Source organism: Staurois parvus, unplaced genomic scaffold, assembly GCF_062004578.1.
Source record: "Staurois parvus isolate SC_StPar_1 unplaced genomic scaffold, SC_StPar_1.0 ptg001051l, whole genome shotgun sequence".
In the NCBI taxonomy this organism is placed as follows: Eukaryota; Metazoa; Chordata; class Amphibia; order Anura; family Ranidae; genus Staurois; species Staurois parvus.
Window position 1 is genome coordinate 3,510,761 of NW_028318847.1, and position 132,398 is coordinate 3,643,158.

The following is a 132,398-nucleotide window of genomic DNA, read 5'->3' on the forward strand; positions in this document are numbered from 1 at the left end:
TACTGCTACGCTAAGCAAACCCACACTGCAAACATTTTAATAAGCACTGGAGTACTTATTACTAATACTGTACCCAGGATCCTGCATCCACTATATTTGGTCTCCCACAGTACACAGAACATGAAAATGCAATTATTTTAGTAAATATAAACTAATTACCTTTTCTCATCACCAGTTAGAGCAGTCTTGTGACTTCAGCAGAGCACTGGTGAAAGCTTGTAGGAGTTTTCTTTCTGCTCTAGGAGGATGTGAAACACCTGACCCTCTGTCTGGGCAGCACTGATTGACCCTGTGCTGATCACATGCACTCTTCCGAGAAAAAGAAAACCTCTCTAGCAATACACACCAAACTGTGCATGTGCATGTGGCTACAAGTTCAATCTGTATCAGGGTATCAGGTGGTCATTTCAACAAGAGGAAGGGCAGAGAAGAAGGGATCAAACACAATGCAGAGGATTAACCCCTTAGGTTCCAGAGTGATTATAACAAGCATGCTCTACTGCATATACAGACAGATTTTACTGTTGTGGGTTTAGTAGCACTTTAAAAAAAAACTGTTGCACATTTGTGAAATGCCCCATTGTTTTTAATGCATTTTATTTGCCATTTTGAAACAAGTATTTATTTTATACAAAATGATTTTTGTATGGATGTTTTACAGAATATGTATTTCCTGCTTCTCTACCCCCCCCCCCCCCCCCCCCAAACTTCTGCAATGTATGAAATATCACATTCCTTTCTTATAGTGACTGATCAAACAAACCCAGTACTGACGTAAGCAGGCGAGTCACGCCTAGTTACACGTCCAGACACATCAAATGTGGCCTGCAGTATCATCGTTTTTTCCAACATGTGTGATTGGGCAGCATTAGGCCACAATGTACTTCATACTTAGACACTGCATACATTTGGGTTTGTTTGTAGGATGTGTCATTTGCTGCTGTGCCAACCACTAGATGTGCAGCAGTGATCTGTAATGGCACACATTTGCTGAACACTACTTCTATCGTCCCTTAAAAGTAACAATCATATGGTTATCCCATTACTATTTGCAGTACAAACAAAAATGGTTTAAAAGATCTTTATCTGTGATTCATCTCTGTAGCAGATAATTCCTCTTCAGCACATCTTGTAAGGTACATGGAAAAATAAACATCTGACTGCCCTTTGCTCCAAGACGGATACATGCTGAGCTAACAAGTAGGAATCTGAGTATAATTCATCCTGAGACTGTCACTTATTAAGTCTATCCAGCAGGGGCAGCATATACAAGCAATATCCCTAAATACAGAGATTTAAGTAGTAAGTCCTGCATTGATACATGTAAGAGTGCTTTAGGAACTCACTGAAAGCTATGTATGATGTAAACGCATGGATATGCTTAATACGTCTCATCTTGTTGTTCATCAGCAACCTCTCTTAGGTAATATTATTCTTCACATTGAATAAACAGCCTATAAAGTGGGCAGCACAGTGGCTAAATGATTAGCACTATCACCTGGCAGTACCAGGGTTGTTGGTTTGAATCCCAACCACGGCACCACCTACCTGGAGTTTGCATGTTCACCCTGTGACTGCATGGGTTTCCTCCCACACTCCAAAGACATGCTGGTAGGTTAATTGGATCCTGTCTAAATTGGCCCTAATATGTGTATGTATGAATGTAAGTTAGGGACCTTAGATTGTACACCCCTAAGGGTTAGGGACTGATGTGAATATACATGTAAAGTACAATGTAAATTGACAGCGCTATACACAGTATCTCACAGAAGTGAGTACACCCCTCACATTTTTGTAAATATTTTATTCTATCTTTTCATGTGACAACACTGAAGAAATGACACTTTGCTACAATGTAAAGTAGTGAGTGTACAGCTTGTATAACAGTGTAAATTTGCTGTCCCCTCAAAATAACTCAACACACAGCCATTAACCACTGCAACAAAAGTGAGTACACCCCTAAGTGAAAATGTCCAAATTGGGCCCAATTAGCCATTTTCCCTCCCCGGTGTCATGTGACTCATTAGTGTTACAAGGTCTCAGGTGTGAATTGGGAGCAGGTGTGTTAAATGTGGTGTTATCGCTCTCACTCTCTCATACTGGTCACTGGAAGTTTAACATGGCACCTCATGGCAAAGAACTCTCTGCGAATTGTTGCTCTACATTGTTGCTCTACATAAAGATGGCCTAGGCTATAAGAAGATTGCCAAGACCCTGAAACTGGGCTGCAGCACAGTGGCCAAGACCATACTGCGGTTTAACAGGACAGTTTCCACTCAGAACAGGCGTCGCCATGGTCAACCAAAGAAGTTAAGTGCATATGCTGAGCATCATATCCAGAGGTTGTCTTTGGGAAATAGACATATGAGTGCTGCCAGCATTGTTGCAGAGATTTAAGGGGTCAGCCTGTCAGTCTCAGACCATACACCACACACTGCATCAAATCTGGTCATCCAAGAAGGAAGCCTCTTCTAAAGATGCTGCACAAGAAAGCCTGCAAACAGTTTGCTGAAGACAAGCAGACTAAGGACATGGATTACTGGAACCATGTTCTGTGGACTGATTAAACCAAGATACACTTATTTGGTTCAGATGGTGTCAAGCGTGTGTGGCGGCAACCAGGTGAGGAGTACAAAGACAAGTGTGTCTTGCCTACAGTCAAGCATGGTGATGGGAGTTTCATGGTTTGGGGCTGCATGAGTGCTTCTGGCACTGGGGAGCTACAGTTCATTGAGGGAACCATGAATGCCAACATGTACTGTGACATACTGAAGCAGAGCATGATCCCCTCCCTTCAGAGACTGGGCCACAGGGCAGTATTCCAACATGATAATGACCCCAAACACACCTCCAAGACGACCACTGCCTTGCTAAAGAAGCTGGGTAAAGGTGATGGACTGGCCAAGCGTGTCTCCAGACTTAAACCCTATTGAGCATCTGTGGGGCATCCTCAAATGGAAGGTGTAGGAGCGCAAGGTCTCTAACATCCACCAGCTCCGTGATGTTGTCATGGAGGAGTGGAAGAGGACTCCAATGGCAACCTGTGAAGCTCTGGTGAACTCCATGCCCAAGAGGGTTAAGGCAGTGCTGGAAAATAATGGTGGCCACACAAAATATTGACACTTTGGGCCCAATTTGGACATTTTCACTTAAGGGTGTACTCACTTTTGTTGCCAGCGGTTTAGACATTAATGGCTGTGTGCTGAGTTATTTTGAGGGGACAGCAAAGTTATACTGTTATACAAGCTGAACACTCACTAGTGTAGTTCTGGGATGATTCCTCGCTGTTCTCATGAGCATTGACACTCCACGAGGTGAAATCTTGCATGGTGCACCAGACCTAGGGAGACTGACAGTTGTTTTGTGTTTCTTCCATTTGCGAATGATTGCACCAACTGTTGTCACCTTCTCACCAAGCTGCTTGGCGATAGTTTGGTAGCCCAGTCCAGCCTTGTGTAGGTCTACAATCTTGTCCCTTGGACAGCTCTTTGGTCTTTGCCATGGTGGAGAGTTTGGAATCTGATTGTTTGATTGTTCCTGTGGACAGGTGTCTTTTATACAGGTAACAAAATGAGATTAGCAGCACTCCCTTTAAGAGACTGCTACTAATCTTAGCTTGTTACCTGTATTAAAGACACCTGGTAGCCAGAAATGCTGCTGAATGATAGGGGATCAAATACTTATTTCTCTCATGAATATGCAAATCAGTGCATAATTTGTTAGACATGCATTTCTTTTGAATTTTTTGTTGCTATTCTGTCTCTCAGTGTTTTTAGACTGATCATTTCTTTGTGAGTGGACAAACATTCAAAATCAGCAGGGGATCAAATACTTATTTCCTTCACTGTAAATTAAATTTATGTAATTTTTTTCACACAAATAGAGTTTTCCTTTTGGTGGTATTTTATCATCTCTGGTATTTTTATTTTTTGCGCTAAAAACAAAAAAGACCGACAATTTTGAGAAAAAAAAACAATATCTTTGACTTTTTGCTATTAAACATGTCCAGTAAAAAAATTTCAAAAATCTAATTTAAAAAGTCATCAATTTAAGCCAAAATGTATTCTGCTACATGTCTTTGCTAAAAAAAATCCTAATACATGTAAATTAATTAAAAAGATCAAACATTTTGAAAAAACCCCCAATATTTTCACATTTCCATTATAAAAAATATCCAATAAGTTTATATTCATCATTTTTATAGTAATATATGTAGGCCAAAATGTATTTTGCTACGTATCTTTGGTTAAACAAAAATCCCAATAATATTTATTGGTTTGTGTGAAGGTTATAGCGTCTACAAAGTACGATGTAGATACTGGAATTTACACAGCTTTTACTTTCTCACTGCCTATCACATTTTGTGAGGTGCTAAAATACCAGGACAGTACAAACACCCCCAAATGATCCCTTTTCAGAAAGCAGACACCCTAAGCTATCTTCTGAGAGACATGTTTAGTCCATGGAAGATTTTTATTTTCCCCACAGATTTTTGGAAATGACATTTTTTTTTTAGACAAAGTTGTCATTTAAATGGTATATTGCTCATACATGCCATGAGTATATTTGGAATTATACCCCAAAATATATTCTGAAACTTATCCTGAGTATGAGAATACCACATGTGTGAGACTTTTTCGGAGCCTAGCCACATATAGGAGCCCGAGATCCAATGACCCCTTTGAAAGTCTAATGTGTGTAAATTCCTCATTTCACTTCCTCACTATCTACAGTATCACAGTTTCAGAGGCTTTGAAATTCCAGGATAGCACCCCCCCCCCCCCAAATGACCCCTTTTTTGGAAAGTAGACAAAACTATTTGCTGAGAGGCATGTTGTGTCAAAAAACATTTTTTTTTACCACAAGTTTTTGGAAAATGACAAAAAAATATATTTTTTTTTTACACAAAGTTGTCACTTAAATTTTATATTGCTAACACATGCCATGGATATATGTGGAAATTACACCCCAAAATACATTCTGCTACATATACCGAGTATGGGGATACTACATGTGTGAAACTTTTTGGGAGCCTAGCCACATACAGGAGCCCAAAATACAATGACCCCATTGAAAGCCTGAAGGTGTGTATGCGTAAATAAATTCATACTAATAGTGCCATTTTTAACTGCATAATAGTGCTCTGTGATAGATGACCCATAAACATAAGTGTATCCTTATGGTGAAATTATTACACAAACTTAAAGTGAATATGAAAACAGTGATAACAACTATGCCATGTGTATAAGCAATAATATTCAATCTAAATGCCCGACACCTAAAGGCTCCAGACCAGAGCAAGAACAAGACTACTGAGTGGAGGTGGAGCGGAATAGATACGCTGGGGGAGGAGTCTCCATTTACCCTGTGGTCCCTGGATGAGCAGCATATTCATGAGGATCTGGTATAGAGGAGATTAATTGCCTTTTGGCCCTGTGTGGGTCAGTGTGTGGAGGTGAGCAGGCACTGCTGCCATTTGAGGATTTACGCACTAGAAATGAAGATCACCTTTTTACACAGTTTTCACCTGCATGGACTTGTTTATACAATGATTATTCACGGATGGTGTTTATATTTGTGATTCACAGCTGTATGGTAATTCATTGAATAATCATTTAGATTGAATATTATTGCTTATACACATGGCATAGTTGTTATCACTGTTTTCATATTCACTTTAAGTTTTTGTATTAATTTCACCATAAGGATACACTTATGTTTATGGGTCATCTATCACAGAGCACTATTATGCAGTTATAAATGGCATTATTAGTATGAATTTATTTAGTTATTTTTAGCGCTTCACTAATTTATGTATTCATATTTATTACTTATTGGTTTAAGTCGAGTGACAGCAGCTTCAATTATAGGGATCACATCCATATAAAGCGCAGGAGGATACTCCCATTTATCTGAAGGTGTATAACTTCCTCATTTCCCTTCCTTACTACTGATCACAGTTTCGGAGGCCTCAAAATGCCAGGATAGCACCAAACCCGCATAAAAGTGGCCACCCGCCCAAGTCTATAACTGGCTTATGAAGCAAGAACACATAAACAGGCATCACATAGTGAAAAAAAGGGGGAGAGAACAATGTTCTTGGACAACTTGCCAGCCAGCTTGCTAACAACCGAATTAACCTGTCTAACAGTATGCGTTTATAACAGGGGTTTAGTTAGCACACATTTGCAAATACATACGTAAGCCACAGAGCCACGACACGGCACCCTGATCATCTGTGGTCCTAACTCTAAAATTTGTGAGTCCCCATAGTAGAGGCACATGCCTTTAATGGATAGATCAAGGGCAGGTGGACCTGAGGGAGCCACCCCTCTTAAAGGCAAAGGAGTGCACTGGACCCCAGCATGTAGCACAATGGCAACCAGGGCCCTAGTGCACCCACGTACCAAAAAACTCAAACATGCATAAAAGTGGCCACCCGCCCAAGTCTATAACTGGCTTATGAAGCAAGGACACATAAACAGGCATCACATAGTGAAAAAAAGGGGGAGAGAACAATGTTCTTGGACAACTTGCCAGCCAGCTTGCTAACAACCGAATTAACCTGTCTAACAGTATGCGTTTATAACAGGGGTTTAGTTAGCACACATTTGCAAATACATACGTAAGCCACAGAGCCACGACACGGCACCCTGATCATCTGTGGTCCTAACTCTAAAATTTGTGAGTCCCCATAGTAGAGGCACATGCATTTAATGGATAGATCAAGGGCAGGTGGACCTGAGGGAGCCACCCCTCTTAAAGGCAAAGGAGTGCACTGGACCCCAGCATGTAGCACAATGGCAACCAGGGCCCTAGTGCACCCACGTACCTTTTTTTCACTATGTGATGCCTGTTTATGTGTCCTTGCTTCATAAGCCAGTTATAGACTTGGGCGGGTGGCCACTTTTATGCATGTTTGAGTTTTTTGGTACGTGGGTGCACTAGGGCCCTGGTTGCCATTGTGCTACATGCTGGGGTCCAGTGCACTCCTTTGCCTTTAAGAGGGGTGGCTCCCTCAGGTCCACCTGCCCTTGATCTATCCATTAAATGCATGTGCCTCTACTATGGGGACTCACAAATTTTAGAGTTAGGACCACAGATGATCAGGGTGCCGTGTCGTGGCTCTGTGGCTTACGTATGTATTTGCAAATGTGTGCTAACTAAACCCCTGTTATAAACGCATACTGTTAGACAGGTTAATTCGGTTGTTAGCAAGCTGGCTGGCAAGTTGTCCAAGAACATTGTTCTCTCCCCCTTTTTTTCACTATGTGATGCCTGTTTATGTGTCCTTGCTTCATAAGCCAGTTATAGACTTGGGCGGGTGGCCACTTTTATGCATGTTTGAGTTTTTTGGTACGTGGGTGCACTAGGGCCCTGGTTGCCATTGTGCTACATGCTGGGGTCCAGTGCACTCCTTTGCCTTTAAGAGGGGTGGCTCCCTCAGGTCCACCTGCCCTTGATCTATCCATTAAATGCATGTGCCTCTACTATGGGGACTCACAAATTTTAGAGTTAGGACCACAGATGATCAGGGTGCCGTGTCGTGGCTCTGTGGCTTACGTATGTATTTGCAAATGTGTGCTAACTAAACCCCTGTTATAAACGCATACTGTTAGACAGGTTAATTCGGTTGTTAGCAAGCTGGCTGGCAAGTTGTCCAAGAACATTGTTCTCTCCCCCTTTTTTTCACTATGTGATGCCTGTTTATGTGTCCTTGCTTCATAAGCCAGTTATAGACTTGGGCGGGTGGCCACTTTTATGCATGTTTGAGTTTTTTGGTACGTGGGTGCACTAGGGCCCTGGTTGCCATTGTGCTACATGCTGGGGTCCAGTGCACTCCTTTGCCTTTAAGAGGGGTGGCTCCCTCAGGTCCACCTGCCCTTGATCTATCCATTAAATGCATGTGCCTCTACTATGGGGACTCACAAATTTTAGAGTTAGGACCACAGATGATCAGGGTGCCGTGTCGTGGCTCTGTGGCTTACGTATGTATTTGCAAATGTGTGCTAACTAAACCCCTGTTATAAACGCATACTGTTAGACAGGTTAATTCGGTTGTTAGCAAGCTGGCTGGCAAGTTGTCCAAGAACATTGTTCTCTCCCCCTTTTTTTCAATAGCACCAAACCCCCCTAAATCATCCCTTTTTGGAAAGTAGACACCACAAGGAATTTATTTAAGACGCAATGTATTTTGAAGATCTAATTTTTTCTCACAAGGTTTTAAAAAAGAAAACAAAAAATATGCTTTAGTTTCCTTTCTTCATTTTCCAAAAACTTGTGGCAACAAACAAGATCTGCAAAATGCTCACCATGCCTCCTATTAAATTCTATCTATTTTCCAAAAAGGGGTCATTTGGGGGGGGAGGGAGATGTTTGTATTATTCTCGTATTTCAGGGCCTCTGAAATTGTGATAGGTAGTCAGGAAGTGTAATGAGGAAATAAAGCCCTGTAATAGCCTGAAGGTGCTTATTGGGTTTTGGGGTTCTGTGCTTGGCTAGAAAACACTGGAGAACCACCTGCACTACCCTGAATAAACTAATGTTCTATGAATGGGTTGATGCTGACACCTGGCTATACACCTGGATAGAATGGGATCATTCTATCACGTGTGGTTTAGTGCATTTCTGTGATTTCAACCTGTTTAGGGACACCAGTGGGTCTATGTATTGTGTTTTTATGTGTTTTGCACTTTTATTTTCTATATGATTTATCAAACATCACTGTATAAGATTGTATAATAATATAAAGAATTGAATTTGTGATAATTATACACACGAGGATTCACTAGGAATGTAATTGAAACCTCATTTTGATTTAATTATTTATATAAGTACAAGTGTGGGAGCGCAGCACCAATTTAGCTATAATTCTGTACTTGGCTAGACTGCCAAAAAGTCTCTCACAAGTGGTATCCCCCACACTTGGGAAAAGTAGCAGAATTTATTTGGGGGAGTAATTCCACATATGCCCATGGCATGTGTAAGCAATATATCATTTAAGTGACAACTTTGTGTAATTTTCCAAAAGCGTGTAAAAAATAAATTCTTCTGTTGACTCAACATGCCTCTCAGCAAATAGTTTGGGGTGTCTCCCTTCCAAAAAAGGGTCATTTGGGGGGGGGGGTTGTTATCTTGAAATTTTATGCTTGGCATTAGAAGCTTATGCCACACATCATTCACTCTTCTAAACACTTGAAGACCAAGCCTTTTCTGACACTTTTTATTCACATGGAAAAATTTGTATTTCTTGCTAAATAAATGACTTTGATCCAAACATTATATTTTGTTTAAAGCAGATGCCCTAGAGAATAAAATGGTGGGTGTTGCAATTTTTTATGTCACAAATTAGTTTTACTTTTTTCCATTTTTTGAAACAAATACACTGTTTTGAATTTTAATGCACAAAAACACAATATATTGGCCAATTGTTTGGTAAAATATAAAAGATGATGGTATGCCAAGTAAATAGATACCAAACATGACATGCTTTAAAACTGTGCACGCCCCGTGCAACGGCGTCAATCTATATACATTTTTAATATCCATAGGCAATGCTTTAAAAGCCTTTACAGGATGGAATTACTGCCCTCGATCTGACGTTCGCAGCGATACCTCACTTGCATGGTGCAACTGCTGTTTACATAATGACACGGGGCCAACGCTAGCGTACGCTGTTGAGTGAGCACATGGGTGGGACAAGGGTGCTTTAATTCATTTATTTGGACTTTTTTTATTTTTACACTGTTCATTTAATTTTTTTTTTGATCACTTTTATTATTATCACAGGGAATGTAAAAACACCCTGTGATAATAATAGGCAGTGATAGGTATTTTGTTCTGAGAAATCTGGGGTCTATTAGACTCTAGATATCTCCTCTGCCTTTAAATCATCTAATCCACAAGATTGGTGTGATTACTATTATTATTATACAGGAATTATATAGCACCAATAGTTTGCACAGCGCTTTACAAAATGAAGGTAGACATTACAGTTACAATACAATTTGGTACAAGAGGAAACAGAGGGCCCTGCTCGTTAGAGCTTACAATATACGAGGAAGGATTGAGTGATACAAAAGGTAATAGCTGTGGGGGGATAAACTGATGGAGGAAATAAAATGTATTTTACTAGTTAATAGCAGGATAGGCTTCTTTAAAGAGAATGGTTTTCAGGGATCATCTAAAGGTGGATAGATTAGGAGAGAGTCAGACAGATTGGGGTAGGGAATTCCAAATCAACACAGACTGTGGAAACTTCACACTGATGGTTTTCTGCACAATTGTCAGGTCAGCAGTCTTTCCCATGATTGTGATTCCTATTGAACCAGACTGAGAGACCATTTAAAGACTCAGGAACTACTGAAATAAATGAACTTTTGCACGATATTCTAATTATTTGAGTTTCACCTGTATAAGCTGCGGGGTGGAGAAGGGGGGTGAAAGAGAGAGTTTGAAGAGAGAGGATACAACTGTAAAAAGGAGGAGTAGGGAGCGCATGTTACAGAGTGGTGAGATGAAGAAGCAGACTGAGTAAGAGCTGAAAGAGCTGGATGGGGAAACAGGTCACCTATAGTCTGATTAGTATTTGAAGATGTCTGCTGTGGTTTCTCGCTTTGTGCATTTGCTGAAGTGCATAGCCGAAGTGCAATGCTCAATACTTAAGCCACGATGATAGTTGCCAATGCTACCCCTGGCTGTGCCTTCCCTAAGTAGGCCTAACTTTATACTGAATTGGGTAGGGGTATTGCCAATTAATCAATTAAGAATGCATAGCAGAGACACATGGCTAGCAGGGCAAACTTCTCACACCAAAGGAGGACTACAAGAGACAACGAGAGCAGGAGGGCAGAGTTGTAAAGATTAGAATCAGCTCATAAATTTAGGTTAGACAATAAGAGCAAAATAAACTGCATCTATTTTCTGTTTGTATTGTTTTTGCTATTTTGAATATATGCATCTTGTGTTCACCAGCCTTGTAAATACAGCACAACTTTCTTCACCAAGATCCTACTGTCGTGCTGAACCTCTTTCACTGTGCTCTGACTCATCCAGGGGGTCAAGCACAACCCGCTACTGGGCTAATCCCTCATAATAGTTATGAATCAGCTTCAGTTAGAGGTGGATATTAAAAGCAGTATAGATTACCATATAGCAATGCAGGGTGAATTAGCATTCATACATGGCATGGGCGATATTACAGATGGATATTGCTCGCAGACATTTACCATATAGCAGTGCAGGGTGAATTAGCATTCATACATGGCATGGGTGATAGTACAGATGGATATTGCTTGCAGACATTTATCATATAGCAGTACAGGATGAATTAGCATTCATACATCAGATGTTTCCCAATTTAAAAATGATGCAGGTTATAGCGTGCAAAACCGAAGTGATGAAATGCTTGTAGATTGTAGTTTATTAAACTATAGAGATGGTTGGCACTATTCCGGTCTCCAATCAGCTCTATGGTCAGCGGGTGGAAATGCTGGCTGCATTCTCAGGTTCCCCGATGGTGCGGGACTGCCTGAGAAAGCCGTGGAAGGCAGCGGGGGGGGGGGGGGGCATCTCCTTCCGCTGCTTGTAAAAGCAATCCTGTGGCTAATTAGCCACTAGGATTGCTTTTACATGAAACCCAATCGCCATCTGAAAAAAATGATATCAGGGTGCTGCCTGCATGCAAGGCATCATCCTGGTATAACCACCCAATGTCCAGTGATGTACTAGTACGTCACTGGGTCTTGTTGGGCATATATGTTATGTTCTTTTTTTATGCAGCTTGTGGGCTGAATGAAAAAGAGAAGAAATCTTTGTCAGAAAAGTGTGTGGTATGCCCACCCTGCATCCATTCACTTCTAATGTTGGGCATACATGAAATGTTCTTTTTTTTTGCTCGTGGGCTGAACGAAAAAAAAAGAATCTAACAGATTCCTCTATTTACATCAATCAATGTAGATGAAGAAATCTCTGCCCAAAAAGTTTTAAAAAATATATGCCGAAGCACGACCCACTGACCACCCCAGGCCCCCATGCTTGGGCATATATGTTCTTTTTTTTTTTTTAACTGTGATTGAGAACTCTTATCCAGCAGCGCTGCACACACCGATGTATATTCTAAGAGCACACCCTGTTGCTGTCAGAATAAACAGATTGGTGTTGCAGTTGAATGGAGTTCCTGCAAAGAAAACAACAATGGTTAACAATAAAACAGTAACAATAGAACAGTAACTCAATAAAATAACTTTTTTATTGAAATCTGTGCCAAAAAATATTATAAAATATATATGCCAAAGCATAGGAGCGATCCACCCATTGGCCACTAGACCCCCATGCTTGGGCATATATATTCTTATTTAACTGTGGATGAAAAAATTCATCCAGCAGCGCTGCATACACTGACGTATATTCTGGGAGCACACTTTGTTGCAGTTTTTTTTTTAAACTGTAAACTCCAGATGTTAGGGTGTCTCAAAATGCAATAACCAGTATCCAGACTACCTTACATCTTTTCGAGACCCTGCGTACATACGTACCCTAGACTGTGCCATCCTGTACCCAATATTAATACTCCACTAGTGTGTGGTAGTGACGGAAGCAGTCCTTGAGGCAGAGACCAGGTTGGCCAGGACAGGAAGGACAAAAAAGCAGGCGTCACAGCTAATTCCGTGTCTGCTACAGACACATCTTTTTTTGGGTGACTTTTGGGTTGGGGTACCAGGAATGGCATCAGAAAAATGCCTCTTATGCAACCAGCTCACTGCATTAAGGGTTTGGGCCACAGCACCTTCTGGATACAAAAGGGCTGTGATGATGATCTCTTCCTGGAATTGTAGGAAGGATCCACTTTGTCCATTTGCTTTGTAAAGCGCTAAAGAGTTGTACAGAGCCAATTGAAATAAATATACAGACACTCTTTTGTACCAGCATCTGGCTTTAAGGGAAACTAAGTACGACTTCATCATCTGATCTTTGAAGCCCACCCCTCCCATGTTAAGGCTATAGTTGTGGACACAGAGGAGCTTCTCAACAACACCAGCTGCCATGGAAATTTGGATGGTTGTGTCTGTGTGAATGGAAGACAGGATGAAAACATCCCATTTGCCCATCCACTTCACTGTGAGAAATGCATCATTTTTCAAGCAGGCTTTCTCCCTTTCTAAGACGGGTATTTACAAGCTGTTGGGGGAAGCCCCGGCGATTAGGTTACATGGTGCCACACTCCAAGATTGTACAAATGTCTAAATAGTGGCACGCTAGTATAAAAATTGTCCACGTATAAGTGGTACCCCATATGGAAAAAGGTTGACACCAAGTCCTAAACTATCTTGCCACTGCTCCCCATGTAGTCTGGGCATCCGGGGGCTCCACATGACTATCTTTTTCCCTCGTAAATTCAAAAATTACAAGTATAGCTTGTTGCCCTCTCATGGGTCTTATACATTTTTACCCCATATCCGGCACGCTTGCTGGGGAGAAATTATTTTAATGCAAGGCGGTCAGAAAAATTAATGAGGGACTTATCAACGCAGATGTTTTGCTGGGGAGTATACACATCTGCAAATTTCTGGTTTGCAGAGGGGTCACGTTTTGTGGAGCCTATCAAATTCAGGGTCAGCCCAAGGATGACAGAGTGTATTGTCATTTAAATGCATAAATTGCATTATATTCTCATATGTATGGCTGGCCATGGCAGCAGAAAACACGGGCATATGATGAATCGGGTCTGTGGACCAATACAACAACTCATTCTTTTTAGTAATGCCCATGTTGAGGGTTAGGCCCCAAAAAACTTTAAATTCAGAAACCGTAATAGGTTTCCATGCAAATGGTCTAGCAAGGTTTAAATTTGGGTTGGATGTGATAAATTGTTGTGCATATATATGCTTTGATCCACAATCAATCCATACAGATTTTTCATGAAAAACAGCTCCAAAAAATCAAGGGGAGTAGTTAAATTTGCTATTTTCACCTGAATTTCCGAGCTGGAAAGTGAATGGGGGAAGCACGGGTGCTGCATAATTTGTGGGCTGCCAATCAGGATCTGCAAGCACATCCAGAAGGACACTAGGGGCTCTACGGGCCTTTGTTCAAATTCTTGGTGGCTGAGGGACACTACTTGTGCTAGCCACCGCACCATCTTGTACTGCACTTATGGGACTCGCCACGTCACCAAGTGATGCTTCAGTGCTGATATGTGAAAGACCAGGATGTACTAGGCCACTGGTGCTTGCCAGCTCACCAAAAGATAGAACAGAACTAGTACTGGCACTCTACTGCATATGAGAATCATCATGCCATTGTAACACCTCAGCAACCTGGGAAAGGGTCAGGTATGCCTGACCTTAGCATGGACCTCTACTTCATTTTCTGAGCTATCTGTCAGGGTGCCGTTGCTCTCTACAGGTTCGTATACTGAGCCTGATTCTTTCATTGAGGCTTCCCCTTCGCTCTCATCTGACATACTCAGAATCCAGTAGGCCTCTTCACTAGTGTACCTTTTGTTCGATATTTTGCCCACTAAATTTATAGGTACCTAGTGCGACTCACGGGAAAAAAAGCACCTGGCTGTCAGGGCCTGCTTGAACCACTACAAAAAAATTTACGTGCAAGTGCTAGCAGAGATCAGGCCTGATTCTGCGAACACTGTGGTTTTGTGTGCAATATATCAAGTGACAGTGATCTACTGACACTGCACTTGCTGGGGGAAAAGGGGAGTGGGTTAAGCGTAGGGGCTAAATGCAGGTGCTGACAGGTGTCGGGGCTGATCCTGGTAATGCTGTGTTTTTGCAGATACTAGACTATTGTGAACGCTGGTATAGTGCTGGTCTGATCAAACATATTGATCCATTCAGACACTATACTAGCAATGGAGGTTTACTGTGTATGTGATCGTGTTCCTGGCAATCAAAGGTTTAAATGTGATGACTGATGTAGTGGCGAGCAATCTGACGCTATCTGGGAGGGATGCTATCTGAACTTACCTGTGACATTAATACAGTGATCAGTAAAAGGATCTGTACACAGTACTAATGATACCGGTAACAGGGCAGTGAAGAGATAACTGGGGAGCAATCAGGGGGGGTTAAATGTGGCCTAGCTGTGCTTTTTCTGTAAAAGTGTGCTGCTTGAACTCACGTGGATCTGCTTTCTTCTCTCTCTGAAACGGAATGAGCTCCAGGGAGAGAAGATTGCATAATTTCCTGTGCTGGTGTAATGTAAACACAGGCACAGGCTGAGCTCTGATTTGGTACAGCCAATCAGCAGATCAAGGCCAAACATCATTGCCCTAAATATAATGAATGATCGGTGCTGTACCCAATCACAGTACTGCAGGGCCAGTATCACGAGATATAGGTAATTTTTTGCAGGAAGTCCGCCCTGTAGCAGTTAAAATGCTATAGGGCAGAGGGTAAGCAGTTAAAGCACCACAAAACATAGATGTGAGGTCCATTTAAAATGAATGAACTGCCTTACTGCAATGCATGGTAATGCATAAGACCTCCATTACACAGGCATTCAAGGGGTGATAAAAACAGGTTGTTGAGAACTTGACCCACATTTTACTGTCCCTCGAGTTGCAAGTTAACATGGCTGCTGGCCATGTTAGCACACTTCGCCATAGTTGCGGCATGGCAAAAACTACACAACCTATCATACTTGGCAGCAGCCTTTTTCCATATGGGGTACCAGTTATATGTGGACAATTTTTAATCAAGCGTCCTACGATTTAGATATTTATACAATCTTGGAATTGGCGCATGTGGCACCGTGCAACCTAATCACTGGGGCTTCCCCCAACGGCTTGTAAATACCCGTCTTAGTAAGTTTTGGATTTATGAGGGAAAAGATAGTCACATGGAGCCCCCTGGATGCCCAGGTTACATGGGGAGCAGTGGGAAGATAGTTTGGGACTTGGTGTCACCCTTTTTCCATACTGGGTACCCCTTATACATGGACAATTTTTATTCAAGCGCCCCACTATTTAGACATTTGTACAATCTTGGAATTGGCGCATGTGGCACTGTGCGACCTAATCGCTGGGGATTCTTCCAACAGCTTGTAAATACCTGTCTTAGAAAGGGGAAAAAAGCCCGCTTGAGAAATGATGAATTGCTCATAGTGAAGTGGAAGGACAAACAGGATGTTTTTGTCCTGTCTTCCATTCACGCAGACACGACCATCCAAATTACCACAGTAGCTGGTGTTGTTGAGATGCTGGTACAAAAAAGTGTCTGTTTATTTATTTCAATTGGCTCTGTATAACGCTTTTGTTCTTTACAAAGCAACTGGACATAGTGGATCCTTCCTAAATTTCCAGGTAGAGATCATCACGGCCCTTTTGTATCCAGAAGGTGCAATGGCCCAAACTCCCAACCCAGATGCAGTTAGCTGGCTGCATGAGAGGCATTTTCCTGATGCCATTCCTGGTACCCCAACCCAAAAGTCACCCTAAAAAAGATGTTGTGTCTGTAGCAGACATGGAATTAGGTGTGACACCAGCTTTTTTTGTCCTTGCCAACCTGGTTTCTGTCTAAAGGACTGCTTCCGTTGTTACCATACACTAGTTGACTATTAGTATAGGGTACAGCATGCCACAGTACAGGGCACATTTAGAAGCACAGGGTCTCGAAAGATGTTCGGTAGTCAGGAAACTGACTACTGCATTTTGAGAGACCCTAATATCTGTTACAGTTAAAAAAAAGTAAAAAAAAAACCATGAAAAGTAAAAACAAAATGAAACATTAAAAAAAAAACAAAAATAGTTTTTTGTTGTTGTCGATTTACCGTTACGGTTTTACTGTTATTGTTTTATTGTTAACCATTGGTGTTTTCTTTGCAGCAATGCTATTCAGCTGCAGCACCGATCTGTTTATTCTGACAGCAACAGGGTCTCGCTCTCAGAACATACAAGTAAGTGTGTGCAGCGCTGTTGGATGATATTTTTTCATACGCAGTTAAAAAAGAGCATATATGCCCAAGCATGGGGGCCTGGGGTGGCCAGTGGGTGGATGGCCCCTATGCTTCTGCATATATATTTTATATTAATTTTTGCCACATATTTCAATAAAAAAAGTTGTTTTATTGAGTTACTGTTTTGTTGGTAACCATTGCTGTTTCCTTTGCAGGAAAGCCATTCAGCTTCAGCACCGATCTGTTTATTGTGACAGCAACAGGGTCTTGCTCTCAGAATATATGCAAGTGTGTGCACCGCCGTTGGATGAGATTTTTCATCTGCAGTTAAAAAAGAGCATATATGCCCACGCATTGGGGGCCTGGAGTGGCCAGTGGGTGGATGGCCCCTATGCTTCTGCATATATTTTTAAAATGTGTTTTTGGCAGAGATTTCTTCAACCACATCAATAGAGGAATCTGTGAAGTTCTTATTTTTTTGTTCAGCCCACAGGCTGAACGTCAAAAAAGAATATTTCATGTATGCCTACCATTATAAGTGGGTGGATGCAGGGTGGTATATTTTAATGGTGGGCATACCACACACTTTTTCTGGCAGAGCCCACAGACTGCATAAAAAAAAAAAAGAACATAGCATATATACCCAACAAGGACCAATGATGTACTGGTACATCACTGTACTCCGAGTGGTTATACCAGGATGATGCCTCGGCTTTCATGTAAAAACAATCCTAGTGGCTAAATAGCTGCAGCATTGCGTTTACAAGCAGCGGGAGAAGATGCCCTCCCCCCATTGCCTTCCACGGCCTTCTCAGACAGTTCCATGCCATTGGGAATACAGCTGGTGGTTCTGCCAGCTGACCATAGAGCTGATTGGAGACCGGAATAGTGCCATCATTTCTATAGCCTAAGAAATTGGACGCTATGAGCATTTCATCACTTCAGTTTCGCAGGATATAAACAGCGCCATTTGTAAATTAGGAAAACATATGAGCACACCGATCTTTGTGAGATTAGATAATGTAAGGGCAGAGGAGATATCTAGAGTTTAATAGGCCCCAGATTTCTCAAAAAAGAATACCTGTCAATACCTATTGCAGTCACAGGGGGTATTTACATTCTTTGTTATAGCAATAAGTGATTTAAAAAAAGAAGAAATGAAAGTGACAGTGTAAAAATAACAGAAAAAAATAAAACTAACTAAAAATAAAAAAAAGCACCCCCCCTGTACACTGTAATGGATCGTCTATGGATATTAAAAATGTATGCAGTTTGTTGCCATTGCATGAGGTGTGCGTAGTTTTAAAACATGTCATATTTGGTATCTATTTACTCGGCATACCATCATCTTTTATATTTTACCAAATAATTGGGCAATATATTGTGTTTTGTGCACTAAAAGTAAAAAGTGTATGTTTTTTAAAAAAATTTGTGACTGTGACATAAAAAATTGCAGCACCCACCATTGTATTCACTAGGGTGTCTACTTTTAAAAAAATATATAATGTTTGGGGGTTCAAAATTTCTTTTTTTATTACACAAAATTGTCACTTAAAGGATTTATTGCTTACACATGCCATGGGTATATATGTGGAATTACTCCCCAAAATACACTCTGCTACTTCTCCCAAGTATGGGGATAGCACATGTGAGAGACTTTTTGGCAGTCTAGCTAAGTACAGGACCCCAAAATCCAATAAGTACCTTCAGGCTTTTAAAGGGCTTTATTTCCTCATTACACTTCCTGACTACCTATCACAGTTTCGGAGGCCCTAAAATGCCAGAATAGTATGACACCCCCCCCCCCCCCCCCCCAATGATCCCTTTTTGGAAAATAGACACCCAAGGAATTCTATAAGAAGCATGGTGAGAATTTGAAGATCTCATTTATTGCAAGTTTTTAGAAAACAAAGAAAGAAAACGAAAACATATTTTTTTATTTTCTTTTTCAAAACCTTGTGAGAAAAAATTAGATCTGCAAAATACTCACCATGCCTTTTATTAAATTAATTGGGGTGTCTACTTTCCAAAAAGGGGTCATTTGGGGGGGGGGTGGTGCTATCCTGCCATTTCAGGGCCTCCACAACTGTGATAGGTAGTGAGGAAGTGACATAAGGTAATTACTCACCTTCAGGCTTTCAAAGGGGTCACTGGATTTCAGAAATGTGATAGGCAGTCAGAGAGTAAAAGCTGTGTACAGTCCAGTATCTATACCATAGTTTGTAGACGCTGCAACTTTCACACAAACAAATTAATGTGCAGTTATTGGGATTGTTTTCACCAAAGACATGTAGCAAAATACATTTTGGCCTAAATCTATGACGAAATTTGAGTTTTCTGGATATTTTTTATGACAGCAATGAGAACATATCTTTTTTTCCCAAAATTTTCAGGGTGTTTTGTTTATAGCTCAAAAAAAAAACCCAGAGGTGATCAAATACCACCAAAAGAAAGCTCTATTTGTGTGAAAAAAAGGACAGAAACTTAAAATTGATGTACAGTATTGCATGACTGCGCAAATGTCAGTTAAACTGACGCAGCGCTGCATAGCGAAAAGTGGCATAAATCCTAATCTCTATACCGCCATTTGTAGACGCTATAACTTTCACACAAACAAGTTAATATGTAGTTATTGGGATTTTTTTTACCAAAGACATGTAACTTAATACATTAAGCCTAAATTTATGACAAAATTTGAGTATATAGGATTTTTTTTATAACAGAAATGAGAAAATATCAAAATTTTCTGACTTTTTTGTTTATAGCGCAAAAAAACCCCAAAAAAACCCAGAGGTGATCAAATACCACCAAAAGAAAGCTCTATTTGTGTGAAAAAAAGACATAAATTTAATTTATGTACAGTATTGCATGACCGCACAATTGACAGGTAAACTAGTTCAGCGCTATATAGCAAAAAATGGCATAAATTACAGTATCTATACCATAGTTTGTAGACGCTATAACTAGAGATGAGCGAATTATTCAAAAATTCGATTCGGCTGATTCGCCGAATTTGTGGAATAAATTTGATTCGATGCGAATTTATTCGCTGCGAATTTAACTTATAAAAAGGGTTTCTAGGCTTCAGAGAGCCTTTATATTAGTGCAGGACACTGTACCTTTAATTTAAATGCCCTTGGAGTCTGCTGGGGAAGAGAAATAATACTGTCAGTCAGTATGACATGCAGATGAGTGCCGTCGATCTTAGAATCACCGCACACTTCACTCATTTGGGCAGTCACGGGGCCAAAACCAGAGTGTGGAGCCACAGTGTGGCGGTGGAGGCAGCAGCAATGGGAGGCCATACAGCACCCTATGACAAAATGGAACCCACCAGCAGTGTGAGGAGACCTGAAAGTGGCACATGGCAGAGTGTGGCGATGGAGACAGCAGCAATGGGAGGCCGTACAGGGACCCATGACACACTCTGGACCTGGCAGCAGCATGAGGAGGCGGTACAGGGGCCCATGGCAAGAAGAAGAAGAAGAAGAAGAAGATGAGGATGAGGATGAAGAAGAAGTAGGATGAGGATGAGGATGAAGAAGAAGAGGAAGAAGAAGAAGTAGGATGAGGATGAAGAAGAAGAAGTAGGATGAGGATGAAGAAGAAGAAGTAGGATGAGGATGAAGAAGAAGAAGTAGGATGAGGATGAAGAAGAAGTAGGATGAGGATGAAGAAGAAGAAGTAGGATGAGGATGAAGAAGAAGAAGTAGGATGAGGATGAAGAAGAAGAAGAAGAAGTAGGAGGAGGAAGAAGAAGAAGAAGAAGAAGAAGAAGTAGGATGAGGATGAAGAAGAAGAAGAAGAAGAAGAAGTAGGATGAGGATGAAGAAGAAGAAGAAGTAGGATGAGGATGAAGAAGAAGAAGTAGGATGAGGATGAAGAAGTAGGATGAGGATGAAGAAGAAGAAGAAGTAGGATGAGGATGAAGAAGAAGAAGAAGAAGTAGGATGAGGATGAAGAAGAAGGATGAAGAAGGATGAAGAAGAAGAAGAAGGATGAAGAAGAAGAAGAAGAAGTAGGATGAGGATGAAGAAGAAGAAGTAGGATGAGGATGAAGAAGAAGAAGTAGGATGAGGATGAAGAAGAAGAAGAAGAAGTAGGATGAGGATGAAGAAGAAGAGGAAGAAGAAGAAGTAGGATGAGGATGAAGAAGAAGAAGAAGAAGAAGAAGTAGGATGAGGATGAAGAAGAAGAAGAAGAAGTAGGATGAGGATGAAGAAGAAGAAGAAGAAGTAGGATGAGGATGAAGAAGAAGAAGAAGTAGGATGAGGATGAAGAAGAAGAAGAAGAAGTAGGATGAGGATGAAGAAGAAGAAGTAGGATGAGGATGAAGAAGAAGAAGTAGGATGAGGAAGAAGAAGAAGGATGAGGATGAAGAAGAAGAAGAAGAAGGATGAGGATGATGATGAAGAAGAAGAAGAAGAAGTAGGATGAGGATGAAGAAGAAGAAGTAGGATGAGGATGAAGAAGAAGAAGTAGGATGAGGATGAAGAAGAAGAAGAAGAAGTAGGATGAGGATGAAGAAGAAGTAGGATGAGGAAGAAGAAGAAGGATGAGGATGAAGAAGAAGAAGAAGAAGGATGAGGATGAAGAAGAAGAAGAAGAAGAAGTAGGATGAGGATGAAGAAGAAGGATGAGGATGAAGAAGAAGAAGTAGGATGAGGATGAAGAAGAAGAAGAAGAAGAAGTAGGATGAGGATGAAGAAGAAGAAGAAGAAGAAGAAGAAGAAGAAGAAGTAGGATGAGGATGAAGAAGAAGAAGAAGTAGGATGAGGATGAAGAAGAAGAAGTAGGATGAGGATGAAGAAGAAGAAGAAGAAGAAGAAGAAGTAGGATGAGGATGAAGAAGAAGTAGGATGAGGAAGAAGAAGAAGAAGTAGGATGAGGAAGAAGAAGAAGAAGAAGGATGAGGATGAAGAAGAAGAAGAAGAAGGATGAGGATGATGATGAAGAAGAAGAAGAAGTAGGATGAGGATGAAGAAGAAGAAGTAGGATGAGGATGAAGAAGAAGAAGAAGTAGGATGAGGAAGAAGAAGAAGAAGGATGAGGATGAAGAAGAAGAAGAAGAAGAAGGATGAGGATGAAGAAGAAGTAGGATGAGGATGAAGAAGAAGGATGAGGATGAAGAAGAAGAAGAAGAAGGATGAGGATGAAGAAGAAGAAGTAGGATGAGGATGATGAAGAAGAAGAAGAAGAAGTAGGATGAGGATGAAGAAGAATTCCAGTGCAGCAAAAAGTGTATCTGCAGAGAGCTCCGCTATTTCTGACAGTTCTCTGACAGTTCCTTCACATTTACAGCGGTTGAAACATTGTATCTATTTGTTTCCGAATAAAAACATCTGTATCCTAAATGGAAACAAATAGATACAATGTTTCAACTGCTGTAAATGTGAAGGAACTGTCAGAGAACTGTCAGAAATAGCGGAGCTCTCTGCAGGGACACTTTTTGCCGGCTGTAGAAGGGATGAAAATCGGCCGATCGGGGAAAATTCGATTCGCGCATCCGAAGTTTGCTAATATTCGGATTCGGCGCGAATCGAATTTTTCCTAATATTCTAAACGAATTCCACTTCGCCAGGTTCGATTCGCTCATCTCTAGCTATAACTTTCACACAAAGCAATCAATATACACTTATTGGGATTTTTTTTCACCAAAAACATGTAGCAGAATACATATTCGCCTAAATTTATGACTAACTTTGAGTTTACTATATATTTTTTATAGCTGAAAGTAAATGTTTTTTATTCAAAATGTTTGGTCTTTCTTTGTTTATAGCGCAAAAAAGTGCACAGGTGATCAAATACCACTGAAAGAAAGCTCTACTTGTGTGAAAAAAAAGGAGATACATTTTGTTTGGTTATATCACTGCATGACTGCGCAATTACCAGTTGAAATGATTAGATGATCAGCTGCAGGAAGATCAAAGGCAATACTGGTGACCAGTTTTTTATATGGCACAGAAAAAATGGAACACCCAGTCTCATTTATTGACAGTGGTGCAGTTGGTCGGTTATTCTGGCGGGTCCGGCTTTCCATGTGTGACAGCGGCTTCTGCTTAGCAACTACTGCACACTGTAATCCCCTCCAGGTCCAAGCAGCACTTCCCTTGCTTGAATGTCCTGTAAGGGCTCATGTACACTGCAGCTGATAAACTCAAGTTTAGGAACTGTCCCTATTGTTTTCCTATGTGTCCATGTACACATCGTCGTTTACAGTCATTTACAGGCAGTTGAGTTTTCAGTCGTTTTTTTGAACGCAGAAAACTTGCGTTCAGGAGTAGATTTTATCACCGTTTCAGATGCCAAATGCTTGTTTATAAGTGTTTGCGTTTGAAATTGTTTTTTAACTCTTCCATTTCCAGATGCTGTCCAAGGCCTTTTTGCATCATGAAAAATGCATGCAAAGCGCTTTCCCGGTACTCAAATTGACCTGGTACACCATACTTTGAGGTTTCGCATGAAAGAAAATATGTTAGACACTGCTGCAATAATTTCTGCACAGAAATGAGCTGGAACACATCCAAACACCACAAAAAAAAGATATATAATCTCAACAAATACTGCTCTGCTTCTGCTCTCTCTATTTCTCTCAAAATGTATGAAATAGTTAATTTTTTACTATTTTTCAGTGCATTCTGGAAGGTCTTGAGGTTATCTTTAAAAAAACGCTTCTAAACGCAAACGCTCATAAATGCGCATAAATGCGGTATGCAAACGTGGCTAAACAGAAGTTTTTTAACCTACGTTTTCCAGCAGTCAGTTTCCATCGTACAGAAGTGTCCCGTGTACATGGAGCTTTAGTGTGATATATATTATCATTTAATGTTACCAAGTTTTTACTAATCCCTGCATCCTTGGCTACTTTGTTTCTCCTTCATGTTGTCATGGACCTCTCCCTGGTCATGCTGAAGAGATGTGAATATTCATCATCTTTGCTATGGTCCTGATCTGCCTAATGATTCATTCATCCATTCACTCATTCATCCATCTGTCCTTGTGGACTGCTACAGGAATCTACCCTATGAATGTTTTTTGAGCTAGTCATTTCCTTTTGCTTTTTATGCTAGCGAATCATCTAAATCCTGTTAGCAACTATTTCCTATTGTTTTTTCTCTCAATACACCAGACTGTGACTGCTGAGGATTTTTTGTTTTGTTTTATTCATTTATCAAAATGTCTAAAGGATACATTGTCTGTCTGTTGCCCTTCAAAATTACAATCCCTTATAGTATATTGGGATAATACAGAAAAGAATTGATTGCTTGCCTGTCCAAGACTGTATTCCCAGTACTTTCCTCTGACACTGATTTTAGAACCACCGCTAGTGAGAATACACAAACAAAATTGTTTAGCTTAAACACAATGGTTTATTGATTTCTAACTTAATTGGTTATAAAAATACATATTAATTTTTAGCAAAAATGTAAATATACGAAAATAACTATTTTTGGAAACAGCTCAGCACCTTACACTAAACACCAGTCCTACCCTCTGGAAAAGTGATTCTTACGACAGCTCGCCACTCACACAAAATACTTTTTATTTACAATATCCACATACAGCATCCTATATGCTGCAATAATGTCACACACACAGTACCCTAAAGCATTTTGTCTTATCCTAAAAACCCAAATCACTATTTTGCAGAAAATATTCTCTTAGATTTCATAGAAGAAAGGATGACTTTTCTTATTTTCCTGCTCTTCTCACCGAGTATTTGCCTTTCTGTAACTGAGATACATATATCTTTGTCTTGCTGCTGTCGCCTCGTCTCAGCCAAACTTCTCCTGTGCTTACTGCAGTGATCACAGCCCTACAAAAGTGAATAAATAAATAAATAAATAAGAGGTTAATCCCTGCAAAGCCCAGATAAAAAAAGAAAAATCAACATTTTGTCTATAGTAGTGGAGGACTGGTTGCACTGGCTTGGGGACAGCCTGGCCTGAGTTGTCTATAGTAAATGATTATGGAAAGAGACTAAGGATGTTGTACATTTGCCTGCATTTGAATTGCTTTCCTTCCTTGTATCAGTCAATGTGAATGCAAAATCAGCTTAAAACTTAACTCCTGTGGTCTGATCATTCTTTCTATACCCTATTCTATTAAAACAACAAGTCTACTACCTAGATATTAGCATCTGTGCTACACTAGAAAAGAGCAGGCTGTGAAAATATTTCACAAACATGTCTGTTCCCTCAAGCTAGACAAAACTTGGTCACATAAAAAAATGCTGACTGCCAGGGAAGATTGTTACTCCAAGGCTCATCTTATGAATACCCAGATTAACTGTGAAAGCATTGGTTACATTGGAACAAAGAAAAAGTGTCCACAAAAGAAATAACATTATTCTTACTGTGATGGCGGTTCATCCTTTATGTCAAGAATAATGGCTTCCCCTTTGGTGAAGCTCTCTCCTTCATAATATAGGCAGCCATCTTCACAACGAGCACTAAAATGCTGCTTCTCAACCTTCACGCCTAAAGGCAAGAGACAAACAGCAAATAGAAAATGATGAATATCACTTAAAATCAGTAAAGTATGGATAAGTATGACTTTAATAAAAGTGGCTCAGCAGCTGCAGCAAGGTCATTGAAAAAAGGGCCTGTGTTGACAGACTTTGGGATTGGGTCAATGACATCAGATTGACATCAGTTTGAGAAGCTCCTGAGGTATTCAGAATTCTTGACAGATGAGTAGAACATGAAGCAGATCTCCTTCTGAAGTTCATTGAATCTGCTTCATGGATATGTATGGGAGTTAGTTTTCCTAAGAACTCACTCTCTGATTTCCTCTTCTGGGGAGAAACTGCTGCTTTAGCCTGTAACAATCCAAAATGATAAAAAATCAAGATATTTCAGAATACCCATCATAAGGTTTAATACAAAGCAAGTACATAAGCAGCAAGCTCAAGAGATCCTCTTAGACTCCCCTTTGCCTGCACACAGGTAGCTATTAACCATTTGTCTACCGGGCACTTATACCCCTTTCCTGCCCAGGCCAATTTTCAGCTTTCAGCACTGTCGCACTTTGAATGACAATTGCGCCGTCATGCAACATTGTACCCATATTCAATTTTTATAATTTTTTTCACACAAATAGAGCTTTCTTTTGGTGGTATTTACTCACTGCTGGGTGTTTTATTTTTTGCTCTATAAACAAAAAAAGAGCAAAAAAAAAGTTTTTCTTTGTTTCTAATATAACATTTTGCAAACAGGTAATTTTTCTCCTTCACTGATGTGCGTTGATGAGGCTGCACTGATAGGCAGCACTGATGAGGTGGCACGGATAGGCAGCACTGATGGGCACTGATAGTTGGCACTGATATGCAACAATGATGGTCACTGATATTGTCGAGTACTAGTGGCCTAGTACATCCTGGTCTTTCACATACCTCTCAGATTGTAAGCTCCAGGTGGCAGGGCCCTCCTATCCCTCTTGTATTGAACTGTATTGTTGCTGTATTGTCTCCCGTTACATTGTAAAGTGCTGAGCAAACTGTTGGCGCTATATAAATCCTGTATTATAATAATAATAATTACCAGCACTACAGTATGACTTGGCAACGTGGCGAGTCCCATAAGTGCAGTACAAGTTGGTGCGATGGCGAGCACAAGTATTGTCCCGCAACCAACAAGAACTCGCACACAGGCCCATAGAGCTCTTAATATCTTTCCGATTGGCAACCCTGAAATTCTGTACTTCCCCCATTCACTGCCCAACCCGGAATTGAGGTGGAAATAGCAAATGTAACTACTCCCCTTGATTTTTTGGAGCTGTTTTTCATGGAAGATCTGTAATGAGGGTCAAACCTCAAGGTGAATGCACACTCTGGGGGATCCAACATTTTGTCATCATTTTTACAGTAGTGGATTTATCACTTACAGACACTTTCAGGAGTTTTGTTCATTATATATTGGAGCATAATCACAAGACTCACTAAATATTAGTCATGATTTTTTTTGCATATAATTATGTCTTTGCAATCTTGATTTGTTTATTCAGGTTTTTTTTTGTGTAGAGCAATATTTTATATCTTGACAAATGTCATGGTTGCAAAATATTTCAGAAATTCCCTGTTCTTAAAAGCCCTTGTTAACCAGCAGCATTTATAAACAGCGACTGGTAGACAGGGATTTCAAATACACTTCCATGTTTAAATTTGTGGAGTGGGTGATGGGCTTTCATGTGGAAGTGATTCATGCAGCTGTAAAGCTGCCCAATCACTTCCACAGCCTGCCAAAACATCTCGCTTGTCTGACTGCCCTTCCATGTAACCTGGGCTCCACTGTCCCACCTATGGATCTGGAACCGGCATGGCATATGTCATCAAGTGAAACAAAGGGAGACCAGAGAACATCCATTCACTGCTCTCCCCTCCCGCAAATGAACATGGAAGTGATGTGTATTGTGTTGCTTAAATGTACAGCTGTCACATTCGCTGGCTGTTTGGGCTAGGGAAGAAGCTAATGGTGAATGACCTGTGCCCCATTAGCTTTAGTAGAAGGCAGGGGAGACATCAGGGGTCTAAGTAAAAAAAATAACCCTTCCCCCAAAATGCCCCCACTTACACGCACATAAGAACATGCAGTGAGCGTGCCTACATATGAAAATGAAAATTGCACTACACGTTACATATTGGCATCATAATTCTAGTGACATTATTCCTGGTTAACTTTAAATTGATAATCCCTAAAGGCTTTTAAAGCAATGCCTATGGACATTTTTCGGAACCAAAGTTAGTTGCCATTTCATAGGCATGCACAACTTTAAAGCTTGACATGCTGGGTATTTATTTACTCGTCAAATAACCATCTAAGTCATCTTTTATATTTTACCAAAAATTGGGAAATATATTGTATTTGTATGCACTAAAACTAACTTTAGTGTATTTATTTTACAAAAAAATAGCATTTGATAAACATCTGCACTGATAGCCTGTGACATAAACTGGAACTATCACTACTTTATTCTCCAGGGTGCAGTTGCTTTCAGAAAATATATGCTGTTTGGGGGTTTAACTCATCTTTAGGCCTAAAATGTGCAAAAACTGAAAAAATGGCCCTGATAGACAGACGGTTAATGTGTTGGGAAGAGCATAAATAGATCAATATAGACCAGCAAAAGTGAGTGCTTAGCAGTAACTAGAATTCATTATTATTAATTTTTATTTTTTGGTTACAATATTGGTAAACTTTGCTGCTGAGAAAGAAAAGTGTTGCAGAAAAGACAACTTTTCAAATACCTTTTTGATAGCAGTCCAATCTTCTAGGATATCCAAATCCCGTAGCATGTAAACAATATATGGACCTATCAGTTCTGTCAAGGAGAACTGACAACTAACAATAGTTTATTAAAGGGTTAGTTCACCTTTAACACCTTCATGTAGAAAGGTAAAATAAATCCCAACACCTAAAACCAGTTTTTGCAATTGCAGATTTCATCGCAACTACTTAGTGTATCCAGGTGAATTTTACCTTATGCGCACAGGTCTAGAACTTGGGCTAGGTTGCATGACCCTTACCAGCTTAGGCCACCAATTGCCAATTGCAGCCAATAGTACTTTATGTAACAATTTCCAGACTTACATGCTGCTACACTACTGTTGACCAAATGCCTTGGTTTACGGACCCCTGCATGGGTTCCTTCTTAGATTTTAAGCGAATGTATCGGTGTGATAATAGTGTCTATACAAAAGCTACACAAAACCCCAGATGCTAAAATTATATACTTTCTCCCCAAATGTCCAAAATGTGTAATCCAGCGTCTTAATGTCCTAAACACCCATGGGTGTGATTATCTTTTTCATCGATATTCTTCCTCTAAATGTGAAATTTCTTCTTATTCCAATTTAACCCTCAAAAGAAAAATTATAATGGCACATAGTGCATTATCCACAATATGTGATATCATTCACAAAAACGTACTTTCAAAATAGTGCCAAATCGTGCAAAAACCCCACCATGTCTCCACTTCTAAACATCTGTCATCCTTACTCTTACCCTATGTGAACTTGAGAATAGCTTTAACAAATTTCACCTCCAGCTTCCTCCGTGGTTCAACCTCCCAAATCCGTCCTCCTCTGTATAGGAGATACACCTCCGAAGAAATCAGATATATTGTAATATCCTCAAGACAATATACACTCTCTTGTGCTCCACTCATGTCTCAACAAATCACCAGTGTATGTGAACACACTATCCACCACCATGCACATTACCAGACGATAAAAATCCATCAGCATAAATAGACATAGATTCCTCTCATTCCAGAATATATACGATCTCCAATGGCATCATAACATATGTAGGAATTGGGCCATTTATTAATAAAACTGCGCTTACAAACAAATTCTTGTGTCTCAGCATACATTCATTCACAAATACAGCATGGTATGTAAAAACCTTTTCCAAAATGGCCACTCCGCAACTTCCGGTTTACGTCCGACGCTACATCTGACACATTTCGTTACTTCCGACTTTATAAAAAAAAGCTTTTTAAAAAAAATTAAGTTGGAAGTGACAAAACGCGGCAGACGTAACGTTACACGTAAACCGGAAGTCGAAGGAATCAGACTGCCCATTGATGGATTGAATCTCTGCCAGTCTCTGCTGAACTGGCTGGGATTTGATCCATCTATGGTAGGATTAAGAGTGTTCTTCCTCAAGTCTATGTTGTGAGGCTGCCAAACACTCAGCTTTTAGTATCATCAATAACAAACTTCCAAGGTATCCAAGAGTCAGATGAGTGGTTGAAAAAACGTCTTACTATATATGGTTTTTTTTTTTTACATCAAGGTTTTTCATGGGAATGACAGCAGTGAACCTGCAACGGTGGTGTATGGGAATATCTCTCCTGCATCACAAGCAGGGGCTTTAAGATCAGCAGACTACTAAATAAAGGCCCTGCGGTAAACTGGTGCACTACAGCAATCCCTGGATGAAACTTTATAGTACTGAGCAGTCAGGATGCATTCCCATATGTATGTCAATGATTACTGTTCAGTATTAACCACAATGCACCTCTAAGCCTGAAACTGCAAGTGTACTTCCTGATATATATTTTCTTTGCAAGAGGAATGGAGCTACACTAAATATTCTATATGCTTTTACACGCAGCAGATTGCTATTATCAACACACTAGTTTCGATACATTCTCTGAGCGAAAAAAAAAGTGCAAATATTGGACAGTTTCTATAGAATCATAACGTGTTTTCTTTTTTTAACGTAGATGATAATAACGTTTTAGTTCTCAGCCCGAAATTCACAACATGGCAAGATAGTAAGATACTGAATGTTGCAGTCATTTTGCACACAAAGTTTGTCTTAACAAAAGGATACCAGAAACCAATGGAACTCTCCGCTTCTTCTCTGAACGAAATGGATCCCACTTTTTTCGACTACGTTTAGATCTCAATTCTTCATCCCACCATTCTGATGAAAGAAAAAGAAAGAATGGAGCACTAGCTAAAAGAAAGAGGACAAAACTGAAGGTACCAGCATGTGCCTTAAGGTGTGAGATTTAAGGCTACATAACGTATTTTTTGCTCCATAAGACGCATTTTTTTCCTCCCAAAAAATGGGGGAAAATGTCTGTGCATCTTATGGAGCGAATATGGAGTGGCCGGCCCTGTATTCCTGTTTTGCCGCCGTGTTAAAATACTGGGCCGGCCGCTCGGCTCTTCTGTGCTCCTCGGTCCTACCTGTTCCTTGGTCCAGCGCTGTCCTCACCGTCTTTTCTCCGCAGCGCTGGCATCTTTACTGTGGGCACCCGGGTGTGACATCTTGCAGCTTCACAGCCGGGTGCCCACTGCACATGCGTGAGAAGCTCTGCGCTTTGTGAATGGTCCGGCAGTCTTCTGGGACCTGTCATGTGTATCAGAAGATGAGGAGGGAGGACAACTCCGTGGAAGTGGGAGCGGGTACCTGTCAAATTCAGGTACCTGCTCCCCCCCCACTCCCCAAAGGTCTGCAGTCTCTGGTCATCTCCTGTACCGTGTCCGCAGTCCCTGGTCATCCCCTGTACCGTGTCCACAGTCTCTGGTCATCACCTGTACCGTGTCCGCAGTCTCTGGCCATCTCCTGTACCGTGTCCGCAGTCTCTGGTCATCCCCTGTACCGTGTCCGCAGTCTCTGGTCATCCCCTGTACCGTGTCCGCAGTCTCTGGTCATCCCCTGTACCGTGTCCGCAGTCTCTGGTCATCCCCTGTACCGTGTCCACAGTCTCCGGTCATCTCCTGTACCGTGTCCACAGTCTCCGGTCATCTCCTGTACCGTGTCCGCAGTCTCTGGCCATCTCCTGTACGGTGTCTGCAGTCTCTGGTCATCTCCTGTACTCTGTCCGCAATCTCTGGTCATCTCCTGTAGTATGTCCGCAGTCTCCGGTCATCTCCTGTACTATGTCTGCAGTCTCTGGTCATCTCCTGCACTTGTCCACAGTCTCTGTTCATCTCCTGTACTATGTCCACAGTCTCTGGTCATTTCCTGCACTATGTCTGCAGTCAATTGGTTCAGAATATTTTTTTTTCTTGTTTTCCTAGGTGCGTCTTAGGGTCAGGTGCATCTTATGGAGTGAAAAATACGGTACAGTCACACATCTTTTTAATGCGGTGCATTTCCAGAAAAAAAAAACAAACACACATTGATCTGCTGCAATAAATGGTAACGCATGTAAAATAAAGATCGCCCTCTAACAGAAATTTTTGTGGTCGCATAAAGTGTTTCTGGTGGTTGGAGATACTCATTACCACAATTCTCTGAAGGAGAGTGATGGTGAAAAGTGTAAGCTGCTGATACTGCTAAGGTGAGAACTGTGGTGAATGATGTTCCCCTCTCTTGGTCTTTGAAAAGACCCATTCAAAAAAGAGCAGATGTCTTCCTGCATGACATTCTTTGGGAGATATCAGCTCATCTACAGCCATCCTAACAGTTTGAAGCAATAAAAAAATAAAAACTTAATTTTTATTATGTTGGAATGCAGAGTTCAGAACCCACACAGCACGTCAACAGATACTTAAGAAGACATGAGTAAATGTCCACAGAAAACTGGTGCTTTCTATTTTTACTGAGCAGTAACTGATTTACATTGTTGGTGTCTGTCTGTACAAATGTTATAGTGGCTTGCTTTCATTGGGACATTAAAGTATATGTGAACCCTTACCTGTTAAAATAACCCATGTCGTTTAAAATATAAAAATGCAAGGAAGAACATTTGTGTGTATATACTGTATACAGCGGGGCAAAAAAGTATTTAGTCAGCCACCAATTGTGCAAGTTCTCCCACTTAAAAAGATGAGAGAGGCCTGTAATTGGCATCATAAGTAGACCTCAACTATGAGAGACAAAATGAGAAAAAAAATCCAGACAATCACATTGGCTGATTTGGAAAGAATTTATTTGCAAATTATGGTGGAAAATAAGTATTTGGTCACCTACAAAAAAGCAAGATTGTTTGCGCTCACAGATCTGTACCTTCTTCTTTAAGAGGCTCCTCTGTCCTGCACTCATTACCTGTATCAATGGCACCTGTTTGAACTTGTTATCAGTATAAAAGACATCTGTCCACAACCTCAAACAGTCACACTCCAAACTCCACTATGGTGAAGACCAAGAGCTGTCGCAGGACACTAGAAACAAAATTGTAGACCTGCACCAGGCTGAAAAGACTGAATCTGCAATAGGCAAGCAGCTTGATGTGAACAAATCAACTGTGGGAGCACTAGTTAGAAAATGGAAGACATACAAGACCACTGATAATCTCCCTCGATCTGGGGCTCCACGCAAGATCTCACCCCGTGGGGTCAAAATGATCACAAGACCGGTGAGCAAAAATCCCAGGACCACACGGGGGGAACTAGTGAATGACCTGCACAGAGCTGGGACCAACGTAAAAAAGGCTACCATCAGTAACACACTACGCCGCCAGGGACTCAGATCCTGCAGTGCGAGACGTGTCCCCCTGCTTAAGCCAGTACATGTCCGGGCCCGTCTGAAGTTTGCTAGAGTGCATTTGGATGATCCAGAAGAGGATTGGGAGAATGTCATATGGTCAGATGAAACCAAAATAGAACTGTTTGGTGGAAACACAACTCGTCGTGTTTGGAGGAGAGAGAATGCTGAGTTGCATCCAAAGAACACCATACCTACTGTGAAGCATGGGGGTGGCAACATCACGCTCTGGGGCTGTTTCTCCGCAAAGGGACCAGGACGACTGATCCATGTACAGGACAGAATGAATGGGGCCATGTATCATGAGATTTTGAGTGCAAACCTCCTTCCATCAGCAAGGGCATTGGAGATGAAACGTGGCTGGGTCTTCCAACATGACAATGATCCCAAACATACCATTCGGGCAACGAAGGAGTGGCTTCGTAAGAAGCATTTCAAGGTCCTGGAGTGGCCTAGCCAGTCTCCAGATCTCAACCCCATAGAAAACCTTTGGAGGGAGTTGAAAGTCTCATCATTTTAAGTGGGAGAACTTGCACAATTGGTGGCTGACTAAATACTTTTTTGCCCCACTATATGAACAAAGCATACCCTTCTAAAACCTTTGGAGGGAGTTGAAATTGCCCAGCGACAGCCCCAAAACATCACTGCTCTAGAGGAGATCTGCATGGAGGAATGGGCCAACAACAGTGGGTGCCAACCTTGTGAAGACTTACAGGAAACGTTTGACCTCTGTCATTGCCAACAAAGGATATATAACAAAGTATTGAGATGAACTTTTGATATTGACCAAATACTTATTTTCCATCATAATTTGCAAATAAATTCTTTCCAAATCAGCCAATGTGATTGTCTGGATTTTTTTTCTCATTTTGTCTCTCATAGTTGAGGTCTACCTATGATGCCAATTACAGGCCTCTCTCATCTTTTTAAGTGGGAGAACTTGCACAATTGGTGGCTGACCAAATACTTTTTTTCCCCACTGTATGTGTGTGTATGTGTGTGCCAGCAAAAGACAGAAACACAGCAAAACACTGATCTTCCCAGCGATGAACTGTGTGGGGAAGGGGTAGGTTTCAGCACAAGTATTGGTTATTGAAGGACAGGCAGGCTGTGCACCCAGCACAGCCAGAAACTGACCACACTGGGAAGGATGTGCTTCTATGCCTAAGGTGGTCAGGATGAAATACGAAAGTAGGGAAACTGGCAGGATCATCAGGTTATTATTATTATACATGATTTATATAGCGTCAACAGTTAGCTCAGCACTTTACAACATAAAAGGAGACAATACAGCAACGATACAGTTCAATACAAGAGGGTAAGGACGGCCCTGCTCCTGGGAGCTTAAAATCTAATAGAGAGGGGTTGGTGGTACAAAAGGTAATAACTGTGGGGGATGGGCTGATGGGAGAAATAGAAGATTTGGTATTAGCTGAAAGCAGGATAGGCTTCTCTGAAGAGATAGGTTTTCAGAGATCGCCTAAAAGTGGGCAGAGTAGGTGATAGTCAGACAGATTGGGGTAGAGAGTTCCAGAGATGGGGGAGGCTCTGGGGAGGTCCTGGAGACGAGCATGAGAGGAGGAGACAAGTGAGCTAGAGAGCAGGAGGTCTTGGGAGGAGCGGAAAGGACGGTTTGGGTGATCAGGTATTTCAAACAAAGGAAGCAATATAAAGACAACAGGATTTTTTTATGACATTTTTTTACACAAGTACAAGGTACAACGGACACATAGCAGGGATATGAAATGTTGGGGTAACAAACACTGACATAAAAATTCCAAAATAAATAACCTGCCTTTCCTCCATACTTCCATAGACATACTGGGGTTTATTTACTAAAGCTGGAGAGTCCAAAATCAGACTCACTTCTGCATAGAAACCAATCAGCTTCCAGGTTTCATTGCCAAAGCTTCATTGAACAAGCTGAGGTTAGAAGCTGATTGGTTTCTATGCAGAAGGGAGTCTGATTTTGGACTCTCCAGCTTTAGTAAATAAACCCCACCGAGTCCAAATGTACTAGGCTCAATAAGTGCTAGGACATGTAGCACCAGATGTTCCGTTATCTCTGACAATATGGAGATCAAAATAAGCCTGATGATTTAAATTGCATTCAGGACATTTCTGCTGGGTATACCTTAGGTACCGAACAAGCACTTAAAGTGTACTGGTACTTGAAGGGCTCATTTGCACCAGGTGCATTGGGAATGTGCTGGGCAGCCTTGTCCAGCACAGTCCCAGCACAAGGCAAAGCAAAAAGCCTTGTTTTCTTATGGAGTCTGGTCACACCACTGTGTTACAATGGCATGCATGGAAAAAAATACCACATACAGTACTTTTTCAGTGCAGTGGGCTGCAATGCAAACTATCTCATTACAACACTGATGTGTTAATAGAATTTCATTAAATGTCACTTTGACATTTCAATAAAGTTCAAGCAAAAAATAATAGTCCGGTGCACTGGGATCAGGCTGATCAGAAGTGGTTGATCTCGAAGAGTTAGCTCTGCTTTGGTCCATGCAAGTTGCAAGAAAAACTGCAGGTTCCTGGATTATTGTGGAGGCGTGATTGCGCTCCTGGAATTAAAAAACGGATCGCATTAGGTCGTAACACCATGCTAAGTATGCAAAAATTGTGGAAAAGTAAGGATATCAGCTTCATCAGCAAATGCAAGCTGGTAAACACGATAGTTTCCCCTATAACTACGTATGAGTGTGAAAGCTGGGTTATGAAAAGAGCTGATAGAAAGAGGATTGATGCATTCGAATTGTGGTGCTGGAGAAGGCTATTGAGGATACCCTGGGCAGCAAAGATTACCAACAGAAAGGTTTTAGAGCGAGTTAAACCAGGAATAACTTTAGAAGGAAAGATAGTCAAATTACAGCTGACTTATTTTGGGCATGTGATGCGATCTGATTCCTTGGAGAAGGCAACGTTACTTGGTATGGTCAGTGGGGAGAAAAAGAGGAAGGCCGAAAACACACTGGTTGGATGCTATGAAATTGAACACTGGCCTAAGCATGTATCAGCTAATAAGAAAGGTGCAAGACCGGAAAGAGTGGAGAGTGACGGCCCATGCAATCACCAAGAGTCGGACACGACTGAATGGATAGAGAGACAGAGATGTCTTCCACTCATTCTTGGGCTATACTTTTGCTCATTAATGGCTATCCTAAGACTACCTATAGAACAGATGTCTCACTTAAAGTAATAGCAGAGAGTAAAGTTTCAATAGACTTTTGAATCAAAAGATGTAGATTATCCAGTAAATTACTAGAGACAAATGTTTATTGCAGAAAATGCAATTGTATCCTGCATACCTGATGAGATATCTATGCTTTGACGGTCTTCCTCAAGTCGCTGGATTCGCTCCAATAGTTCACATTGCATGTTATCAAATAAGAGAACTTTCTCACTCTGTAAATAAGAGTAAAACTTCAAAGTATATGACAAGGCAAAATACAAAGAAACAAACACATTTAAAAAACATAATATGTACTTTCCCCCTTGATTTACTCCTTTAAAGACCCTGTAAGTACACTGGCAGAAATGTATCCAGATCTTGAGCTATGTTGTGGACTGACTACACACAGGATTTTATGTGGACAAAGCATTGTCAGCCCTGCCCAGTCTTTTTCTAGACTACTCCATCACTCCCACTCTCTGATCTCTACAACCTAAAAGCTAATCACTTTGTAGACCAAGACAACTAGGGGGGCTAAACAGTCTCATATAACATTACCCCAAGCATTTAAATAATTAAGCAGATACACAGAAAAAAAGTGAAACTTTGCACATATAAAAAGGAAACAGGAATTATTTATAATAGCATACAATTAAAACCACTTGCCTCTAAATGCTGCTTAGCTCCCTGAACCTCACATTCATAGCGGTGTTTTATAACATCCAGACAAAATCCCTTATAAATTCCTACAAGGAAAAAAATATCTTTATATTTCTGTAATGTTACAAAACAGTACTCACCGTAAAATCAATTTTTTTAAATTCCATTCAGAGATGCAGGAAGTCTTTCAACTTCAGACATTCCAAAAGCTGTCCAACTGAGGGGTGGGGAGCACAGCAAAAAAATGCAAGAAAACAACTGAAAACTGGATGCTGACTGCAACTCAAAGAGCTGCCTAAAGGACATTGTGAAGCTGTTGACAGAAGACCAGGTGGCAGCCTTCCAAATCTGGAAAACTGCCTGATACCAAAAACCTCAAGAAGCATTCACAGATGTAGTAAAGTGCACCTTGACATGAAAGGGTGGGTCCTGATACTTGGTGGTCTGTCTGAGCCACCTAGAGATAGTGGAATGAGAAGCTGATGCATCCGTATGGGGACCATCCAGGCTGACAAGAAAAGAAGCAATGGGTGAGAGATAGACTCTAACACCTTGAAAAAAGCCACACAATGGGGGGGGGGGGTTCCTTTTGGTGACATGCAATCTGACAGAGGAACAGAAAAACATTGTCCTGGTTGAAATAAAAGGCAGAAACTACCTTAGGCAGGGGGAAAGTTCTGAGCCTGGAGAGGAATGTATCTACTGGGTTCAAATGGTGGATTCTGAAGCACGGAGTGAACTAGATTCAGATCCTTCAGAGTTACAAGACAGCAAACAGGGGGAGCTACATGGGAGACTACCTGCACAAAAGTTTTAATTAAGGAATAAGAGGCCAAAGGTCTCTGAAAGAATATAGAAAAGGAGAAAGAGCAGAAACCTGATCTTTGATAGTGCTGCAAGCCTAATGCTGGTCCAGACCCAGATGTAAAATGGAATGGATTTATCCCATGAAGTAATTCAGGAAGAAGACTTTTCAGTCTCTTCCTCAGACTTCTTTTGCTAAGGAGATGGGGACTCTTGCCATCAGTGGTATCCCTTATAATGGTATGAGGAATAGATACCATTATCAGACGTTGACCTGCAAAGGTCTAAAGACTCTAGCGACTTTGAATCAAAGTCTCGAAGGCTGACGGCTCAGACATCCTGTGTCCTCTGAGGTCACAGTTGGTAAATACCTTGGTGATTTGGGTACTGCATGAGTCCTCAGAGAGACTGAAAACTCTAGGCCAATTCCAGAACCTCTGGTTCTATGTGCAACATTAACTCATTTTGTGAAACAGAAGCTACAATTTAAAGGATTTACCTGCAACTTCAATGCGGATTTTCATGTTCTTCTGTAGGTCAGCTAAAGGGTTAATATACTCCATAGCTCTACCAGAAGTCACCTCTTCCAATTTGGCTTTAAACTGGTTCAATCTTTCCTTGAATAACCTACAGCATTACATGCACAGACACAATGAGCCCAACTCAAACGGATGCATAACTGATTTTTAAATCCATGTTTTCCAAGCATGATATTTATGCAAACATTCTGCCCAAAAAACAGATATATCACTTAGACATGCAATTGCCATTGTTGCGCAAAATGGGCATTTAACTTTTTTTCTCAGAAATAATTACTTCAACATCTCAAACAACTAATTTTCTGCTTTTTTCAATTAACACTTTAATAGATTAATGTTTTAGGACTAAACCAAACCTACATTTGTGAAGCAATGCTCCAAAACTTTTCAGTTTTGACACATTTCCTGTACAAATAATGCATATGATCAATACAACTGAAACTCACAAAAACCAGCATGAGAGCATTCTTCAAATGTGGCATGCATAATGCCATGCAAATCATTTCCATAAAGAGTAAATAACAGGAAAAACAATAAAGAAGTCCATTTACCAGCAAGTTTTTCCAAAACATCGATAGGACAAGTGTAGATTACCTGTAAATACTAGGTATGGGCAGATGTGGTGACTGTAACACTTACTTTTCTTTCAGCTCTGAGAACTGCTTTTCTAATTGACACATCTCATCAATACACTCGTTTCTGCGTCGTTCACAATCCAAATCATCCATATCTGCCAAAAAATGTATAGATTATAATAGTGCATTGATCCTCTGGATCAACTGTGGGTATAGGATTATAACTTTTTTTTTCTTTTCTCTATGGTTGAACTGGATGGACTTTTGTCTTTTTTCAGCCAGGCTAACTATGTAATTATCCCTTATTGTCCATTTCCAATATTTTGGATCTTTAAAATTTCTGCCATTGCTGAAAAATAACCGATGATCCTGATAAAAATCTGAGAACTTCTAATTCTTGTTTGAACTGATAACACCATGCCTCTGTTGCAGTAAAATCCTAGGCAGCATTGTCAGCTTTGCCTGAGTTCTTCCCTTCTGGACTATAGAAAACCTCCCACTCTGAACCTCTGAGATCAAGCAGGGGAGAACTCTCCCCAGGCAGAGCTAGTAACACCGCTAAGGATTTCAGTGTAACAGAGGCAATGTTGTCAGCTCAATCAAGAAGGGAAGAGCTCTCTCGGTTGTGGGGTGCTTTAAAAAAAAATAATTTATTTTACTAAAATGTATTTTTTTTACACTGTCTTTTTTTAAATGACGTTTATTGCTATCACACGAGATGAAAATCTCTTGTGATAGCATGGGCTGTAACAGATCCTCTTTATGGAAATATCTGGGGTCTATTAAGACCCAAGATCTCTCCTTCGCCATCCAAAGCAACTGCTTAAACCGAGATCAGTTTGATCGGCTGCTTTACAAGCCTATAATAGGTTGCAAACAAACAAACCAAAACTGGAAATGACAAAACAAACATTGATTCCAGTTTTTGATGTCACAGAGGAGGAGAAGAAACAAAATTCTCCCCACTCTTCACAGTGCTTCCGCAGCAACAGGTTACATCGGTCCCAGGCACCCCAGGGGAAAAGGAGAGCCCGGGAAAGGCGATGGGTGGTGGCAATAGAGGGTGGGGACTATAAAAGTGATGAGGAGGCTGTAGAGCCACTTACATCACTTTTACCAAAAAGCCCATCGCTTGCTCTAAAGAACAACACCAGGACCGTGGCTGGGTCCTGATATTACTGCTCCTGTCTGAGGATGTATATATACATACAGCGGACGGGAAAAGGCTAAAGTGATATTTGGAGTGATTTACATTCACTAAGCTATAGGGGAAAAAATGCAACTGCACTTGCAAAGTGCACAGTCTATTTGCCTTTAGATAATCAGCCCCTTCATCTCCCCCACATAAACAGAAGACGCATATACCATTCTTGTCCCCCTTTCCTCTAAGACTGAAGGAGTGATGTAGTGCGTATTGTGCATCATGTGTAGGACAGACCATTAATTTCTATGAGCTGCCATACACACAGGCTCCTGGGGCCTCCCCCATAACCCCACCCCATGTGTCCTCAGTTTTTTAGAAAGCAATGCAGAGGAACAAGGAGACTAGTGAGGGTAGCCTGTGTCCTGTACTGTACTTCAAGATTTGCAGTAAACAAAAGTAAAACCTGCTCCATTTTTTTCTTTTACAAAGAATTTTATTATAGAATAGATAGCAGCAGAGAATCAGTGAAAAACAGACGCATTGAGCAACAGGAATAATACATACAAGGTAATCGAGGAATATTACAGAATATGTACTGATGGAGAGACATAAAAATAAACTGTGTACACAAGTGCTGTGTATAGAAAAAGAGAAGAAGAGAGTAAAAAAAAAGGGAGAAAACAATAAGTTGCAAAAATGGTAGACATTTAGAGACCAATGACAATATAAACTCTAAGGAAAAATTGTCACTATATCAGCATACAGAAAGCGGACAAAATATGAGATGGAGCTTCTTCAAATGCAGATACAGTTGCAAGAAAAAGTATGTGAACCCCTTGGGATTATGTAGAGTTTTGCATGAATTGGGCATAAAATGTGCTCTGAACATCATCTAAGTCACAACAATAGAAGAACACAGTCTGCTGAACATAATACTACACAAACATTAGATGTTGCCATGGTTTAATTGCACATAACATGTAAACATTCACAGTGCAGGGAGGAAAAAGTATGTGAGGCCCTAGCTTAATGACTTCTCCCAGAGCTAATTGGAGCCAGGAGTGAGCCAACCTTGACTCCAATCAGTGTGATGATATTGGATGTGTTGCTGACAGCTGTCCTGCCCTTAAAAAACACACACCTGTTTTGGGTTTACTGGTTTCAAGAAGCACGGTCTGATGTGAACCATGCCTCGCAGAAAAGAGCTCTCAGAAGACCTACGATCAAGAATTGTTGACTTGCATGAAGCTGGAAAGGGTTACAAAAATATCTCCAAAAGCCTTGATGTTCATGTGTCCACGGTAAGACAGACTGTCTACAAATCGAGAAAGTTTAGCACTGTTGCTACTCTCCCTAGACGTGGTCGTCCTGTAAAAATGACTGCAAGAGCACAGCGCAGAATGCTGCATGAGGTAAAGAAGAATCCCAGAGTGTCAGCTAAAGACCTACAGAAATCTCTGGCACATGCTAACATTTTTGTTGACACATCTACAATAAGGAAAACATTAAACAAGAATGGAGTACATGGGAGGACACCATGGAGGAAGCCATTGCTGTCCAAAAAGAATATTGCAGCACGTTTAAAGTTTGCAAAAGAGCACCTGGATGTTCCACAGCACTACTGGCAAAATATACTGTGGACAGATGAAACCAAGATTGAGTTGTTTGGGAAGAACACACAACACTATGTGTGGAGAAAAAAAGGCACAGCACACCAACATCAAAACCTCATCCCCACTGTAAAACATGGTGGAGGGAGCATCATGGTTTGGGCTGCTTTGCTGCCTCAGGGCCTGGACGGATTGTTGTCATTGATGGGAAAATGAATTCCAGAGTTTATCAGACATTTTGCAGGAAAACGTATGACCATCTGTCTGCCAACTGAAGCTCCGCAGAGGATGGGTGATGCAACAGGACAATGACCCAAAGCATACAAGTAATTCAACAAAACAATGGCTGCAACAGCACAGAATACGCCTTCTGGAGTGGCCCAGTCAGAGTCCTGACCTCAACCCAATTCAAATGCTGTGGCATGACCTTAAGAAAGCGATTCACACCAGAAATCCCAAGAATATTGCTACACTGAAACAGTTTTGTGAAGAGGAGTGGTCCAAAATGACTCCAGATCGTTGTGCAGGTCTGATCTGCAACTACAGGAAACGTTTGGTTGAGGTTATTGCTGCCAAAGGAGGGTCAACCAGTTATTAAGTCCAAAGGTTCACATACTTTTTCCTCCCTGCACTGTGAATGTTTACATGTTATGTGCAATTAAACCATGGCAACATCTAATGTTTGTGTAGTATTATGTTTAGCAGACTGTGTTCTTCTATTGTTGTGACTTAGATGACGTTCAGAGCACATTTTATGCCCAATTCATGCAAAACTCCACGTAATCCCAAGGGGTTCACATACTTTTTCTTGCAACTGTAGGTACTCCACACGCTGGGCTCTTGATGGAGTCTAGCATAAGGATATAGTATTGCTGGTACGGCACTCAAAGCAATAATCACAATCAGCACAAATAGCATAAAAAAAGATTAAACAAAAGGAAAGAGAGGAACGAAGAGAAAGGAGACAAAAACAAAAAACGGCTCCAGGGGGACCGCAACAGAAAAAAAAAGAAAAATAAACTCATGTGTAAATTTTATATTGACAGAATCTCGACGGTTGGGCTATATCAAGCCAGGGACGCCATGTCTGCAGAAATTTTGTGTATGGGTGTCTCTGCTGCATTTTTTTCTGTATGGAATACAGCAAAATGCATGGAAAATGCACTGGAATGCATGTAGACGTAATGGAACACACATGAAGTGCACCGAAACACATAAAAAAAGTGTGTAAATACATATGCAGAAACGAATCCCGAAGGCAGAAATTGTGGTGTGAACTGGCCCTTAGATATTTTGAGACAAATAGTAAACTTTTAGAAGATACAAACCAGAGCTCTCTTCTTCAGTGTCTGACTGGCTAGCGCTATCTTCCCCATCACTGTCAGCTTCTTCCTGACCATTCATTTCTGCAGCCGAATCCGCTTCAGCCTCCATTGTGGAGGATACCTGATTTTAGAAAGAACAAGAACATATATGATATTATTCCAAAAATATAATTATTTTGTTACTTTAGATTTAAACAGGGCAGGGGCAGTACCAAGAGCAACCTGTATGAGTGCAGCTCACACTGGTCTGACATCAAAGGGTTCTGATTTGTTGCTTTGGGTTTTCTTGTTGCACTTTTAATGCTGTAATGCTAATAGGGCAGCTTTTACGAGCAACAATGCAACAAACAACTATGTTGAAAATCAAAGTAAAAGAATGTAGTAAAACAATTAGTGACACGTCAGGAGCAAGTCATTTTCCTAGCAAAAAAATAGCTTGTTGATATTCATTCACAGTTTGTTAAAATACAAATCAATACAATACAGCGTATATATACAAATCATTATATTCTGTGCCATGTGCCTACAAACTTAAAGTATTAAAGTGACACTGAACTCTGATTTAATAACAATATTTTATCCAAGTATGTATTCTTCACTCAAAAAAGTATCTTCTATTGCTCTCAGACTCCTGCAAATTCCTTTGTTTTTCTGGCGTGATGTGACTTCCTGTTAGAGGGTGGCTACATTCGTTCTCCATAGTCCCATTGTATGTAGGAATGCAGCCACCCTCTCTTGCTCACTCCTGAGATGGACCATGGGATTTGTGGTGTGCATAGAGCTGGATCCAATCAAACAAATGAGTGGGAAAAGAATAGGTTCAGAAGCTCACTGGGATTGTTATAAGAAGCCAGAAAAATAAGAACTGATTTAATGAAAAACAGATTAGAGGGCCATTAAGTAGTGGATGTGTAGTGTATGGATTATTCTTGGAGACCATGGATATTGTTTAGTGTCACATTAATGTTAAAGAAACAGGAGGTGCACTAGATTGAATATCTGAATACTTTAGAACCTCATGGTTTAAACTGTGATTTTGATTTGCATGTATTCCTTTAAAACAGGGACCTTATGTAGAATGTTTGGTGATATATTTTGTTTGCAACACATTAGCATTTATTGAACCACTTCCTGTCTAGCCCATGTATATAAATGGCCAGATGAGATGCGTGCCAATGCGGGTAGACATTCCTGGATGTCTTCCTGCATTACCACTGTGTCTGGGTGATCACATGGTCTTGTACCATATGATTGCTGTGTCCAATCACATGGTAAACAACAGAATCTAAAAGCAAACATTGGTTCTCTCTGATCACTGCCATACACCATACAAGCTTTCTGATCACCGCTATATTGCATACCAGCACCCTGATCACTGCCATACACCATACAAGCGTTCTGATCACCGCTATATGCCATACTAGCATTCTGAGGACCGCCATACACCATACCAGCACCCTGATCTCCGCCATACACCATACCAGCGTCCTGATCACCGCTATATGCCATACCAGCACCCTGATCAATGCCATACCCCATACCAGCGTTCTAATCACCGCCATATAGCATACCAGCACCCTGATCACTGCCATACACCATACAATCATTCTGATCACCGCTATATGCCATACTAGTGTTCTGATCACCGCCATACACCATACCAGCACCCTCATCACTGCTATACGCCATACTAGCGCCCTGATCACCATCATATCCATACCAGCTCCCTGATCACCATCATATCCATACCAGCTCCCTGATCACCATCATATGCCATACCAGGTCCCTGATCATCTACATACATCATAACAGCATCCTGATCATTGCCACATTATACCAGTGTCCTGATCACTGCCATTCACCATACAAGCATTCTGATCACCGATATATGCCGTACCAGCATCCTGATCACCGCTATACGCCATACCAGCATCCTGATCACCACTATATGCCACACCAGCACCCTGATCACTATCATATGCCATACCAGCTCCCTGATCACTGCCCAATGCCATACCAGCTCCCTGATCACTGCCATATGCCATACCAGCACCCTGATCACTGCAATATGCCATACCAGCACCCTGATCATCTCTATACATCATAACAGCATCCTGATCACTGCCACATCATACCAGTTTCCTGATCACTGCCATACACCATACAAGCATTGTGATCACCGCTATATACCATACTAGCGTTCTGATCACCACCATACACCATACCAGCGTCCTGATCACAGCTATACGCCATTCCAGCACCCTGATCACCATCATATACATACCAGCTCCCTGATCTTCATCATATGCCATACCAATACCCTGATCGCTGCAATATGCCATACCAGCACCCTGATCATCTCCATACACCATAACAGCATCCTGATCACTGCCATACCCCATACCAGCATCCTGATCACCCTCATACCCCATACCAGTGTTCTGATCACCCCATATGCCATACCAGCATCCTGATGGCCACCATACACCAAGGGGGCAGGTGGTAAGGAGAGCTTCAGAGAAGACCTTAGTGACCTCTTCAGTGGTAGCAGGGTTGAAGGAGTGGAGTGTTGAGGGGGTTTGAGTGTGGGGAATGTTGGGCAGGGTAGAGGTCTGGACAGTGGCGAGGTCGAAGGAAAGGAGTGTTGAGGGGGTTTTCGTGTGAGGGATGCTAGGTGAGGCGGAAGTCTGAGCAGTGGTGATGTCCCCGCGAATTGTGTCGATCTTGCTTTGGAAGTGGTTAGAAATCTCGTGGGAGGTGAGTGAGGTACTGGGTGGAAGTGGGGGCGGAGAGAGCAGAGAGTTGAAGGTGGAGAAGAGCCGGCGAGGGCTGGAGGAGAGGGTATTGATGAGGGTTACAAAGTAGGTTTGCTTGGCAGCGTGGAGGGAGGAAGTGTAGGTGAGGAAGGCGGATTTATATTGGGTGAATGCTTGTTGGGATCTGGTTTTACGCCATAGTCACTCTAGCGCGCGACTGCGTCGCTTGAGGTTTTTGATCACCACCATACATCATACAAGCATCCTGAATCCTGCCATACCCCATTCCAGCATTCTGATCACTGCCATACCCCATACCAGCATCCTGATCACCCCATGTGCAATACCAGCGTCCTGATCACTGCCATATACCCCATACCAGCTTCCTGATCACCATCATACCTCAAACCAATGCACTGATCACCACCATACACCATACCAGCATTTTAATTTTTTAAATTTCAAATATATATCCCATAGTAGGCGGGGTGAAAGTGTCCAGTCTTGAAGTGGTCAAAGCATGTATTTAGCTAAAATCAAGAACATTAACATACAGCTAGTAGAGAGATAAAAAAAAAGTATTTGTCCCCCTTGAAATGTTCCACATTTTGTCATGTTACAACCAAAACCGTAAATGTAACGTTAATCATATTTTATGTGATAGACCAACACAAAGTTACACATAATTGTGAAGTGCAAGGAAAATGATAAATGGTTTTCAAATTTTTTTATAGATAAATATCTGAAAAGTGTGGCATGCATTTGTATTCAGCCCCCTTTACTCTGATACCTATAACTAAAATCTAGTGGAACCAATTGCCTTCAGAAGTAACCTAATTAGTAAATAGAGTTCCCCTGTGTGTAATTTAATCTCAGTATAAATACAGCTGTTCTGTGAAGCCCTCAGAGGTTTGTCAGAGAACATTAGTGAACAAACAGCATCATGAAGGCCACGGAACACATCAGACAAGTCAGGAATAAAATTGTGGAGAAGTTACACGCATGGTTAGGTTATAAAAAATATCCCAAGCTTTGAACATCTCACAGAGCACTGTTAAACACATCATCCGAAATCGAAAAAGAGTATGGCACAACTGCAAACCTACCAAGACATGACCGTCCACCTAAACTGACAGGACACGCAAGGAGAGCATTAATCAGAGAAGCAGCCAAGTAGCCCATGATAACTCTGGAGGAGCTGCAAAGATCCACAGCTCAGGTGGAAGAATATGTCCAGAGGACAACTGTCATGCCTTCAGCATATTTTTATGTTATGTCCATTGTTAGTTTATTATGCTATGGAATGTAAGGTAAAATGTAATATCGCCATCTAGTGGCTCTTTTGTATCACAGTTCTATAGATTCGTTTCTGTAGTTACATCGCCATCTAGTGGCTCTTTTGTATTACAGTTTTATAGATTCGTTTTTGTAGTTACACATTTTGTTGCTTAAAGGCCACCGTAGTTTTCCCATCATCCTATGGGCTTCACCGTGAGGTCTTAGAGACATCTCCTAGCAGCCATCTTTACATCTCCTCCAGAGGACTCCACACGCATTCAGCTGCAGTTCTGTTGTCAGCCTATTGGAAACATCGCTGGTATGTTTAAAAACCCCTTTCTAGCTAGACTAGTGTGTCAGGACTGTATATTTTGTAGATTGTATATACTGATTGAATGTTATTTCTTTCATTTGTAGTTTTACTCTACCTTCCCTGCAATAAAAGTTGAAAACAGGACCTAGCGCCTGCATCAATGAGTTGTTAAGGGAGGAGGGTTATCTGTCTGTCTGATTATACCCGCACCACGTATAGCTGAGGCAGAACAACAACTACTAGTAATGCACTCCACAAATCTGGCCTTTATGGAAGAGTGGCAAGAAGAAAGCCATTGTTGAAAGAAAGCCATAAGAAATCCCGCTTGCAGTTTGCCAGAGTAGCCATGTGGGGGACACAGCAAACATATGGAAGAAGGTGCTCTGGTCAGATGAGACCAAAATGGAACGTTTTGGCCTAAAAGCAAAACGCTATGTGTGGCAGAAAACGAACACTGCATATCACCCTCGGTATAGAGCTATTCACCCTGAGGTCATCACAGAGGCCAAGGGGGCACTATTTATGTCTGGAGGAAAAGAAATGTAATCTCCAAACACGGAAAGATTTCTTCACAGTGAGAGCTGTGAAAATGTGGAATAGACTTCCTCAAGAGTTGGTTCTGGCCAGCTCAGTGGATTGCTTCAAAAAAGGTCTGTTTCTTAGATACACAGAATATAACTGGATACTAACATTTATAGGTAAAGTTGATCCAGGGAATATCCGATTGCCTCTCAGGGGATCAGTGGAAGTTTTTTCCCAGCAGGAGCAAATTGGATCATGCTTTGCTGGGGGTTTTTTTGCCTTCCCCTGGATCAACTGTGGGTATAGGATTATAACTTTTTTTTTCTATGGTTGAACTGGATGGACTTTTGTCTTTTTTCATCCAGGCTAACTATGTAACCCTGAATACTCCATCCTAACCGTGAGACATGGTGGTGGAAGCATCATGCTGTGGGGATGCTTTTCTTTAGCAGGGACAGGGAAACTGGTCAGAGAGGATTGGTAATTGGATGGAGCCAAATACAGGGCAATCTTAGAAGAAAACCTGTTTGAGTCTGAAAAAGTCTTGAGACTGGACAGAGGTTCACCATCGAGCAGGACAATTATCCTAAACATGCAGCCAGAGCTACAATGGAATGGTTTAGATCAAAGCATATTCATGTGTTAGAATGGCCCAGACAAAGTCCAGACCTAAATCCAATTGAGAATCTATGGCAAGACTTGAAATTTGCTGTTCACAGACGCTCTCCATCCAATCTGACAGAGCTTGAGCTATTTTGCAAAGAAGGATGGGCAAAAATTTCACTCTCTAGATGTGCAAAGCGGGTAGAGACATCCCCAAAAAGACTTGCAGCTGTACATGCTGCAAAAGGTGGTTCTACAAAGTACTGACTCAGGGGGGCTGAATACCATGCCACACTTTTCAGATATTAATTTGTAAAAATTAAAAACAAATTTATAATTTTCCTTCCACTTCACAATTATGTGTCACTTTATGTTGGTCTATCACATACAATCCCAATAAAATACATTTAGGATTTTGGTTGTAACATGACAAAATGTGAAATGTAAATCTAGGATTGATTACAGTACTTCCCACAGTCAGGAAAGGGCGGGTCGGGAGTACTGGGGAGGTGCGCACCGCCTGACCACCGTTGAACTACAGAACTACCCCCCTTCACTACATACCGCAAACTGCCCCCCCACTATATACCACACACTGCCCCTCCCACTACATACCACAGACTGCCCCCCACCCCACTACATACCACAGGCTGCCCCCCCCCCAACTACATACCACAGGCTTCCCCCACTACATACCACAGACTGCCCCCCACCCCCACTACATACCACAGGCTGCCCCCCCAACTACATACCACAGGCTGCCCCCTCTTCACTACATATCGCACACTGCCCCCCTCCCTTCACTACATACCACATTAAACTTCCCCTCACTCCTCTGCTTTGCACTTTAGCTGCTGGGAGGGTGGAGAAATACCTGCTACTTCCAGGTATGAAGGGATTAGCCCCTTCTTCCCACATGACTGCACTGGTGCTCAGCTAGAGGGAAAAGGGGTGGAGGTGAAGGAATCATCAACACTCTGTAACAATCAAGACCCAAGTTGTGACTTGGAGCCTATATAGAAAGAGAAAGCTCTGTTTACCCTACTGTCTAAATAGGGTGATGTTGCAGAATAATGTGTGAATTTGCATGTGGTATGTGCAGGAGAGGAGTGTGGAAGGTATGACACTAGGCTGTATGTACAGGAGAGGAGTGTGGAGGGTATGACACTGGGCTGTATGTATAGGAGAGGAGGGTATGACACTGGGCTCTATGTACAGGAGAGGAGGGTGGAGGGTATGACGGTGGGTGGTATGTGCAGGAGAGTTGAGTGCAGGGTATGACCATGGGCAGTATGTGCAGGGGAGGAGAGTGGAGGGTATGACAGTGGGCGGTATGTGCAGGAGAGGAGGGTATGAGAGTGGGCTGTATGTACAGGAGAGGAGGGTATGACGGCGAGTGGTATGTGACGGAGAGGAGGGTGCAACAGAGAGCGGTATGTCTAGGGGAGGAGGGCGGAGGGCACGATAGCGGGCAGTATGTGCTGGGGAGGAAGGCGTGACAATGGGCAGTATGTGCAGGAGAGGAGGGTGAATAGCACAACAGCAGGCGGTATGTGCAGGAGAGGCGGGTGGAGGGCGCGGCAGTGGGCGGCATATGCAGGGGAGGAGGGTAGAGGGCGTGACAGCGGGCGGTATGTGCAGGGGAGGAGGGCACGACAGCGGGTGTTATGTGCAGGAGAGAAGGGCGGAGGGCAAGACAGCGGGCTTTATGTGCAGGAGAGGAGGGAGGTGGGTATGACAGCGGGTGGTATGTGCAGGAGAGGAGGGCATGATGGGCACTATGTGCAGCAGAAGAGTGTGAAGGGTACCTCTGCAACCCTCTCCTGCCATACAGTTTGTTTCATACACAGTGCTTTTTATAGTTTTTCCTCTTCACTTGCTTTGGGATTTTAAATCAAGTGCAGCCCCATTCATTTTAATAAATAAAAAAGTCCTACAAATAGGAAGAAGGCAGTGAAATGATGATGTGCCAGGGCTTCCTCCTCTCCTGAATTGCCCTCTGCAGCAATATGAAGAGAACACAGGAGGACACCACAGGCTCCACACTGTGATCTGCAATTGTCGAATGTACAATCCAGGTGCAGTGATGTGCGTTCACTGTGGTATCTTTTGTGGAGTGCTATCCACTCTGCTTTGTAAATAAGGCCCCAAGAAAATGTTTTCTAGAGACAAATTATAAAATGGCAAAAAATCTTTGCAAATGACTTGAACATTCCAGCAGCCATCCTCCGATGCCTGCAGCCAGCTGATACCCGGTGTAACTAGAGCTGGCCAGCACACTACAGCCAGCAAAGTTTATAGACAACCAATGGGCAGAGTCTGTGGTATGAGAAATGCAGAGCTCACGTGTCACATCTCTATGTCAGCTCATTCCTTCCAACCCTGGAACTAATGTACAGGAGGATGACATTGGACAACCCCTGGGGGGTATCCTTGAGCTACGAATGGGGGTACATAACTGACAAGTATATCATACCCCCCCCCCCCCAATATCTACTACTATGCTGAATATTAGACTGCAAAGCATTTGGAATTGTAATGAGATTGTGGCATAATAATAAAGGACAGTGTGTGGGCTGCTCCGATTTCTAGGCTTGTCTACCAAACCAATGATGGAGTAGGCTGTATATGTATTCCAAGGTCTGTTTACATGTCCACATCCTTCCTAAGCCCCGATGAAGAGAGCTCATTAGCACCTCTGAAATGCATTGAGTTCTAAACAATAAACCCTGGCACTTCAGGACAATTTGAGTTTCAATAGAACATGTTGGTGGTTTGTTTTCATAATTTTCATGGCTGTTCTGCAATTGTAACAGCTTTCAATGTGCCTAAAAATTTGAGGCCCTTTGCATTAGAATGGATAGTCCTCAGCAATATGCCGCCTGTGGTTTGCAATTGCATCCTGGTTGTAAGTCGCCCGACATCAATATGGCTGCAAGGCCGTCCTACTTTATAGGTTTCAAAGCAATTCTTTTTAAAGTTTTCATAACTGGACCACTTGAAATTCGGGAAATGATGTAAAGCTCTGGTGGCATATTCCAGCCAATCATTGGACTCCATGTAATTGGGTATTTGATGAAATGCTTGTAGAGGGCTTTCTCTTCTCCTCTCCTGCCAGCCTGACATCATCCGTTTCTCTACCCACACAAGCAAGGTGACCATGAAGCTAGAGTCCCAGCTATGCTTTTTTTAGTGCGTTTGCACATCTTCAGAAACGCACTACAATCCATTCAATATTATATTGTACATATATATAAAGTGTATATACGTAAAGCGCTGCTTACATTGACAGAGATAAATAAGTTCCCGTAATAATAATTATTTCCTATTGGTCCCATTCACATCTATACAGTTTCCTGAAATGAATTTTTGGAAGGGTGCAGGGACTCTGTTCTCTTTTTTTTACATGCAGCACAGTGTGCTTTTGGCTCCACAAAGTTCAATGGCATGGCATAAAAACGTGAACATTGTCATTGTAACAAAATGAGGGTGTTTAGAAGAATGTCACATTCCGACAAAATCCATTGCCACGTCTGCATTGCTTAGTTCACACCCAGCATTTTGTGAATGTGCGTGTTTTAGTTTTGATACTAAATGCTTAGTGCAGCCGATTCTTCTCAATGGGCCTCCAAAAGGGGCCTTAGTAGCTCATGTACAAACATGTGAAAACTCTGCTCTTATTGCTGCATTTTTAACACCATTAATGATGAATGGCACAAGTGTGATGCGTTTTCCACGCATTTCATGAACGTGCTTTTTCATGCGTTCTCAGGTGTGAATAAAGCCTTGGTGTTATGGCATGAAAATAAAGCTGATGATGTGACACTGTGCAGTGATCCCCCGCTAACGCCCCATAGTAGTGAATGAGGACCTGAAGACACAATGAATGGTCCTCCTGACCACCGACCACCCACTGTCATAACCAGTCACCACAATGCCTGTGTGAGAGGGGCAACTCCTATCCTGTCAAAGATGTCACCGAGAGGGGGGGCTTCATCTTGGGTGATGAGGAGAAGAGCCTAATCAGTAAATGCCAACAGCACAGCGGAGAAGAAAAAAAGGAAGAGATATCTGTTATATATTGTGTTTACGGACATCTTTATTTAAAAAACACAAGGAAGACAAAGTACAATTGTATTGACAATGCTAAACAAGGTCATCCACAGCAAAAAAAAAAAACACTATAGAGATAAGATTCTCTTTGACGGAGGCAGCACAACCTAGCTCATAGTTTAGGATTTCTGCCTACGCGTCCTTGTTGCTAAGGTAACGAGAGGCATCTCCCGGAAGTTTGTGTAATTGACAGACAAGCTCACCGCTCTGATCATTTGACTGTGGAGCTCGGACTGTGCGGGCGTGTTTCGACAGAGCTGCCGCCCAGATCGGATTCATCTACTGATTCCCTCACTAATCCTTTATAGTAGATGTTCAATCATCTCCTCTTCTAAAGGGAGGATACTAATGAGCGTCTGAGCCCGGAGAGATACCGGAACTGTAACTGCTCTGCCGCTACGGTCCTATGAGTGTCCGTCCGCCATACAAAACACACACTAACCCCTCCCCCACTACATACCACGGACTGACCCCATAACACAGACTGCTCTCCCCCCTTTCCCCGCTACATACCACAGACTGCTCCCCTTCACTACATTCCGCACACTACGCCCCCTTCACTACATACCGCACACTGTCCCCCCCCCTTTACTACCTACCGCACACTGCCCCACCCCCCCTTTACTACGTACCGCACACTGTCCCCCCCCTTTACTACGTACCGCACACTGCCCCACCCCCCCTTTACTACGTACCGCACACTGCCCCACCCCCCCTTCACTACGTACCGCACACTGCCCCACCCCCCCTTTACTACGTACCGCACACTGCCCCACCCCCCCTTCACTACGTACCGCACACTGCCCCCCCCCCTTCACTACGTACCGCACACTGCCCCACCCCCCCTTCACTACGTACCGCACACTGCCCCACCCCCCCTTGACTAGGTACCGCACACTGCCCCACCCCCCCTTGACCACGTACCGCACACTGCCCCCCCCCCCTTTCACTACATACCACACACTGCCCCACCTCCCCCCCCTTCAGTACGTACCACACATTGCCCCCCCCCTTAATTACGTACCGCACACTGTCCCCCCCACCCCCACCCCCACTACATAGCAGAGACTGCCCCCCCTTCTCAACATGCAGTGTGTGTTTTGTAGTGAAGGGATAGAAACAATTGAGTACTGTCCATGATACTTTTTTTATTTGCACTAACATACAATTTTGAGGACAAGCTTTCGGGGAGTGTCCCCTTCTTCAAGGTCCGAGCAGTACTATTACAAATCACAAAGTTTAAGCAGAATGTTAGAAGGGATGAAAAAAAAAAAAGGCTACAGATAAGATACAGCAAAAGGAGGGGGGGGAGGGGGGATAAGATTCAGCAAAAGCGAGGGGGGAGGGGGGGATACTACACTCACACAGAGGGAGTCAAGCTAGCTAATAGTCATAAAACTGTTGGATAATGAGTGAGGAATCCCATGTCCAAATGAAGGCCGTTATCTCTTGCGTCAAATAGAATTATCATTCTTAGTTCAAAAGTTTTTCTTTCCTGAATGGATTTGAATTTTCCTTTCAGAACTAAAACATTGAGGTCTCCCATTGTGTGCCTTTGTTGTGTGAAATGGTGTCCTACAGGTGTGCAGAGGTCATCTTATGTTCCTTGATGTTATGTCTGTGCAAATTCATCCTTGTTTGCAACTTCTGTCCTGTTTCGCCAACATAAGATCCTTTGCTGCATTTTCTGCACTGGATAAGGTACACAACATTACTGGAGGTGCAGCTGTATGATCCAGAGATATTAAAGATCTCTTTTGAGTGTCTGACACTTTGTGTCGTAGTGACACGTAGTGAAGGGGTGATAGTTCTACGGTAAGTCCAGGATGGATTGCAGTACTTCCCACAGTCAGGTAAGGGCGGGTTGGGAGTACTGGAGAGGTGCTCACCACCTGGCCATCGTAGAACTGCCCCCCCCCTTCACTACATAATGCACATTGCCCCCCCCTCCATTCACTACATACCACACACTGCCCCCCCCTTCACTACATACCACACACTGCCCCCCCCCTTCACTACATACCTCACACTGCCCCCCCTTAAACTACATACCTTACACTGCCCCCCCTTCACCACAAACTCCACACTGCCCCCCGCACTACGAACCACACACTGCCACCCCCCTTCACTACGTACCTCACACTGCCCCCTCCTTTCACTATGTACCTCACACTGCCCCCCATTCACTACGTACCTCACACTGCCTGCCCTCCCCCCTTCACGAAGTACCTCACACTGCCCGCCCTCCCCCCTTCACTACATACCTCACACTGCCCCCCCTCCCCCTTCACTACATACCTCACACTGCCCCCCCCTCCCCCTTCACTACATACCTCACACTGCCCCCCCTCCCCCTTCACTACGTACCTCACACTGCCCCCCCTCCCCCTTCACTACGTACCTCACACTGCCCCCCCTCTCCCTTCACTACGTACCTCACACTGCCCCCCTCCCCTTCACTACGTACTGCACCTTGCCCCCCCTTCACTGTACCGCACCTTGCCCCCCCTTCACTGTACCGCACCCTGCCCCCCCTTCACTACATGCCGAACACTGCCCACCCTTCACTACATACCTCACACTGCCCGCCCTCCCCCCTTCACTACATACCTCACACTGCCCCCCCCTCCCCCTTCACTACATACCTCACACTGACCCCCCCTTCACTACATACCTCACACTGCCCCCCCCTCCCCCTTCACTACGTACCTCACACTGCCCCCCCTCTCCCTTCACTACGTACCTCACACTGCCCCCCTCCCCTTCACTACATACTGCACCTTGCCCCCCCTTCACTGTACCGCACCTTGCCCCCCCTTCACTGTACCGCACCTTGCCCCCCCTTCACTGTACCGCACCCTGCCCCCCCTTCACTACATGCCAAACACTGCCCCCCCCTTCACTACATACCGCACATACCCCCCCTTCACTACATCACACTGCCCCCCCCACTACATACCTCCCGTTGTTCCCCCCCCCTTTCACTACAAACTTCACCCTGCCCCCCCTTCACTATGTACCGCACCCTTCCCCCACTTCACTACGTACCACACCCTGCCTCCCACCCCCACTACATAGCAGTGTCCCTCCCTTCACTACCTAATTACTGCCCACCCACACTACATACCACGGACCACCCCCACTCCATTCCACGGACCTTCTCCCAACTCCTCTCCATTCCACGGACCTTCCCCCACCCCCACTACATACCACGGACCTTTCCCTACCCCCACTGCATACCATGGACCTTCCCCCACCCCCACTACATACCACGGACCTTCCCCCACCCCCACTACATACCACGGACCTTCCCCCACCCCCACTACATACCACGGACCTTCCCCCACCCCCACTACATACCACGGACCTTCCCCCACCCCCACTACATACCACGGACCTTCTCCCACCCCCACTATATACCACGGACTGACCCCACTACATACCATAGACCGTCCCTCACCCCATACCACGCACCGCCACTACATACCACGAACTGTCCCCCCCCCCCTTCTCAACATACAGTGTGTGTTACGTAGTGAAGGGGTGATAGTTCTCCGGTAAGTCCAGGATGGATTGCAGTACTTCCCACAGTCAGGTAAGGGCGGGTTGGGAGTACTGGAGAGGTGCTCACCGCCTGGCCATCGTAGAACTGCCCCCCCATCACTACATAATGCACAGTGTCCCTCCCTTCACTACATACCACAGACAGCCTCCTCCCCACACTACATACCACACACAGCTCCCCCCTTCACTACAGGCCGCTCACTGCCCCTCCCCTTTACTACATACCGCACACTGCCCCTCCCTTCACTACATACCGCATTCTGCCCCCCACTACATACCACGGACTGCCCCCACCCCCACTACATACCATGGACCATCTCCCACTACATACCACAGACCGACCCCACCCCCACTACATAAGACGGACCGTTCCTCACCCCATCCCACAGACCACCCCCACTACATACCACAGACCACCCCCACCCTATACCACGGGCCGCCCCCCACTCCCACTACATACCACGAACTACCCCCCCTTCTCAACATGTAGTGTGTGTTATGTAGTGAAGGGGTGATAGTTCTTCAGTAAGTCCAGGATGGATTGCAGTACTTCCCACAGTCAGGTAAGGGCGGGTTGGGAGTACTGGAGAGGTGCTCACCGCCTGGCCATCATAGAACTACCCCCCCTTCACTACATAATGCACAGTGTTTGTCCCTTCACTACACGCCGCACACTGCCCCCCCCTTCACTATATGCCGCACGCTATCCCCCCTTCACTATATACCGCACACTGTCCCTCCTTCACTACATACCGCACACTGCCCCCCCCCTTCACTACATACCACACACTGCCCCCCCCCCCCTTCACTACATACCTCACACTGCCCCCCCCCCCTTCACTACATACCTCACACTGCCTCCCCCTTCACTACATACCTCACACTGCCACCTCCCCCTTCACTACATACCGCACACTGCCGCCTGCCCCTTCACTACATATCTCACACTGCCACCCCCCCTTCACTACATATCTCACACTGCCACCCCCCCTTTCACTACATATATCACACTGCCACCCCCCCCTTCACTACATATCTCACACTGCCCCCTCCCTTCACTACATACCACATATCTCACACTGCCCCCTCCCTTCACTACATACCACATACCTCACACTGCCCCCTCCCTTCACTTCACTACATTCCACATACTTCACACTGCCCTCCCCTCCTTCACTACGTACCGCACCCTGCCCCCCCTTCACTACGTACCACACCCTGCCCCCCACCGCCACTACATAGCAGAGTGCCCCCCACTGCCCCTCACTTCACTATATACCCCTTACTGCCCCCCACACCCACTATATACCACGGACTTTCCCCCACCCCCACTACATACCAGGGACCTTCCCCCACAACATACCTGGGACCTTCCCCCACCCCCACTACATACCAGGGACCTTCCCTCACCCCCACTACATACCACAGACCGACCCCATCATGTACCACACACCGCCCCCCGCCCTCACTACATACCACGGACCTTCCCCCACCCCCACTACATACCACAGACCGACCCCACCCCCACTACATACCACGGACCGACCCCACCTCCACTACATACCACAGACCTTTTCCCACCCCCACTACATACCACGGACCTTCCCTCACCCCCACTACATACCACGGACCGACCCCACCACATACCACGCACCGTCCCCCCACCCCCACTACATACCACGAACTGTCCCCCCTCTTCACAACATGCAGTGTATTTTGTAGTGAAGGGGTGATAGTTCTACGGTAAGTCCAGGATGGATTGCAGTACTTCCCACAGTCAGGTAAGGGTGGGTTGGGAGTACTGGAGAGGTACTCACCGCCTGGCCATCCTAGAACTACCCCCCCTTCACTACAAAATACACAGTGTCCCTCCCTTCACTACATACCACACACTGCCCACCCCCTTCACTATATGCCGCACACCTTCCCCCCCTTCACTACATACCGCACACTGCCCCCCCTTTACTACATACCGCACACTGCCCCCCTTCACTACGTACCTCACACTGCCCCCCCTTCACTACGTACTGCGCCCTGCCCCCCATCCCTACGTACCGCACCCTGCCCCCCACTACATAGCAGAGTGCCCCCCACTGTATATCGCACACTGCCCCTCCCTTCATTATATACCCCATACTGCCTTCCACCCCTACTACATACCACGAGCCTTCCCCCACCCCTACTACATACCACGGACCTTCCCCCACCCCCACTACATACCACGGCCTTTCCCCCACCTCCACTACATACCACGGACCTTTCCCCACCCCCACTACATACCACGGACCTTCCCTCACCCCCACTACATACCACGGACCGACCCCACCGCATACCACGGACCACCCCACTACATACCACAAACTGTCCTCCCTTTCTCAACATGCAGTGTGTGTTTTGTTGTGAAGGAGTGATAGTTCTACGGTAAGTCCAGGATGGATTGCAGTACTTCCCACATTCAGGTAAGGGCAGGTTGGGAGTACTGGAGAGATGCTCCCCACCTGGCCATCGTAGAACTACCCCCCCTTAACTGCATACCACACACTGCCCTCCCCCACCCTTCACTACATTACACACACTGCCTTCTCCCAACATTCTGCAGACTGCCCCCTCCCACAATACATACCACAGACTCCCCCCCCCACCTACATTACTCACACTGCCCCCCCTTCACTACATACCTCACACTGCCCCCCACCCCCTTCACTACATACCTCACACTGCTTCCCCCTTCACTACATGCCGCACACTGCCCCCCCCTTCACGCCGCACACTGCCCCCCCTTCACTACATGCCGCACATACCTCCCTTTCACTACATACTTCACACTCCCCCCCCCCCCCTTCTCTATGTATTTCACTCTGCCCCCTCACTACATACCTCACACTGCCCCCCTCCCCCTTCACTACATACCTCACACTGCTCCCCCTTCACTACGTACCACACCCTGCCCCCCACCCCCACTACATAGCAGAGTACCCCCCACTGTATACCGCACACTGTCCCCCCCTTCACTATATACCCCTTACTGCCCCCCACCCCTACTACATACCACAAACTGCCCCCTTCTCAACATGTAGTGTGTGTTGTGTACTAAAGGGGTGATAGTTCTACAGTAAGTCCAGGATGGATTGCAGTACTTCCTACAGTCAGGTAAGGGTGGGTTGGGAGTACTGGAGAGGTGCTCACCGCCGGGCCATCATAGAACTACCCCCCCCTTTAATTGCATACCACACACTGCCCCTCCTTCACTACGAACCGTACCCTGCCCCCCCTTCACTACGTACCGCACCCTGACCCCCACCCCCACTACATAGCAGAGTGCCCCCCACTGCATACCCCACACTGTCCCTCCCTTCACTATATACCCCATACTGCCCCCCCCCTTCACTACATACCACACCCTACCCCCCCTTCACTACATACCACAGACAGCCTCCTCCCCACATTACATACCACACACAGCTCCCCCCTTCACTACAGGCCGCTCACTTCCCCCCCTTCACTACGTACTGCACACTGCCTCCCCTTCACTACGTACCGCACACTGCCCCCAACCCCTACTACATAGCACAGAGTGCCCCCCACTACATACCGCACACTGCTCCTCCCTTCACTACATACCACACACTGCCACTCCCTTCACTACATACCACGGACCACCCCCCACCCCCATTACATACCACGGACCACTCCCACTACATAACACAGACCATCCCTCACCCCATATCACGGACTGCCCCCACTACATTCTACGAACTACCTCCCCTTCTCAACATGTAGTATGTGTTATGTAGTGAAGGGGTGATCTTCAGCAAGTCCAGCATGGATTGCAGTACAGTCAGGTAAGGGCGGGTTGGGAGTACTGGAGAGGTGCTCACCACCTGGCCATCGTAGAACTACCCCCCCCCCCCTTCACTACATAATGCACAGTGTCTCTCCCTTCACTACATACCACACACTGCCCCCCCTTCACTACGTACCTCACCCTGCCCCCCCCTTCACTACATACCTCACACTGCCCCCCCTTCACTACGTACCTCACACTGCCCCCCCCTTCACTACGTACCTCACACTACCCCCCCTTCACTACGTACCTCACACTGCCCCCTCCTTCACTACGTACCTCACACTGCCCCCCCCTTCACTACGTACCTCACACTGCCCCCCCCTTCACTACGTACCTCACACTGCCCCCCCCTTCACTACGTACTGCACACACTGCTCCCCACCACCACTACATAGCACAGAGTGCCCCCCCCCCCACTACATACCGCACACTGCCCCTCCCTTCACTACATACCACACACTGCCCCTCACTGGACCATCCCTCACTGCATACTATGGACTGCCTCCACCCCCACTACATACCACGGACTGCCCCCACCCCATACCACGGACCGCCCCCCACCCCCAATACATACCACAAACTGCCTCCCTGTCTCAACATGTAGTGTGTTGTATGTAGTAAAGGAGTGATAGTTCTACGGTAAGTCCAGGATGGATTGCAGTACTTCCCACAGTCAGGTAAGGGCGGGCTGGAAGTACTGGGGAGGTGCTCACTGCCTGGCCATTGTAGAACTACCCACTCTTCACTACAGGCCGCACATTGCCCATCGCCCCCCCTACATAGCACAGGCTGCCCCCCCCATTCACAACATACAGTGTATGGTATGTAGTAAAGGAGGGGCAGTGTGCGTTATGTAGTGAAGGGGTGATAGTTCTATGGTAAGTAGGGCATGTTGGAAGTAGCTCACCGCATGCCCATCGTAGAACTACCCCCACTTCACTACATGCCGCACACTGTGCCCCCCTTCACTACATAACACACACACTGCACCCCCGCCCACTACATGCCACAGACTACCCCACTACACAATGTTTCCCCCCTCTTCACTACATAGTGCACACTGCCCCTCTCTTTCACTACATAGCACAGACTGCCCCCCATCACAGAACTGGTCTCCCCCCCCAGTCCCCCGGTCTGCTGCCTGCCACCCCCTTCCCCCCAGCAGCCCCTCTTCTGTTGCCAGAAATCTGGCCTCCAGCCAAGGGAACATCCTGCTCCCCTGGCCGAGCGCTAGAAAGTCGCCCCCCCTGCTGTGATAATCCATATGCAGGATCCCTCCTGTCACCCTAAGACCGCATTCCCGCTAAGTCTCGGGTTACCACGGCAACGGGAACACGCCCGGCTCTGTACTTAAGGCAGAGCGGGTCCACGGTTCCAAGTAGTTCTCCTGGCTGCGATCCTAGTATGTGAGTGAGGTCTGAGCTGCGGGCCAGCCTCCTCGTTGATCCCATCCCCCTCTCCTCTCACTGGCTCCACTGCCTGCCATTCTGCTGCTGGATCCCTCCCCTGTGCAGACTTAACCCTTTGCTGCCCGTGAGCTGGGCGGACTTAACCCTGTGTTGCCTGTGTGAATTGACCCTGTGTTGCCTGTAACCCTCTGTGTCCGGCTCCCCCCATCCAGCAAGTGGACTAACTCCGTGCTGCCCGAAAGACAGCCCAGTTCTCCCCATGAACCCCAATTCCCACAGAACCTCCGCCCCTCTGTCCTGTTGAACCCGGTGGACTATCGGCCCCCTGTTGTCCCATATTGCCATCCAGAGAACTTTATTATGTCTTGTATGGATCTTCGGACTAGCTGTTCTGTTGTCTGTACCCCGAGAAACTCCCCAATAAATGCCCGCACGTTGGGTTCCGTGTGCGCTCTCTCTGCGCTCCTAGTACGTTACAACTGGTGGCAGCAGCGGGATGAGAGCGCTCGAGATGGCGGATGAGAGCCTGCATATGATGAAAACGGAGGCCCCGGAATATCGACACTGGATGCAACCAGCTTATGAGAAAAGGCCAGAACTTTGGACCTCAACTACAAGGAACTTAATAAAGATCAGCTGGTCCAGATGCTGGAGGAAGCCAGCCAATGGCAAGGGGGGCCAAGCAGTCTCGAGGGAAGACAGACCAGAGCTTCACAGCACAAGCAGTGGCCATACTTAACCCTTTGCTGCCCTTGAGCCTGGCGGACTTAACCCTTCACTGCCTAGAGCTGCCTGACAGGCTTGACCCTGTGTGGAACCCTCTGTGTCCGGCTCCCCGCATCCAGTAAGTGGACTAACCCTGTGCTGCCCGAAAGACTTAGCCCAATTCTCCCCATGAACCCTAATTCTCACAGAACCTCCACCCCTCTGTCCTGTTGAACCTGGTGGACTATCAGCCTCCTGTTGTCCCATATTGCCATCCATATAACTTTACTGTGTCTTGTGTAAATCTGTGGACTAGCTGTTCTATTGTCTGTACCCAAAGAAACTCCACAATAAACGCCCGCACGTCGGGTTCCGTGCAATCTGGCTCCGTGTGCTCTCTTTCTGCGCTCCTAGTACGTTACACCCCCCTTCACTACATTCTGCACACTGCCCCCCACAGTTCAGGATGGATTGCAGTACTTCCCACTGTCAGGAAAGGGTGGGTTGGGAGTACTGGGGAGGTGATCACTGCCTGGCCATTGTAGAACTACCCCCCCTTTACTACACACCGTGCACTGCCCCCCATTCACTACATACCACAAACTGCCCCCCCTTCACTACATACCACAAACTGCCCCCCCTTCACTACATGCTGCACACTGTCCCCCCTTCACTATATAATGCATACTGCCCCCCACCCCCACTACAGACTGCCCCTCACTCAGCCCTTCTCTAGGAGTTGTGCAGTGTGTGACATGAAATCACCGGCCCTGCCTCTGGAAGCACAGACAACTGACTGTAAAATGTGTAAATTTTGATGTGAAAAAAGAGGGCTACAGATAAACAGGTGCAACTTATGTAGGAGGCTTTGTTTCATACCTGTATCACCCAAGACTAGCCACTTCACTGGGTATAAGGGCTAATTCAGATGGGCGATTAAGCCTGTCCTCCGTGTAGAGCCACTGGCAAATGGGTGTGCAGGCTGGTCATAGAAATGCATGCACACGCAGTGCTAGCATGGACGAAATCATGTCAAAGTTTGACATGCGAGCAGGAGGGGGTGCATGGATGCATACACAGAAGCACTTTGTTCAGATTCATGCACCCGCTGCTGCCCACATGTTTGGCCGTGCTGGCACTGCATGTGAATCCACTTCTAAGGGCTGCCTGCGTGCAGCTCTGAGGTGGATACACACACACACGTACTAGCAGTTCTGCATAGAGGATGGGTATAATCTTCCATCTGAATGAGCCCTAAGGGTTTACAACCACATTAGCATTTACCACAAAACTAAGGTCCAAAAAAAAGGTATAATTCACATGGATACATTATATAGTTAAAAATATGTGTACAATTCTACAAACACATGCCAAGTTGCAAAACTGGGTTCAGGCATTAAAGAGGACCAAACAAATCTTAAAGGGTTAATATTCAGGAATTTATAACGCCAACAGCTTGTGCAACATTTTAAAAGGACGGTTTAATATGTAATAAGCTCAGTTTTCAATAGACTGAAATTGAGTATGTGAAGTGTGATGCCCATACTGATATGTATGCTAGTGAGGAGACTGAGGGGGTGGATTGAACAGTAGAAAGGTAAATCTGGTTGTCAATAGCCTTCCATGGCTTTCAAGACCATTTCTATGCTATCAATGACCCAGGTGTACATCCAGAGATGCAAGGGTCCAAAGACAGAACCTTGGAGGACCCCAGTGGAAAGAGGAAGTGGAGGAGGTAGAGTTTTAAATTATAAGTTCACCTTTTAAGGAAAAATTAATGCATTTATTACTATTTTTTCCTACAGGAACCTGCAAAGCATTGCACCCACGATCAGTGGAATGTCAGGATCCTGCAGACACTTATTCTAGCTTTCCTGACCATACTTTCATATGAGTTTTCTGATTGGAAGCTGGAGGAACTGTCAGTGAACTATGAGGGTGCTCATAGTTTCCTCCCAGTCCAATAAGGCCCCTTTCACACAAGCGGATCGATCGGATGGTCCACTGCTCTCTATGGAGCAGCAGATATGTCCGTTTACACCCGCGTGCATACATTCTGTGGAGCGGACACAGACCTGCCATCTGCTTGCTCAGCGGGGGATCAGCAGACATATCCCCCACTGAACAAGCAGATCCGCTGACGGGTCCGCCCCATGTGAAAGGAGCCTAAGGCCTGGTTCACACCAATGCTGTTTGCTTTTGATTCGTTTTTGCAATGCTTTTTGCATTTTGCTTTGCATTTTTACACACTCGTTTTTTCCTTTTCGTTAAAGGGGAAATTATTTTGTTTCTGGGCAGAATAAAAACGCAAAATGTGGCAAAATACGCACGTATTATAGGCGATGGCGCATGCGTATTCCACAGGTGCCATCTTTAAAGAGATCCAATTAGATGTGCACGCGCAGCTAAGCGGGCACCATTTTTCCGTGGATCTTGATCGACAGTGTTAATAGTCAGAGCTGTCATTTTTAAACAGCAGAACCTCCGAGCGGAAAAAATTAAGGGACATTTATATTTGGTCAAGAATATATTATGAACTCAAATGCAAATATTATAGTGATACGGAGGAGAGGTATACCCATGTGGAAAAGGACAAAGTCATGGGTCCAAATGCGATCCTTAGCCGCGCGTGCGCATCTAATTGGATCTCTTTAAAGATGGAGCCTGTGGAATACGGTCAGTCCCATTTACATGCATTGCACTTAGCGATTTTCTCTGTGTTACCTGTACTGATTAACCTGGAAATTTGATGCTTTTATCTGGATGCTTTACTTTATTCAATTAAACCAATAATTTACTACACTATGGGGATTCTTCTATTTTAACTCCCCTGGGGAGTATTAATTCACAGATTACACAGCTTCCAGACTCCAGAGAGGGAGCCTCCTGTTATACCCGTGGAGCTGCACCCATCCACCCCTTAAAGGGGACTCTAGCACCCTTTTTGATCTGTATTAGAAGTCCCAGGATCCATACACCTGGAGAGAGGTCTCCCCAGTTCTGCCCCCCTTTGGATGAGCTTTGATGACATCAGTTTATATACATTCATGCACATTTAAATATGTGTTCTGGTGAGTGCGCATTTTTTCTACACCTTATCGCACTAGCAAAGAACTAAGGAAAATAGCGGAATCCTTATAATCACATTATTTCAACGAACATTTATAGTCACCTTTTGAACTTTTATTCTCATATCATTATACAGTCATGGCCGAAATTGTTGGCACCCTTGATATTTTTCCTGAAAATCAAGTATTTCACACAAAAAAGGTATTGCATTAACACATGTTTTGCTATACACATGTTTATTCCCTTTGTATGTATTGGAACAAATATAAAACAGAGGCAGAAAAGCAAATATGACATAATGTCACACAAAACCCCAAAAATGGGCTGGACAAAAGTATTGGCACCCTTAACTTAATATTTGGTTGCACACCCTTTGGAAAACATAACTGAAATCAGTCGCTTCCTATAACCATCAATAAGCTTCTGACACCTCTCACCCGGAATTTTGGACCACTCTTCCTTTGCAAACAGCTCCAGGTCTCTCTTATTGGAAGGACACCTTTTCCCAACAGCAATTTTAAGATCTCTCCACAGGTGTTCAATGGGATTTAGATCTGGGCTCATTGCTGGCCACTTCAGAACTCTCCAGCGCTTCTTTGCCATCCATTTCTGAGTGCTTTTTGACGTATGTTTGGGGTCATTGTCCTGCTGGAAGACCCAGGATCTTGGACGCAAACCCAGCTTTCTGACACTGGGCCCTACAGTGCGACCCAAAATCCTTTGGTAATCCTCAGATTTCATGATGCCTTGCACACAGTCAAGGCACCCAGTGCCAGAGGCAGCAAAACAACCCCAAAACATCATTGAACCTCCACCATATTTTACCGTAGGTACTGTGTTTTGTTCTTTGCAGGCCTCATTCCGTTTTCGGTAAACAGTAGAATGATGTGCTTTACCGAAAAGCTCTATGTTGGTCTCATCTGTCCACAAGACGTTTTCCCAGAAGGCTTTTGGCTTACTCAAGTACATTTTGGCAAACTGTAGTCTTGCTTTTTTATGTCTCTGTGTCAGCAGTGGGGTCCTCCTGGGTCTCCTGCCATAGCGTTTCATTTCATTTAAATGTCGACGGATAGTTCGCGCTGACACTGATGCTCCCTGAGCCTGCAGGACAGCTTGAATGTCTTTGGAACATGTTTGGGGCTGCTTATCCACCATCCGGACTATTCTGCGTTGCAATCTTTCATCAATTTTCCTCATCCGTCCACGACCAGGGAGATTAGCTACAGTGCCATGGGTTGCAAACTTCTTGATAATGTTGCGCACTGTGGACAAAGGCAAATCTAGTTCTCTGGAGATGGACTTGTAACCTTGAGATTGTTGATATTTTGCCACAATTTTGGTTCTCAGGTCCTCAGACAGTTCTCGTCTCCTCTTTCTGTTGTCCATGCTTAGTGTGGCACAGACAGACACACAATGCAAAGGTTAAGTGAACGTCTCTCCTTTTTATCTGCTTTCAGGTGTGATTTCTATATTGCCCACACCTGTTACTTGCCCCAGGTGAGTTTACAGGAGCATCACATGCTTGTAACATTCTTATTTATCCGCAGTTGTGAAAGGGTGCCAATACTTTTGTCCAGCCCATTTTTGGAGGTTTGTGTGACATTATGTCGAATTTGCTTTCTTTCCTCCCTTTTTTTGTTTTGTCCCAATACACACAAAGGGAATAAACATGTGTATAGCAAAACATGTGTTAATGCAATACGTTTCGTGAGAAATACATGATTTCCTGGAGAAATATCAAGGGTGCCAACAATTTCGGCCATGACTGTATGTACCTTATTTCATTTTAGTGATTTAGCACTGTACTTTTTCTTTCATTTTGGTTATTTGAGGTTTAGTTGGTTACCTTTAGTGCTTAGTGGCTGACATTTTTTGATGTGCGCTCGCAATTATTTACTATTTATCTTGTGTAGTAAAAGTTTTATGGCTGTGTGAATGAGGCCTAACTCGGAATCCAAAAACTTGCATCTAAGAACATGCACTTTACACGCTTACGTGTATAAATGAACATACACACATTTGTAAGCATGTAAATTAAGACTAAACAAAGGGGAAAAATACATTTTTATGTACACGTGTCTTTACATGTCTCTAGGGGTTTAAAGCCATCTATACACAAGTATTTTACTGATCATTACACAGGAACATTTCTCCTAGAAAACACATGTAGTAATGTCAGTAAAAATTTTACGACCGTGTAAATGAGGTCTAAGGCCTCATACACACAGGATGTAAAAAAAATGCAGTTTTCACAGGTATTTGACTTTTTTTCAGCCTGTAAACGCACCTCTATGTTAGCCTGTGTGGCCATGCACACATTGGCATTTACAGGTGTATTAGAAGGGGAACCTTTAGAGACTGAAAAAAAAATCACCAGTGAGTTCAAGGAGCATTTGGCCAGGAAAAAAAGTTAAATGCACCCTAACGCTCGGTGTGTTTAGTACTTGAGTGTTCACTCCAAAAGCCAGAATAAATTAATATTCTGGACAATGGAATGAATGAATGCCCAAGCACTTTATGAACCTAAATGTTGTCTAAACTAAATGTGTGTGAAAAACACAGCTTTGGAAGTGGTTTTTTAAGCTGCTTTTTCTTCCCCTAAAGCAAAAGCGTCCATGGAAGGAAAAAAAAAAACATCCTGTGTGCATGAGGCCTAAATATGGGTGTAATGTGAAACGTGTTCTAGAGGTGACCATATTCTTTGAGTAACAGAGAGGGTGGGTGAGGCATTGTGATTCCAAAGAAAAATAGAGGTCTGCAACTATGGACTTTGTGTATATATACAACAGAGGGTTGCAGTTCAGACACAGACATTGTACAGCAATACATAGCACAGTGTATATGGAATGAGGTTGTACACAGCAGTGTGTGAAATGAGGTTGTGCACAACACAGTGTATAGAATGAAGTTGTACACAGCATTGTCCATGGAATGAGGTTGGACACAGCACGGTGTACAGTTAGATCCATATATATTTGGACACAGGCACGATTTTCACACTTTTGGCTCTGCATGCCACCAGAATAAATTAAAACGAAACAATCCAAATAAATCTGAAGTGCAGACTTTCAGCTTTAATTCAAGGGGTTGAACATAAATATCAAGTACAAATTTTAGGAACTGCAACCATTTTTATACACAGTCCCTCCATTTTAGGGGCTCAAATGTAATTGGACAAATGAATATAATCATAAATAAAATGTTCATTTTTAATATTTTGTTGAGAATCCTTTACTGGCAATGACTGCTTGAAGTCTGAAACCCATGGACATTACCAAAGACTGGGTTTCCTCCTTTCTGATGCTTTTCCAGGCTCTAACTGCAGCTGTCGTCAGTTGGTCTTTGTTTGTGGGTCTTCCTGCCTTTAGTTTTGCCTTCAGCAAGTGAAATGCATGCTCAATTAGGTTGAGATCAGGTGATTGACTTGGCCATTGCAGAATATTCCACTTCTTTTCCTTCAAAAGCTCTTGGATTGTTTTTGCAGTGTGTGTTGGATCATTGTCCGTCTGTAATGTGAAGCGCCGTCCAACCAACTTTGCTGCATTTGGCTGAATCTGGGCTGATAGTAAACACTGCAGAATTCATCCGGCTGTTTCTGTCACATCATCAATAAACACCAAAGACCCAGTGCCACTGCAAGCCATGCATGCCCATGTCATTACACTGCCTCCACTATGTTTTACAGATGACATTGTGTGCTTTGGATCATGAACTGTTTCAAGCCTTCTCCATACTTTTTTCTTCCCATCATTCTGGTACAGATTAATCTTAGTTCATCCTGTTTAGATGTTTTTTTGGCAAAGTCTAATCTGGATTTTCTATTCTTCAGGTTTATGAATGGTTTGCACCTTGCAGTGAACCCTCTGTATTTGCTCTTGTGAAGTCCTCTCTTGATTGTAGACTTTGACAATGATACGTCCACCTCCTGGAGAGTGACCTTCACTTGTCTGGATGTTGTGAATGGGTTTTTCTTTACCATAGAGAGGATCCTGCGATCATTCACCACTGTGAACGTCCATGCCTTTTTATGTTGCTGAACTCACCAGTGCATTCTTCTTTCCTCGGAATATACCAGAATTTTGATTTGGCCTCTCCTAATGTTGCTGCTATCTCTCTGAGAGATTTGCTTTGTTTTTGAAGCCTTACAATGGCCTGTTTCACTTGCATGGACAGCTCCTTTGAACGCATGATGTAGGTTCACAGCAATAAATTCCAAATGCAAATACCACACTTAGAATCAATTCCAGACCTTTTACCTGCTTAATTTATGAAGAAATAACAAAGAGTAGCCCACACCTGGCCATAAAACAGCTTTTAATTCAATTGTCCAATTACTTTTGGTCCCTTGAAAAAGGGGGGGTGGCTATACTTATACAGCTGTAATTCCAAAACCCTTCCTCCACTTTGGATGTACATAACCTCAAATTAAACTTGAGAGTGTGCACTTCCAGCCCATATCAGTTATATAACTTAAATATGTTTTGGTAAATGCCTGAAAAACATTGTGCCTGTGTCCAAATATATATGGACCTAACTGTATATGCAATAAGGTTGTATACAGCACAGTCTATGGAATGAGGTTGTACAGTGCCTTGAGAAAGTATTCATATCCCTTGAAATTTGCCACATTTTGTCATATTACAACCAAAAACGTAAATTTATTTTATTGAGATTTTTTAGACTAACACAAAGTGGCACATAGTTGTGAAGTGGAAGGAAATTGCTAAATGGTTTTCAAAATTTTTTTTACAAATAAATATCTGAAAAGTGTGGCGCGCATTTGTATTCAGCCTCTTTTACTCCGATACCTCTAACTAAAATCTAGTGGAACTCATTGCCTTCGGTAGCCACCTAATTAGTAAATAGAGTCCACCCGTGTGTAATTTAATCTCAGTAGAAATACAGCTGTTCTGTGAAGCCCTCAGAGGTTTCTTAGGGAACATAAGTGAACAAACAGCATCATAAAAGCCAAGGAACACACCAGACAGAGATAAAGCTGTGGAGACGTTTAACCACTTGCCTACCGGGTACTTATACCCCCTTCCTGCCAAGGCCAAGTTTCAGCTTTTAGCGCTGTCGCACTTTGAATGACAATTGCGCGGTCATGCAACACTATACCCATATGAAATGTTTATCTTTTTTCACACAAATAGAGCTTTATTTTGGAGGTATTTACTCGCCATGGGGGGGTTTTCTTTTTGCGCTATAAACAAAAAAAGAGTAAACAATTTGAAAAAAAAAAGTTTTCTTGGTTTCTAGTATAAAATTTTGCAAACAGGTAATTTTTCTCCTTCACTGATGTGCGTTGATGAGGCAGCACTGATAGGCACTGAGGAGGTGGAACTGATATGCAACAATGGTAGGCACTGAGAGGTGGCACTGACAGCACTGGTGGTTGGCACTGCTAACCACAAATGGGCACAGGTGGGCAGCACTGCTGGGCACTGATCATCAGCGCCCTGATGATTGGTGCCGATCCGTCCTCTGACAATTGCTGGTTATTGGCAGTACTTTCCTCACGCTGTGATAGCGTGAGGTAAGTGCAGCCGATAACCGGGAACTGCATTTACCGGTGATCTGCTATGTCATTGGACGCAGCTGATCACGTGGCAAAAGGGCGCTGTGATTGGCCATTTACATCATGTGATCAGCTGCGGTTGTAGGACACAGCGATCACGGAGATCGCCGGGGGCGCACAGGGGGGGACGCACTCCCAGAACTGGACAACCGCGTTGTAGCCATCATTCGGCTATAGCACGCTTGGCAAGTGGTTAAAGGATAAGTTCACCTTTGGAAAATGTTACATGTTCCACCCGTTTTTAGGGTGGAACATGTAACATGTTCGCATAGCCACAGCTGCCGCCCGCCACTCCCTCCCTCTAACAGATAGTACAGGGAAACTTCTCCCCATACTGTCAAATTTAAAAACAGCGCACCTGTGCGGGGCACCACCCACGCGGTCACGTAATTCATTCACAGACTTCCCTGAATGAACTACAAGTCCCGACAACCTAAGCGGCTGTCGGTTTGTAGTTTTCAATGAATGACCACTGCGCTGTGGGGCGCAGTGGTAGTTTATTGAAGCTTCCTGTCAGAATATCTGCTTGCTTGTTCATCAGATATTCTGACAGGTCTGCAGGTGTTGTGCACGGCATCAGCGATCTACTGATTGCTCTTACAAAGCTTTTCAGGATTCTGTTGACAAAAATTAAAAATGCAAGTTTTGTTACCTGCAAAAAAAATGTGCATTTATTATTTTTGTCTAAAAGGTGAACTTATCCTTTAAAGCAGGGTTAGGTTATAAAAAAAATTATCCCAAGCTTTGAACATCTCACAGAGCACTGTTCAATCCATCATCCGAATATGGAAAGAGAATGGCACAACTGAAAACCTACCAAGACATGGCTGTCCACCCAAACTAACAGGCAGAGCAAGGAGACCATTAATCAGAGAAGCAGCCAAGAGGCCCATGGTAACTCTGGAAGAGCTGCAGAGATCCACAGCTCAGGTGGGAGAATCTGTCCACAGGACAACTATTAGTCATGCAATCCACAAATCTGGCCTTTATGGAAGAGTGACAAGATGAAAGCCATTGTTGAAAGAAAGCCATAAGAAGTCCCGTTTGCAGTTTGTGAGAAGCCATGTGGAGGACACAGCAAACATGTGGAAGAAGGTGCTCTGGTTAGATGAGACCAAAATGGAACTTTTTGGCCTAAAAGCAAAATGCTATGTGTGGCGGAAAACTAACACTGCACATCACCCTGAACACGCCATCCCCACCATGAAACGTGGTGGCAGCATCATGTTATGGGGATGCTTTTCTTCAGCAGGGACAGGGAAGCTGGTCAGAGTTGATTGGAAGATGGATGGAGCCAAATACAGGGCAATCTCAGAGGAAAACCTGTAAGAGTCTACAAAATACTTCACATTCCAGCAAGACAACTACGCTAAACATACAGCCAGAGCTACAATGGAATGGTTTAGATCAAAGCATATTCTTGTGTTAGACTGGCCCTTTCAAAGTCCGGACCTAAAGCCAATTAAGAATCTGTGGCAAGACTTGAAAATTGCTGTTCGCAGACACTCTCCATCCAATCTGACAGAGCTTGAACTATTTTGCAAAGAAAAATGGGTAAAAATGTCACTCTCTAGATGTTCAAAGCTGGTACAGACACCCCCAAAAACACTTCCAGCTGTAATTACAAAGCATTGACTCGGGGGGCTGAATACAAATGCACAACACACTTTTCAGATATTTATTTGTAAAAAATGTGAAACCCATTTATCATTTTCCTTCCACTTCCCAATTATGTGCCACTTTGTGTTGGTCTATCACATAAAATCCCAATAAAGTACATTTATGTTTTTGGTTGTGACATGACAAAATGTGGAACATTTCAAAGGATATGAATACTTTTTCAAGGCACCGTACACAGCACAGTCCATGGAATACACAGCACGGTGTATATGGAATGAGGTTGTGTTGGAATATACACAGCACATTGTATAAAGGCTATGGCTGAGCACAGCACAGTTTATATGGAATGAAGTTGTCCACAGCACAGTGTATATGGGATGAGGTTGTACACAGCACAGTGTATATGGAATGAAGATGTCTACAGCACAGTGTGTATGGAATTAAGTTGTCTACAGCAAAGTGTATATGCAATGAGGTTGTACACAGGACAGTGACTATGGAATGAAGTTGTACACGTCACAGTGTATATGGAATGAGGGTGTACACAGCACAGTCCATGAAATGGGGTTGTACACAGCACAGTATATATGGAATGAGGTTGTGTTGGACTATACACAGAACATTGTATAGTGATTATAAAAAGTCTACACACCCTGTTAAAATGTCAGATTTCTGTGATGTAAAAAAAGTGAGACAAAGATAAATCATTTCAGAACTTTTTCCACCTTGAGAGCTTCCATAGCACCAAAGGGATCTCATTGTTAAAAGGAATAAGTCAGGAGAAGGGTACAAAAGAATTTCCAAGGCATCATATATACCATGAAACACAGTGAAGACAGTTATCATCAAGTGGAACGTGCTCTCGGGGGCACGCATCCAGCGATCTCTGTGTCTTATGGACACAGCTGATCACGTGATGTGGTAAAAGGCCAATCACAGCAGCCTTTTACCACGTGATCAGCCGTGTCCAAAGACACAGCAGATCACCGGTAAATGCAGTTGCCGGTTATCGGCTGCACTTTCCTCACGCTGTCACAGCGTGAGGAAAGTACTGCCGATAACCGGCAATTGTCAGAGGATGGATCAGCACCGATCATCAGGGCACTGAGGATCATTGCCCAGCAGTGCCGCCCACAAGTGCCCAGCAGTGCCACCCACCTGTGCCCATTAGTGGTTAGCAGTGGCACCCATCAGTGCCCATCAGTTCTGCCCATCAGTACCTATCATTGTTGCATATCAGTGCCGCCCACCTGTGCCCAGCAGTGCCACCCATCAGTGCTCATCATTGTTGCACATCAGTGCCGCCTATCAGTGCCCATTAGTGCTGCCTATCCGTGGCACCTCATCAGTGCCGCCTATCAGTGCGGCCTCATCAATGCACAATAGTGAAAGATAAAAATTACCTGTTTGCAAAATTTTATAATAGAGACAAAGAAAAACTTTTTTTTTTTTTCAAAAATTGTTGCTCTTTTTTTGTTTATAGAGCAAAAAAGAAAACACCCAGCGGCAAGTAAATACCATCAAAAGAAAGCTTTGTTTGAAAAAAAAGATAAAAATTTCATATGGGTACAATGTTGCATGACCGCGCAATTGTTATTCAAAGTGCGACAGCGCTGAAAGCTGAAAATTGGCCTGGGCAGGAAGGGGGTATAAGTGCCCAGTAGGAAAGTGGTTAAAGGAGCCGCAGGAATATCTGACATGTACTGGCTGTGTGGTATATGTGACAATCTCCCGTATTCTTCATACAGTGCATCCAGAAAGTATTCACAGTGCTTAACTTTTGCCACACTTTGTTATGTTACAGCCTTATTCCAAAATGTATTAAATTAATTTCAACATTCTACAAACAATACCCCATAATGACAATGTGAAAGAAGTTTGTTTTGAAATTTTTGCAATTTATTAAAAATAAAAAACAAAAAAAACACATATACATAAGTATTCACAGCCTTTGCCATGACACTCAAAATTGAGCTCTGGTGCATCCTGTTCCCACTGATCATCCTTGAGATGTTTCCACAACTTGATTGGAGTCCACCTATGGAAAATTCAGTTGATTGAACATGATTAGGAAAGGCATAAACCTATCTATATAAGGTCTACCAGTTAACAGTGCATGTCAGAGCACAAACCAAGCCATGAAATCCAAGGAATTGTCAGTAGACCTCCGAGACAGTATTGTATCAAGGCACAGATCTGGGGAAGGGTACAGAAAAATGTCTGCAGCATTGAAGGGCCCAATGAGCACAGTGGCCTCCATCATCCGTAAATGGAAGAAGTTTGGAACTACCAGGAATCTTCCTAGAGCAGACCGCCCGGCCAAAATGAGCGATCGAGGGAGAAGGGCCTTAGCCAGGGAGGTAAGCAAGCACCCGATGGTCATTCTGAAAGAGCTCCCGCGTTTCTGTGTAGAGAGGAGAACCTTCCAGAAGAAAAACCATCTCTGCAGCACTCCACCAATCAGGCCTGTATGGTGGAGTAGCCAGAACGAAGCCACTCCTCAGTAAAAGGCAAATTTCAGCCCGCCTGGAGTTCACCAAAAGGCACCTGAGGGCCTCTCAGACCATGAGAAACAAAACTCTCTGAGAAACAAAGATTGAACTCTTTGGCCAGAATGCCAAGCATCATGTTTGGAGGAAACCAGGCACCACTCACCACCTGGCCAATACCATCCCTACAGTGAAGCATGGTGGTGGCAGCAACGTGCTGTGGGGATGTTTTTGAGTGGCAGGAACTGGGAAACTAGTCAGGATAGAAGGAAAGATGAATGCAGCAATGTACAGAGACATCCTTGATGAAAACCTGTTACAGAGCAGCGCTCTGGACCTTAGACTGGGGCAACGGTTCATCTTTCAGCAGGACAACGACGCTAACCACACATAACAAAGGAGTGGCTACGGGCCAACTCTGTGAATGTCCTGGAGTGGCCCAGCCAGAGCCCAGACTTAAACCTGACTGAACATATCTGGAGAGATCTGAAAATGGCTGTGCACCGACGCTCCCCACCTAACCTGATGGAGCTTGAGAGGTACTGCAAAGAACAATGGAAGAAAAATATATGTACCAAGCTTGTAGCATCATACTCAAAACAGCTTGAGGCTGTAATTGGTGCTAAAGGTGCTTCAACAAAGTATTGAGCAAAGGCTGTGAATACTTATGTACATGTGTTTTTTTATCTTTAATAAATTGCAAAGATTTCAAAATTAACTTCGTTCACGTTGTCATTATGGGGTATTGTTTGTAGAATGTTGAGGAAAAAAATTAATTTAATCAATTTTGGAATAAGGCTGCAACATAACAAAATGTGGCAAAAGTTAAGCGCTGTGAATACTTTCTGGATTCACTGTATGTTTGGGCAATGGGATAGAGTGACAAGAAAGAAGCCTTTTCTTTCGAAGAAAAGCATCCAAGCCCAGCTAAATTTTGCAAAAACACATCTGAAGTCTCCCAAAAGCATGTGAGAAAATGTGTTATGGTGAAACTAAGGTTGAACTTTTTGGCCATAATTCCAAAAGATATGTTTAGCACAAAAACAACACTGCACATCACCAAAAGAACACCATACCCACAGTGAAGCATGGTGGTGGCAGCATCATGCTTTGGGGCTGTTTTTCTTCAGCTGAAACTGAGGCCTTAGTCAAGGTAGAGGGAATTATAAACCATTCCAAATACCAGTCAATATTGGCACAAAACCTGCAGGCTTCTGCTAGAAAGCTGAACATGAAGGGGTACTTTATCTTTCAGCGTGACAACAACCCAAAGCACACATCCAAATCAACAAAGGAATGGCTTCACCAGAAGAAGATTATTTGGAATGGCCCATCCAGAACCCAGACCTGAATCCAATCAAAAATCTGTGGTGTGATCTGAAGAGGGCTGTGCACAGGAGATACCCTCACAATCTGACAGATTTGTTGTGTTTTTGTAAAGAAGAGTGGGCAAATATTGCCAAGCCAAAATGTGCCATGCTGATAGACTCATACTCAAAAAGATTGAGTGCTGGAATAAAATCAAACGGTGCTTCAACAAAGTATTGGTCTAACCAACCATTTGCCCTCTAGAGGATTTACCCCCCTTAATGACCAGGCCTCTTTTTGCTACTCGGCGCTGCACTAATTCAACTGATAATTGCGCGGTCATGCAATGCTGCACCCAAATGAAATTTATGTCCTTTTTTCACACAAATAGAGCTTTCTTTTGGTGGTATTTGATCACCTGTGCGCTTTTTATTATTTGCGCTATAAACAAAAAAAGATCGAAAATTTTGAAGAGAAACGATATTTTTTACTTTCGGCTATAAAAAATATATAGTAAACTCAAAGTTAGTTATGAATTTAGGCCAAAATGTATTCTGCTCCATGTTTTTGGTAAAAAAAATAAGTGTATATTGATTGCTTTGTGTGAACGTTATGGCATCTACAAACTATGGTATAGATACTGTAATTTACGCCATTTTTTTGCTATACAGCACTGCACTAGATTAACTGACAATTGCACGGTCATGCAATACGGCACATAAATAAAATTTATGTATTTTTTTCACACAAATAGAGTTTTTTTTTGGTGGTATTTGATCACCTGTGAGCTTTTTATTTTTGGCGCTATAAACAAAAAGTTTTGAGAAAAAAACATTTTTTTGAAAAACAATATTTTCTCATTTCTGTGATAAAAAAATATTCAAAAAAACTAAAATTTTATCATAAATTCAGGCCAAAATGTATTCACCCTAAGCTATCTGCTGAGAGGCATATTGAGTCCATGGAAGATTTATTACAGGCCAAAATACATTCCGCTACTTCTACCGAGTATGGGGGTACCACATGTATGAGACTTTTTGGGAGCCTAGCCACATTTTCAGGATCCTGAAATCAAATGACCACTTTGAAAGCCTGAAGGTGCGTAACTTCCTCATTTCACTTCCTATCACAGTTTCGAAGGCCCTGAAATGCCAGGATAGCACCAACCCCCCCCCCCCCCCAAATGACCCCTTTTTGGAAAGTAGACACCCCAAGGAATTTAAAAAGAGGCATGGTGAGTATTTTGCAGATCTCATTTTTTCTCACAAGGTTTTGAAATATAAAAAAAAAAAAGAAAAAATATGTTTTTGTTTTTTTTCTTCAATTTTCAAAAACTTGTGGCAACAAATGAGATCTGCAAAATACTCACCATGCTTCTTATCAAATTCCTTGGTGTGTCTACTTTCCAAAAAGTGGTCATTTGGGGGGGGGGGGTTGGTGCTATCCTGGCATTTCAGGGCCTCCAAAACTTTGATAGGTAGTCAGGAAGTGTAATGAGGAAATAAAGCCCTTTAAAAGCCTGATGTTGCTTATTGGATTTTGGGGTCCTGTATTTGGCTAGACTGCCAAAATGTCTCTCACATGTAATACCCCCATACTTGGGAGAAGTAGCAGAATGTATTTTGGGGAGTAATTCCGCATATACCCATGGCATGTGTGAACAATAAATTATTTAAATGACAATTTTGTGTAAAAAAAATTTTGTTTGTCATTTTCCAAAAACTTGTGGTAAAAAAATAAATTCTTCTATTGATTCAACATGCCTCTCAGCAAATAGTTTGGGTTGTCTACTTTCCAAAAAGGGGCCGTTTTGGGGGGATGGGGGCATTTTATACCCAGCATTAGACGTTTATGCCACACATCACTCACTCTTCTAACCACCTGAAGACCAAGCCTTTTCTGACACTTTTTGTTCACATGAAAAAAAAATCAGTATTTTTTGCTAGGAAATTAATTTAAACCCCAAACATTATATATTTTTAAAAGCAAACACCCTAGTGAATAAAATGGTGGGTGCTGCAATTTTTTGTGTCACAGTAATCGCGCAGCAATTTTTCAAACGCAATTTAGAAAAAAAAGGGTACTTTTTTTTTTTAGTTATTTTGATTTTAATTATTTTAACACTGTCCCTTAATTTTTTTTTATCACTTTTAATGCTATCACAGGGAATGCAAATATCCCCTATAACTTCAATGGGCATTGTCATATATTCTTTTTTGAGAAATCTGGATTATATCAGACTCTAGATATCTCCTCTGCCCTTACATTAATCAGTGTGATCAGATGCTTTCCCAATTTATAAATGGCGCTGTCTATATCCTGTGAAACTGAAGTGATGAAATGCTCATAGCTTCCGATTTCTTAGTCTATAGAGATGATTGGCACCACTCTGGTCTCCGGTCAGCTGGCAGAAACACTGGCTGCATTCTCAGGTTGCTGCATTCTCAGGTTGCCCGGATGGCACGGGACTACCCGAGAAGGCCATGGAAGGCAGTGGGGGAGAGGGGGCATCGTCTCCCGCTACTTGTAAAAGCAATCCTGCAGCTAATTAGCCACTAGGATTGCTTTTACATGAAAGCCGATTGCTGGCTGAAAAAAACGATACCAGGATGATACCTTCAACTGTAGGCATCATCCTAGTATAACCATTCAAAGTCCAGTGATGTACCAGTACGTCGCTGGTCCTTGTTGGGTATACAGTAATACCTTGGATTACGAATTTAATTCATTCTGCAGGACATTTCGTATAGCGAAGCATTCGTAACCCAAAACACTGTTTCCCATAGGAATGCATTGAAAACCAATTAATCCGTTCCGCAGATCAGAAAAACAGTAAACGCTACTAAAATACTGCATGAGTTATTTTATTAACTCATGCAGTATTTTAGTAGTGACAACCACGTGTTAATGTTTCAGCTGTCAGCAGGGTTTCCCCACTGACAGCTGAATGCAAAAGAATCGCTGGCAATTAAAAAAATATTTTACACTCAGCTGTCAGGTGCCAGTTTTTAAATGTAATTACCGGTTTTTGTTTTTTTTTTCCTTCACTATACAGTAGTTCAGAAATTCATTTGTCACTTTCCCCTCCAGCTAAAAAAAGAGAAAGTTTATTTTAGTTTATTTCCCAAAAAGAAACAATGTTTCCTTTCAGTTTCTTAAAAGATACAAAGTATCCTTTAGCTTTGGGGGAAACTGGCAGCTAATGTTGTGAGCTATAGTGAAGAAAAAAAAAAGACAGCAATTGCATTTAAAAATCAGCACTGACATACACTTTGTATTGTGAAAAAAATTAGTAAAAAAATTCATAGACAGAGGCATTATTTTCAATGGATTTTCATTCGTAAACTGAAAATTATGTTAACAGAGGCATTCGTAAACCGAGGTATTACTGTATATGCTTTTTTTTTTTTTTTGTATGTAGCCCAGGGGCGGACTGACAACTCATGGGGCCCCCGGGCAATAGGGAATCATGGAGCCCCTGTGTCCTTGCCCAAACTCAAAAAAGCCTATGAAAAAGGTACCAGGGGCATCTCATGGGGCCCCCTACTGACCCCGGACCCTCGGGTAGTGCCCGAGTTTCCAATAGTCAGTCCGCCCCTGATGCAGCCTGTGGACTGAATAAAAAAAAGAGACAAAATCTCTGCCAGAAAAAGTGTTTGGTATGCCCACCATTAAAATATACCGCCCTGCATCCACCCACTTCTAATGGTGAGCACACATTAGGTACCATGGTGCCACACGCGCCAGTTCCAAGATTGTACAAATGTCTAAATAGTGGCACACTTGAATAAAAATTGTCCACGTATAAGTGGTACCCCATATGGAAAAAGGATGACACCAAGTCCCAAACTATCTTGCCACTATTCCCCATGTAGTCTGGGCATCTGGGGGACTCCACGTGACTATCTTTTCTCTCATAAATCCGAAACTTATAAGTATAGCCTGCTGTCCTCTCACAGGTCTTCTATATCTTGACCCCAAAGCTGGCACGCTTGCTGCAGAGAAATAGCTTGAATGCAAGGTGGTCAGAAAAATTAATGATGGGACTCATCAACGCAAATTTTTTGCTGGGGAGTATAGACATCTGTTAATTTTCGGTTAAGGTGATTTGTGAGGGGCTGAATTTTGAGGAGCCGGTCAAATTCAGGGTCACCCCAAGGATGACAGAGTGTATTGTCGTTGAAATGCATAAAACACATTATACTCTCACATCTATGCCTGGCCATGGAAGCAGAGAACATGGGCATATGATGAATCGGGTCTGTGGACCAATACAACCCCAATTAATTTTTTTTAATAATGCCCATGTTTAGGGTTAGGTCCAAAAAAAAAATTTAAATTTGGAAACCGTAATGGGTTTCCATGCGAATGGTCTGGCAAGGTTTGAATCTAGGTTGGCGGCAGTAAACTGTTGTGCATATAAATTGCTTTGATCCTCAATCAATGCATACAGATTTTCCGTTAAAAAAAGCTCCAAAAAATCAAGGGGAGTAGCTAAATTTGCTATTTCCACCTGAATTCCGGGTTGGGCAGTGAATGGGGGAAGTACGGGTACTGTAGAATTTGTGGGCTGCCAATCGGGATTAGCAAGCACATGCGGAAGGATACTAGGGGCTCTACAGGCCTGTGTGCGAATTCTTGGTGGTTGCAGGACAATACTTGTGCTCGCCACCACACCAGCTTGTACTGCACTTATTGGACTCACCACATCACCAAGTCATACTGCAGTGCTGGTATTATTATTATTATTATTATTATACAGGATTTATATAGCATTAACAGTTTGCTCAGCGCTACAATATAACGGGAGACAATACAGCAACAATGCAGTTCAATACAAGAGGGTTAGCTTACAATCTAAGAGGTATGTGAATGACCAGGAAGTACTTGGCCACTATCCTCAACAGTTCACCAAAAGGTAGTGTGGCACTAGTACTGGCACTCTGCTGCATATGAGAGTCATCACAATTTACCAGAGATCAGGCCTGATTCTGCCAACACTGCGGTTTTGTGTGCAATGTATCAAGTTACAGTAACCTACTGACACTGCACTTGCTGGGGGAGAAGGGGGGGGGGGGTAAGCGTAGGAGCTAAACGCATGTGCTGGCAGGTGCCAGGGCTGATCCCACTAACGCTGCACTTTTGGGGACACTATACTAATGTGAATGCTGGTATAGTGCTGATCTGATCAAACATATTGATCCATTCAGACACTATACTAGCAATGGAGGTTTATTGTGTATGAGCGTCTTCCTGGCAATCGAGGGGTTAAATGTGATTACTGGTGTACTGATGGGCAATCTGATGCTATCTGGGAGGGGCGAGAAAACCACGGGAGTGCAAATCACATATATATATATATATATATATATATATATATGTGATTTTGCACACCTGTGCCACCCTGTAGCAGTAATTCTGCTATAGGGCAGTCAGGAAGTGGTTACATAAGTGGTTTGTGGTATGGCACTGCGTCATTTTAACAGACAATTGCGTGGTCATGCAACGCTGCACAAAAAAGAAATTTACATCCCCTTTTCCCCATGAATTGGGTTTTCTTTCGGTGATATTTGATTGCCTGTACGGTTTTTATTTTTTGCGCTATAAAAAGAAAAAAACAACAATTTTGAGAAAAAAAACAATATTTTGGACTTTTGGCTATAAAACATGTCCAGTAAAAAAATGTAAAAATCAAATTTCGTCATAAATTTAGGCCAAAATGTATTCTGCTCCGTGTCTTTGCTAACAAAAATCCCAATACGTGTAAAATTTATTGGTTTACGTGAGAGTTATAGCGTTTACAAATGGTGGTATAGATATTGGATTTTTTTTTTTTGTATACTAATAATAGCGGCGATCAGTGAGTTATGGCGGGACTGCGGCGGACATTTTGACACTGTTGCACGCTGACCCGGAAAGCTAAGCTCTGCTCTCCGGAACAGTGAGCTGGGAACTGACAGGGAGCAGAGCTGCATTGAAAACAATGCAGCTGTGCTCTGTGTCAGTGCTTGCCGGCAATCGCCAGGTAATCACTGGCCAGGACCCGGTGATTGACACCCGTGGCCGCGATCAGTGCCGCGGGCATGTAAACAAGGATCAAGTTTATATACGTGATCCTGCCTACAGGGGCCGCTTTGCCGCAGTATATGTACTGTGGGCGGTCCCCTAGTGGTTAAGGGTGTGCACACTTATGCAATCATATTTTCAGTTTTTATTTTTACTTCCCTCCACCTAAAATATTTCAGTTTGTTGTTCAATTGACTTTTAGTTTATAGGTTACATTAAAGTTGGAAAAAGTTTATTTTTGTCTCCTTTTTTTACATCACAGAAACCTGAGGTTGTCAACAGCAGAGTGTATATGGAATGAGGTTGTACACAGCACAGTGTGTATGGAATAAGGTTGTGCACAGTGTATATGGAATGAGGTTGCGCACAGCACCATGTATATGGAATGAGGTTGGGCACAGTGTATGGAATGAGGTTGCACACAGCGTATGGAATGAGGTTGCACACAGCGTAGTGTATATGGAATGTGGTTGCGCACATCACAGTGTATACGGAATGAGGTTGTGCACAGTGTATGAAATGAGGTTGCGCACAGCACAGTGTATATGGAATGACGTTGCGCACAGCACAGTGTATATGGAATGATGTTGCGCACAGCACAGTGTATATGGCATGAGGTTGCGCACAGCGTATATGAAATGACGTTGCGCACAGCGTATATGAAATGACGTTGCGCACAGCACAGTGTATGAAATGAGGTTGCGCGGCACAGTGTATGGAATGAGGTTGCGCACAGCGTGTATGGAATGAGGTTGTGCACAGCGTGTATGGAATGAGGTTGCGCACAGCGTGTATGGAATGAGGTTGCGCACAGCGTGTATGGAATGAGGTTGCGCACAGCGTGTATGGAATGAGGTTGCGCACAGCGTGTATGGAATGAGGTTGCGCACAGCACAGCGTGTATGGAATGAGGTTGCGCACAGCACAGCGTGTATGGAATGAGGTTGCGCACAGCACAGCGTGTATGGAATGAGGTTGTCCACAGCACAGCGTGTATGGAATGAGGTTGTACACAGCACAGTGTATATGGAATGAGGTTGCGTACAGTGTGTATGGAATGAGGTTGTCCACAGCACAGCGTGTATGGAATGAGGTTGTACACAGCACAGTGTATATGGAATGAGGTTGCGTACAGTGTATATGGAATGAGGTTGCGTACAGTGTGTATGGAATGAGGTTGTCCACAGCACAGTGTATGGAATGAGGTTGTGCACAGCAGTGTATATGGAATGAGGTTGTACACAGCACAGTGTGTATGGAATGAGGTTGTACACAGCGGTGTATATGGAATAAGGTTGTGCACAGCACAGTGTGTGTGGAATGAGGTTGTACACAGCAGTGTATGGAATGAGGTTGTACACAGCACAGTGTGTATGGAATGAGGTTGTACACAGCACAGTGTGTATGGAATGAGGTTGAGCACAGCAGTGTGTATGGAATGAGGTTACGCACAGCAGTGTGTATGGAATGAAGTTGCGCACAGTGTGTATGGAATGAGGTTGTACACAGCAGTGTATATGGAATGAGGTTGTACACAGCACAGTGTGTATGGAATGAGGTTGTACACAGCACAGTGCGTATGGAATGAGGTTGTACACAGCAGTGTGTATGGAATGAGGTTGTACACAGCAGTGTGTATGGAATGAGGTTGTACACAGCAGTGTGTATGGAATGAGGTTGTACACAGCACAGTGTATATGGAATGAGGTTGCACACAGCGCAGTGTATATGGAATGAGGTTGCACACAGCGCAGTGTATATGGAATGAGGTTGTACACAGCACAGTGTGTATGGAATGAGGTTGTACACAGCAGTGTACATGGAATGAGGTTGTACACAGCAGTGTACATGGAATGAGGTTGTACACAGCACAGTGTGTATGGAATGAGGTTGCGCACAGCACAGTGTTTTGGAGGGTTGCATTCTTCTCATCCACAACATACGACACTCACTCTCCCTCCTCCCGGTAGCAGCTCCCTCTCTCTCACACGTCTCACGTCTCCCCCAGTATGGCTACAAGAACACAACTCCCCTCACCCCCATAGTCACCATTTACAATTTGCACCCACCCTCCCCCCTTCCTGGCTCCAGACCCCTCTCGCTCACCTTCATAGCTCTCCAGGCCGCTCCGCACAGAGTCTACAACAAAATGGCAGCTGAGACTGACGGTAACTTTGTCCAACGCATGATGGCGAAAGACAAAGCTACAGTCCAGCTAAGCCGACATTTTCTCGAAGACTAATAAAGTTTTACACTGACAAACTCTCTGTGTGCTAGAAAATGCCGACGACTACAGACGCAAGCTCTGTCCAATTGTGACGGGGAAAGCGAATTGCGCATGCGCCACCATTTTCTTGCAGCTTGAGCGGAGTGGTGTAGAGAGGAGGGGCAAGAGGTATGTGTGGTTTCCACTAGAAAGAAGAAAAAAAACTTTGGTGTGAAAAGTTGTGAGTGGGGTCTAGAAGTTAACCACTGGCCTTCCAGAGGATTTACACCCCTTCCTGACAGGCCATTTTTTGCGATACGGCGCTGCGTTACTGCACCCAAATGAAATCTACGTCCTTTTTTTCCCAAAAATAGAGCTTTCTTTCGGTGGTATTTGATTGCCTGTGCAGTTTTATTTTTTGCACTATAAACAAAAAAACGACAATTTTGTAAAAAAAAAACCTATGTTTTTGACTTTTTGCTATAAAACGTAATGAAATTTAAAAAATCTAATTTTGTCATAAAATTTAGGCCAAAATGCATTCTGCTACATGTCTTTGCTAAAAAAAAATCCCAATATGTGTAAATTAATTGGCTTACGTGAAAATTATAGCGTCTAGAAATGGCGGTATATATACTGGAATTTTTATTTTTTTATACTAGTAATGGCGGTGATCAGCGACCATTTTGACACTGGGGGGGGGGGAAGGACTTGGTGCCACTGACATCCCCAGTGACACCAATACAGTGATCAGTGCTAATAAAAAGCACTGATACTGTACTAATGACACTGGGCAGGAAGGGGTTAACATCTGGGGCGATCAAAGGGTTAACTGTGCACTGTGTTGTGTTTTACATTGTGTGCTGTGTGTGATTTACCTTGGAGACATGCTGCTTTGTATTGCTCTGCTGTGCAGAGAGATACAAAACAGCATGTCCATGCTGACAGGAGAGAGACGTGTTGTTTACACAAATCCTCTCCCCTGTTAGCTTTCCCTGACAATCGTGAGCGGGGAATCTCCAGCCAGGACCCGGTGATTGACATCCCTAGCCGCCAATGGTGGCGCAGGTAGGGTGGCATGCTCACGTGATTTTGCTCAGTCCTGCGGCGGGCAAGCAGCTAAGGTGATAATTAAACTCGGTGCCTTCTGTGCATCAAATTAGCGTCAGAACCTGTGTAATTAATGTATTTGGTTTTAAAGGAATGAGGTGACAACCCTAGTTTGTGGGTTCTGGCCGTTTGAATGGCTGAGCTGTGATGACATCACTCCCGCGCATATGATCGTGGCACAGCACTCTGAATGGACAGCAAATGTCCATTCAGATTACCGTGGCTGCTACAAATGGGAATATCTTCTAAACGATGCACATTTAGGAGATATTCCTTGTACCTACAGGTATACTTTATTAAAAGCTTACCTGTAAGTACTAGTGATCAAGCAATATTTACGACCACTTTAAGACTGTGCAAGGAATAGAGTGCAGAGGTCAGGAGTGTGTAGCATACATAGTGATGGGCTCAGGAGTAATGAACAAAGTGCAGAGGTCAGGAGTGTGTCGCATACATAGTGATGGGCTCAGGAGTAAGTAATTCACAAAGTGCAGGGGTCAGGAGTGTGTAGTGTACAGAGTGCAGGGGTTGATAGTGTGTAAAGTAGTGCAGAGGTCAGGAGTATGTATCACGCAAATAAAGGGTTCATAAGTAACACACAGAGTTCAAAGACCAGGAGTGTATGAAACACAAATGTATTGGTGAGGAGTTCATAACACACAGCCTGCAGGGCTCAGAATGAAGCAAGATACAGAGTGCAGGGGTCAGGAGTAGGTATTGCATGGAGTGCAGGGGTCAGGAGTAAGTAATGCATGGAGTGCAGGGGTCAGAAGTAAGTAATGCACAGAATGTAAAGGTCAGAAGTAAGTAATGCACATAGTATAGGGGTCAGGAGTAGGTAATGCACAGAGTGCAGGGGTCAGGAGTAAGTAATGCACACAGTGTAGGGGTCAGGAATAGGTAATGGGGTCAAGAGTAGGTAATGCACAGAATGTAGAGGTCAGAAGTAATGCACATAGTGTAGGGGTTAGGAGTAAGTAATGCACACAGTGTAGGGGTCAGGAGTAAGTAAAGCACAGAGTGTAGGGGTAAGGAGTAGGTAATGCACAGAGCGTAGGGATCAGGAGTAAGTAATGCACACAGTGTAGAGGACAGAACTAAGATATGCACATAGTGTAGGGTCAGGAGTAAGTAATGCACGCATTGAAGAGATCCAGAGTAAGTAATGCTTAGATTGTAGGGGTCAGTAATGCAAAGAGTACAGGGGTTGGGAGCAAGTAACACACAGAGTGCAGGGTTCAGGAGTAAATAATGCACATTGCAAAAAGGTCAGCCTTCAACTTACCTTCTCGTTATTGCAAATCACTTATGTTTTCAGTCACATGTAACAGGCTGGGGAAGGAGGTGGGTTACACCTCTGGCTGTGGAGGCAGCAAGAGTTGGTTGCAGATGGAGCAAGAAGTAGGAGGCATTCTAGTTTAATACAGGTCAAACTGCGCCTGGTATTGATTAATATGGGATTCAGCCTTTTGATTTAAAACCAGGGCAATCCTATATTATGTAAAACGGGTAACAACCCTATCCTGGACTGAGCGTTACTCACGAATGACATATGAGTGACCCTAAGTCATGTACGATAAGTCAAGCCTGTATAATGGTGTGCCCCTGCCCCCACCCCCTCCAGGAAGCATGCAAATCACAGGCTGGGCTCACAGGAAATGGCCAGATTTACTTGAGTGCCATTCTTCCGCAAGATGATTGGTGGCACTTGACTGAGGTGGAAGCTAGGGACAGTGCTGGAGCATGCAGAGGGTAAGTAGGAATTTGCAATTATTTTTTTAAAAGTGAAATTTGGGAATTGAAAAACAAACAAACAATTATTCTCACTTAGGTGTATGCTGCATCTGTCCTATGCTACCTCTAAGACTGAGAACTGAGCGATCAAAGACTGTTGATCGCTCAGTTCACAGTCTTCAGTGAGCAGACAACCAGTGACTGACAGTCACCGGCTCTCTCCTCTGCCCCTCCAGAGCTCACTGGAGGGCTGAGCCAGCTGTCATTCAGGGATCTGGGTGTATCCCGACATTAAAATCAGGATCTCTCCAGAGTCTGGAGTGGCTGACTGATTTCAGCCAACAGTGGACTTTAGCCAGCTGTCAGCTGAAAACGGGTAACAGGAATGCAGAACAAAGTGTGCTCCTGTGACCCACAGGAGAAGTAGGGCCAAAAGAGCTTTGGTCCTACTTCTCCTTTATTGCTGGAGAGTGGGGATATTTTTTTAAATAATCATAAAGGTATTTATTTTTAACCCCCCCCCCTTTAACCCCTTCCCGCCGGCAGTATACAGATATGCAGCCTCATGGAAGAGGGTCTTTATTCATGAGGCTATATATACAGTGTTCAGCATAAATGAGTACACCCCAACAGATTTGTCAGAAAACCTTTACTTTCCTTTCAGAATCAACATTTTCTACGGGACACTATACTACAAAATACTCCCACAAATGCGGGCCTTTAATTACAAACAAGATTTGTTAATTTGCACCCACAAAAAAGTATTTTTACTAACAAATTAATTCAAGACCAAAGCTAAATTTTAGACAACTGTGATGGGAGTCACTTTGGGTGGTTGGCCCATGGAACCCAGCTCATTTTAGATAGGTGGGGTGACCCCTGTCTCAGCTTCCCATATCCCTATTATGTGTAAGTCACCCTGTGCCTGTTAGGGGTACAGGGTGATCTGTCCTAATATTGGGGTGGGGGGTTGTTGATTGTTTAATGCCATGTGGTTGCATCCCATTGTTCTATTGTGTGTCTGGCTTGGGAGCAAACTATTATGGGATATATGTGTTTATGTGTATTGGCTTGGTGGGGGGTGTCTCCAGCAGCCCTCCCTTCTGATGGGACTGTTGGTGTGTCTCTTGTTGCTAAGTGTAGATTGCCCCGCCCTGTGTCATTATGCATGGAGGGGGGATTGCCCCCTGAGTGTATGAAAAGCCAGTTCGAGTTTCAAATAAAGAGTTCCATGTTCAGACAGACTGGTGTCATCTAGTCTTGTTTGGTCGGCTGTGGTGTCTGTGTTCGGACGGGGAAGCAGTATTATAATGGAAGTACCCAAGTGCAGTCTGGGGTCGGTTCTGTTACAACAACAAAATCCTGATTAACAAGAATTCAACTACAGGTGAGTCTAATTATTCATTAAACAGGTGTCCAGCAGACAGTGGATTATAAAGGGGCATTACTCAACAAAGAAAACTTCTTCCCATTTCATGCTGTCAGCAATGGCACCACATGGAAGAAAAATATCACAAGGCCTGACAAAGAAAATCATTTCTTTACACAAGAAAGGTGAAGGCTACAAGAAGATCAGCAAAGCTTTACTCCTCAGTCAGAATACTGACTGTGATACAAAAATTTAACATAGATGAAACTGCAACCATCTCACAAAGACGTCCAGGACGTCCATGGAAGTTAACACCTTGACAGGGGCGTCTTCTGATGAGAAGAGCTGAAGAAAATTGCCATGCAAGTTCACTGCAGTTAGCTAAAGCAGTAGAAAGCCAAACTGAGGTGATTGTTTCCAGTAACACAATACGGTGTACACTGCAGAGGAATGGCATGCATGGGTGTCGTTCATGAAGGAAGCCTCTCCTATGCCCACGCACAAAAAAGCCCGCCTACAATTTGCCAAAGGCCATGCTGAAAAAGAAGACTACTAGAGCTCTGTACTCTGGAGTGAAGAGACCAAGATAAATGTTTTTGGGACTGATGGCTTTAAAACTGTATGGCGTCGCAAAAGTGAGGAGTACAAAGAAAAATGCATGTGAAACATACTGGTGGCAGTGCCCTTCTGTGGGACTGCATGAGTGCTGCTGGTGTCGGTGAGCTTTATTTCATTGATGGTATCGTGAATTCACAGATGTACTGCTCTATATTGAAAGAGAAGATGCTACCATCACTCAATGCCCTTAGTCGTCGTGCACTTTTCCAACATGACAATGATCTAAAACACACATCTAAAGCCACTGTTGTATTTCTGAAGACGAACAGGGTGAACGTGATCCAGTGGACAAGTATGTCTCCTGATCTGAACCCAATCGAACACCTATGCTCTAAAAGAGGAATAAAAAAAGATAGATGTAGCAATATGTCGCCAACTTGTTCACTCTATGCCTAGAAGACTTGGTGCTGTCCTTACAAATCATGTAAGTCATAACAAATACTAGATGTAGTAGTTTGTGTTCTGGGGTGCATTCATTTTTGCATCAACTAATTTGAGTAAAACTGAAGATTTTGTAATCTAAGTTATATTATTAACCTTACTTTCATGTAATGAGCTAAACAAATGTTCTATAAAACTCAGTTTTGTCAAAATTTTGTAAATTGTTCTTGTGTTCATTGTGATATTGATTAAAATCTTAATTTTCAAAAGAGGTGTACTCATTTATGCTCAGCACTGTGTGTGTACCTGTCTTTGTGCTGGGAATGAACCACACAGAGCACTCCCAGCACAGAGAACAGCCTCTCACTGAGACCTCCGAGTCTCGTACTAAAGATCGGGACCCGGTACTCTCAGTTCCCAGTCACCTGATTGCTGTGATAGCCAAATCAAAGGCTGCAGGCCGCCCATGTCTTTTCTTTTTCTTCTGAATGGAGAGAAGTTGTATCTTTCTGTCCTTGCAGGGGAGAAAGAGGTAAACAAACAAAAGTGTGTAAAAAAAAATAGATCAAGGATTTATTTAGGTCAATGTCAGTGTTAGTGGCAAGGCAATGGTCAAAGGTCAGGGTCAAAGATCAGGGTCAATATATTTTGGTTAGGATTTTTCTTTTTTTAAAAAGCAGTTTTTAAACTAGTATTAATGTCAGTGTGTTTTAGGTAGGATAAAAGAAGCAATATGTGTACTGTTGTTTCTTGGCCTTACTATGGGTACAAACCACAACTAACATACACATATGTGGTATCACTGTGATCGTCAAGAGCAGGAGAATTTATTTTGGGATGTTCTTTGTTGGTAAGTTACTGTAATAGCATGAAATATACAGCTAAATTTAAACATGTAGGTTTTTTTTACTATTTTGAGCCAGTTTTCTTTGATAAGAATAAAAAAAAAAAATCAGGAGATATTAATTTACATTTACCACCAAAAGAAAGCCCAATTTGTCCTGAAAAATAAAACAAGGTATAATCCACCTGGATACACAAAGTAGTTGGGATGATATGTACAGTTTTACTAACACATGTCAAAGTTGCAAAATTGTGTTGAAGTATTAACATTTGTTTTAACTTCCGCTCCTAAGGGGCTAAACAAAATTTGAATAATTAAAAGATTTACAAGTTTAAAAATGTAAAAATGTTTAATAACATTAATATACTACTAAAGGTCCCCAATTTATTGGGATAAAATTCTAAACCCACTTTAAGCCTGCTGTCAGTTGAAAACGGGTCACAGGAGTGCAGAACAAACTGCACTCCTGTGATCCACAGGAGAAATACAGCCAAACGAGCTTTGGCTGTAGTTCTCCTTCAGCCCTGGTTCACACTGATGCAGTGCGGAATTTGCAGCGTTTTCTATGCGAATTCCGCACAGTATCAGAATCGCCCCCCGTTCATGCGAATCGCTGTGGGTGTGTATGTTAACAACACCCCAAAAGCGGTCCACAAAACGCGGTGCGATGTGCAGAATCGGATCGCATAGGTGTGATTATACCCATACAATCCGATTCTAGTGCGAACCAAAAAAATGGCTCCAATCATACCACACACAAATTGCATGTGATTTGCACAGGAATGCGGTGTGGTTCCTGTGCGAATCACATGCAATATACTGCAGCGCATATATGTGAACCCAAGCTTAAAGTGTTACTAAACCCAGGACCCTACATTCACTATATCTGGTCTCCTGCAGTACAAACTACATGGAAATGAAATTATTGTAGTAAATATAAACTGCTAAATACCTTTTCTCATCAACAGTATATAGCAGTCTTGCGACTTCTATCAGTGTTCAGCTGAGCACTGGCTAAAGCTTGTAGGAGGAGTTTTCATTCTCCTCTGACTTTCCTCTGAGGCTGCATAAGCTCTGACCCTCTGTCTGGAGAGTCTGGAGAGAAAAAAAATAGATCAAGGATTTATTTAGGTCAATGTCAGTGTTAGTGGCAAGGCAATGGTCAAAGGTCAGGGTCAAACATCAGGGTCAATTTATTTTGGTTAGGATTTTTCTTTTTTTAAAAAGCAGTTTTTAAACTAGTATTAGTGTCAGTGTGTTTTAGGTAGGATAAAAGAAGCAATATGTGTACTGTTGTTTCTTGGCCTTACTATAGGTACAAACCACAACTAACATACACATATGTGGTATCACTGTGATCGTCAAGAGGAGGAGAATTTATTTTGGGATGTTCTTTGGTGGTAAGTTACTGTAATAGCATGAAATATACAGCTAAATTTAAACATGTAGGTTTTTTTTACTATTTTGAGCCAGTTTTTCTTTGATAAGAATAAAAAAAAAAAATCAGGAGATATTAATTTACATTTACCACCAAAAGAAAGCCCAATTTGTCCTGAAAAATAAAACAAGGTATAATCCACCTGGATACACAAAGTAGTTGGGATGATATGTACAGTTTTACTAACACATGTCAAAGTTGCAAAATTGTGTTGAAGTATTAACATTTGTTTTAACGTCCGCTCCTATGTGCTGATCACATGAACCCTCCCAAAGAATAAAAAAACTCTCTAGCAATACACACTAAACTAAGCATGTACAGAGTGACTGCTAGAGCTCTGTGCTATCAGCAGATGGATTGGGGACAGTAGAAGAAGCGGAGGATCAGAGAAGACAGGATCAGCCTTTTTACACAATGCGGAGGATTAACTCCTTAGGTTTCACAGTGACAAGCATGCTTTGCTGCATATACAGACTGATTTTACAGTTGAGGGTTTAGTATCACTTTAAAGTTTATGTCCAGGACAAACTTATTTTCTTATTTATTATTTATTTCAGGTACTTATATAGCGTTGTCAATTTACGCAGCACTTTACATATATATTGTACATTCACATCAGTCCCTAACCCTCAAGGGGTGTGCAATCTAAGGTCCCTAACTTACATTCATACACATAGTAGGGCCAATTTAGACAGGAGACAAGTAACCTATCAGCATGTCTATTCTTTTTCCTTAGCCTTGGATTAAGTTGGAAAGGATTATAATCTCCCTTGGGTTTCTTTCTCTGAGAGATTAAGGCTGCTTTTAACTTGATCTGTTTTAATTCCGTTTTGAGTTAAAGAAACAGAAGAAAAAAGCATGACCAATAAATGCTATAGAATTCTTCACACTGGTCATTTGCGGGTGCAGAGTGTTTTTCTAAGTGCTGCTTGTTGCATTTTTGGTGCAGTAAAAAAAATTGCACCAAAATTGCTCCTCCTCATTGAAATGAATGGATAACGCATAAAAACCACATCCATTGCAAAAACACATTAAACACACACCTCCTCATTGAAATTAATGGAAAATGCACCAAAAACATGGCAAAATGCAGTTGCGTTTTGGTGTTTTTTTTTTGAGTCACATGTCAGGTGAAAAACGCTGCAGAAAAGCAGTAAAAATGCAGCAAAACCACACTTGAGTTTTTTTAACCATGTTTTTGCAATGGAGCAGTGTGAAAGTAGCCTTACACCCACTTCTAGTCCTGTTGACAATGAGGAACTCTGCAACAGCAACATGGACAGAAATAAAAATGTATGGAAAGGCTAGGACCTCTGTTAGATTTCTAGCCCCTGTTGCTAATTTTTTCTCTCACCTTGTTTAGTAAAACCATTGTCAGCAAAACAGGAAATAATGGAAGAAATCCCTTACGGACCCTCGAATAGAAGGAAAAAACTGAGTTCTAATCCTTCCTAACCCTATCCAAAACTAAGGAAAAAAAAAGTTTTGATATTCACTTTAGTCACCAGTCACACTGCTGTGATTTAAAATTGTCCGATTTGTGCGCAATTTCAGGTGCGATTTCTGAAGACTTTATTGCTACTTTCAATGATTTCTTGCATTTTAGCAGTGCGATTTCCATTATATTCTGTGTATGTGAAATCACGTCACAACTGCAGAAAAAGTAATGCAAGAACTACTTTAGAAATCGTGCTGCAGCAAATCGCACATGTTAAGACACTGACATTCACATTCATTAGATGCGATTTTATGTGCGATTTCAATTCCAAATTGCGCCAATGTGACCGGGTACTTAAAGCTATTCTAAAGGATATTCTTTTTTTGTAAAATAAACATGTCTATACTTACCTGCTGTATGCAGTGGTTTTGCACAGAGCAGCCTGGATCCTCCTTTTCTTGGGTCCCCCACAGGCTCTCTTGGCCTCCTGTCTGTCGGGTGCCCCCACAGCAAGCAGCTTGCTATGGGGGCACCCGCTGCTCCATGTGTCCATTCACACAGGGAGCCGTGGCTTGGCCTCACCCCTCTCTCTTCTTATTGGCTGGCTGTGATTGACAGCAGCGGGAGCCAATGGCTCCCACTTGCTGTCTCAGCCACTGAGGAGGCAGATACCTGGAACAGCTGAGGCTGTCATGCACATCGCTGGGTAATGATGAGGCTCAGGTAAGTATTGAAGGGTCTGGGGGAGCTGCTGCACACAGAAGGTTTTTTAACTTCATGCATAGAGTGCATGAAGGCAAAAAACCTTGAGCCTTTAGAAACACTTTAACACCTTGGCGCCGATGCCTCCTGGCCCTTTAAGGGTTTCAGAAGCCGGGAGGCGGGGCAGGGTTTTAGAGTCATGTGACCACCGTGATTCACTGTCACATGATCAGGAAAGGTCCCGATCGAAAGAAGAGATCGGGACCTTTCCGTGAGTACCGGACATTTGTGCTGGGAGCATGCAGGGAGCTTGCTCTCAGCACATATGTTTTTCTTCATTGCACGCAAATGTGCGGTCGGCACCAAGAGGTTAAGGTAACAAATAAAACACTTTTTTGCATAGTTATTCTAAGGCCTCATTGTATATACAAGCAATTTTTAATTACAAATCTGAATGCAGCTGCATCATTTTCAATGGCGCCATTCACACAGGTGCATAAACATGAGCTTTGTTCAGATCCGTAATACAGAATCCAAAAATCTGCATCTAGGAACATGTGTGTTACTTGCTTACTCGTATAAACACATGTATACGCATTTGTAAGCACATAAATTAAGTCTAAACAAAGGGAAAAATAAATTATCATAAAAACAAATTATTTTTCCATATGCGTCCGTAAGGCGATAAAATGCATCTATACACAAGTATTTTACAATATGCAGGAACTTTTCTCCTAGAAAGCTCATGTGTGGTAACATTAGTAAAAAAAATTTACAGTCGTGAATGAGGCCTAACAGAAGAAAAACATTAACTGTCCTATTTTACAGTCATGCATGCTGGCTTTTTGGATGAAGTGAAAAGAACATTTCTCTAGCAGTGTTCAGTTGAGCAGCAACAAACTTCAGATAATATGTCTGTCAAACAGAAAATCTCCCACTCAAACTGTCAGTTTAAAAAAATACATTGTTTCTGCCAGTATTGCAAATAATCTAACAAAGTGAGTTAATTCAAGGATACACCTTTCTTACGCCAAGCAATGAAAATGACACTAAGGCCTCATGCACACTGGTTGTTATAAAAATGCCAGTAGTGTTAGCTGTAGAATGCTGCATTAAAAACATTATTATACAGGATTTATACAGTATAGCGCCAACAGTTTGCTCAGCTCTTTACATTATATAAAACATAAGTTTTGTTAAATTTTTTAGCCTTTTTGCAGTAGCTTTTTTCAGCTTTTTCAAGTGTTTTTCAACAATTGTGTTTTTTAGCAAAATAATACGCCCACAGTCTTCAGTCCTCATGCATACTGGATGTTTTTACAGCTGCTGTTTTTAGCTTTTGATGTTGTTTCCTACAGCCAGTAAACTCCCGAGCATGGTATCCTATGTGTCCATGCACACATAGACTGTACTCAACGTTTTTTGGCAGGGGCGTTCCTTGGCTGGAAAAAAAAACAGAACTAGTGGGTTTCTAGAGGATAACGAAGTACTACAACTTTTTATAGGGCTGTGTGTTTGTGTATTTGTATGTATGTGTGTGTATTTGTATGTGTGTGTCTGTGTATGCATGTACATGTGTCTGTGTGTATGTAAATGTCTCTGTGTGTGTGTATGCACATGTGTGTATCTGTACATGTGTCTGCGTGTATGTACATGTATGTGTGTATACATGTGTCTGTGTGTTTGTACATGTGTCTGTGTGCATGTACGTGTGTCTGTGCATGTACATGTGTGTGTTTGTGTGTACGTACGTACATGTGAATGTGTGTTCATGTGTCTGTGTATGTATGTACATGTGTCTATGTGTATGTACATGTGTCTGTATGTACATATGTGTGTGTATTTCTGTGTATGTACATGTGTCTGTGTGTATGTACATGTATGTTTGTCTGTACATGTGTCTGTGTGTGTATACATGTGTCTCTGTGCGTGTTTGTACATGTTTCTGTGTGTGTATGTACATGTCTGTGTGTGTGTACAGGTGTCTCTGTGTGTGTGTATGTACATGTGTCTGTCTGGGTGGTAGAGTATGGGGCATTTGAGGTACTGCTGGGTTGGATAGTAGGTAGGATATGCTTGGTAGAGTTATGGTTTTGTGAGTGAAAGATGGGGGGTTATGGTTGTGCAAAATACAATAGTACTGAGGAAAGCATTCCCCAATCAACACTGTCTGTGCTGTAAGAGGGAATAGAGCAATTTTCTTTCCTTCCTCCCTGTCGTGCAAGGAAGCAGGATCAATTAATATATGACTTGTCTTAGATACACTAACAAATTGAAGATGAACTTCAGCTAATACTTTATAAGCAGTTACAGTTTTGTTCTTTTTGGGATCAAGGTTTTACCTAAATAAATAAAAGCTGATCATTGTAAGCACCCCTGCTAGTGTTAAATGGTTTGTCTGATCACTGTAACAGTTACATTCTGATGGAGAGCTTGTTCTTATGAAAACAGACTTTTTGGCTGATCAGCAAATGAATATAGAAGAAAGTCTAAAAAATAAATACAGCTATCACATCTAAGAAATGGTAAGCTGCAATGTAATAAATTGTTACTTTTGGGTAATTTTTGCAGGCTTATCTTTAAGGGTATGTGCACATGGAAGAATTTAGGCATTAAAGGGTTAGTTCACCTTTACCAAAAAACTTTTTGGAGAACTTAAAGATAAATAACTGGGATTCAAAAGGCCCTAGAGAAATGGAGAAATTAAAAGATGACTTACTTAAAGACAAAGACCTTGTTATCCGCCCAGCGGACAAAGGGGGTGGAGTAGTTGTTTTAGATAAGAAAGATTACCTAACACAAGTATACGATATATTGAATGACGGAAATACGTATAAGGTGTTACATAATAACCCACTCATTCCTTATAGAAAGACACTTAAATGTATTCTTAAAAAAGGATATGAAGTAGGCATATTGAACAAAAAAGAAAAAGAGTACTTGTGTCACACAGCTCCCAAATTACCCATTTTTTACTGCCTACCAAAAGTGCACAAGAATCCGGTTAAACCTCCGGGCAGACTAATAGTGAGTGGCATAGGTTCATTAACCTCACGCATAGGTGAATATATTGATTATTTCTTGCAACCACTAGTCAGTAATACTCCCGCATTCTTAAAAGATACGAAACAGGTGTTAACAGACCTAAAAACCATTAATCTACAACATCCCACTTATCTGGTGATGGCTGATGTAGCGTCTTTATATAGCAATATCAAACACACGGATGGAATGTCAGCAGCGGAGTTTTATTTAAATATGGCAGATGACATTCCAACACCATAGAAGAAATTTATATTAGAACTCCTAGATTTTGCAATGACGCATAATTATTTCTGATTTGGAGACAAGTATTATTTAAAGACCACGGGCATTGCCATGGGGGAAAAATTTGCTCCCAGCTTAGCCAATCTGTTTATGGCTAACTGGGAGGAGGAGATAATATACTCCAGAGATTGGCCTGACCTCATTTTTTATAGGCGGTACATTGATGATATTTTACTCTTGTGGAAAGGTGACGAATTCTCATTGACCAATTTTTTTAACACTCTTAACCATAACAGTTTAAATATTAAATTAACGTATGAGCACAGTTATTATGAAATTAATTTTTTAGATTTAACACTTTTTAATGACGGAACGAGAATTTTAACTAAAAGTTTTTTTAAAATTACAGATAGAAATAGTTGTGAGAACTCGCTTCCAGTGGTAGAGCTTCTTTAAAGCACACAGCAACTCACTTCTTTTGAAGGGCCTTTTTTGCCCAATTTTATTTAAAGGAAAAAGTTCCAGAAACACAAAATGCTTCCCACACAGGGGTATCCACCATCAAACCAATTCAGCCTTCTGGCTCTTTCAGTTACACAGCTTTATATCTGTCTCCTACAGACTCCTTCCACAAGGTTGTTTTTGCACACAGCAAACCTTTAGCACACAGCTATTCTGGCTCCCACCTCTACTAGGTGAAGCCCACCTGACTCCACAGCAGAGACCTCCTGTCTGCCGGGGTGGAGCCCTCCTGACTCCGTCTGCCGGGGTGGAGCTCAGAATCATGACCTGGCCTCCACAAAAAGGCCTGCACACACCTGTGCAATTATCGCGCTGGCTGCTCTCAAAATATGGGCCCAGGATTGGAGATTTCATCCGTCCCAAATCTCTTAGAAATCTCCAGGCTACAGGTCCCAAAACAGGCTTTACAAACCAAAGAGGAAACTGATAAACCAGTTTCCTCTGCATTATGAGAACTGCCTGGAGCCCCTCAACCTGGATGGTTGAGAATCCTGGGTCTCCATCGTGATTTCCACCGTGGCAGGATACCGCACTGCCACATAGTCTTATCCCAAAAAACAGTTGCCTCCACCCGAGATGGCTAAATGGGATTCCCAAAAGACAGTTTCTACGGATCCGTCGAAATTGTGATAAAATGGAGGACTACATAACCCAAGCAAACACCCTCAAGTTACAGTTTGTTGAGAAAGGGTACAATATTGACACTCTAGATAAGGAGATTCAAGAAGTTGGTGATCTTAATAGAGAGAATCTCCTTGATCCTGGGGTTAAACGTAAGAAAGAAAGATTCTGTCCTTTCATCACTAATTATTCGATACATTACAAAAGAGTATCAAGAATCATTAGGAAGAATTGGTCCATTCTTAAGAATGATCCTATATTGGGAGAAATGTTACCCAGCCATCCAGAAATCACATTCAATCATAGTTAACCCACCAAGACAGCTCTCTTTCAATTTTAACCATAAAGGATTTTATCCCTGCAATCGCTGCATGCTTTGCGTTTACAATGGAACTCATGAAAAACCAGTTAAGAGCTTTCACTCTAACGTTACCAGGAAAACATATGACATACAAACAACAATAACCTGCTATAGTACTCATGTCGTATATTTACTGGAATGTGCCTGTGGTAAACAGTACATTGGTAGAACCACGAGACGACTACGGGACAGACTCAGAGAGCATTTAACTAATATTAAAAAAGATATAAAGACCATTCGGTCTCGATGCATTTTTGGGAGGCCAATAACAATAACCCACACTTCCTGAAATTCATAGGGATAGATAATATAACTAGTCATTGGAGAGGTAATTTTAAGCGCTGCGCAGTGTCGAGGATCAAAACTAAGTGGATCTATCTATTACGGACTTCAGCACCACTTAGCCTTAATGTTGAATTCGATATTAACTGTCACATAGACACTAGTTAACTCTCTACGTTCCGATATGCTAAAATAGTTCAATAATGAAATAAGGATTTTTATCATATATTATCAGGTCTATGGTTGTGATTTTATGGAACTTTTATGGCTAAATTTCTCATATATATTTTTAGAAATTTTTTGGTTATTATTATTTTATTAACATCATTTGCACATAGTATGTTAGTCTGGCGTCCAACACAGGCGCTACATTACCATATTTTAGGTGCATATGTCATTTGAATATTATAGTATCAATTTGTCCTTTGCCTTCCATCTATAGTACTATTACCAATATTCCATAGGATCTAGCTGAAAATAGACAACAATGGTAATATCCATTATGCAATAGCTGACATTTTTTATCCCATTTACGCACAAAGTACTTTTTCTGAAATTATGTTTTATATTTAGATATGTTGTTATAATTTTATAACTCATAATTTTATTACATACATTTACATATATTTTATATTTACAATTTTATATTTTTATTGATTATTAATACTTTGAGTTTTACATGTTCAAACGTCTAAGAACTGTAAATGTTTTAATCATATATTTATTTATTTAATATACTTGTGGGTCTGCGCATGCCATACAAAAGTTTTTTGACTTGCTAGCACTTTTAGTTCTACTGCCATATTGCACAACTCTATCCATATGCATTAAGATTGCCAACCTTCTATAAACATTGCTTAATGGCATAAATAATAATGAGATCAGCCACACACAGTTTCCGGTCTTTTTTCAAGGTGAATCATATCAATTTACAATTATTTTGATCTGTGAGGAAAGGAATCTTATGGAGAGTTAGTAGAGAACCAGTTTCCCTACTTCTCTGCAATGTCTCCAATAGAAGTCTATGTAAATACGGACGGCGATGACGTCACGGCTACCTAATGGGCATGTGCCGCCCACAGTATATAAGAACTGTCACTGAGAGCGGCCAGCTTCCTTTGAAAACGTGCTATTGCACGAAACATGTCAGGAAGTGGCTCTCAGTGACCCTACCACGTGGACCTCTCAGTTAGCTAGGTGCCAAAAGTGTTTTTAAAAGTGTAAGTGTCATTCCTTTGAATTGTTGTTCATCATAATAAAGCAGTGTTGCACTATGGCATTCTTTGTGCTTGGGCTCATTCCTCTATGAGCCTGCCTTTTAAAAGGAGACCACTGGATGACATCTTAACTGCTGGCTCCCTCTGGTGGATTTCGTGTGTACTACATACACTTTGATGGACCGGACCGGACCGGACATCCGGCGGACCGGACGTGTGGCGGCGAGCTCCTGCGCCCCTGTCCCCAATCCGCTGCCATCTGGGCGGCAGCGGACCCTAGCGGGGCCCCCACGACTCTCCGGTCCCTGCTCGTCGGCCAGGAAAGGCCACTGGACCTTTTTCCCGGAGCTCTGGGACTTGCGGCCTACCCCGCACCCGAAGCCGCGGCCTCGATTTCAGCCGCGGCCGAACCGGATCACCGGGCATCGCCCCGGGCCGCCGTCGCCGCTCTGTCCCCCGATCCCGGCCGACCTGCCAGCCTCCCCAGGGCCCTCCTCACCAGCCCTGGCTCCATCCCTGACCACCAGGAACCAGCTCAGGCCCACTGATCGCTGCTCTGCCACCCAGCCCGCTGGCCTGCCTGTCTCCCTTGAGCCCTCCCCATCGGCTCTCATCCCACCTCAGGCCACCCTGCACCCAGATACCAGCACCCAGCTACCACCTCTGGACACCCTGCACCCAGCTACTGGAACCCAGCTACCACCTCTGGACACCCTGCACCCAGCTACCGGGCACCCAGCTACCACCTCTGGACACCCAGCACCCAGCTACCTGCACCTAGGGGCTGCTTCAGACCACCCAGCACCCTGCAGCAGCCGGCACCCAGCCTCAGACCAGGGACCTCTCCAGGCCACCAAGCAAATTGAGACGTCGCCGCATCTCCGCCACCTGCACCGAGAGGGGCACCCAGCTACCGGCACCCAGCTATTACCTCAGGACACCCAGTTATCGGCACCCAGCTACCTGCACCCAGCAACCTGCCCCAGCCTAGGGGCTGCTTCAGACCACCCAGCACCCTGCATCAGCCGGCACCCAGCCACAGACCAGGGACCTCCCCAGGCCACCCAGCGAATCGAGATGTCGCCGCACCTCCGTCACCCGCACCGAGAGGGTAAGCCTCCACTACCAGTTGCCTCCCTGCTTCCCTTTGGGTACCACGCGGCCGGGCACCTACCACCACACAGCCCTGAGCCCTATCCAATCCGGCGGTGTCAAGCCTGCCACGCGGCCTTCAGCACCCACTGACACCAGGCCCTACCGCTCCCATAGATGCTGGGCCCCTAGCACCCTCAGTCGCTGACCCGAAACATCCGCATGCACTGGCTCACTTCGCCCACGGACGCTAAGCCCTACTGCACCTACCAACGCCTAGCCCACTCCACCTCCAGACGTCGGTCCACACCACCTCCTGATGCTGCGCCCTTCAGCACCTTCAGCGCCCCCCGACGCCAAGCCCTCAGCACCTGACGCCTATCCTCAACATCTCCAGTCACCGAGCCGCCAGCATCACCAGACGCCGTGCCTACCAACACCCACAGACATCGCACCCTACGACCCCTCCGCTCGCCGAACCACTGGACCCACTGAAGACGTGCTGCAGCACCCACGGACGCCAGCATACTGCACCCACAGACTGCAGCCAGCCACCTGCTGCCCTCCACTCTCACTCTCCCCCTACAGAAGGACTCAAATGGACTCCTCCACGATGATACAGACTCTCCACATTACCTTGCCCTGACCTGTATCCCTTCACCTCTGCCGACCCGACCAGCACTCTACTCACCCCAACATACCACCTGCACTCCTCCTCCTCGTTTTCCTCTCCTCCATCCCAAAAATCGCCTCCCTCTACCCACCTACCCCCCCAAAACAGCTCTAAATTGCCCCTTCACTTCTCCGCTCTCCCCACTACGGCACTCACCACCTCCTCCTGCTACTCCACTCCCCCGTCGACCCACGTGCCACCACTATCAGACCCACACGCTCATGCACTTCCCATTCCGATGCCACCTTCCTCACCCTTCTCCTCCTATCCGCTGGGGACATCTCCCCGAACTCTGGTCCCTCACCACCTCACCCCCCCTCTAGGGACCCCCCTGCTCCCGCCATAGGATCATTCTTAAGAATGGACCCCCTCAACCTCATACCTGTGCCCCTCCTCCCCCCATCCATCCCCCCTCTCTCGGTTGCACTCCTGAACGCCCGCTCGGTCTGCAACAAGCTTACCGCCATCCATGACCTCTTTATCTCCCACTCCCTCAACCTCCTAGCCATCACCGAAACCTGGTTACAGGCCACTGACTCTACCTCCCCTGCGGCACTCTCCTATGGTGCTCTCGTCTGGTCCCATTCACCAAGACTGAGCGGTCACAGAGGTGGTGGTGTCGGCTTGCTCCTATCACCGCTGAGCACCTTCCAGGTCCTCCCTAACCCCCCTCCCTATCCTTCTCCTCCTTCGAGGATCACTGCATCCGGCTCTTCACCCCCACCCCCCTAAAGATCGCACTGATCTACAGGCCTCCCGGATCCATACCCTGCTTCCTGGATGAATTCGCCGCCTGGCTTCCCTTCTTCCTCTCCTCTGAGCTACCGACCATCATCCTTGGGGACTTCAATATCCCCATCAAGGACAACAACCCGGCTACTTCCCAACTCCTCCACCTAACCTCCTCCTTCGCGCTCACACAGTACACTCAATCCTCCACCCACATCAATGAGAACACCCTGGACCTCGTCTTCTCCCACCTCTGTACCCTCAACCATTTCACTAACACCCCCTTCCCTCTCTCCGACCACCTCCTCATGTTCTCCATCTCCCCTTCCCCTAACTCTCCCCCCCCACCGAGCGCCAAACCATCACCAGCCGCAACCTCCGCAACCTGAACCCGGCCCCCCTCCACTCGGCTGCCGACCGCCTACACGACAGCATCCTTCCACTGTCATGTCCTGACCTAGCCACCACCACGTACAACGACTCACTATCAGCTACCCTAGACTCTCTGGCACCCCTAACCACAGGCAACATCAAACCTAGACCGCTCCAACCATGGCAGAACGACCAATACTAAATGCCTCAAACGTCGCAGTCGCGCACTGGAGAGACTATGGTGCAAAACCAAGTCCCCTCGTGCGTTCTCCCTCTACAAATCTGCCTTCCTCACTTACACCTCCTCCCTCCACGCCGCCAAGCAGGCCTACTTCGTAAACCTCATCAACACCCTCTCCACCTGCCCTATCCGGCTCTTCTCCACCTTCAACTCCCTGCTCTCCCCCCCCTCCTCCACTCAGTAGCTCACTTACCGCCCACGAGATTGCCACTCATTTCCACAACAAGATTGACGCAATCTGTAAGGACATAGTCAACTCGCAATCTACCTCTCCACCTAGCCTCCCCCCCCATCACCCCCTCATCTCTCCCCTCCTCTGACCTCGCAACCGCACTGCCCCCCACCACACCCAAGGCCCCGCTTACCGTAACCCTCCCAGCACTGCACTCCTTCAGCCCTGCTACCACTGAGGAAGTCACCAGGGTCTTCTCAGAAGCCCGCCTCACAACCTGCCCCCTGGACCCTATCCCCTCTCAACTCCTCTGGTCACCCCCCTCTTCCCTCATCCGCTCCCTCAACCACATCTTCAATCTCTCCCTCTCTACCGGCGTATTCCCCTCCCCCTAAAGCATGCGCACATCACCTCCATACTCAAAAAGCCCTCCCTGGACCCCACTGACCCAAACAACCTCAGACCCATCTCCCTGCTGCCACTCACTTCCAAGCTCCTTGAGCACTTAGTCTACGATCGCCTAAGCGCCCACCTAACTGACAACAACCTCCTTGATCCACTACAGTCCGGCTTCCGTCCCCTACACTCCACCAAAACCGCCCTCCTCAAAATCACCAATGACCTACTAACCGCCAAAGCCAGAGGCGACTAATCTGTCCTCCTTCTCCTGGACCTCTCCGTGGCCTTCGACACAGTTGACCACCCCCTCCTCCTTAGTAAACTACTCTCCCTTGGCATCAGAGACACCGCTCTCTCCTGGTTCTCCTCTTACCTATCCCGACGCTCCTTCAGCGTTTCCTACAACGGTGCCACCTCCCCTTCCCTCCCCCTCTCTGTTGGGGTCCCCAAGGGCTCTGTCCTTGGACCCCTTCTCTTCTCCATCTACACCTCCTCCCTTGACAAACTCACACACTCCCACGGCTTCAACTACCACCTCTACGCTGATGACACTCAAATTTACCTCTCCACCCCTCACCTCACCCCTACATTCTCTGCCCGCATCACTCACCTCCTAAACGACATTTCTGACTGGATGTCGCTCCATTTCCTCAAGCTTAACCTCTCCAAAACCGAGCTTCTCGTCTTTCCCCCTGCCTGCGCCCCCCCCTTCCTATCCATCACTACCAACAACACCACCATCAATCCCGCCCCGCAAGCCAAAGTCCTTGGCGTCATTCTGGACTCAAACCTTTCCTTCCAACCTCATGTCAAATCACTTACAAACACATGCAGGCTCCACCTTCGCACCATCACCAAGATATGCACCTTCCTTACCCCAGACACCACTAAACTACTCATACACTCCCTGATTATCTCACGCCTCGACTACTGCAACTCCCTCCTCACCGGCCTACCCCAGTGCAGGCTCTCCCTGCTTCAGACCATCCTGAACTCAGCGGCTAGACTCATCCACCTCACCAACCGCTCCACCTCTGCCACCCCCCTCTGCCTATCCTTCCACTGGCTCCCTATTGCCCAACGCATCAAATTCAAACTACTAACCCTGACCTACAAAGCCATTCACAACACTGCCCCTAACTACCTCACCGACCTGATTCCCAGGTACCACCCTACCAGTACCCTTCACTCTTCACAGGACCTCCTTCTATCTTGCTCCCTGGTCTCCTCCTCCCACGCACGACTGCAAGACTTCTCCAGGTCCTCCCCCATCCTCTGGAACTCACTACCCCAATCCATCAGACTGTCACCTTTCCTCCTCACCTTCAGGCGCTCCCTGAAAACCCACCTCTTCAGGTAAGCCTACCCCACCCTCACCTAACAGCCGTTCTCCTTCATTCCTCCTACCACTCCATCCCCCACAGCCACTTCCTCCTGTACCACTACCCCCTCCCTCCTAGATTGTAAACTCGAAAGAGTAGGGCCCTCTAACCCCTCGTGTGCTGTTTGTTGTTGCTGTACTGTTTCATGTATTATCCCCCCCTCTATTGTACAGCGCTGAGCAAACTTTTTGGCGCTATATAAACTCCATGTAATAATAATAAATGCTGGGTTAAAGACCTGTGATGACATCTTGATCGCTGGCTCCCTCTGGTGGATTTTGATCGCTTTGCAAGTATCTGGAAGCGTGGCTGATATGCTGTAATTCCTGTGGCTGTCCATCAGACGATCCGTATCCCAGATGTCCAACTTCAGTTGACCCATGTATCATCATTCATATGCGCATTAATAAGCGCTATCTGGTTAGTGCAATCTACACCTATATCTACCACCAATGTCACCATTGCTACCCTGACCTTTTGAAAGACTGTCACGTTTATACCATATATTTGCACTGTTTCAGAGTGTTGTTTAATTTCTTCCGATATCTAGAGACGCTATATATATCCGTACATCATACGGGTTTTTGATAATAGTAACAATTTATGATAATTACTTTCCATCCTAGCGCTGCATGTTGATACATATATTTACCAAAAAACTGCCTATGCAGATAAGGGGCATTTGTAGATAAAAAAAAAAACTGCATCTTTGACCAAAGTTGAATAATGTCCATGTTATAGGTGTAGGCTATTTACAGTATATACTTCCAGAACCCTGACTGATAAAACTCCCAAAAGTTGCATCATCGCTTGCATGCATGCACAGCCATCCAAAGCAGTGTGCACAAGCCTACAGGGAGGAGAGCTGTATTGTTTGTCTTCGACAATCACCGGGCGCCGGTGAGTAATCACCGGCCGGGACCTGGTGATTGACAGCTGCGGCCCCAAATGGCGCCGCGGGTAGGTTACGGTTGCACCTTACGAGCACCCTCTACCCGGAGATGCGAAATCACGTATATACATATGTGATTTTGCACACCCGTGCCGCTTTGTAGAAGTATTTCTGCTATAGGGCGGGTGGGAAGTGATTAATGTTTGGGAAATATTTGTGTGTGCATTTTTTTTTGTGCTACCTGTATTTAATACCAAAAGATGTCCATGTGCATGAGGGCTTCAGAGGGGCAATATTTAAGGAGCATCACCTTTAAAACCCAGACATAAAAAGTTTATTCTTTAGCTGTTAGTCTCACACTATATCCAGTGCTAATCATTGGCATTTTTATCACCCATTATATGGGTAAAATCCCTCAAAACAAGGGGGTGGTGGGTTGCATTAAAAAACTGTGTTTACTATGCTTCCATTTGTGAACGAACGGGAAACTCTGTACAGAGCTAGTCCTGTCCATTCATTCTGCACAGCTGAGTCTGCAGAGATGGAGATTGAGGGCTGTGTCCTAAATCTCCTTCCTCTGTCTCGAAGGTAACTCATCAGATGTCTGTTTAGACTCCTGATATTTCATCAAAGCCCTCAAACGGGCTCCTAAAAATGTGTAAAAATATAATAAAAAATACAATTGTAGAAAACATAATAATAAAATAAAATTATAAATAATAAATAAAATAACAAAAATAAAAAACTACTGACAAAGTCCACTGCCCTACTGGCCATGTTCACTGCAATACTGACAAAGTCCACTGCCATACTGACACTATCCACTGCTCTACTGACTGACACCATTCACAGTCCTACTGACACCAGTGGCAAACCTACCTTGGCTGCAAAGGTTGGCACATGGGGGAACCCCAGGACAACAGGAAGGGGGTCTGCCGCAGAACATGTGAAAGGGTCCCGCTGCAGGACCATAATAAAGGGCCCTACCATGGGAGAAAAGGGCCCTGTAATCAGTGGGAAGGGCCCCTGTTGGGGGTCAGGGGGGCCCCTTCATGATTTCTTGCACTGGGGCCCTGAAGGTTCTAGTTATGCCTCTGGGTGTACCCCCCTTCATCAGTGGTCAGTGAGAGAAGAAATGCCCCCCTTACACTGCTGTCAGTGAAAAGAGAAGAGTCCCTGTTTATTGTAGTGTAGCACTACCCCCTTAGGTGTCGCTGAGTTTTGGGTCCCCCTAAAGCTCTGCACAGCCGGACAACACACATTTTCTTCCACACTTTGCACCTGGAGTCAGTAAACAGTCCTTGAGTTTGGTTTTGTGATTTTCTTAAGGGATTGATAACTTGGATAGGGTTGAGGGGTGTAGGGGATGCCCAAGGGAACGGTAAACTTGAGGACAAACTCCTTAGCCACTATGTACAGATGTGGACAAAATGACCTCACCTTTAAGAGACTTTCAGCTCTTTGGTGTACCTCCTCAGAACCCTGATAAATCCTCCTCTTCACCCAGCTGCCTGAAGGTATTCCCTGAGCAAGGGGACCTAGAAACTGCCAATTTAGCACAGCAGCCCTCGATGAGAAGCTAGTTGGGTTCTCCACCTGATTGCCCTATCCACTTATCTGGCTCAGGTGGCGTAAGTATACTCACACTGTCCTTTCCTGCAAGCTTTATGGGTTGGTGGCTGCATTCAGGCCTTTTGCTGGGCTGGCTCCTTCCATTCTTCTCAGGAAGACGGTGGTACAGAAGAGATCTTCTCCAGCACCTGCCTTTAGGTAGGCCCCTTCCCTGGGCCCCCTCCCGGCTCCACACTCCAGCCTCTCACTCCATCTTCCATCCGACACTGCTCCCTTCCACCCAGGCTCTGCGATTCTTAAGGATTGCCTTGGTCGCCATGCCCAGCCACATGCCAGGGGATTGACCAAGGCCTCTCAAGTATGCAGATCTGAGCTTCCTCCCCTCCATCCCTCTCCCAAAAAGCTCTCAGGTTTCTGGAGAGGTGGGAGGGCTCCACAAGCTGTGACTTTCAGAACCTCCCTGGCCTGTACTGAGGTAACCTCTCTACCTCACTCCCAGGCTGCTACTCAGCCTCTGCCTAAAAAATAAAACAACAAACTGCTATCTAACTAACCTGGATAGAGTTACAGTAGTTCAGTGGTTTATTTACTTCAAGAAGCTGCTGTGGAGGAGTCAGGTTATGCTGGCACAGGACATATGTGGGCACCATTTGGTCAAGAAAGCCTGAAAACTTTCCAGAGCAGGGGCGGACTGACCATTTGGGGACTTGGGCACTGCCTGAGGGCTCAGGGCCAGTGGGGGGCTACATCAGGGTTGCCAACTTCAGTAAGTTCATGGACAGTTTGTAAAAAATTGTGATTTCTGTAAAATGAATTTTACATCTGTCCCTGAATGTTTTACAGACATTCAGTGTCTGTAAAAATCCAAGGCTACAGTTGTTCCACCTCTCCACTGCCCCCTCAGCCAATGGGAACTCACTGTACCTGCTCCCTTCCCCAGCGCTGTTTATTACAGGAGGTATAGGGGCAAGAGAGGGGGGAGTAAACACAGCCTGCAGGGGAGGACGGACTTCAACCTGCTAGCAGGTAAGTTGGCGGAGCTGAGCAAAGTGTAGTCTTGTCGATGGTGGGCAGGAGGTGGGGGGGAGGCTGTGTTACCCCATAGTAATAGAGAAGAGAGAGAGGTGCGCCAGACTAAGTGCAGTAGGATAAAAACAGTTTATTGCACACAAGATATTACAAACTCACAAGACATGGGTATACATCAGGCATCAAGTATAAGAAGGAGGACGTCATCTGAACTGCACATCACAGGCGGATGGCTGCAGTGCCAGGGAGTATCCGATGGCTGACGCTCTAGGCCGATCCCAACAGAAGGAGCGAGGATGGCAGGTGCAGTTACCGGGAGTCACGGTGCAGAAGGGAACCGTGCTCAGTGCGGGCGCTGCTGGTCTCTCACATCAGCATAGTTGATGAGGCCAGCTTGAGACGCATCCAAGATGGCCGCCGAGCGGAAGTGACGTTCAAGACGTCAATACTATGTTCCCCTATAGTAAGACTCCTTGTTCTGAGGCTGGTAGATCGATTTTCTGTGTGGGAAGAACTGCACTGCTTCTGGAGGAAGGACCGGTTGTGAACTTCCCCAAATGCAATGCCACATCCTGTGTCTTTGAGCTGCAGGGGCACCACAAGTACCAGCCAGGAGCTGGGGGCAGCAGCAATGTGTTAGACCAAGCTGATTTTTAGACGAAAAGTGCAGGTGTGTGTGTTTGTGTCTGTGTGCATATATAGTGTGTGTATACTGTTCGTGTGTATCTATGCTGTGTATGCAGTGTGTGTCTGTGTTTATGTATATACTGTATGTGTGTGTTTGTATACTGTATGATCCATGTGTACCCACTGCCAATTAACAGAAGTCGATCTACTGACTGATTTCTGTTGAACAGACATGTTAGAAAAGATCCACTCGATTAGTTGCCAACTGTCAATACATGTCCATAGACAGGAAAAATATGCCCATTAAAAAAAACACTTGGTCTCATTCTGAGCCAGCTGAATGGTGAACTGCTAAACTTGGCCACTGATCTGGCAGCAGGGCAGGTCTGGGTGTTCTCCTCTACGATGACATCATGGCACCCATCAAACATAACTTTTGTTCACATGCCCCACTGCCTGATTCGAGGCCGAGCATGGCAGTTCACCATTCAGCTGGCTCCACAATTGCACATGTGCAGTTCAGAGTCAGCAACAAGTGGATTGTTTTTAAAAGCTTTTTACCGCCAACTGCCTGCTACACCAAGAACTAAGGTGAAAAGGCGTGTGTAAGGTGGCACTCTGGGGGTTCTGCTGCAAGGTGGTACTCTGATGTAAGATGGGACACTGATGTAAGGTGGCACTCTGGGGGCTCTGCTGCAAGGTGGCACTCTGATGTAAGATGGGACTCTGATATAAGGTGGCACTCTGGGGGCTCTGCTGCAATATGGCACTCTGATGTAAGATGGGACACTGATGTAAGGTGGCACTCTGGGGGCTCTGCTGCAAGGTGGCACTCTGATGTAAGATGGGACTCCAATGTAAGGTGGCACTCTGGGGGCTCTGCTGCAAGGTGGCACTCTGATGTAAGGTGGGACTCCGATGTAAGGTGGCACACTCTGGGGGCTCTGCTGCAAGGTGGCACTCTGATGTAAGATGGGACACTGATGTAAAGTTGCACTCTGGGGTCTGTGCTACAAAGTGGCATTCTGGGGACTCTGATGTAAGGGGGACTCTGTGGACTGTGATGTATAGGGACACTTCTGAGGACTTTGATGTAAGGGAGGACTCTGATGTGAGCATGAGTCATCCTGACTGCTGCACTCTATATGTTGTCCTGTTTGTTACTTACTCCTGACCCCAGCACTCATTATACTGTACATAGAACTGATGAGGTTCCTCTGTAAGGTAGGATCAGTAAGACAGAAATATCCTTTTTTTGTGCATAAAAACATACCATGGAATAAATCGCCTTTGACTGAGATTTATTTGTGTCTGTGAGACTGTCAGTTGTCATACAGTAATTAGTATTTTGTGGATAAAAGGACTGTGGTATATGTGTTCAGTGTATACAGCAAACAGATTCTGCTCAGTCCTCCTTTAAGAATCTCTCACTGACCATGCCCACTGTTCGCCATGGTGCTCTATGTGTGCCGCAGGCACCATCTCCTTGGTAGGGGCCCCAGAGCATTATTTTTCCCAGGGGTCCATGATGCTGTTAATGGGGCAATGCCCATGAGAGGCTCCTGTCCCTTTATTGAGTCACCAGCTTTATGTCTCCTGCCACTCTGCATGTCACCAAGCTTAGTGCCCATCTATGCAGGCCTGTTGCATTAACGTTGCTTCACAAGAATGGCTAGTGCATAGCGGCCATCTTTAAAACTGGGGCCCCATGATCTCCTATGGCCCAGGGGCCCCATGAGTTGTCAATCCACCCCTGTTCCAGAGTACTTTTATTTTAGTCTAGCATCTGATTTCCTAGAACCATAAATCTCCAGTGTGCATGCACAGGCAGTAGAGCTGCCTCTGCTTGGAGCGACTTTTCAGTAGCTATACGAAAGAAATACAGCCTGTGGGCTTTCACTGCTGACTTCACTATCTGAACATTCTAGTTTGCCTGGATGTCATATTATTTCATTAGTCGTTAACAAACAGTACGTAAAAATATAGAAGTACCTGAAATAATAATAATACAAGGAATTCTGATGTTTCCCCAACTTTCATTTCGTACTGCACTAAAGGCAGACATGCCCAGGCAACTAGCAATTTTAGAAATAATGGCAACTTCCATATTTCTCTACATTTTGAAATGTAGCCCTATCAGCATCATATTCATCTTATTTATATCTAGTATTAATACAACAGATAATGTACATAAGAATTAAAGTGGTTTAAAGGCTCAGTTTTTTTTTAATACCAAACATGTTACACTTACCTGCAGACTTGAACCTCCTCTTCTGGGGTTATTCACAGATGCTCTAAGCTCCTCCATTTCTCAGTGCGCTCCGATAGGAAGCAGCTTCCTCTAGTGGCACACCTATGGGCTCACTCCCAAGCCAGGTTGTGTGCATCCATTGACACACACAGTGTGGCTTGGCCCTGTCCTCTGCTATCTCTTCACAGGATTTGATTGACAGCAGCAGGAGCAAATGGCTTCCACTGCCTTAGCAAAGCCTGTGAGAATGGGGAGACGGCACCATGCTGGATCAAGTGGGGACATGGATACGTATTTACGGGGGGTGAGGGTGCAATACTAATATTGAAGGAATATACTCCTAGCTGAAACCGTGATGAACAACAAACACATGGCAAGCTTATGATCTCCTCCATAGGGACCCTTTAGCTCCAGGTCTCACGCTATTTATATACCCTCCCAGCACCCATTTGTGTAGTCTCCCATATAGATTGGCTGAGACACTATAAATATTCATGAGGCCCATTTGCCTTGCTCCACACCTATGTTCCAGAACCACCCAGAAAATTGGGGATTGCAGGAGAAGCAGTCAAACCTGCAGCCTGTGAGACACAGAACAGATCTAAATAATCACATGCAGCCACACCAATTACAGTGAGCCCAGGACTAAATTTACCTAATCCTATCACCTAACTAGGATGGTGCGAGAGTTTTATAAAGAATACAATGATTGTGAGAACCAAGTTTCTTTATAAAACCATCTGGTTCTTGCATAATCTTTGTGTTCTTTAGGTGCCTGTTCTTGTTGCTGCTGATCAGTCCTTTTACATGTATTCAGATGTTTTCCATTATTTTACAAACATTATTCCTAAGCTGATATTCTTATTAGTATACCATTAGCATTTCTCTCTATTTTTATTGCTGTCTGTGCCCCTTTTAGAGATCTTCACCCTATTTGTCCTATTTACCGTTAACAGTGAAAGTAATAGAAAATCCCAAATTTCAGGTTGACAGAACAATAATCGAGGGAGAATCCTCCAATGGAGACATTGTTCTAGTGGCACATTGGGCTTCCCTCACTTTAAAGGAATTTCCTCTCACTTGCTGTTTTGGCTATGGGACAGGAAGTGAAGGGAAATATCCCCAATGGGACACGGATGGAGAAAAAATGACAGGTGTTATAACTCTCCCTTACTCCATCCAAAAAAAAAGTTTGCCTTTAGTGACACTTTAATATTTGCAGATGTTGCCACCTAGTGGCAACTGCAAGCATTGTTAGGTCCAACATTATGAATCCATGTATCAAAACATACATGACATAGAAGCACATATATTAAATATGGCCTTATAGATCAAGCTGCCATTAACCACTTTCCCTCCAGAGTATTTACCCCCCCTTCCTGACGAGGCCATTTCTTGTATTACGGAGCTGCATTACTTTAACTGATAATTGTGCGGTCATGCAGTGCTGCACCCAAATGAAATTTACATCCTTATTTTCCCACTAATAGAGCTTTCTTTCAGTGGTACTTGATCGCCTGTGCATTTTTTATTGTTTGCGCTATAAACAAAAAAGACCAACAATTTTGAGCATTCTGACACTGGGGGCAATTGACTTAGTGTCACTGATATCCCCAGTGACACCAATACAGTGATCAGTAAAAAAAGCACTGGCACTGTACTAATGGCACTGGGCATGAAGGGGTTAACATGTGAGGCACTCAAAGGGTTAACTGTGTGCTGTTTTCCTGTGTCCTGTGTGTGTGTGCTTCACTGTAAGCACACTGCTTTGCATGGCTCTGCTACGCAAAGCCATGCAAAGCAGTGTGCAGGAGCTGACAGAACTGTATTGTTTACTTACAGTTCTCTCCCTCCATCAATAATGCTCCACAAACACCAGGTTCCGGCGAGTAATCACCGACCGGGACCCAGTGATTGACAGTTGAGGCCATGAATAGCAGCGCGGGTAGGGTGCACACACGGCTTGTACGTGCCCCCTACCCGGAAATGCTAAATCACGTATACATGATTTTGCGCACCCCTGCCACCCTGTAGCTCTGCTATAGGGTGGCGGGAAAGCGGTTAACTACTTCAAGTCTGGACACATTCACCTCCTTCCAGTCCAGGCCATTTTGTCCTTTTTCAGCACTGTCACACTTTGAATGACAACTACTCAGTCATGCAACACTGTGCCTAAATTAATTTTATATCTTTTTTTTTTTAGGCAGATAGAGCTTTCTTTTGGTGGTATTTAATCAGAAATGTTTTCTTATTTTTTGATTTTAAACAAAAGAAATTACAGAAAACTTTGAAAAATAGCATATATTCTGCTATATTTCATTTTCATAAAAATAACCCAAATCAGTGTATATTATTTATTCTTTGTGAAAGTTATGGCATATATTTTTAAAAATGTATTAGTAATGACTGTCTATCTCATTTCTTTAGTTTCTAAAATTTCAGGACACTACAAAGGACCCCTTTTTGGAAAACAGACAGTCTGAGGAATTTAATAAGAGGCAAAGAAAGTTTTTGAAGTTGTACTTTTTGACCAAAGTTCTTTGGAAAATAAAGAAATTAAATTTTAAAAAAGTTGTCATTTTAACAAGTTAAATTTCACACGCACACAATAGACATTAGTACAATAACAGCCAATACACATCCTGCTACTCCTGAGTATGGTGATACCACATGTGTGAAACTTTTTCACAGCCTACCCATATAGAGAGGCCCAACAAGGAGCACTTTCAGGCTTTCTAGAAGCATAATTTACGCATCTAATTTCCTGACTACCTGACACACATTTGAAGGCCCTGAAGCACCAGAACAGTGGAAACTCTCAGAAAATGACCACATGTTGGAGAGTAAACACCCCAACATAGGCATAGTGAGTCTCTTGAAAATGTCATTTTTTCCCACAAATGTTTGGAATATTTTAAAAGAAAATGAAAATGTATTTTTTTACACAAAGTTGTCAAACATTAATATATTTCTACTGCACAGATACATACTTAGAATTATACCCAAAAATAAATTCCGCTACTCTTACCGAGTATGGGGCTACCACATGTGTGAGACTTTTTCACAGCCTAACCACACAGAGGGGTCCAACATCCAATGAGCACCTTCAGGAATCCCAGGGGCATAAATTACACATCTAATTTCCTGACTACATATCACATTTTTGGAGGCCCTGGAGTACCAGCACAGTAGAAACACCCATAAAATGAAATGGGGTGCAGAGTTACCAAACCTCGATTAAGTTCACAGTGTGTAAAATCCATGATGTTTACATCTGTCTGTGAATGTCCGTTACAGACATTCAGACTTTATGTCCGTAGCGGACATTCACGGACAGATGTAAACATCATAAATTTTACAAACTGTGAATTTACTGAAGGTTGGCAACCTTGATGGGGTGTTTGCAAAAAGTAATCACTCCAATGTATTTTCTAAGAGGCATAAGGATTATTTTGAACATTTTATTTTTTGCCACAAGTTTTTGGAAAATGTGGAAAGAAAATGAAAAAGTATTTTTTTTTTAACACAAAGTTGTCAATTAATATTTCTAATACACAGCATGGGCATACTTAGAATTACACCTGAAAACACATTCTGCTACTCCTGCGTTTAGGGATACCACATGTGTAAGACCTTTTCAATGTGTGGACTGAGGATCTCACCTGGTCTGAATTCTTCCTTCCTGATCAGGAAGGCACAACAGCGCCTATATTGTCTGAGGAAACTTAAAAAAATCCCATCTGTGCTACAGGATATTTGAGAATTTTTATTTTTGTACTATTGAGAGCATCCTCACAAATTGCATCTTAGCGTGGTACAGCAGATGCACTGCTTCAGACCGCAAAACCCTTCAGAGGGTGGTGAAAACCACTCAACAAATTATTGGTGTTCAGCTTTCCACCTTGGAGGACATTTAGAAAAACCGCTGTGTACAAAGGGCGAGGGGCATCATTAATGATGCCTCTCACCCTAACCATGGACTGTTCATACTCCTTCCATCAGGCAAACGATACATGTGTCTCAGAGCCCGTACAAACAGACTGAAAAATATTTTTTTTCCTGTGGCTGTTAAAGCATTGAACAGCTAATCATTAGACAATATTGCATTACTGTATATTTTGTTCACCATTGCATTACTGAATATTTCATCCAATAATGCACTACTCATTGCACTGATTATGGTATTACTGTATATCCCATACCCCTATTTTAGTTATGCTGTTATTTATTGTAAATGGACCATTTATGCACTTCTAGCTGGATGCTAACTGCATTTCATTGGCTCTGTACATGTACTTTGCACAATGACAATAAAGCTGAAACTAATCTAATCTAATTATGTACCCAAAATTACAATATATGTATCATTAAGATTAACCATCATTGTATAGAAAACAATTTATGGTGATGGTCGCCTCTGTATAAGAGTCAGTGAATAAAGCATAGTGTTGTTTCACCTACAGCACTCCCTGTTCCTAAAAGCGAAGCAGGTCTTACCTATAGGTATGTGGTTGCCCCCACTGCACAATGCTTTGTTCACTGGCCAGGAAGTACAGGAGGTTGAACATACGGTAAACAAAAGAGTACCTGTGGTTTCAGTACTGCAGTAGTCTGCAGAGAAAGGGTGGCACTGGTATCCCACAGAAATTTAACCAGGTCCCTGTGATCCCTTCGACACCTAGGACGAAGGGGGTCAGTCAGTAAACCCATCCTATGCAATTTAAAGGAGGTGTAATGTACTCTAAGCAGTATGTACAACTGTGAGACATTCAAAGAACTGCAGCAAACCGCCTCCACAGCCTCCTCCCATTGTTCTCCAGTCAGCTCCCCCACATTTGACATCCACTGCTCTCGAGCCCTACAAGAGTAATTATCTAAATAGGGTCCCAGGAGATGCTGGTAGCAATTCAAGATAAAGCCCTTAGTGGAGGGAACCTGTTGTATCAATTGAAAAATGGGGGTAGGGGAGAGGCAGAAGTCATGAGAAAAAAAAGATTTGGGTCATTACTACATGTCTTAACTGTAGATAGTACAAATACACCTGCACAGGGAGATTAAATTTAGATTGCAAGTCTGCAAAGGATAGTAACTTGCCATTTTCAAAAACCTCCTTCACATGGGTAATGCCATATGCCTGCCACTTGGATACATATTGGAGTTTAGCCAGCTCAGGGTATGTGGGATTGTGCCAGAGAGTACTAAAGCAGGTATATCCTGTAACCCCCTGAAGTTTAGTTTTGTGTCAAATCTTATGCATCAGCCTATAGGTGGGGAAAGTCCTATTTGGTTTAGCAAAGGATTGAGATTCCAGCCCTGCAGGTAAAGATGATGCGTTAACGAAATGAAGAGCCACAGCTAAGGTAGTGTCATGGTGGAACCATGCACTACCAGCTGGGGGTTCATACCACGCATCATATGTTGCAGTTGGGCAGATAAATAATAAAGCCATGGGTGTGGAAACGCAATACCTCCTGCCGTTTTAGGGTGCTGGAGTTGTTCTAGCTTAATCCTAGGCAGGCTTTGCTTCCATAAAAGAGAGCGGAAAAGGGAGTTAACAGTACAAAAAGTCTTATGAGGAATTAGCACTTGGGAGTTATGTAGCAGAGTAACTGAGGCATAAGTATCATTTTAACCAAATTGGCACGACCTATTAAAGAGATCTGCAATTTCCACCATATCTGTACTTTATCTCAAAACCGTTTAAGCAGCAGGTTAATATTGAGCCCTAGAAAATCAGTGACTGTTATAGAGATCACAATACCCAAGTATTTAAAACTATAAACTATAGGCACCGGGAAAAGAGTAGGAGTGAATTTATCATCAAGGGGCAATAGAGATGACTTAGACCAGTTAATGGTCAGGCCTGAATACCAACCAAATTCGCCAATAGCATCCATCACAACTTGCAAGCTGGAGGAAGAGTCCTCTAACATGAGAAGCATGTCGTCAGCATACAATAGTAGCTTCTCACATATTTCTCCATATTGAAAATCACAAATGGACATATAGGCACAAATATGAGAAGCCAGTGGTTCTATTGCCAGGGCAAACAATAAGGGTGATGGGCAGCCCTGACGAGTGCCCCGACCCAGGGAGAATTAATTGGACACCAGGTTACCTATACGAATTACAGCTTTAGGGGCGTAGTAGAGCATCTGCACCCATGAAATAAAGGTATCTCTAAAGCCAAAGCATTTCAAAACCTCCCAAAGGTACCGCCACTCAACACTGTGAAACACCTTATTGGCATCTAAAGATAATAAGACCCTCAATCCCATGCTGTCTGAGGGAGTCTGCATGTTCAGGAACAGTCTGCGTGGGTTGATGGCAGTAGACTTGTGAGGCATGAAGCCTACCTGATCAGAATGTATGACACTAGCAATTACTTTATTTAGTCTTCTGGCCAATATTTTAGCTAGGATTTTGATATCCATCTGCAATAAAAAAAATAGTACTCTATGAGTTCTGTTACTAAAGCCAGGATTCCTGGCTTTAGTAACAAAAATTAGTGGCTTGAGCCATGGAATATGGACGTTTATAATCAAGTGGGATAACATAGAATCTGCGTATTGTGCGTATACCTCCATGGGAAGTCCATCTGCCCCATGGGCCTTTGAGGTGGGGAAAGAGGCCACCGCCTAATGAACCTCCTCTACAGTGAGAGGTGAGTCGAGTAATGCCCTCTGTGCATCCGACAGTCGAGGCAGGTGCACTGTACTCAGATAGATCTACAGTTTGTCAGGGGTACACGAGACCTTGGATTGATAGAGGGTGGAGTAGAATGATACCAGTTCCGCCATCACCCCATCGGGAGTATTTAGAAGAACACCAGATTGGGAAAAAATGGCAGTGATCACAGGAGTGATAGACTGAGCCCTGACAACCTTAGCCAAAAGACTGCCCGTCTTTTCTCCCTCCTCGTAAAACGCCTGTTTGGCAAAGAAGCGTTTTTTCTTTGCTACCCGCTCCTTTCTCCCTACTAGCAGCGACAGCTGTTCTTCCTGGCATTTACTTGAGTTTTTAATATTAGTAATCTCCTTCAAGAAGACACCCTGGAGCCAACATTTAAAAGCATCCCAAGTTATAAAGGGGTCACAGTAATGTGCATTGTCAGCAAAAAATCTGGTGATGCGGGTTAGGATAAAATCATGGGAAGGAATCAAGTGCAGCCAAAATGCATTCACTTTCCAAGGGCATCTGCTAAGGAAGGTGATAGGTTTAATGTTTAGTACTACCACTAAAGGAGAGTGAGCTGAGATACTCCTAGGAGCATAGCTAATATCATGTAGCAAAATGTTAGACTGGTCCGTTCCCAAACATAGATCAATTCTGGATAGAGTAGTGTGCATTTTAGAAAAACAGGAGAATTCAATGCGGAGAGGATTTCTTGCCCTCCATATGTCTAACCATCCCACCTCAGCAATGAAGCGTGCCAGCAGGGTGCCCCTACCCACGGGCCCCACAGCCGCAGGCCATTAAGATCACCCAAAACAAATAGAGGAAGGTCCGGTTTATCTAACAAAAAATCTACAAGCTGTCGCAGAACCAGAGCAGAGAAAGGAGGTGGTACCTATACCAAGGCCAAAACACAGTAGAGTGTATATAGCCTGCAGTGCAAACATATTAATCTGCCTTCATGATCGTTATTAGAGGAAAACACCTGGAAGTCTGAGGATCGGTGGATCAATAAACTTACCCCCCGAGAGTATGAAGTGTAAGTAGAGTGGTAAGAGCAACCGACCCAGGAATACGCAATACATTGCAGCGTGTCCCTGGTCAAGTGTGTTTCCTGCAACCCATATATACCTGGATGGTATTTACGCAGGGACGCATTAACCATGGAGCACATCAAACGATCATGTAACCCTCGTACATTCCATGACACAATGGGGACATTAGCAATCATAGAACATAAAACTATCGAGCCGTCCCCTTGAGGAAGGGATTCCCCCAACAGATTACTTAACCACCCTCTCCGTCCGGAAACCTGTAATAGCCTACACAGGGGAAAGCAAAATACAGATACAGGAAAATATGATAGTGTCCATCTGTCCCAATAGTCTGCTCGTGACATAGTGGTATCCATCAATAAAAACAAATAAAAAAGGGTTGTAAAAAGGCCCCAGCACAACGGTGCTGTCAGGGATCTCCTCGATCCCGCCGCGATGGGCTCGGCGCAGGCGCACTGCTCCACCCAGCGCACGGGCACTAGGTCCGGGCCGGCCGCGGCGTTCGAGTTCACGCATGCGCAGTAGAAGCCGCGGCCGCCCGCTGGGCACCAATGGCAGCGCAGGGCGGGATATTTAAAGGTCCCTGAGCTGTCATTTCGTTGCCTTCTGGTCTTACCTGCTTCCTGTGTTCCTGTACCTGTGCCTAGTAAGTTATTGACCCGGATTGCCTTTGACCTTGCTGATTTCTCCTGCCCAGACCCTTGCTTGCCTGACCTCTCTCCCTGGATGCCCCTTATTAGATCTGACCTCCTGCTGCTGACCTGGCGTGTGACCCGACGATTCTCTGCCTGCTCCCTTGTACCTTACCTTCCTCTACAATACCGACTCGGCCTGTCTGACTACGCACTTGCTCAGCCATCCATCCATCCCATCGGGGTCACCCGACCTCCTCACATCTGGCTCTCCCTGGTTGGAGCCCCTGGCGAACACCACTACCACTGACAGGTGTGCTCAGCAGAGGCGACCTGGTCTCGGGGTACTACAAGTCCATCCCCACCATCAGGGGCCCTGGTGAACAAGTACCCTGGGGCTTAGACTCCGCGCTCTGGGCACGCCTGACCAGTGGAGTGCTAGTGGTGCCGCTCGGCGGTCCCTCACAGTACCAGAAGGCCATGACTGAGCCTCGAGGAGGACTCTCCCCGTTGGACGAGGTTTGCAGGCACCTGGCTACCCTGACGCAAGCTGTAAACACATTACAGGACAGATGTCTGCAGATCGAGAATCGGTTTCAGGCCTGCACCATCTCTGTTCCTGTTTCACAGGCCCCGGCTCCTGCACCACCGGTCGCAGCAGTCCATGAGCCGGCTCCTGGGCCTCCCACATCACTCCCTATGGCGGAACCCCGAGTACCCTTACCCGAGCGCTTCCATGGGGATCGCACACGCTTTCGGTCATTCCGTGACTCCTGTCTGCTCTATTTTGAACTGCAGCCACGGACCTTTTTGACGGAATCAGTGAAAGTGGGGTTTGTTGTCTCCCTGTTGCAGGGTGAACCCCAAGACTGGGCCCACCGACTAAGGGGAAACAATGACCCTCACCTGGTTACGGTCGACAGCTTCTTTAACGCTATGGCCATCTTATATGATGACCCACAACGGGCAGCCTCGGCCGAGGCCACATTATACGCACTCCGACAAGGTCGGCGGGTGGCTGAGGAATACGCCTCTGACTTTAGGCGCTGGATGGGTGACACTCGTTGGAACGAGTTCGCACTCTTGCATCAGTTTCGTATGGGCCTATCAGAGGCTCTGAAAGACGAGCTCGCCCGGGTGGAGGTGCCCGAGACATTAGAGGACCTGATTACACTCACTATCAAAATTGACCGTAGACTACGGGAGCGCAGATTGGAGAGGTCTGGTCAGGGTCGCGGAAATCCCTGGGGGTCATTTCAGGGATCCAGTCAACATACTAGGCCAAGCACCCAGAACCTGCCGTTTGAAGATGCTCCCGAACCCATGCAGCTAGGCCTGGCTCGGCCTAAACTATCGCCTGAGGAACGCCAGCGCAGACGCTCCCAGAATCTGTGCCTGTACTGCGGCGAAGCTGGTCACATGGTGCGTTCCTGCCCGCAGAAACTGAGTAAGTTCACCTCATCTTCTTTATCTGTTGGCAATATGAACCCGTCCCAGTACTTAGTTGTTCCCCTCTCCTTTCAGCTTTCAGAAAGGACCGTGGAGGTGACGGCCATAGTTGATTCGGGGGCATGCAGCTGTGTTGTGGATATCAATTTTGCTCTCCAGCAGGGTATTCCCCTCCGCCCAAAGGAGAAGGGGTTTCACATCTTTTTGGCTGATGGTTCCCGGATAAAGTCAGGGGTGGTTAACCAGGAGACCCCTTCCATTGTGACTTCCATTGCCGGTCAGCACCGGGAACTCCTCCGCCTGGATGCTATTGCATCACCCCTTTTCCCAGTCATTCTGGGGCTCCCTTGGTTGCGGGCCCATAACCCCCAAATTGACTGGGAAACTGGGGTTGTCTCGTTCCCTTCCCCATATTGTCGGGAACTGTGTCGAACTTCGGGCCCGGAGGTCCCCCAGGTCCTCCTGTGCTCTGAAGGGGATGACAGCCTAAAACAAGTGATCCCTGCAGCCTACCATGAGTTTCTTGATGTGTTCAGTGAACGGGGAGCAGATGCTCTACCCCCCCACCGCCCATATGACTGTCCTATTGATCTGTTGCCCGGTTCGGAAATTCCGTTCGGGCGAATTTTTCCCCTTTCTGAGCTAGAATTAGGGGCCCTGAAGGACTATATTGAGGATAGCCTCCGAAAGGGATTTATCCGTCCCTCCACTTCCCCAGCAGGTGCAGGGATCTTCTTTGTAGAAAAGAAGGACAAGACTTTGAGGCCATGCATTGACTATCGGGAGCTGAATAGGGTCACCGTTAAAAATCGTTACCCATTACCACTGGTACCTGAATTATTCCAGAGCCTAAAAACTGCAGTAGTGTTTACCAAGTTGGACTTAAGGGGAGCCTACAATTTGGTTCGCATAAGGGAGGGGGATGAGTGGAAGACGGCCTTCCGCACCCGTTTCGGCCATTTTGAGTACCTGGTCATGCCTTTCGGGTTGTGCAATGCGCCAGCCACCTTCCAACACTTTGTGAACGACATCTTTAGGGACTTCCTGGACATCTTTGTCATCGTCTACTTAGACGACATTTTAATTTTTTCATCCTCCCTGGGGGAGCACAGGGTACATGTATCAAAGGTGTTGGGGCGGTTGCGGCAGCACGGGTTGTACGCTAAAGCAGAGAAATGCTGCTTTGAACAGGCTAGCGTTACATTTCTGGGTCTGATCATCTCCACCACGGGGGTCGCAATGGACCCTCAGAAGGTCTCAGCGATCCTAGATTGGCCTGAACCCACGGACAGGAAAAGTGTCCAACGTTTTATTGGGTTCGCAAATTTTTACCGGAAGTTCATCAAGAACTTCTCGGGTCTGGTCTCCCCCATCACTCAGTTAACCAAGCTTGGGACGCGATTCAGATGGACGCCCGAGGCACAGGAAGCTTTTGAAGCATTAAAAAGGTTATTTACCTCGGCACCCATTCTGGGCCATCCCGACGCCTCCCTGCCCTACATCTTAGAAGTAGATGCATCTGAAAACGCGGTTGGCTCCATCCTTTCCCAGCGGAAGGGCGCCAAGGAATTACTCCACCCAGTAGCATTCTTTTCACGGAAACTTACCCCTGCGGAGAGGAACTACGACATTGGGGATCGCGAGCTACTGGCTATCAAAACCGCTTTAGAAGAATGGAGGTACCTGCTGGAAGGTGCCTCCCACCCCATCCTGATATTCATGGACCACAAGAACCTGGAATATCTGAGGACGGCCAAACGTCTACGCCCACGACAGGCAAGATGGGCATTGTTTTTCTCGAGGTTCCAGTTCCACATCACATACAGGCCCGGCTCGAAAATCATGAAGCCTGACGCGTTGTCACGCATGTACGAGGACACCAAGGAGATTCTAGTGCCCGACACTATTCTTCCTGCAGGAAATTTCTTGGCCCTTCAGACAAACCTTCACTCCGAGATCCTGAGCGCGTCCACAGCAATGTCCACCTCCGATGGGGCCCCCCTCCAGAACAAGGAGGGACTCCTATGGAGGGAGGACCGGATTGTGGTGCCAGAGGATGCCCGAACCTTAGTCTTGGGACATTGCCATGACCATCCACTGGCAGGACATTTTGGGCCAGTCAAGACCCTGGAACTTCTCCGACGTTCCTTCTGGTGGCCGGACATGGCCAAGGATTGTAAGAACTACGTGGGCTCCTGTGCCATCTGCCAGCGGAACAAGCCTTCAAGGAATAAGGCGTGGGGCCTGCTACGTCCATTGCCCATCCCTGAACGACCCTGGCAGAAAATCTCCATGGACTTCATAGTCGAGCTTCCACCTTCACTGAACCACACAGCAATTCTCGTGGTCGTGGACCGCTTGTCCAAGATGGCCCATTTCATCCCTTTACGGAAAACCCCATCAGCAGCCGAGACGGCGCAAGTCTTCATCCGAGAGATCGTTAGACTGCATGGGGTTCCCGAAGACATCGTCTCGGACCGTGGGGTGCAGTTTACCTCGCGGTTTTGGAGGGCATTGTGCAAAGCCCTGGATATCAAGCTGTCCCTTTCCTCGGCTTTTCACCCTCAGACCAATGGCCAGACCGAAAGGACCAATCAGACCCTGGAGCAATACCTTCGATGCTACACATCATTCTCTCAGGACGACTGGGTGCCACTCCTCCCTTTGGCGGAATTCGCGTACAACAACGCTTGCCATTCAGCAACTGGACAGTCCCTGTTCTTCGCCAACTATGGGTTTCATCCTGTCTTCCTCCCGGACTTGGTCCCGGAATGCCCGATTCCAGCGACACAGGATGCACTGACCTTCTTCACCTCCAACAATAGGAAACTACAGGAAGCCATCCGTCAAGCCCAAGAGGACTACAAGAGGGCTTTTAATAGGAAGCGAAGAGGGGATCTGGTGTTGCAGCCCGGAGAGAAGGTTTGGCTGGCTACGTCGAACTTGAGGTTGCTCTGCCCGTCAAAGAAGTTGGGACCTAAATTTATAGGCCCTTTTTGCATCAAACGAATGGTCAATGAGGTGGCCTATGAACTTGTTCTCCCTGAGACACTCAAGGTCCACCCTGTCTTCCACGTGTCCCTGTTGAAACCAGTAGTCCCTGATGCCTTCCCAGAACGGGAATCCAGGCCCCCGGAGGCCGTAACGGTTGAAGAGGAAGAAGAATTCGAGGTGGAGGCAATCCTGAAGTGCCGACGAAGGGGGGGCCAGACCCAATTTCTCATCAAGTGGAAGGGCTACGGCCCTGAGGACAATTCGTGGGAGCCAGCCCATAATGTCCATGCACCTAGGCTTGTCCGGGGGTTTCTTCGTGATCACCCGTGGTGGAGAGATCGGGTGGGCATCCGGAGGTTGCCCGTAGGGGGGGGGCAATGTCAGGGATCTCCTCGATCCCCGCCGCGATGGGCTCGGCGCAGGCGCACTGCTCCACCCAGCGCACGGGCACTAGGTCCGGGCCGGCCGCGGCGTTCGAGTTCGCGCATGCGCAGTAGAAGCCGCGGCCGCCCGCTGGGCACCAATGGCAGCGCAGGGCGGGATATTTAAAGGTCCCTGAGCTGTCATTTCGTTGCCTTCTGGTCTTACCTGCTTCCTGTGTTCCTGTACCTGTGCCTAGTAAGTTATTGACCCGGATTGCCTTTGACCTTGCTGATTTCTCCTGCCCAGACCCTTGCTTGCCTGACCTCTCTCCCTGGATGCCCCTTATTAGATCTGACCTCCTGCTGCTGACCTGGCGTGTGACCCGACGATTCTCTGCCTGCTCCCTTGTACCTTACCGTCCTCTACAATACCGACTCGGCCTGTCTGACTACGCACTTGCTCAGCCATCCATCCATCCCATCGGGGTCACCCGACCTCCTCACATCTGGCTCTCCCTGGTTGGAGCCCCTGGCGAACACCACTACCACTGACAGGTGTGCTCAGCAGAGGCGACCTGGTCTCGGGGTACTACAAGTCCATCCCCACCATCAGGGGCCCTGGTGAACAAGTACCCTGGGGCTTAGACTCCGCGCTCTGGGCACGCCTGACCAGTGGAGTGCTAGTGGTGCCGCTCGGCGGTCCCTCACAGGTGCTGGGATCAAAGTTTGTGAAAAAATTAACCAGTAGGATTGACTGGGCGGAACCCATGTCAGCCACCCCAAGACAATCCAGTCCGCCCTCCCTAACAGCAGGCATTGGGAGGACCAAACAGTACACATTTGCAAAGACATCTGCATCCCCAAACAGTTGGAATACAGGGGAGCGTTCAGCCGTGTATACAAATCCCATAGTAAGAAGCAGTAGGATAAGTTCCCTTGGCTTGTAAGAAAAAACAGAAAGGAGAAAAATTGTAAAACAGCACATATATTTGTTGCTCCCAACCACTACAGGCATGTACTGGATGGGGGAGAAAAAAAAAGGGGGGGGGCCTTCAACTCAACAGGAGTATATGGTCAGCCCGCAGCATCTTGGGGGAGGCTTAGTTGACATCCAACCATTGTGCTGCGTCACCAGCCATTGTCAAAAAATGGGCTTGAGCTCTCGCCATGATCCACATACAAGCAGGATATAGCATAGCATATTTAACTTGAAGCCTTTGAAGTCGCTTCTTGACATCCCAAAATTTTGCCCTCCGGCGTTGAACTTCTGCAGAAAAATCTGGAAAGAAGGATACTCAGGCTCCATTAAACTGCATGGATGCCCTCTCCCTGGCTAGTTTTAGAATGTTTTCTCTGTCCTTATATTGTAGGAAGCGTGCCAGGATAGGTCTGGGGGTATCTCCCGGAATAGATGTAGCAGAAACACGATGAGCTCTTTCCACAGTGTAGAGGGGAGAAAAAGAGTCTTTACCAAAAATGTCCAGCAACCACGGGCGGACTGACCATTAGGAAACTCGGTCATTGCCCGAGGGCCCGGGTTCAGTAGGGGCCCCATGAGATGCCCCTGGTACCTTTTTCATAGGCTTTTTTGAGTTTGGGCAAGGACACAGGGGCCCCATGATCCCCTATTGCCCAGGGGCCCCATGAGTTGTCAGTCCGCCCCTGCCAGCAACCATGTTTCAATGAAGGTAGTTGGCTCTCTGTCTTCTACTCATTCTGGCAGACAAGCTATGCGGACATTGTTACATTGCAATCTGTTTTCAACGTCATCCGTTTTATCCGTGACGACATGTAATTGGCAAGTCGTAGTGCAGGTTTCAGCCACCAGTGAGTCGATTTGATCTTTCAAATCACTGATGCGACTTTCATCCGCAGTTGTGCATTCTCTAATCTTTTGGAGGTCCTGGTGCAAAAAGGATACCTTCTCTGTGAGCCCCCCTAATTGATCCTTCACCGATTGCACCAAGGCTGTGCATTTATTCACAGTCCTCAGGATATCAGAGTGGGTTGTTCTCCCCCATCCAGGGTCTCAGCATCCTCCCTTGCCATGTCTGTGGCTGTCTCCTGTATAGCAGCCAGGTCAGGGCTAGGGACAGTAAAGGCCACTTCTCCCAACAGCTTCGAGCAGCCCTCCCGGGCTCCAAAATCAGTGTCCGTCTGCATATCAGAGAGTTTATGTGTAAAACTAAGAATATTACCATCTTTACAGGTGGAGCGGCCACTCTTTAAAGGTTTACTGCCAAGCTCTTTGGATCTCTCAGGGCCACGAGGAGTCCACTGTAAGAGCACTCCGGCACCATGTGTAGCCTCCAGGGCTGCGGCTTCTTTTTTAGATTTACGGGTCATCATGAGAGCAGGCCACCCTTGTCAGGTATCCGCAGAGAGCTGAAGCCAAAAGGAAGGCAGTGGTGGCAGCAGGAGCGCAGTACAATGCCAGGGGAAGGACAGGCAGAGGATCAGAGCCAGGAGCCTTGTGAAACAGGTCCGCTCACTTGCCTGTCGTGGCCACGTCCCCATATCTGGCGCATTTACTTTTGATATATACAAGTTTGATGCCCAGGCTACCAGTAAAATGGATGAGGGACTCACTGACACAGATATGTTTGTCAAGACTATACATTTCAGAATTTTTATTGTTAAAATAATGATCAGTGGCTCAATTGTACAGTTTGTCATACAGTATTTGGGGTGATTTTGGGGAGGGCACAGGGAATTGTAACTGAAGTGCAGAAATCACATGAATATTTTATACTGCGTTCTTGACATAACGGAGGAATGAAGTGGCATAGTGAATGGGGTGTGTGGACCAATTGGCCTGCTGGGTTTTTTTTTTTCAGGCTCCATGTACACTAGAATGTTTAAGCCACTAGAAGCTATTATGAGCATTTTTTTCTGCTTCTAGAAGCTAGTAGTGTTATGCTATGTGGCCATGCACACTATTTTATGCTAGAAGTGTTTTACAAGATTCAGCATTTAGAAGCAGAAAAAAAAGTTTTTGTAGAGTTTTTGGGAGCGTTTTATCAGCAGAAAAAAATTGTGAATGCTCCTAAACACTTCTAAATGCTACTAAAATACTCCTAACGGCTTTTTTCAAGCTTTTCCATGTACTGTAAAAACGCTAATAAAATGCTAACACTCCTAAAACGCTACTACAAGCTAGCACAAAAACACTATTATCAGTGTTTTTCATCCAGCTTTTTTCTAGCATTTTTTGAGCTTATAAAAAATGCTAGTGTGCATGGAGTGTGAGGACAAGAAACACTTTAAATTCTTGAACTGTTTCCACTCAAATGGATGGGCATAAACGGACATGGAATTTTTGGTGATATAGTGCTGGGCATAAAGACTGTATTGGACAAAAATTACATTTAAGACATTTTCTGTGAAAAATAAATTTAAAAAGGAATGGGCATACATTTTTGTGTTTCTGCCTGAATGCTTGGCTACTTCTGTAAAGGGGATTATAAGTGCTTCTGAATTTAAAGGTAGCTATATAGGATTTAAAAGTGCCTCTGGGACACTAGTATGGACCCTAATACTTGGTGGCTGACATGACTACTTGTATACTTGTACTTGGCCTTTCATCCAGTTATACTGCACTGCTAGTACTTGCCACTTCACAGGGATGTATTGCACTGCTGGTAGCTGCCTGCTTCTCTTCAGAATGCCTTATTCTTTTTGTTGGGACCCTTTCCTGCTCTGAACTGATTACTGAACTGTTGCTGTCCACGGGTACATATTCAGAATCTGAGTATGACATTGCCTGTTCCCCACTACTCTGATCTGTCATGCTCAGAATTTAGAATGCTTCCTCCTACGTGTACATTTTTTTGGACATGGCGTTCAGGTTCTGGTGAAACTGTACTGTTAATGCTGATGTAGAGGTGATCAGAACACTAGCGTTGGTGTATGGCAGCCTGGCATCACTGCAGTCAAGAACACTGGCTCTGATACTAGTATGATGGTGATCAGGGCATCGGTACAGGTGTATAGCTGCCGGGCCTCACTTCAATCAGGAACACTGGCTCTGCTGATACCAGTATGATGGTAATCAGAACATTGGTACAGGTGTATAGCTGCCGGGCCTCACTGCAATCAAGAACACTGGCTCTGATACTAGTATGATTGTGATCAGAACATCGGTACAGGTGTATAGCTGCCGGGCCTCACTGCAATCAGGTACACTGACTCTGCTGATACCAGTATGATGGTGATCAGAACATCGGTACAGGTGTATAGCTGCCGGGCCTCACTGCAATCAGGAACACTGGCTCTGCTGATACCAGTATGATGGTTATCAGGACATCGGTACAAGTGTATGGCTGCCGGGCCTCACTGCAATCAGGTACACTGACTCTGCTGATACCAGTATGATGGTGATCAGGACATCGGTACAAGTGTATAGCTGCCTTCTCTCACTGCAATCAGGTACACTGGCTCTGCTGATACCAGTATGATGGTGATCAGGACATCGGTACAAGTGTATAGCTGCCTTCTCTCACTGCAATCAGGTACACTGGCTATGCTGATACCAGTATGATGGTGATCAGGACATCGGTACAAGTGTATAGTTGCCTGGCCTCACTGCAATCAGGTACACTGGCTCTGTTGACACTAGTGTGGCAGTGATCAGTACGCTGGTGTGGCAGTGATCAGTACGCTGGTGTGGCAGTGATCAGTATGCTGGTGTGGCAGTGATCAGGATGCTGGTGCTGGTGTATAGCAGTATGGCATCACTGCAATCACTACACACTGTGTGCTGCTGATTGCAGAGGACATATAGGTACATCAACCCACATCGGCGCTGCTCCTGTCCATCCATATACATTGGCCGGATGGGAAGCCGTTAAGCTATAGGAAACCCACTGTTAGCATAAAGGACAACTGTACCTTAGGTACAAGTTGTCTTTCATGGTATGTCCTTACCTCACTGAGTGCAGACCAGCTGCAGAAAACCTAAGTGGACCATACATTATACAATTTTCTTAATCAATTTTCTCTAGATTTACCGTCAACTATTGTATGTAGTGCAGGGCCTGCCTGATTGCATAGACGTTGAAAGTGTTTAGATCTGACCTCATATTATACACTATATTGCCAAAAGTATTGGGAAACCCCTTCAAATCATTGTATTCAGGTGTTTTAATTACCTCCATGGCTACAGGTGTGTAAAATCAAGTACCTAGGCATGCAGACTGCTTCTACAAACATTTGTGAAAGAATGGGTCACTCTCAGCATAGTGAATTCAAGCGTGGTACCATGATAGGTTGCCACCTGTGCAATAAGTCTATCCGTGAAATTTCCTTGCTACTAAATATTCCGTGGTTAACTGTTAGTGGTATTATAAGAAAGGGGAAGTAACTGGGAACAACAGCAACTCAGCCACGAAAAATGACAGTGGGGTAAACGCATGCTGAAGCACACAGTGCACAGAAGTCGCCAACTGTCTGCAGAGTCAGTAGCTAAGGACCTCCAAACTTTGTGTGGCCTTCAGGTTAGCACAACAGTGCACTGAGAGCTCCGTGGAATGGGTTTCCATGGCCAAGCTTCTGCATCTAAGTCTTACATCACCAAGTGCAATGCAAAGTATCGGATGCAGTGGTGTAAAGCATGCCACCACTGGACTCTAGAGCAGTGGAGACGTGTTCTCTGAAGTGACCAATCACTTCTCTGTCTGGAAATCCAATGGACGTGTCTGGGTTTGGCGGCTGCCAGGAAAACGGTACTCGCCTGACTGCATTGTGCCAAGTGTAAAGTTTGGTGGAGGGGGGATCATGGTGTGGGGTTGTTTTTCAGGGGTTGGGTTTGGCCTCTTAGTTCCAGTGAAGGGAACTCTTAAGGCGTCAGCATAACAAGACATTTTGGCCAATTTTAGGCTTCCAACTGTGTGGGAACAGTTTGGGGATGGCTCCTTCCTGTTCTAACATGACTGCACACCAGTGCACAAAGAAAGGTCCATAAAGACATGGATGAGCAACTTTGAGGAGGAACTTGACTGGCCTGCACAGAGTCCTGACCTTAACCCGATAGAACACCGTTGGGATGAATTAGAGCGACATCACTGCCTGACCTCACAGATGCGCTTCTGGAAGAATGGTCAAACATTCCCATAGACACATTCCTAAACCTTGTGGATAGCCTTCCCAGAAGAGCTGAAGCTGATTTTGCTGCAAAGGGTGGGCCAACTCAATATTGAACCCTACGGACTAAGACTGGGATGCCATTAAAGTTCATGTGCGTGTAAAGGTAGGCGTCCCAGTACTTTTGGCAATATAGTGTATGTTTTTGGCAAATCTAAAGAAAGATTGTACAATAAAATTGTATAATGTATGGCCAGTCTTACCTTCATCCTTGGCCCAGTGATCTTCACTGTGCAGCTCTTCCAGAGCACAACCTAACTTCCAAAACTGTCCCTGCTGGGTCCCCACCACAGCCCCATTTATTCCTATGATGAGATCCAGCTGTACTGCTCAGGACAGGGCCACAAAGTGAAGATTACTGGAACAGGGACAGAGGTACATATTGGACCAGGTGGGCTGCACTCAGTGAGGGCATGCCTTAAAAGACAACTTGTACTAAAAGTACAGTTGTCCGTTAAGCCCTTCCTGCCAGCGCCTCTCAGCCCTTTAAGAGGTTCTGGATGCCGGGAGGTGGAGGTGCGCATTCCGATAATGTGTGCGCTGTGATTGGCAGTCACAAGTATACATCGGGAGCTTTCCAGTACACACTGCTAACTGTGCTGGGAGCACTCAAAGTGAGCGCTCTCAGCACAGAAATGTTTACATTTGGGACAAATATATGCAACCTCTTGGCATTAAAGCCCACCCACCGAGAGGCCGCATATATACGTAAGGCCGTTGGAAAGAGGCTAAAAGCATGTTAAAATTACTTCTTAGGTCATTGTTTTAGCATGCCTTCAAGTGGTTGTAAACCCTTACATATATCCAGTGAAGAGACAAGCCTCAGGTGATACACAGAGATGAAACAAATCATCCTACATAAGTTGTACTTATTTATCTATAGCCATTTCTTCTCTACATCTATTTAAAGTCCAGAATCTATACTGCTTTTCTGAACTTCCAGAGGCAGGGAGCAGGCACCTAATGTCACACACTGCACAGGTCAGAGTGGAGAGCAGAGTGTAATCTGAGATGTAGGTGGAGGGAAGGGACACACACACACAATCTCATTGGGAAACGTGCACAGCTGAGGCTGTCAATCACAGGCTGACTGCTGGAACTTCCCTCCCTTGTACCCCTAGAGCACAGGTGTCAAACCCATGGCCCTCCAGTTGTTACGGAACTACAAGTCCCATAAGGCATTGCAAGGCTGACAGTTACAAGCATGACTCTTAAAGGCAGAGGCATGATGGGACTTGTAGTTCCCCAACAGCTGGAGGGCAGTCAGTTTGACACTCCTGCCCTAGAGGTCTTCACAACCTGTCAGAAATAACACATGGAGATGGCAGAGGAACCAGACTGCAGACAGATATCACACTCTGTGATTTGGATTGGGGCAAGGATCTGCTTTGTACATTTTTCACGTCAGAGGTTTACAACCAGTATTGTGTTACCAATAGTTATAAATAAGGGAACAGTGTGGCAGTTATGTTGATACTATGACCTTAATACGTTGTAAGTTGATGACCTAGAATAAGTATGCAGATCAGGAAAGGCAAAACAAAGAGAGAATTCATTATGTGCATACTTGTTCTTGGTTAGTAATTCAAGGCACAGGCATGTTTCTCTCA

The 132,398-nt window shown here is 44.3% G+C and overlaps 1 protein-coding gene across 1 annotated transcript; it reads right to left on the reverse strand.

Moving 5' to 3' along the window:
• Positions 1-24,261: 24,261 nt before the first annotated feature.
• On the reverse strand, positions 24,262-84,112 carry BRMS1 (BRMS1 transcriptional repressor and anoikis regulator). The gene is made up of 11 exons (XM_089658070.1): positions 84,046-84,112; positions 42,703-42,820; positions 38,685-38,775; positions 38,006-38,133; positions 36,709-36,788; positions 36,179-36,275; positions 30,255-30,347; positions 28,160-28,224; positions 25,696-25,735; positions 25,271-25,394; positions 24,262-24,730 (listed from the first exon to the last, which is right to left on the reverse strand). Exons 1-11 carry the CDS (start codon positions 84,049-84,051, stop codon positions 24,607-24,609), a joined length of 966 nt encoding a protein of 321 aa, XP_089514196.1. The 5' UTR covers positions 84,052-84,112; the 3' UTR covers positions 24,262-24,606.
• Between the last annotated feature and the right edge of the window lie 48,286 nt (positions 84,113-132,398).

Bases quoted from the DNA above. Each gene is read 5' to 3' on its own strand.
- BRMS1 (XM_089658070.1), bottom strand. The intron at 36,789-38,005 runs GTAAATCCTTTA...TTTTCCTTGTAG, and splicing joins AATCCGCATTGAAGTTGCAG to GAATTTATAAGGGATTTTGT. The intron at 25,736-28,159 runs GTATTTGAAAAG...GGATTGTTACAG, and splicing joins ATTGGACTGCTATCAAAAAG to GCTAAAGCAGCAGTTTCTCC.